Source organism: Dicentrarchus labrax, unplaced genomic scaffold (assembly GCF_905237075.1).
Source record: "Dicentrarchus labrax unplaced genomic scaffold, dlabrax2021, whole genome shotgun sequence".
NCBI lineage: Eukaryota > Metazoa > Chordata > Actinopteri > Moronidae > Dicentrarchus > Dicentrarchus labrax.
The window spans coordinates 25,036,047-25,170,724 of NW_026136706.1; the positions used below are offsets into that span (position 1 = coordinate 25,036,047).

General features: G+C 39.5%; 1 protein-coding gene across 2 annotated transcripts; it reads left to right on the plus strand.

The window, feature by feature from the left end:
- Positions 1-3,031: 3,031 nt before the first annotated feature.
- Positions 3,032-95,555, plus strand: LOC127365473 (contactin-associated protein-like 5). Of its 2 annotated transcripts, XM_051403576.1 has the most exons (25): positions 3,032-3,413; positions 20,461-20,571; positions 21,604-21,797; positions 30,912-31,059; positions 35,417-35,620; positions 37,253-37,437; positions 39,916-40,059; positions 44,089-44,356; positions 50,336-50,434; positions 51,230-51,373; positions 51,471-51,630; positions 56,028-56,134; positions 58,724-58,843; positions 62,707-62,907; positions 68,738-68,894; positions 70,233-70,360; positions 72,031-72,201; positions 74,355-74,573; positions 79,306-79,545; positions 81,708-81,935; positions 84,027-84,160; positions 88,661-88,748; positions 88,910-89,110; positions 91,103-91,177; positions 92,834-95,555. In XM_051403576.1, the coding sequence occupies exons 1-25, from the start codon at positions 3,329-3,331 to the stop codon at positions 93,025-93,027; spliced, it is 4,005 nt and encodes a 1,334-aa protein (XP_051259536.1). In that variant the 5' UTR covers positions 3,032-3,328; the 3' UTR covers positions 93,028-95,555. The 2 variants fall into 2 exon arrangements, with proteins under 2 accessions (XP_051259536.1, XP_051259537.1); XM_051403577.1 differs by lacking the exon at positions 50,336-50,434 and having other exon boundaries at positions 3,040-3,413.
- The last annotated feature ends 39,123 nt before the right edge of the window (positions 95,556-134,678 follow it).

Genomic DNA, 134,678 nt, shown 5'->3' on the forward strand with positions numbered 1-134,678 from the left:
AGTGTTAGATCAAATAAAAACCATGATCCTATAGGCATCCAGGAATAGAGCGAAACTAAACTAAACTAGTAAACTAAAGGGGGGTGGGGGGAGCCTTTTTCCAGACTTTGTCTGAGGGAGGCCCAGAGTCTCAGTCTTTGAAAAGCCCTGATATACAGATTTTTTTCACTCTGTTATGCGTTTCTTACCATCGCCATTATATTCAAATTGCTGTATATCACATCTTGCAATATCTTTTTTAGAATATGTTTGCAATGATTGATTTTTCTGTCATCGTTGCAGGCTATGTATAGAGATGTATACCAGGGAAATGCCACGACATACTCTCAGACCACAACAAAGTTCAACATTTACTTAGGGAATAAACTGACATTGGCAGGGAAGCAGCAATATGTGTCAGAGCCTGAGGGAAAACCAGTGGAACAACACAGAAAACTGTGCTGAGCTGCTTCACAATCGACCCCCCTCTCCTGTTTTTTTGAAATAGTTGTATCTCTTTCTGTGGCTCTCACCATAAAATAACCATTGTTAAAGTATATTTCACCCCAGCATATATATTCTTTCAACAGATGTATCTTCATGTTGTGTGGTGTACATTGTTGAGTGTTGTGTATTACTTTGCAAACCTGATGTGCTTTCGCAACACTGCACTTAATTATGGTCATGCTAATAAAGCAAATTTGTTTTGCATTGAGGGGGGAAACAGCTCGTCTGTAGATTAAATCATGACAATATGAAAGCCCTTTAAATCAAAACTAAATTTCTTAGATTTAAAAGAAACCACCAACTGTCCTTGTGAGCCATTACCAACCTGCCACAACACTGCTACTCCCAGCTTATTTTGGGATTTCAAAGTTAGAGAATACTTTTACCAAAGTGAAGAATAATCAAATCAGTAACTTAACAAAAAATTTGATTATATTGTAGTTAAGTGTGGAGCCCACAAAACAGGGGCACTTCCAAAGGGGGGGCTTGGGGTGGCACTGGTCACCCTTGAAATCTGATTGGTCACCCCATTATCCTCATCTCTTCTTTGTTTTAAAGCTAGTGAAGATACTGGTATCATCATTATGCTAATCCCATGCAGTTTTTGTATGTGGTATAAATTAAGTTATTTTGGCCTAGTGTATTTGAATATTTCTGCAGACTGGGGTCCATAAACAGTGTTGGAATTGCATAAATTAGGAATGATTGGAAAACTGAGACACATACTTCATGCCACCCCTGCATAAGTCAGTGTCCCTCTTGTGCCAACCCAGTTAAAAAAGTCTAGAAACGCTCCTGCCACAAAAATGCAGCCGTGGACGTTGTACCATTACCAACCTCTGCGTTGCCAAAGGAAGAAAATGAGAGAAGTTCCCTCAACCAGCTGGTCATGAGGCTCCCTTACAGCAGACAGCATGTAGAAAATGTGTACCAGCCCCCAGACATCTACACCAAAAACTCAAAGTAAACTTCGACGCTGTTTAGCACTGAACAGACAAGAGTGGTAGATTATGTGGGCAGTGTGAGCAATCAGAAACTGAGACATTAATCAAGTGGGACTGAGTGACCACACAAGTGATCACAAATTGGCCGTTGACACTAGTTGTCACAGAAAAACCTGGCAACCCGGAGAAAACAGACTGAGCCCATTCTGCCAATAGCAAGATGCAGAGACACAGCAACACTTCCTGAAACACTGCAGTCCATATAATAGAGCTTTTCCGCAAAATACAACTCCAAGAACACTCTGACACTCTCAGATTGAAAGAAAATATTTTTTTTGAGAAAGGCTCTGTCTGTCCGTACGTCATTTTTGAGGTCAAATGGCCTTGACAACAGCACAGATATCAGATTAAAAAAACTGTAGCAAACTAGTTTACAGCTAGAATTTATTTAAAAAAAAAATATTTGAAAGAACAAATGAGTTTTTGAGATTTACAAATAATGCTTCTTTGCCAGATTTTTGTTTCCTTTCCAATTTTGCAGTAGCTTAGCCCTTGTAGACTGCTGCCTCAAAAAATACTGCTGGCAAAATTAGGACACAGATCTACACAAATGTATTCTACAGCTTATATAAGTGGCTCATTTATGGTAAACTCAATTAATCTCTGTATAAAAATAAGCATTTTTGAAAAATCTGCCAGCAGCTGCATAGCCCACTGCAAGACATACAATCCAGTTTTTGCTTTGTGCATTAGACTACAGTGGTGAGTGTTTTAAAGGACCAGTGTGTTGGATTTAGTGACATCAGAGGTGGATCCAGAGAAATATTAAAATTTACATTTTGAGCTGAATGTGTAGCTAGTGAGTCCGAAATCGAAAGGCTCATCATTTGGGGACCATGAATGTCCTCAGTAAAAGGACCAGCCTGTAGGATTTAGTGACTGTAGTTACTGATTGCAAACCCCTCGCGTGTAGTGGAAACTGCGGCAGCAACAAAATTCCCAATGATTTTTATTTTCAGGTGACTATTCATTAATGAAAACATACCTATGAATATTATGTACCATTCCTGCCATTAAATCATCCTAAATGTTACACACTGGACCTTTAAATCTGTACATAAATAAAACAAACAAACAAAGAAAACAACCCAATCAAATGAAATTTATAGTAAGAAAAACAAAGAAAGCATGTTGTGGGGTCATCTTATGCGTTCTTTAATAGGGTCCCTTGGTGAGTGTGCCATCCCCACCCCTCCACCCCCTTACATAAATTACAAGCCTTGTGCCACATTGTTTGCTGGTTGTGTATCTGATTAATGCACTGCCAATAAAACACATTGGAATTACAGACAGATAGATCTGTATATTTTCTGCTCTTGGCACAAAACGTGACAGGATAAAAAACGTCGCTCCAATCAGGCGCTTCACACTGATTGGTTCCCTACCACGCATGCAAAAGATACCAACCTGCCACAACACTCCAAGCTTATAACACTGTAGGCTTCTTGTTCTCTTACAATAAAGTTATCTGAATTCACAAAGGCATATATATATATATATAGTAAAGGTTGGAATTGCTGCTGCGCACTTTTCTCTGTGGATCTTTGCTACTGTTCTGCATTTTATGGCCGTGCTTGGGCATCGCAATGCTCTTGTTCTGCCAATAAAGACTGAAACAGATAGAGAGTGAGAGAGAGAGAGAGAGAGTGAGAGAGAAAGGGAGAGGGGAGGGCTGTGCCTCGCAGTGAGAGAGAGAGTGTGGTGGTGGGAGCGGTCTGCTCTTCCTCATCAGACTCCTTGTAACCCTCCGTGCTGGAGGAGCGAGGAGGAACCTCTCCTCTGTTTGTTTTGCCCTCTCTCTGCGGACGCACGGATAATACCACACCACGGCTGGGAAGATGGTTTTTCTGCTGCTGCTGCTGCTGCATATGCTTACCCTTTACACTCTGAGCGTCTTTAGCGGAGCATCCGCCGCTACTCACTGTGAGTATTTCACCTACAAGCTCACCTGTAAGCTCCTCTCCTCTCCAGTGAAAGCCGCTGTGCGCAATCAGACAGGAGCTGTTCGAACCGGGCAAGTTTTTACGCCTGGCTGGTACCTTTGTCCTCCCGGTGTTGCGTTGGGAGCATCGTGACTGTAAAAGACGCAGCTGTTGTTGGTCATGTGAATACTTTGTCGAGGTTTCCTCTGTGTCAGTATCATGCGGATGAACAAGTTGTTGATACGTCCTCGCCTGTGTTTCGATGAAGGTCAAGCAAACAGGTTCATCTCTGTTCATTCACAAGTGTAACGCAGTGTGGAGCGCCTGCGCTCACTCCGCAGCCGCAGGTTCCTGGCGCACACACACTTGATGTGATATTTTTAAAGAGTGGGTCTTTGGACATGTTTTGCTGGTGTGTGTTGAAGAGAAAACTGCTGACTGGTCACAGCTGTAGTGCACAGACGGCTGCTGTTATTGGTCCACTCCTACGTGAAAATACCACACACGCGCGCGCGCACACACACACACACACACACACACACACAGCCTGCTGAAGACAGATTGCTTCTCCCCAAGGGTTGTCATTTTAAATTTGGAGCCAGGACAGTTTTATATTTGTGTTTAATTGGATGAGTGGTTCCAATAATGTGTCTGTGGATTTATGGAGATTAGAATAATTCTGATAAACCATCCGTCATTTAAGTCAATTTCCAAGAATAAATGACCAAAGTTCACTGTGTTCAGCTCCTCGGATGTGTGGGCTTCTGCTATCTTTGGTTTCTGCTATCAACTGAATATTATTGGGGTTTGACTAGGACAAATCAAGCAATCTAAAGGAAGATTTTGGGGAGGGTTGTACGTTTTTTAAATATTGTATATACCGAATAATCAATGGTAACTCAGTTATCTAATAAACATTGTGCACACTGTAGACATGTCTATGTTAGCTATAGAACCTATGTTTTTCATTTAACCTTGTTGCAAGATTTCCTTTAGAAATCTGCAGCGGGAACAATGAGCAGAGCTTACATCCATAAATCCGCTCTTCATACCCAAACTGAAGACAAATCGTGCAGACATTGATAACTATTTATATGAAAAGTGTTTTCCTGATACACACACTGGGCTCTTAGCTTAGGTATTTCTAATATTTGGTCACATAACAGGAAGTTATGTGTGTTTTCACATGAAATGTGTGTTTTATAAAGAAAATGAGGTAGATGTCTTGAGTCACCGTGGCTGAACAAAAACACACTCTGTGTTCCACGGTTTACTCAGGGGTCAGGTTCCCACAAGGTTTCCCGTGGATATCCCTGCCCACCTCTCCCCTTATACACAAAATCCAATTTGCGGATTGTCAAAATGTACCGATTTAAAGGTCCCGTGTGTAACGTTAAGGAGGAACTATTGTCAGAAATGGAATATAATATTCATAGGTATGTTTTCATTGGTGTATAATCTCCTGAAAATAAGACTAGTTGTGTTTTCGTTACCTTAGAATGAGACGTTTTTGTCTAAAGAAGGAGTGGGTCCTCTTCTACGGAGGCCACCATGTTGAACCACCATTATTCTACAGTAGCCCAGAATGTACAAATCAAACACCGCCTATAGATGGCCTTTTGCGAGTTTCGCTGCCACCATAGTTTCTTCCACACGCTTGATTGGGAGGGTGAGGCAAGGACGTTGCCATCAGTAAATATACTGCTAGATGCCTGTAAAGCCTTCAGTCCTTTAGGACATTCATACTCCCTAGAGAATGGACCTTTCAATTTTGGACTCTCTACCTTCCCTTTCAGGCCAAAACATAAATTTTTGCACACGATTATATAATCTAATTTAAAACTATAATCTTAAAGTCATATTTCAATGTTTTCTGGTGAGCACATTCGTTCATTCTCCCAAGGCAATACAATTTTTTGATGACAATCTCTCTAGCTGTACTCTTTGGACAAAGTTTTCATTTCTAGCCGGATAAGTCATCAGTTTAGTGTTCATGTCATTTGTGTTGTGTAATGTATAAATCTTGTCGTGTTGAAATTTTAAAAAGCGATTCCCAACAGTCAATGAATATACCAGAGGCATGACTTCATGTGATCTTTTTGTTTTTGAGCATTACCGGCATGTGGTGGGTTTTAAGCAGTTCATGTTAAGGTGAGGAACTGAGCTAAACTAAGCTGCATTACTCATTTATGACAGCCCTGTGGTTCTCAAATGTGTGCAGTGATCAGCTCTGACGTGCTGTGCTGAGATGAAATGGTGAGATGTTCCTGGAGGTCAAAGAGCTGCCTTCATACTTACCGCTGAGAAACCAAAGGGAGGGGGGCAGAGATGTGTCATGGCTGGTTTGTGAAGCCACTGTCAGGCGGCAGCCACTTCCTCTCAGAGGTCCGTCTGCACTTTCTCTGGCTTTTCAGACAGACAATGGCGAGTATATCCTTCAGTAAGAGTTCATTGATTCTGTATTGGTGTGACCTTTACGCTAATGGCAATATAACTGTCAACAGAGGAGCTATTCACAAATGTACGGAACATTCTTATTTTTCTTTATTAATTATTGTATTAACGCAGTAGAATACAACTTTATCATACAAAAGTGGAATGTTTCTCGATAGGAAACCACAATGAGCTCCCTAGCAATTATATCATAGTAAAAGTGAGAATGTTCATATTTCTACAGATTTTACTGGCATTATGTTGACCACTCTAGCTAAAGTGGTTTTATATTAGTAACTAAGGTGCCATGCCAGGATGTTGAATTGTTAGGTGGCACAATAAGTCTGGAACATTCTGGCTAGCACCAAAGCCATGTGCATTACTACAATACTGAGCAAATTAGATAACCTTGGTCAGTAACAAGTAGTGTAAGGTATTTCAGTTCAGTTTGAAATGTATTTATTACTTTACATTTGGAGGTATGTCTAAGAATTTGCCACCTGTTGAATTCATACTTCAAACAAATAGGTGGCAGCATATCAGCAAAAAGTTAAGCTGCCGTTAGCTATAGTTAGCTTAGTTAGCCATGCAGCTAGCAGTCCTGTTAGCTGACTCTGCCTGTACTGGAAGGTCGGAGCACCAGAGTGTTGGTGTTTACACCTCTAGCACAGGACATTGGGACCACCATGAGGAGAAGGTTTTCAGGCCAGGGGCAGGACGGAACTCTTGCTGGGATGTTGGCCAGAAGCAGTGACGGATTGGGCACCAGAAATGGAGCCAGGGTGAGCGGACAACTGAACTGGGCCAAGACCCACGAAGGCCAGTTGACGACAGTGGCTCTTATCGGACCTCGACTCAGGGGACAACGAAGACATGGCTTGTTCAGGTGGGGACAGGAGAGGCATGAAATTGGAGAGGAGTGAGAGGACAGTCGGGCCAGGAGCCAAACTTCTAAAACCACCTTGATGTTGTTAGACTGATGGCACACTACGCACAACAGTGACTCACTATCGCCTCTTGAGGTACAAAGTGGTATTACGAGACTCGGCGGGGCTAGCTGGTTAGCATGGTAACTTCAGTAGATAGCAATGCAGCATAATACATAGATGTCTTACGTTTTAAACTAAAATCTGCATCTTTAACCCAGTTACTAAATATGACATTTTTGAGGTTGATTGTCCGGTCAGGAGTTGGATGGTAGGGTTGGAATCAGTTTTGTCTTGGTGCATTCAGTTACCAGCCTAGCTAGGGAACTAGGACTTAGCTTAGCTTAGCTTAGCTTAGCTTAGTTTAGCTTGATAACATCAAACTGTAACATCAGGCTAGCTGCTTGATAAACTACAATGTCTTGTTTACTGTTTCTACACAACTTTAAGGAGATGTGGGGCAGCTTGTAAACTGCTCTCTAGCGTAAAGTAATTAGTGACTAATACTTTTGCAGTTGAGTAATTAGTGAGTTAATGTAATTACTTTATCAATTAGTATTATATTCTGAGTAATTGATTACAGCAGTTCATACATATGTGCATCCCATGGTTGCAACTAATGATCATTTTCCTTATTAATCAGTCTGATAATTATTTTCTCGATTAAATGATTAATCATTTGGTCTATATAAAATGACATGAAACAACAACAACAACAACAACAACAAAAACGTCTATTTTCCAGAGCTCAAGATTATGTCTTAAAATGGGTTGTTTTGTCCAGAAAGTCTAAAACCAAAACATATTTAATTTTCTATAATATGAGAGAAATGTAAGTGCCAATTAACTGACTAATTGTTTCAGTGCTAATGTACCTAGATATTTGTATCTACAGCACATTTATCAACACGTTGGTTGTTGTCATATCCTGTTTGACAGTGCTGATGAGAATAATCCTATAATCTGTTTCACTTATGTATAGCACCTTTTTGTACACTGGAAAAACAGCACTTCTTGAAACAAGCCAAATATTCTTAAATATAATAAAAATGTCTTGTATTGATGGGGTACGACTTACTTAGAATTCTTAAAACTGGCATAAAAACCTAGCAACTGAAACACTGTAATGGACTTTAAAACCAGAAGAAATGTCAAAAATGTAAGCAAGTTGTGCTTACTACAAGCAATGAAAAAGAAAAGAAAAAAATAAAATAAAATAAGTATTTTGGTCGTTTTATTGAGCTGAATTTAAAAATGTGTACGATTATTAGTAAAAAAGATTACAATAAGACACAATTTCTTCAAATAGCATAATAAAAATGAGTGATTTTATCTTAAATGAAGGCACCATGAGCATTTTTTTTGTCGTTTTTTTAACAATGAAAAACTAAACAGCTGCTTCAACATACTACTTTCTCTTAAACTAAGAAGTTGTGCAAGTGGTCTTCCCCCTAAAAAACTGAAAATAATCTTGTTCCTCTGCTGGGATATTATGGAAACCATTGTTGTAAGTTGTTACTGGTTAAATCTAGCTCAATGTTAGCTGGGATATAAGACAAGGTTAGATATATTTTCTTAAAACCAGATTATCTTTCTAATGCAAAACCTGCTTTACAAGACTTTTTAGACAAAAAATAAGAAACAAGGCTTTTTTACTTTATAGAGATTCCTTTTTTGCAGCGTGTGTATATGTATACAATGTGAGGCTTCTTTCAGGGAAATGTTTCCTTCTATAAGTGGAAATATGAGTGTTTTTAAAGTTGGCTTTTGGCCGGAAATAGCGAAGGCTTTCATTACCAGATGATATGACACTCTCCTTCACCACAGGTCTGAGGGGGGAATATTGCTACGCTCTCAGTCATTCCCTCACAGCAGGCAGAGACCGCTGCACCGCGCATCCATCTTTAATAAGCTGGAATCTGTTTCCGATGTGGCGAAGAACCACACACATATATTAACTTTGAATTTCATGCTTCAAGTTAGCTCAGCGAGCAGATACTTCACAACTAATTATTTGCCATCTGAAGCACCTAGAACGTGCTGGCGCAGAGCTGGCAGGAATGACGGTGTGTGTGTGTGTGTGTGTGTGATGGAGATGATGCACCTGCAGATTCACTCGGCTAATGAATGTGAAGCAGGCATTCAAGGAACACCTACTGATGTACACATTCAAGGCCTGATGAATTTATCAAAAGGTAAATGAGGCAGAACACTGCTGTGTGACAGCGCAGGCACTTTTCCTTATGTTTAAACATAGAGTGCAGTTCTTAGACACAACCAACTGGAAGGAATGTGCAGTGTACACATCCGGACTGGCATAACAATGTGCTATGACTGACATTAGATTGCACGACATATGCAATTCAACGGCAGTATATACAGAAATAGTATACAGAATGATTATGTCACAAGGATTACTCTATGTCTGTGCATCTTTTATCTTTTTAACGTCAGTTATTTTTTACCTTTGTATTTTGTTATGCCATATTTTAGCTATTAAGTGTAAAAATCCTATCATAATTTGAACTAAAGTATTTACTCTCGAGATTAAGCCGACTCAAACTGAAACAACAGTAAATTAAAGAGTGGGAGCATTTGCAGTACATACTAACTAGTAATGAAAATATAAAAAAAATCCTCTGGTAGTTACCATGAAAACTCTTAAATAATAATCAGGAATGACTGAAGCACAATTGTTTCACAAATTGCCAATTGCCTAATACTGTATGTCAGTGATTCTAAAAGTGGAGTATGTGGCACTCTGTCAGGGGGTCCTTTTAAAGTTTTCAGATGCATTCATTGGAATTATCATGTTATAAAAATATGTTTCAAATATTTTTTATATTATTGTTTTTGTGTGTATTTACAAAAGACTTAATATTTTAAAGAACAATATTTTAAATACCTCATAGATTATTTTCTAATCTAATATATCTGTAACTCTCAAAGTATTTGCTCTTGCCATTAAAGCATGCATCAGTGGTATTCTGTGTTGAAATGGTGCAGATATTTTTAACACTTTCAAATACATGTATCTTTTGTTCTCTCACATCGCTAAGACAATAGAAATGTCAAATTATTCAAAGGGACATACATGAGGGGCTTCCCGGCATATTCGCTATCATGTAAAATGGAAAAGTTCCCATACATTTTAATTTTGAGGAGGACAGTTTGGTTACGGGCAGATTACTGCATTTACTTTCTGTAAAAAACCAACAAGATTATATTTCTACCCCGATTAATCTCCGTCAGAATGACTTGATTTTTAAAACTGAAGTTGAGTAAGGAGCACTGCCGCAGAGGGCTGTGTGTTTATTCGGTTAAATTGAGTAAATACAGCATTTCAAAGCTCCTCGTATGATCTCTGACTGACTGCTGCTCTGCGGAGACATGAAATGAAGAGAAGTTTACAGTCTTTATTTCATCTTTTCGAGGCGTTTTTGTTTCTTCTGATGTATTTCTATTGAATTATTTGTCACACACACACACACACACACACACACACACACACACACACACACACACACACACACAGATGCTGCTGTCTTCACTGTTTCAGGTATTAAATTCAATATTTGAGTGGATAAAACGTGCAATAAAATAATTTAGTCAGTGTGCTATCATGGTCTATGTATTTTATACCAGTATACGGATCTTCATTAGGCCTGTCACAATGACTCATTTTGTTGGACGATATATTGTTCCAGAAATAATTGCAATAAACTATCTTGTTGTCAATTTAATAATAAGCATAATAATGCAAGTACACCCTTCCAAAGAGCAATGAACTTTTAATTTTTAAGAATATTCAGACATTGGAATTGTAAAATATTAAAAATGTAAAATATTAAAATATCCTTGATAAACACACCCACACAACCAAAACAACAACAAAACCTGCACTTATATTAATATTAAATAAGGCTGTGTATTGGCAAGAATGTGGCGATACGTGTATATACATCATAGCCCTGCATTACCTTTACAACACTGTCGTCTAGCGGTTGAGGGTCTAACCACAAAAATCAGTCGTGTTTTTGAGAATTGATACAGTATCACAGAATAACATATCACAACACGTTATTTTTTGATATTGTCTTACACCCTTCATGTTAAAAATAATCTAGTAATGGTAGGGGAAACTATGCTGCTTATTGTGGCATCACATTGACTAAAATGTTGATGACATTCTTAAATGATAAGCCGATATCGTGATAGGTGATAATTCCATTGTATCATATTGTATGATATGTCGTTAACATAATCAGTTTGACAGGCATAAACTTCATATAAGACATTTTCTGGAACATTTCTGTAGAAATATTTTAATGAATAAAATAACCAGACAGGAATGTCTTTTTATCTTATCTTAATTAAATGGTAGTGACCGAGTTTTTCAAAGACTAATGCCGATATCAAAACAAAAGAAAGTTTAATTTATAATTTCATTATTCCAAGTAATCTACTTTACATGGTTATCTTATCCACTAATGTGTTGTTTTAGATTCAATTCATAAAATAGAAAAATACATTGATTTATGCTGTAGATTTCAGAACGTGACTGATATTTAAGGGAAAGCGGGATACAGTACGTCAGAAGAGACATCATTCATCTGCATTATTAAATTGTAACATAATATATATACAGTAAGTAACAGTTTTAGAGTAGATTTGGTCTCATATAAGATGGGAGAACAGTGCAAACGTTTACAGCAGGATGTATGAGAGTTATAGTACAGGGCTGGAAACTAACCTTCTCACCACTTTCCCAAAACTCACAAAGGGGAACACTAACATTGTTCCACAGCAGCCACACTGACACACCGGATGCCTGCACATGTGTCTGCAGACATTTTTTGTTCATCGGCATTGGCTGATGTCGATCGTCTCAAAATGGCAGATAATTGGCCCAATTAATCAGTATTAAATAGTTTAATATTTTAAGTACTTCGACTTTGATTCAAGAATCCAATTGCTCTCATTGATTTACAACATTGTGTACAATGGATGAATTCAGAGATATTAAAGGGATAAATACCATGGAAAGGAAAAAAAAGTTATATCATGTCACAATCTCCATCATTATATCGCCTACCCAGGATAAGAAGCTAGTTAGTGACATGCTTATATGTGTTTTTACTGTCAGAATCTTCAGAAATCTGATGGTACTAGGATGCTTATACTGTCCTCAGCAGTGTACAGAACAAAATGTTTTTTGATTGTAATGAGAAAGAAGAAAAGGCAATAGACACATGATATCAGACTATTTAGAGAAATAATTTCTTCCTGGTCCCTCAGGAGCAGAAAAAAATCTATTGTGATGAATATGGCGCCAGTGGAGGCCTTTCCATTTGCAGCTGTGTTGGTCACACAGCGACACTGCAGCAACTCCCAGTCTACAGAGTGCAATGAATATGCTTCAAATGGCTGTAGAGTCTGTAAGTTTCATCCTCTATTTATTTTCAGTGTTACTGGCAGCGAGGTCTGGAAGGATTATCAACACCCACTTTCTATCGACTGTGCCAATGAGATTGATGCAATAACCAGCAAGGGACGGTCACAGTGATGAAAAATGAGACAAAAAAATGATTTATTTTTTGAGCATTCAGAATCTAAGATAAAAAAAATTAGGTGTTAAATTAAGAAGAAAAAAAACGCCAAGGCCTGCCTATACTCGCCTGGCCAGATTTCACATTCTGCATAGCACAGTTTATTATTTTGTGTAATTACATTGTGTGATTACCTGTGAATTAGACACAGACCTGCTTGTGCACACGCTATGATTTGATATTGATTATGATGTATTCTCGGGGAACTGGAACAAACACTTATTATATGGAGCTGCTGGTTCACGGGTTTGAGCAGCAGTGTCTCCAATCAAAGGCTTACACTGCTCTAATGCCTGTAGACCCTGTATGGTTCTATATCAGTGGTTCCCAACCTTTTTCCTTGAGGGAGCCCTTTTCTATCATTTAGTAAACTGACAACCCCTGACTCAGGGACATATTTTATGGATATTTCATATTATATTTAGTGCATGACAATAACAGTAGAGAACACCTGATAAACTGTACAATGAACCTAAAGAGTAAACACAATAACTGCAGGAAGTTTGCGTAAAAAATGAATTTTGAGCAGATTATTTACTGTGAATATTACATCACAGATGTGTTTTCATGATATATTAGGCACTTTTTATACAGTTCTGTCTTTGTTATGGATTATTTTACCTTTTAACAATCATACATACTTAATAGGCTTCTTTTTTGACAAATTCAGTGTTTTCTTTTCATTGTTTTTGTTAGCTCTTTGGCTGTTTTAACTGCATATTCTTCTAAGGCAGACGAGGCTGCTGAGAGGGAAAGATATAATGTTAACATTTCCACATTAAAATGTCCATAAACACTATGGACATTTTATATAGACCGATGTTATATATGTAGTTGAGTTGTGTACTCACATTATCCCAAATGTTTCCAACAATGTTAAAAATCTGTCATCTTATTCTTATTATCATTACAAGTCGCCAGTCTCTTTACTTGCAACAGCTGTCAAAAATTGACATTTTATCCAGTTTTAAGCCAAATTTTATCATACACTTTTTGGATCTTGTTTTTTTAACTCTATATTTACTGAATGAAAGATTTTAGTCATCAGACAACTGGATCTTAAGCTATCAGAGAAACAAACTGAGCTAATGTTAGGACTCAAAGGTCCTCCGGGAGGTGCTTTCTTTGCTGAACAGCGTCGGAGAAACACAGATTTTTAAGATGAAACTACTTTATTCAATGTTTTTATGAATTATATATTTTTTATACAAATGAATAGGGATGTCAGGAGACCAGGTACTTCAGTACCAAGTCACAGTAGGTACCGGGATTTCAATTATTTTCAGACCTGATGGGGCTGCATATACGCCTACATGCAGCCCAAAGCATCTCTCCCTCCCAAGTAAGTATGCACAATCGATTAACTAGTGGATAATCTCCCTTCGCTCTGCCCCTCCAGTGTAGTGACAGTCGCACATGCCTTGCAGATTCGTTGTTGTTGAAAGGGAATAATCCTAAACGCAAGCTGTGATTTTTGGAAAACTTTACAAAACATAGTGCTGAAGAAAGTCAACAGAGACACATACAGAGAGAGATAAACAGAAAGAGTGAAAGGGCAAGTCAGTGTGTGTGTGTGTGTGTGTGTGTGTGTGTGTGTGTGTGTGTGTGTCAGAGAGAGACGAACAAAGTGTTGCATGTGTGAAAAAATAAAGAAAAAAAGTGAGCTTAAAATAGTGAATTAAGTAAATAAGATAATTAGAAAAGGGACCACTGTTGTTTTTTGTAATGTCCGGATCTTTTTAAGAAAGGAGTTCATGAGATTTTTTGTTCATATATGTTTTTACCGTGGTATGGAATTGGTATTTAGAATCGTGGAGTTTCACTGGTACCGGTATCAACTAAATTCCTTGTATCCTGACATCCCTAGAAATGACTGCTGAGATATAGGCAGACTGTATTTTTTTCTTTTTAAGTTATTTTAAAATCTCTTTAAAATCAAGAAGGCTTTACAATCTCCTGTGACACCCTGGCAACCAGTAATGGGGGCCAAGGACCCCAGACTGGGAACCAGTTGTCTAGATATTAACAGATTAGAAGTCAATAGATTTTTCTACTTTTCTATTTTAATACCTATTTACATTTACAGAGTGCAGACGTTCTGGAGTGCATGGAACAACAACAGATTTTGTCATTTAATTTGGACGACTTGTAGCCATCTGTAGGGAACCAGCAATGTATTCTCAGAGTGTGTAAATATGTTTTTTACTGTGTTGTTGTTGTGTGTAATCAGTCCTTATTCAGCCTGTTGCAGCAGCTTTGAACCAGTAGCAGAACAGACTGAGGGCGGCACACTGACACAGGCATCATATCTATAAATGTGTCTTGTCTGGAGAGACTTCCCATGCACCACCACACTCACATACGAAGCACTACATAAAGCTATAAAACCAAGGCTCAATCATCTTCTTGCACTGGTGTGAAACTCCCTCAACCTCCATGAAGCATTCCTTTGAGACAAAACTGATGCTTATGAAAGCCTCTTTTTTTATCTGCACCACTCAATGAGAACCACTGAACTCAACTGAATTCAGACTACTAAATCAATACTAGTTCTTTTTACTTGAAAGTAAATTATACTTTTTATGGCTGTCTGCATGTTATAATATTCACCCTAATATTACCCTATTACTTAAATTTAACCCTAATATCGCAAATGTATCATACACGTTACCAATATATTAGGCCTTAATTATTGCTACCTTTGTAATCACCACATTTTTGAGCATTATTACCCCTTTATTAACAAGATATTATCCATTGTTTACCATGTCTTCACCAGCAATTCTACAGAAAATCAACACAAGTCCTGTTTCATTACATTCCTGAATGAGGGCTGAATAATTCATGTTTGGCAGATGAGATGTGTATAATCACTAAAGCTGTCGATAGCCCAGTAAAACATCCCGCCGGCTGCCTGTAAATGCTCACAGGTCCCTTTAGATTATATGCAGCGTTCAGAGAAATGAAGTGCTACAGTAAACCAGGCCGTGTTGCCTCAATCATTTGTATCGATGCATGCTTCCTTGAATTCAGCCAGCATTTGGGACTAATTGTCAACTGATACCTCAGATCCACTCGGGCTATCACTGAGCAGAGGTCACTGAGCCCCAAAGCCTGTTAGTCCATGCAAGGTATCATATGAAGCTTTATCAATACCACACAGAGGTCTGAGGCCGCTCTGATACCAGATACTATCGCTGTACCCTTTGATATTATTGACTCTGTGGTCTGTGTTGACTGAACTTACGCACCCTCCAACAGGCTGTCTTTGCTGGTGTGGGGTTTATCACTGCTATACGAAGGTGCTATGCATGTGGTTTTAAGTGTTTTATTGCCCAATAGCGGAAAATTATCAGTGTTGATCAATACCAGTGAAGTAATGGTTGAAACCAATAGCCAAGTAACACATTTCATGCTTTTAGTAATCTCTTTCTAGCCTGTAGACTTTGCTGTGTGTTGCTGACACACTGGTCACAATAATCACTCACAGAACATTTATAAATGACAACGCTTAACTCATTTATCCAGCAAATATACAAACACTCTTTCATTTCTTTGTAAATTAAGATTGTTTTCGACCGTATGTCAGGTAAATTGAGCTATTTGAAAACATAGGCTGTGGGGCTTTGTAATAGGATTTGACATTTTGTAGACTAATGATTTATCACATATTGCTGTGTTTCAGATTTTGTTTAAAGCTGGTTTGCTGTAGTTTTAGTTTTTCAACCTTTTTCGCAAGTTTATCCTTTCCTTTATTTCTTCTTTTATCATCCATGACCATGAAGAACAAGCTGAATTGCTCTCGTTGAACCTCCATGTATTAATGATTGAATGAATGAATGATTCATCTGTCAATTGAAATAAAAAAAGATGATTTGTTCAAGAAAAATTGTGGAACGCAAACTGCACCAACTGTGTAATGATTTGATATGATTCCCAATACTGGGTTCACAATACGATTTTCTCATAGTTTATTTCGCAAAATGAGGTTGAAGATATATATAACTTCATATATAACTTAAAACATATATAACTTCTCTTATATTTTCTTAAACCAATTTTAGAATCCTTTTACGTTTCTCAGGTATGGTATTAACTGTGCATAACTATGCATATTTCCTTGTCTTTGTAAAAAGTGGAACTGGTGTCTTTGCACCTTGCAGCTGTAACTTTAATCACATGGGTTTGATCCATCCAGACAGGAGGATCAGGTCAGATTGAGAAGCCTGCTCTGCTCTATACCCTATCTCTGTTCCATGTTCTATTTTTAGGAAATCCCCTTGGCATTTTTTCATATCCAACTGTTTGTACATTTCCTGAGACTTGATATCCAAGAGGAAACTTAGGCTTCCTCATATCTGGTGAGCCATGTTTATTTGATTTGGGGCGTGCGGTCGTCTTCAGGTGCGATTATGCATCTGCAACTGGAGCTTAAAATATCCATCCCATGCGTGCTACAAATGGCACTTTGTTGTGATAATTGAGTTTGATTTCTTTGTGGAGCAGCATCTGTTGTGCTCTCATATTAAGACAGGCTTGCTGATGAGCAGAGGGGAGCAGTGGAGAAAGGCTTATCTGTACAGTATGGCTGAGGCAATGCCACAGGCAAACACTGATTCTAATGTATTGCTGACAATGAAGAGGGTGCGTGGGTAGCTTCAAAGATCTCACGTTATTATCCCGACTGAAAGTGAAACCTGCAGCCAGACAGTATTTCTCTTTCACTGCTCAGGCGCCTGATGTCCTTCCTTTAATTCAAAAGATCATTTCTATGAAAGTTAATTAGATATTTTGATTCCATGTGACGCAGATTTTGATTTTGATAAGTGATGAACATCTAGCAGGCCAAAGAGCAGAGTGAGAGCACACTCTGAATCTAAACGTGTCTGTACGGTTTAGAAGAGGAAATCTTTTATTTTTCAAATGAAAGGATAGTGAATGCTGCCAGGATATTGAAAAAGAGCATCAAAGGATAATGCTGGCAAAATTCTATATTTCTCATATTGTCAAGAAATCTCATACAATGACTAAATCCAACAAACAATTGATCCTACTAATAATTGTTGTCCTGAAGTGAAACCTCTTTTCAACCAAACGTGTGGGAGAAACTGGCTGTGAAACGAAAAACACAAAGGCCCAATCTAGAGCCAGTGTTTGGTTTGTTCTTTCTGGGCAACTAGAAACATGGCAAACTCTGTAGAAGAGGACTCGCTCCCTCTGTGGATAAAAACTGGCCATTCTAACAAAAACACACTTTCACGTGATTATACATGAATGAAAACATACCCATGAATATTATATTCCATTTCTGCCAATGGATCTTCCTGAATGTTACACACTGGACCTGTATGTGAGCCTTTTATTGAAGATTTATATCATTAGTAGGAACCAATCAGCCTCAGCATTGTTGATTTTGGTAGGAAAACCATAGACTCCTGTCTCACCTCATACCTGCCTCATACTTAAATGAACCTACACACTCCAAACCACAAATGTATTTGAAAGGACAACTTTTGATTTCAGTCAGAACTACAGTTTAGAGTGAATGTGCAGGCACTACTCTTTTTCATCTATTATTTTTATCGCAAACACAATCAGTGATAACCTCTGGTGTGCTGCGGTGGATGCATTTACATGCACATCAGTAACCTGGTTTTAGTCTTATCCTGTTTTTGTTCTTGTTATTCAAGATAAGGCATTACATGGACCATGAAAAACCTGGTTATTTATATCCCTGTATGCATGATAACAACAGTCTCCAGGTTTCTGATCGTCTATTGCAGGTGGGTCTTGGTTTCCCAAGAGTGACGCACACTCCACAACCATTTATTTTTTATTCAGATGAAGACGTTTCAGCCCTCTGGCCTTCTTCAAATTCAACGGTGTGATAGGCCACACCTTAGTTTCACAAATTATGGGGATTAGATAATCATGGTCCACCAGTAGGGTGAGTGAAAAACAACCAAGAAGCCTTTAGCAGTGACAGGAGCTAAAGCCAATTAAATTGATTCTAACAAAATGCCAGGAACCATGTCTCATATCACATATAGAGATTTAAATTATACATAAAAGTTTCTGGTTAAATTTATAAAAAATAAATAAAAATACATAGCCTACCTTTTAAAGAAGTAACACCTCCAAGTTTCCTCTCCTTGGTGGTAGGTCTTTTCTTCTTTCACCTCTGCCTTGTTCTATAGCAACAGAGAATGTTAAGATAACCAGGATTAGTTGTTTACATGCCACAGTATGCTTGTTTCTATCGGAGTGCTCATATTGTAGCATATACAGGTTTCTCAAAACCAAAACGTAACCAGCATACTCCAAAAACCCAATCATATCCAGAATACTAGAGTGAATTTAAAGACACTCAGTGTCAACAGGAACACTTCTGTGGCAGCCTCTGTTTGTTATCCTAGCACTTCCGTGACCGAAGCCGAAAGCTCTTGCTGTATAGCTGTTGATGTACTTATGATTTCAAGAGTGATTAAATTCCTTCTCAGCTAGCAGTTATGTGCATGTGTTTATGTGCATGTGTTTATGTCCACGTGTTTGCACGTCTGGGTTCATTTGGCTATAAGATCCAAGCCCATGAGCCTCGCATGGAGATCGTGAGTCAGCTTCTGAGGATTTTCAGTTATCCCACAGGCCGCAGAGCAGCTCCGCAGACAAATCTTCCTACATCCATAAGTCCTTGTGACTGACAGCCAGGCATTTGGCTCAAGACCAAATCTGTAAACAACTGGGGGTATAAGACTTACCTTTTTTTACATGAAGAAACCTTCTCTGCACTCACATCGTGAGTCAATCTGAGAACATGTGGTTGGTTTGTTTAATCTTTTCTAAGCTGTCAAGTATATGGTCATGCAAAGGTTGGATTGAATGAAGGAGCAAAGTGTTTTTTGAGGTGTAACCTCACATCAGTGAGGTTTTGTCAGCTCTTCAACCAGGGATGTATCTAGCAAGAAAGGATGGATGGATGCAGATGGAAGAGGGGATAGGAACAGTGAGAGTTATCCTTCAGGAATCAAAAGTTGGATCTGGAAGACTTTTAACAGATTAAGAGTGCTGTGCTTGCATAATAACCCCAGTTCCAGTAGTGGTGTGTAGAGATGGCACGCCACTGTTCTCATTTCCCCAATGAACATCTGCAACTGCATTGCAGCTCAGCCATAATTTGAGTCTTGGACAAAACAGCTTGATCCACTTTAGTCACACTTGAAATCAGGATTAGAGAAATCTCTTGGCAAGCGATCTGAGAGCAGTCAAATCAGGTCAGTTGAAAATTCGGTGGGACGCTCAAAAGGAGAACGAGATCATGCTGTCAGTTCTGCTGTGCTCTTGTGCACCAGATGGCCACTCCAGATGTGCTCAGAATCCATCGCAACTCGAGGTAGAGAATGGCATCCAAAAACAAAAAGCCTCTTGCACTCAGAGGAGTGAACTGCACACTGATGGAGAGAGTGCAGGGATAATTGTAATCAGGCCGGTGCCAGTTTTCATTACGTTCCCAGATACAGGCCTTAATGCAGCTCTGCACTCAAGTGAGACAGCAGAGAGGCTGTTGTTGTGCGACTCACTGCTCTTATTGTGGCGGACGGGCCGGGCGGATCAGAGGAAGATGAGACTGACAGGTTTAGATCACTGGACTCTTAATCTGTTCCTGCCTGTTGGACGTGATGTAATCTCACACAGTGGGATTAAAAAAAACACACACATGCACACAAAAGGAGCCCTGGCGTTTTTCTGTGCTATTTTCAGGGGTCACCGCATGGGTTAATAGACTGTTTGAGGTATCTGAGAACTGGATAAGTGAGGCAGCCTTGTTATTTTTCCCAGTTGCTTGCTTTAAAACTCTACCACTGACAGGTGAAGATGCTCTTTGAACCAACATGTTCAACTGCTCAAGGATTCATTTTCTATTATTTCTGTCAGCTGAATAAATCCCAGTGTGGCAAGCAGTGAAATTCATTCAGAACCATTCTTCAAACAGTCAGATTTTTATGTGAAATACATTATATGAACTAAAAGTAATAATGTCAATGTGTTTTTAATTGTCAGTTGTTTTTGTCTTCTTTTACAGATAATTGCAATGGTCCTCTGGTAGCCACGTTGCCCCATTCATCCTTTCAGAGCTCCTCTCAATCCTCGGTCAGTTATGCTGCTTACAACGCCAAGCTCAACAGAAGAGATGGTGAGTACGAGAGAGCATGTTCTTGCATGGATTTAATATTTCTACATGCTTCAGACAATTTAGAAATTAACTAAATTCTGGAATTTTGTGGAAATTATTCTTTTTTGTGGAAAAAATATATCAGACACACATTATTGTTCCAAGTTGACTATTTGTATATATTTCTCAATACATGTCTGGAGGGGATCGTTAATATTTTTATTAAAATGAGTCCTGGCTAATAAGGAAGTCCTGGCTTCCACAGAATCAAGAGAGAAAATGAATTGCTTGTAGCAGGGCCATAAGGAGGTCCAGGGTTGTTGTCACAAGTGCACTGGCCCCTCTTGAACCCATCCCAGAACAAGAGTCATCTGGCCATAAGCAAATGGAGTGGTTACGGAAGCCAATTTAAATAGTTACACTTTGAAATAGACAGTCTGATTACTGTGATTTGATTCTGAATGTACTGTGACACAGTCTTGTCATTATCCTTAGTCTCAGTCTCTCCACAACTTAGAGCCTCTCGGGTATAAGGGAGCTGCTGTTGAGTAAATAGCATTCAACAACTACAGCCCCCATGAGCTTTGGACATACGTCATATATGCCATCGGAACCTAATTAGAGCTACAGTTGGTCAATGCTAATGACATAATTATTTTTAGGCAGTAGAAACAGAACTAGCAGGTGCATTAGTAGGTAGCTTATATATGAACAGAACAGAAACAGTTTAATGTTTCAGTTTTCCAGAATGACAGACACACTGTGGCATGCATTGTGGATCAGAGGCTAGCTTGTTGCCCTACAGTGGCAGTATAAGTTTAAAAGGCAGGCTGTACACATTTCAAAATTAATCAGCTATTTTCCATAAAACTAAGGACCTTCCCTGTGGCAGCTGGAGTGTAACTTCACCTTGAAGCCTTTTATATACAAACACTCCCTGTGTACTCACTGTGCCCAGTGGCGACTGAGCGCCAACCACAACAATCCACTGTTAATCGACAATATCGATGTTTAATGGATCCCTTCTGCCTGTATCTCTCTGCCCTCCTTCAGGGGCGGGAGGCTGGTCTCCCATGGTGACCGACCAAGAGCCCTGGCTCCAGGTGGACCTCAGGGAGCAGATGGAGGTGACGGCCGTGGCCACGCAGGGTCGGTATGACAGCTGGGACTGGGTCAGCAGTTACTTGCTTCTCTACAGTGACACAGGGCGGGCCTGGAAACAGTATAGGCATGAGGACGGTGTAGGGGTGAGTAGCATTTAATCAGCTTTCTGTGCAACTTTGGATTCATTGATTTGATTTCTTGATTCAATAAAGTGGCACATATGTGACACTATTGTATTCATATTCAGTACATGCAACTTTTTAGCAGGATTGTTTTGGTCGGACAGATCATTAACATTCACATTTAGCCTCACTGTCACATGAGATACCTCTGTTTAATGATGTTTTCTGTGGATCAGCCTCTCGATGACGTTACAGGTCAGGGTGTGATAACATCCTCTCACTTTTTCTGACACGTTTCAAGGTGTCAACGCAATCATTAGACTTTTTTTGTCCTCCATGTATTGTCACAACTTGTTATGTTGGCCTTTACAAGGACTCAGGGTCTAAGAAAATAGCCTTATGTTGGCACATGCCATTAATTCTTTATTGTGTTTGCCCCAGTTCTGTCACGGGGCTGCTCTGAGATGTTAATTTGTTTTTCTGGGACTTTTTCTGCTTGGCAGTCCAATTAGCAGAGTGTGTAGTTTCCCACTGCTGCAAAGTGGACTTTTTTTTCCTAGTGTTGAAATTAGAATAGCAGAGAAACGTGGGTGAACATTATGTCTAGTGTCGTATGTTTAATTATTTACCTTACCCCCTCCTCCATCTTTTTAAAAAGGCATTATATACTGAAATGTAATTAAAGATTACATAAAAGATCATGATGTTCAAGGAGACGGTCTAACTCTTTCGAAGCCAAGACTGAATGTAAATATTTCATACAATAATACCACTGTCACTAAGACTAAATGTGTATTAAACAAGCGGCAGCCTCAGTGGCGGGCAAATGAAGCCAACACTGATTGAACAAAAACTGTAGTCACTTGAGGCTGGCTACAGAAGTGAGTCAATTTTCATAAGGCCCCATATTAAAATGCCCAACTTTACAGCAGAAATAAACATGTTTACATGTTTAAATTATATAACAGCTTTAAGTTAAGCATAATTAAGGGCATGGCCGCTTTGAGGGAAAGGTGGGTGCCATCACAGGTGGTTAGTTTCAGTAAACAGGCTTCATTCAGCCTGCTTTAGCTCCATCTATGCTCCACGATTTGCCCATTATTGGAGCTGGTGAAGTCAAGACTGGCAAGATGGCGAGCTACATGACAGTACCTCAGAAACCTATGGGTGATGTCGTAGAGACTATTACCATTTTTATTTATACAGTCTGTGGTATTAATCCAATGACGAGTCCCCAACAAATACACAATTTACTTCTGTGTTTAAGTAATCTTTACTAAAAACTACAGTGCTGGCTTTTTTCTGTGGAAAAGTACCATGCCCTGGGTAGATTTGATGTCTTTACTCCCAAAAACAATTAGTTAACTTTAGAATGTGCAAATGTGAAGAACAACAATCAGCTTCAACAGGAATCGCTTAAAGAAATGCATTGCTATGAATAATTCAAGCAATATTTCCTTATTCATAATACAGGGTTGAAATATAACAATAAGTTGAATATTTATGAGCATTATGAGCACAGGCTTTATGTGTAAATTGTCAATTTCGGGGCCCTGATGGGTGTGGGGGCCTTGCGCAGCAGCTGAGTCTGCTGCTACCTCTGAACGTTGAAGATTTCATGTATCATCTGGAAAAATGCATAATTTGTTGTTGTTTCAGATATCTAACCAGAGATTAATTTGTTTGTGTAATAAGTAACATAAATACATTTTTAATTAGTTGCAGAAAATCAATGTTTAAAGTGTACAGTTCTCCACAAAGTCTATGAAGTATTTATAGTATATTTATATATAAGTCAACTAAGACATTTCCTTTATGTGTTATCTGTTCAGACCCGGCTCTAAACAGCATGAGGCCTTAGGCAAGATATTCTTTGGGGGCCCTCCTTACTAGCTGAGAACTATACAATTGAACCACAAAATATATGTATGTATGTATATATGTATATGTATGTATGTATGTATGTTTGTATGTATGTATGTATGTATGTATGTATATATACAGTAGTTTAACTGTACATATACTATATATACAATAATATAATACTATTAATCTATCATTTGTTTTAGGACAACATGATAGCCATTCAGTATTGTACTACCATAATGTTAGATTAAGAATAACATTCCTGCATGTCTATAAAACTGGGTATAATCCTTGCATGTCAAGGCAAGGTTATTTTTGAGGTATTTTTGCATATTTTTAGGTATATTTGATAGTGACAGATGAAGAGGCAGAAAGGACACGGGGAGAGAGAGGGGTGTGACATAACAAAGGACATTTGCCATGTGGCATGTGCTGTAACTACTCGGCTACCAAGGTGCTCCAACCTTGCATGACATTAAAGGTCCAGTGTGTAGGTTTTATTGGCATCTAGCAGTGTAGTTGCTGATTGCAACACCCTCACCTCACCCCACTGTTGCAAGCGTGTAGGAGAAACTACAAAAGGCCCTATCTAGAACCACTGTTTGGTTTGTCCGTTCTCGGCTAGAAACCGGTTCAACATTGTGTACTCTGTAGAAGAGGACCCACTCCCTCTGTAGATGAAAACAGCTCATTCTGAGGTAATGAAAACACAACAATTCTTATATTCTTTTACTCCTAAATAGTCCACACGGGACCTTTAGTACACAAAAAACACATTTGTAGTAAACATGCCTTCATTCAAAAGATGTTCATTAAAAATTATGCCCTCAGACCTTAAATAAGAGCTCTCGGCAACATCCTTGAGGCACAAAGTCTTTATAAATAAAACAGCTTTCTAACCGGAGTACAGGGCAGGCAGCTGATGTATCCAGTGACTGACTTGTTGAAATATCATGATAAACAGCTCACAGCCTCTTCCACACACTGTCAGTCCTCATATCATTATGTCTGGAAAGGGAAATAAAGCTGCTGCGCAGTGGGAAGATGAGACATTATGTATAGATATTACCAAAATGACCTGCAGCTATCACCCTTTGTAAGTGACTCACAAGAGAGAGAAAAGAGTAAGTTATTATATTTCAAATATTAAAACTCATATAGCACTCTGCTACGGCATACAGGGCCGTGTCATACCAGGCAAAACAGGCATCATCCTCTGAAACCTGGCAAGCTTTATATTTGTGTTTCAAATAAACACTCACACAGACAATTTTAGCCCCACATCTCCACACTTTTCTTTGGTGTTCTTGTGATATTACAGATATTGCAGGATGAGTGGCAGCCAATTAGTCTGAAATCTCTAATGAAACTCACACCCAAGCTGACTGACTAACGCTTTCACCAAGACCTTGCTGATAGTAACTCACATCCGTCTGGCATTTTAACAAGTGAAGCTCAAAGGTAACGGCTCACTGCCAGGCACTGAACTCAGAGGGACTAATGAGAGAGCAGCAGCTGCTGATATGGCTGCTAGCTCTCAGCCGCTCTGAGCTAATGCCGAGCCAAATTAGCTCCATGGAAAAATTAGCTCTATAAGAAACTGGGCTAAAGATCGATAATCCTTCTGCAATTCTGGCAAGACTAAATGGTATGGAACAAACAAATACTGTTAGAGGGGATTTCTCCCTGATGATGACTAGAGAAAAAGTCAAGGAGTCACCAAAATCAATTGCAGACATCCTCTGAGGGCCATACCAAATTGTATGGCAACCTGGACAGTATCTGTGGACATATCTTGCTCTAGATCATACTGTTGGCATCTTCATCCTTAAGCTCCACCACTGGGTATTAAATGTCCAGTGTGTAATATTTTGGAAGATCTATTGGCAGAAATGGAAATTAATATTCATAGGTATATTTCATGAGTGTATTATTACCTCAAAATAAGAATTGTTGTGTTTTTATCACCTTAGAATGTGCTGTGTTGAGTTTGCCATGTTGAACCGCCCAGAATGTACAAATCAAACACTGGCCTTCAGTGTTTTGTAACCATCATACTTTAGGGTTAGGTGATTGGAGGAATGTATTGGCTATCTGCTATCTGTTTGTGTCCATCACAGGTTGTTTTTTTCTTTGGACGATTTTACGGTGCAATTTTGTTATTCTATTTTCTTAATTTAATGGTCTGCCTCCGAAGAATTAGAGCTGCTGGACTGTTACTCCAGGGAAAATGAGGACATGGCAGGGACAGGCTGGGACAGGCCAGGGGAGGGAGGTCAGAGGGACAGCGACAGTGTGCAGAGCCAGAATATATTCACATCGAGCTTAGACGAGTTAGACATTTAGACACCAGAGTCGGTGATTGTGGGAACAGTGGAAAGACTAATAAAGTGATTAGTTGTAATTTTGTTTTGTTGCGGCTTGGGCAGGCCCATGCATGTGTGAATATATTGGCTATTGCTGGTTGTTGGACAGTTGGAAAATGTTAACACATCACCCAACCCTACCGTAGTTTTTCCTACATGCTTGGAGTGGGAGGGTGAGGCAATGGTGTTTAAATCAGCAACTACGCCTTGACATATAGTGAAACATAAATACATATTACCTATTCTTCCTGTGCAAACAACAGAAGGTTTACATAGTTTCACCTTTGGTTTGATTTTGTCTCTAAAAGCTGTACTGATTCTCTGCAAAGCTTGTTGTTTGGTAAGAGGAACATGTGAAACAACAGGAAGACACTCCTCTACAAGCTGATAATTAGAATCTAATTAGAATGAAAATGACTTATGTCTGTGGAAGGAATAAATTCTAGCTCTGGTCCCGATTACCTTCATTATCCTCGAGAAGCCTTATTTGAAAATCCCTGTTTTACTTCAGCTGTGAATGAAACTACTCCTTAAGGGGGAGATTGAAACACTGATTTTTATGCTTGTTAGGTGTTCAGGTAGATGGGAATCTAACAAGGATTAAATGTGTTTGCTTGAGTGCTGATGTGTTATTTTACTGCTCCTAGTTTTATTTCTTCTACAGCCGTCTCTCTGTCTGTTGGTCAGTTGGTTTCATTTAGCACCCCCATTAGGTTCACATTTGTGGTTTTGGGTGAAATATCTAGGGTGGTTGACATGTAGAGATAATCAAGATCCTCAGAAATTAATTCTAATAACTTTGGTGTGGTGGCCTGTCAGCTGTACTTTGTGCTTAGTGCTAACCTGCAAATGTTACCTGCTATACTCAAATCCAGCAATCGGTTTGTGTGGTCCGTCATCTAGCACATCAAGATTAGATTAATTAATGTCCTGGCATGCGAACATCTTGGTCCTCTGCACGCGAAAGCAATCTATGTAAAAGGTACTCTTCGTGAGGTAAAGGCTTGTGTGTTTCACGTTCAGTTTCTTTTCCAAAGTTGAAGTTTGCCACTACTGTTGCAGCATCTGATAACTGCACAGCTTCTTCCCCATTTACAAGACATCGTTGTAAAAGTAACGTTACACAGAAAGTAAAGAGAAAAGTAGAAAATTGTACACTTCTTAGCATATCTTTCATTCAAACTGGTGCATACTGTAGGGAGACGCCACCAGTAATGGCGACTTGTTCGCGTATACATCAACAAATTTGAATCTTGCCACTGTGAACATGTTGCCTGTAACGATGCTTAACAGGACCCAAGTGCAGAAAACACAAAACAAATGTAATTTCTGCATTTCTATATTTTTTTGCTGAAGTCAACACAAAAACAAAACAAATCTACTGACATTAATCTAAATGAATGAGTCTAATTTGACACCAAACTGGGGTGGCAGCCGCCTGGCCATCCCTCTTAACCTGCCGCTGAACATAACTACATAATTACTACACGTTTTGAGATTAATAGGCAGATGATGAGGCTGATCAGGCAGACTGTTAGCTATTACTCTCTGCTAGCAGGATTGAGCTCACTAGTGCAATACCCAGGACAGCTCCAGAATCAGCACCCTGGACAGCGCTTGTGACAGTTGCCATGCTGATGTTAACATTTAGCTCAAAGCATCACTGTGCCTAAGTACAGCCTCCCAGGGCTGTTAGCGCTGCTGTACACTCTTGTTTTACACTCAACAAAAACAACAACTATATATAACTATATCCAAAATACCTTCATTTAACCCAAAATTGAGCTCAATATGTGTAGTAGACATAAATATCTAAGGCCCTCTGCTAGATAAGGCATTGGAGAAACTGTTAAGGCCTTGTTGATCATGGTCAGGGGATTCCTGCAAGATTGACTGGCAATCGGGGATTGCTATAGTATTTTCACTCATGGCAAGGTCATGTACTTGTAACTTTCTCTTTGCTGTATGTTCCCTTAGGCTGTTTAACTGGCCAATGACCTTTTTGGACATACTGTATCGTACTTCATACTCCATCGCCAGCAGCAGGATTTATCCCCCAGTGAACTGATTAAAATAAACGTATGTGCCTGTGCTGTAGGCAGCAGAAAGGAAAACTGACTCAGGGGAGCTCATCACTGGAGAGGAAGAGTAAAGAGTCTTAATGAATGAGGAGGGAGACTCTTACACAGTGACAGAAACATAAATAGAAATAACGAAGTCACTGTGGGGTTAGGGCTGTTTATGTGGATAAGGACCAAGCTTGGTCTTCTGGACCTCCGGAAACATCTTCCATACCCTCAGGCCTCTATTCAGAGACTTTACCTCATCTCCCAGCTGGAACACACAGGACGTTCTGTCGCAAGATTTTCCAAAGAGGAAACAAAAACAAACGTCATTGCTGAGAAAAGCCTCAGTGGTGTTCTTGTAGTGGTATTGCTCTTGAATACTAATGACGCCTGCTGACGTGTCTGAGTTTTGTTAGCTAATGGATAGTTAGAATGATTGCACCGCAGCCTCAGTCAGAGTTCATTTGGTTCATTAGATTTTCCAGACGTTCAGCTGGGAATCGAGTGGAAAGACAGTCAATAATTACAACAGAAATAAGAAGCAGAGTTTCACAGGCTGTATAACAAAAATACAGTGTACCATACACTGAACATAATACCCTGATCCTGATCCTATTCAAACAAAAGAAAAGCTCTATCAACATAGTTTCTTACTATGAGCAAGATGCTCCTGCATGAACACACATTTCACCTGAGAAATGTTTGTATTTCTGTTCTTACTTGCTTACTACTTATTACTTCTCGTTGCTTTTCGCACTGGTTTAAAGTGGGTGGGGCACTGTTGGAAAAATTTGATGTCCTGTTCTTTGTTTTTTTTTCTTTTCTGTTTTTTTTTAGGTCAAAGATACACAAATAACATAATCTCAAAATAAAAGATTATTTATGTCACATTTGCTATTAGCTAATGCAGTCCCTTTGGCAACATTGTAAATGTGATCAAGCCACACCCACACAGTCCTAATGAAGAACATCAGCCAAGTTCTTGACCAATAAATAAGTACCTCTGCCAAGGAGGTCTGTTTCTGGTGCTATTTGTTTTTCTGTCAGCAGGATTACGGAAAAAATACCGGCCCAATTTTCATGAAAGGAAGGGTGTTGCATGGGCCAAGGAAGAACCCCATTCTCCCATAGGCGTTCAATGGATTCACCTCATTTCTCACCAACCATTCAATGACCCCTCAGGTCCTGTATGAAAACATCTGCATTTGTCATGTTTCTCCACTCATTCATTCAAGTTTATCCTCTAATTTGTCACCCGTCTGCACAACTGGCACCTCAAACCAATCATTGTAGAAAGAAATAAGCAACCAGGGATGTGATTCTTATGGATTAACCCGGAATTACATGTTTTCCAAACCTGCGTAAACTCGGTGTTATTAAAGCCGCTGGTGTGCAGATTCATAGAAGTCTGGATTATTTGCCTTGGCGGAAATTTGATTCTTGCTTCCCTAGCCATGTATGTTATATAAAGTATGAACATGTTATGTAGTACTGATTTGATGTTGCATTTTCAGGGGCTTTAGATTATAGGTTTTAAATGCAGAACAATCAAACACTTTACTGCAGTGTGTCTTACACAAAGCCTGAAAATAACAAGGTCACTAGAGCCCTGTATGACAAGCACAGCAGGTTTTCATCAGCCTGATTTCCAATAAAACAATAGCGACATTAGATTTTTTTTGGCTGGAAGCATTTAGAAAACTCAGGTGTTGTGAATATGCACAAGGCCAACATGCTTCTCTTATTTCATTTGCTCTGAAAGCTGTTTGCAGTGCTCGAGTAATACATTTGCTTTGACCAAATGTGTAAGCCCCAGTGCCATTCGTTAATCCTTCCTGTGCAGACATGAATTACTGTGCATGTGTAAATAAGCCTGGCCTGTACGCGTGTTAAGATTCAGCCACAAGGCTCTGCTCAGTAAATGCCTTAAAATGGGGAAAGCAGCAGCATAAATCACAATAACAGCCTTAACAGCCGCACAGTCGCCTTGATTATCTACCAAGAGGCAGCATCCTGGTGCATTTAACGATGCCTCTGCTTTGCACCATTCTAAGAGCATCGGCTGGTCATTTGTGCTGCAGGTCCTTGTGTTTCTGTTGTTGCAGAAAGCTGAGGTATTGGCCTTGTCGGACTGAGTTGAACTATTCACAAAACCCCGGAGCTCTGTCAATGATCTATATTTCTGGTTCTTCATAGTACGAGTACTTATTGATTTGATATGTCACCTGCCTAGAATCGGTTATGAAGAGGCTGGTAATCAGTCATTTGAGACAAGAGGTTGTTTGTCTCTGTTTCTGTCTCCATCTCTCACCCTCTCTCTGTTTCTCTGTTTATGTCCCCTGGCTTTGTCCAGTGCAGGCTGACAGCAGAAGAGGGGTGGGAAAGAGAAAGAAGAATGACACCTCACAATACTCTATTGTTTTTAGCTCTGCAGGGTGAAAACATAATACGAGAGCCGTTATTTTGCCCCTGGCTGCCTCAGTGGTGATTCTTCCTCACATTGGCTTGCTTGAACGGATATTCTCATATTTCTACACCGCACAGTGATTCTTATCACTTTACATCAAATAGTATGTTCAAGGATGGGAAGAAGACGTTGCCCTTGGGTTTGCATTGTCAGCACTTTGTTGTTGACTGTGCTATTGAAGGATTTAGATTTTTATTCCACTTACATTTCAAGTATTCAGCTAAAAAAACAGACTTCTCTACTCCCTGGTGAAAATCTTACTACTCACTTACAATCTGAGGTCATCTGTTGTTTCTCAGTGGTCACTTGCTTTGCATCAGTTTTATGCTTCCATCATAACCGCAGTCTTTGTCCCCCTGTGGTCCTGCAGAGATTTGTCGGGAACGTGAATTCGGAGGCCGTTGTCCAGAACAAGCTGTCCCATCCAGTGAGGACACGTTTCCTCCGTTTCGTCCCTCGCGACTGGAACCCCAGTGGCTGGATGGGCCTCAGAGTGGAGGTGTACGGCTGCTCCTACAGTGAGTATCACACACCCCAGAGTTGATACCGTGCTGTGAAAGCACTCAGTCTGCACATCAAACCTCTGTAGTTACACCGCCTAGAAGGATTTGGTCATTTGTACGTCGGGCTTTGCAGCTACGCTCTCGTTGGACAGTAATGAGAACTATTTTCTCTTCGCTTGGTTTTAACACAATGTTTGATACTCCAGACAGCAATGGGGAATCAGAAACACGACAGCCAGGGTGTGAAACATGCTGTACGTATGCAGTGATCTCCTCATAGTCAACACTTCCAGAATAAAACTTGAAAATTAGATTCACTAAGGCTTAAGCCACAAATTGGAACACTTGGTGTTTCAGTTGTTAGAAAAATGCAATTAACATCATCTTCTCAAAGTAGCAGGGAATATTATTCTGCAGTGTGAAAACACTGTGTGTAACTTTATAGACTTAGTAAAATTAAAAAAAAACAAATACTCCAAAACAAACAAGTTTTACACTCTGTCAAACACTTCTTAGTTTTCCTCCTGACAGGTCTGTGCTAGTTTAGCAGGCAACTTGTGTTATTTCAGAACTTTGTTTACACTGTAGCTGCTACAAATACAACAAAGAGTTGAATGGAGCTGATTTTCGATTTTTCGAAATAAATGTTGCCACAAAGTAGCCTACAGTATATGATTTGTAAGACCTGGAGTGGAGACACATAATGTAAAAACATGCCCTGTGCAGCTTAGGTCACTACATTGCTGACACTAACACTGATGCCTTTAAAGCTTACACACAAGCGGCCCGATTAAAACCAAATTCACAATTTAGTTTGCTTGTTTATCTTCTCATCATTGCTTGATTATCTCGTTGTCTCAATGAAATGCTGTCTTCCTGAGATACATGCCTCATTATCTCAGGATGACGTGCTTTTAAACTTGTAGTATAAAAGAGAGTCTATCCATGTGGGTTTCATCACTGAGTCATTGTTCTCCACCACGACAGAAAAAAGTGTCCCACATAATGGACACAGTAAAAAATGACAAAGGGCTAAGTAAGTGGGCCTATTCATAAAGTGCAAGATGCACCGACTAGCTTCAAGTAGTGAAGCACACACCAGCTGTGCCTTGCAGACTAAAGCCTGAGTGATATATCGGTTTGCTGATATTATTGACCAATATTGGACTATCGCAGACATATCTGTATCATATTGGTATCAGCCGATGTGTTTCTTTCCAGAACAAAATGCAGAAAATGTGTAATATACTGCTTTCACTGCAAAGTGATTGCTGTTACATTACAGTACAGTTAAAGATCCCCTCCAGACATATATTACAGGTCCAGAGGATTTAGTCACTTCTCCTTCTCCCTTATTAAGAAATTCCAGAATCTATGAATATGCAAATGTTGTTCATTTCTAAAGTTTTCACTGTCACAAATCCTGCAGGTAGGCCCCGCCCCTTAAAATCAGATGTTCAACGAGCACAGAGAAACATTCCACCTTCAGCAGATGAATGTGAAAACATCCTTCTAGTGTCAAAATCTGCACAGACAGCATTCAGTCACACTGTAGGGACAAGAGGAAACATGGATTTTTGACTGGAGGGGGACTTTATTTGTTTAAGAAAGCAGGCCTGTTGAGTAGCTTTGCATTGTAACCTCAGTGCAATATCTGCCAATTTTCATTATAGCTCAAAAATTCACTGTATCAGCCACTATACGAGCAATTATGAATTTTTCCCCTCTTAAATCAGTATCGGTCTCAAACATACTATGTCGGTCGGGCTGTATTGCAGACAGAAGAAGTGGTCATGATACAGTAGCTGGGATGTGCCAATCCTGGGAGCAAGTGTGAAAATTGCTAGCTCTTTGGAGCATCATCCCGTGACACACCACTAGTGTGTGGGCTTATATAGAAAACAATGACTGTAGGTGTTTTAATGCTGCATGAATTATCTTAAGATAATGAAATCGTATTTCATTTTGTTCCTTTCATTCTCCAAATAATGGAATCCAATTATTATTAATAACGGCCCTAAAACAGTTAATCACAAAAGACGACATTAAAATGATCCCATACTTAACAGTGGAGTCCACACTTCCATAACAAACTAGACCGCTGCGGCTGCACAGTGCCTGATGAAAAGAAATGCTGCAGATGCACAGAAGCGTTTATATCCTGAGCAATCCTCAATAAAATACATATAATGGGGATTCACTGACACACCTCTCCCACGCATTGCGAAGCAGCACTAACTAGATGAGCCAGTGAATTAATGCACTGTGAAACACAGTCGGAGTGTCCCACAGTGATCAGTTTTATGATGCCCAACCAGCACCACACTGTAGTGAAGTGTGTAACGTTGGATAAGCTTGTATAAAACTGAAAACGCTGCCTCATATACTCCTTGTTCCTCCATTGGTCAGTATATTTTTGGATTCATGTGTCTGCCTACATATATGAACTATTAGAAAATATCATATGAATCACAATATTACAGAAACCGCTGATCTGCCAAGAGACACAGGCAGGTTTCATTGCCATGCAGCGCTTTCTGCTGCATTACAGACTGTAATCTATGGAGTGTCTCTCTAAAGCAGGATGGTAGCTGACTCTGAGAGTGCCCACATACTATTAACTGATCTCAAATTGTATATGAATGAGGGGAGTGAAACAGAGAGTGTAATTTAGATTCTCTTCATTTTGAAGGGGAGGTGGCTGGTTTTGGTACCATGAGTGGAGCAAAGCCACTGAGTACAGTACTCTTTTCCTTTCTCAATATATTATAGCAGCCAGGCTCCCAGCACTGCTGCAGTGTGCCAACACAAAGCCAGACCACTTTCAAACAGTCATCAGCAGGGACTGTATAAAGACTGATTAACCTGTACTTACTTGGTATCGACTCCACTGTGGAAAGACTGCAGCTTTATTACATACTTAATTGTTTTGATAATGCCAATACTGAATGAATTATTATGTTGTATTAAATTGAATGTAATTATTCCAGTGGCTATGTTCTCCCTTATATTCAAATGGCCTGTCACTAGGGCTTTTCTTTTGTTTGTTGATACTAGCCTCAATGGAATCAATGCCAAAAATCTGGATCCATCTCATGTTAGATTACACATCAACACTCTTCTTCATGCATGTACTCTTGGCAACCCTATTTACGAAAAGTAATACAAAAAAACGTTCAATCAGTTGGTAACTTTTGTAAAAATAACGTTTTGTCATATTTTCTGAAACTTTCACTATATCCTGACAGTAGTACATGAGACAGATAATCTGTGAAAAAATCACCTTCCTCTGGCTCTTCCTAATACCGCTACTAGTATTTGCAACAATCCACCGGGCTTGAACAAAAGCAATCAATCAGAGCTGAGAGAGATAAAAGGACATTTTGGGTTGGTGACTTGAAGATAGTTGATTGTAAAATTCAATATATTTACGATCTGCAAATGAGACTCAACAGTCAACTATCTTTCTTTGTTCTGATTGGTTGTTTTTGTTAAGGCCCAGTGGATTTTTGCAAATACCAGTAGGGATACTACTATCACGATAGTATATTTATAATAGTAAAATGTGCAGCAAATATGACAAAAAGTTATTTTTATAAAAGGTACCTACTGCTGCTTTATTTGTAGGATGAAATGGCTATGTTTGGATGCCGATTCATGATGCATTCCCCCCCACATAATAGTACATTTGCTGCTTTTAATAATAAGAAGTATCAGTATCAGTATTGATGAACAAGAAACTACAGTTCTCCTGAAATGCTGTATCATTTCATATAATCCTTCTATGTATAGCCCTGTTGTTTTTCTTCTCCTTGTTTCTCTTATTAGTACAATTGCACACAACTACTTCTTATTTGTCTTTCATTTCTTTTCTGACTGATTTATCACGCAGATTTGAGATTAGATTTTGTGACAGTAAAGAGTGTTTTCATAAGCAAAAATCAACCACTCAGCCCTCCTAGTAATCATCTAGCATTAGATTAGTAGTTGTAGCAGTATCATACAATCTTTACACCTAATTTGAATTTCAAATGAGTCCAAAATTGAGGCTGTAACATGCCAAAATGATTTGTCAATATGTGAAAATACAAATGTACAAATCTGAAACTGCTGAAAAATCTTGTACCCAGCTATCAAATATACAAACAGGGCAGTCTAATGTAAGTGTGTGTATGTGTATGTGTGTGTGTGTATATATACATATATTATATTAGAGTTTTTTTAGACTAAATTGTGAGAGCAATTCTCCAAAACATTACACTGCAGTAATAACATTTTGAAAAAAGAGCAAGCATCTAGAAAATGTTTCTTAGAATTCACTGAAAGTACAGTGGGCAATACTGATTTAAGTGTTATTCTGATTTTCTTTTAGAGTCATACATGGCAGACTTTGACGGCAGAAGCTCCTTGCTGTATCGGTTCAACCAAAAGTCCATGTCAACGGTAAAGGACGTGATCTCTCTCCGGTTCAGGAGCCATCAGGCAGAGGGTGTTTTACTGCATGGAGAGGGACAGAGAGGAGATTACATCACCCTGGAGCTACACCAAGGAAGACTGGACCTCTACCTCAACTTAGGTGCTTTCCCAACCTCTCCATCCAGCTCAAAAATCGATTTTTTGTATTTCCACGAGGATTTAGTCTTGCAGTATTGTTTGTAGTGTTGTAGTGGTGGTGATTGCCAGATTGAGAGGATATGAAGCTTAAAAAGAGGTGCATGTTGGAGAATGTGTTGAGGATTGAGAGGTGTCACCACAATATGGTTGTTATCGTTTGTACATCTCACCTCATTTCCACCCAGTAATGGGGTTTTTCACCACATACAAAAGACCAAATTTAAGTCTTCAAATTGCTGACTTGGTCAAAGTAAAAAACACGAAGGATGTAGAGGTATAGTATCTTCAAGTCAGATTGCTGTTGGCATTCGATTCACAACAATATGGTAAATGGTAAATGGGCTGCACTTATATGGCGCTTTTCGAGTCTTTTGACCACTCAAAGCACTTTACGCTACATGTAGCATTCACACACACTCACTCACTGATGGCACAGCATCGGTGGCAATTTGGGGTTCAATATCTTGCTCAAGATATGCAGCAGGAGGAGCCCGGGATCGAACTGTCGATCTCCTGAGCCACAGGCAGCCATAAGAAAAAGAGATCACAAGAAAATGGTCACAGGTTTAAACCATTTAAACAGTTTTAACAATTCATTGTTCATTTGTCAAACAGACAAATATTTTTTTAGAATATGTCTATAAAAAAAAGAAAGAATACAATTTCCAAATGCCCTGGTGGTTCACCTGGTAAAACTGGTGCTTAGTGTACCTTCTGGATTTGACTCCAACCAGTGGACCTTTGCTGCGTGCCCCCGCCCCCCCTTTTTTTGTCACTGTTCAGCTGTCACCATCAATTAATAAAACAATAAAAACACCCCCAAAAATAAAATAAATGAAAGACTAAAAAGACCTAGAAAAATAAACAAAAACATAGATTACAATAACATATATTTACACTGCTTTCACTTTATCATACCTCATTTACATTGTACTGTACTCAATCAAGGGAAGTTGTTTCAGAATTCTGAATTGAGGTGTGAGCAGAAAAGCTGTTCCATACGACTGGACCCCTGTACCTAAATTGAATACCGGCCATGGCTAGTTCTGTAGAACTGACTATATAGAAAAGGGATCTCAAACTGCTGGCCCGGGGCCATTTCCGGGCTCTCCATCCCCCTCCCTCAGCCTCCACCACAAGATTGTTATTTTTATCTAGCTGTTTCATATCAATTTAAACTACCCCTTCATATACAATTAAAGTAAAAACCCAATTCTCTTTTTAAAAGATCAATTTTTGTTGCCGCAAAGTGATGACAAATGTCAAAGGTGCCTGTAAATGTGTGTAAACAGTAGATAAAAAGAGAGCAGGTTTCTGCCTTTCATTTGCTGTTTTGTTGGCTCCAATGATATGACAATACCAGCAGTGGCCCCCAAGCTAGTTTGAGTGTGAGACCCATGATACAAAAGACTAACAGATCTAATGTGTTAGTACAGACTACTTTCATACCATTCTACAACACATCATCTGAATGAAAAGGACAGGACATAATGTGTGTGTGTTTTTGAGCTCTGCCCTCCTGCCCTCACACATTCACTCTGGAAGATATAAAGCAGCTCACCATGTTCTTGCTGTTTCCTTTGTGTGGCACCAGACGACAGCAGGCTGAGGTTCAGCAGCGGCCGTGTTGCAGTCAGTGTGGGCAGTCTGCTGGACGACCAACACTGGCACTCTGTTCACATTGAGCGCTTCAATAAGCAAGTTAACCTCACAGTGGACTCCCACACACAGCATTTCCAAACCAAAGGAGAAGGACACTCGCTGGAGGTGGACTACGAGGTGAGTCCATTGGATGATTGAATTACATAAATTGGTGGTGAGATAGCAAGAGCAGCTTTGTAAATGTGACCGTGCCACTTAATGAATTTATCCAGTGAGGGCCAGGCAACCCTGTCATTACTAACACAGTAATAAGCCTTGGAGCACTATGGTAAACATAGTGTAGTGTATATAAGCCCTGGGGAAGTGACATGTTTTGAAATTCTCAGTAATTAATGGTAGAAAGAAGAAGCCAGAAAAGCAGCAGAGACAAGTTATTTTCAGCGTCTCAAAGGAATAACCAACAACCTCTAACAATGTTTGCATAATTATTTTTTATTCCAGTTCCAAACCATATTATAACCAAAGAGATCATGTGATATTCCCCCTTACAGTAATTTAGAGACCCATTAAGTGATTTTGCACTAAACCCCTCCCCCAGACAGAAATGGTCAAATCACAATTTAGCAACCAGAACTAGGCACATGAGGCTTTTCCAGATTTAGATTTCCCCACAGAAGCGGCGTACATGGGGCTCCAAGAGTGATTCTCCGTGTGTAAAGCAAGGCGTTCTTTGTTTGTGTTTGTTTTATTGTATTTTATTTAAACCTAAGGAGTTTTCACTGGTTAGGAAATAGTCTCGCTAGACCCTTTTCACAGCCATGTTGACATCAAATAGTAGGGTAAACAAAGGTGTTACCAATGATACTACACTGTAAAACCAGTTAAGTTAATTTAACAAAAAAAACATTTTTGAACACATGGCTTACACGTTACAAAATACCAAGTAAAAAGTACTTAATCAAAAAGGTTTTTTAACTTACAAAATTGAGTTTGTCTTACTTAAAATGTTTAATGTGATCTGTTTCAACAATTTTCTTTTCGCATTACAATGTATTTAATGTTCCTGTTCATTCAGGTCAAACAGAGTCAGAGTGCTGCTATCGTGCATGTTGTCTCATTGGAAAGGATCTGCTACACTAAATGGAACGGACCTTTAATTAGTATCATTCATAACACCTGTGTTTACCCTACTATTTCATGTCAAAATGGCTGCCGTTAAAAAAAAATATTTAATACGATTTCCTCTGTATGACCTACATAAACAAACAAGACCATCCGCAAGAATATTGGTGATTTCTATGCAGTTATTTATAATGCCTGCTACTGGGTAGGATTCCCCTTGAAATCAATGAAACGAGGCGGTGGAAACACTACCACTTTTGTCCACAGGGGCCGCCAGAATCAACACAAAATGAAAGTTCCTTGGAAGGCCTTTAATTTAAACAAATAATATATACAACAGATAAAACATATGGTGCATACATATATGCACACACATGTATCTGGGGGTCACGTAATATGACCAAACCACCCCCTGGCCACCAGGCTAGACACACCATGGAACGGATAAGTTATAACCAAAGGGCGAATACCCTAACATATACACATATACAATACCTACACACCCACAATCATCCACACAGATAATGTAATACACACACAGATGCTTATACACACACAAATGTATATAGGTAGATGAATAGGCCAAAACAGTAAAAAAAGAAAAAAAATATATCAACACTTATCATGACTGTAATAATAATACAAATATATGATCAGATAAATAAGTTGTCATCTTTTTAAATGTTTCCAAAAGCATGTCATGCAAGAATGGAGCGGTTGACAGGCACAGCAATGCTACCTAAGGGGTTGGGGCTTAGCTTAAGGCCAGTCTTAATTTGCACAATTGCAGCCAATGTTGAAATACAACAAACATACTTTCTCCTAGATTGATCAAATGTATGTGGACACCCAAACATTACACCAACATGTTACTGATAATGATGTAACCATGGGCAATAATCTGCCACTATAACAGCCTCCACTCCTCTGGGAAGGCTTTCAAAAAGATTTTGGAACCCAGCTGCAGGGATTTGTTGCCATTCAGTCGCAAGAGCATTAGTGAGGTCCAGCACTGATGTTGAGCGATAAGGTCTGGCTCATAGTCAGAGTTCCAGTTCATTCTAAAGGTGTTGGATGGGGTTGAGGTTAGAGCTCTGTACAGCCCAGCCAAGTCCTTCCACACCAAATTCGGAAAGCACTTTTTCTGCAATAAAGAAGAGGTCTTTGCCAAAATGCTGTAGTATTGAGATTTCCCTTTGTTGGAACCAGAGGACCAGACCACGAAACAGCCTCAGAGCAGAATACTGTTCCACAGTGTACATTTGGATCCAGTGAGTGGGTGTTGTCTTCTCACTTACTGAATCACTTGTTCAGCTGTTCATGCATAACTGGTGAGAATATGTGTGTGCATCTATTTTTAGGTTCTTATGTGTTTACAATGGGGATGGTACTGTAAAATGGTACAGTACGGTACAGCATTTTATTTTATATATTTTTTATGTAAATATCATGCATGAATATATACTTTATTATATACTATTTATTATATTGGATCACTCTACCTCTACCTCTTCTGTTGTCCTTTCATTAAAGCTGAGTTTTGGAGGCATCCCGCTGCCTGGTAAACCTGGCACCTTTTTGAGGAAAAACTTCCACGGCTGCATGGAGAACCTCTACTACAACGGAATCAACATCATCGACCTGGCAAAGAGACGAAAGCCACAGATACACAGCGTGGTAGGCATTTGCATAATATTAGCTGCTCTTTCACCTGCGTTCAATGCACATGTACTGTAAAATGTACCAGCTTTTCCTTTTGAAGGAGCTTGAGTTAGATGGAAAGAGCCAGACTGATACTCTATTTGCAAAGCAAATACAGATATCATAATACAATTTAACAGAATATTAAAAGATAATATTAAATTTGATTATTACAAACAAAGAAATGTACTGAACTAGATATTTACCAGTTGAAAAATAAACTTTCTGGTAAAAGCTAATAGTGACACTTTCTAAATTACCTTAAGCATATGTTTTGCATTTCTGAATGACTAATTTCTTAATACTGACCTATTGGTCAGCTGTATTGCTAACAAAGATGAATACTATTTGTACCAGTTCAGGAAAAATCTTCAGCTTCCCTGTAGATCTAGGTTGAGTCTGTCCAAATGGCTTCCTGGAGCTCTGTGGTCCTTGTGCTTCTCTTTCAAGAGCAGAATCAGTCCTTTTTAAAAAGTTCAGAGATGTGAGAAAGCACTTTGCCATTATAAAGCCATCTTACACAGCTGAGAATTACTACTAGGAATGGAAATGGCTTTAATGATATTTAAAGAGAGAAAGTGGTAGTAGAAATGTATCTTATTATCTATCTTTCTATCTTTCTATCTATATATCTATCTATATATCTAATGAATTGTACTATTAATGTAATTCTACACTGTGTTTTAGCAGTAAAGTGTTAACAGCTACAACACTCTGCTAAGGGTGAAAACCAAAGATTAGCCTATGACAGCTGTCTGTTATAATTATATGTGGGTGTAATGTACAGTACATTCAAATCTGTCTTCTGTATTACTGTTTTTGATCCATTCACTCAAAAGGTCAACTCCCTTTGGTCTACGGTATATATATTATGGTATAGATTTAAATAAATAAGCCAACAATATACAGTATGAATAAAAGAGCCACGCATACAGTACGCAGGAAAATATCCAAATGCAGCTTGGTAGCTGTGGGTAGTCAGTAAAGGCCCTTTAAATGATTGAAGAACCTCTTCCTGGTTCCACTTTGTCCCACTGTATGAACATATTTTCAATTCCAACATGTTATGGTAAACTAAACTTAAATGTACGAACACTGGGCAAAACTATGTAAAATAAGACAAAGGTTGTAGAAACATGCAGTATACTTGCCTTCACTACTCAATCGCAAAAAGATTGACACACAACAAGTGAACCATGCCAGCGTGAGTCGATCACAGGGGCTGGATCAATATACTGCGATATATTGCAATACGGTTAGCAAGACGATATATGGCAATTTATGTTATAGGATATAACTGCCATACATGTAAAATCTGAGTAAAACAAAAAGCTTACTTTATTTATGCAATCAGAACAGTGGGATGCATTTGTATTAATTGCAGTCCCTGTAACATCCAACACTACTTTTTGTGAAGTTTTTAAGTTGGAGTGGAAGAGTCAAATGGATGAAGATAACCACTGCCACAAATCTTTGCAACTTAACAACTAAAAATCGACAGTGTTTTTGGGAATTAATATATCAGCTAAATCTCTGTGGGAAAAAGAATGTGAAACTTAAGTTCCGCCTGGCTTTTTTCTGTTTTAATTAATTAATTGAGTTTAACGGAACTTTGCAAGTCAATACATTCAGCTCACTGTTCACCAAAAACATGAGCACATTCAATGAACAACGCTATTCTAGCGTACCACACTGACAAGGGCATCAGCATACTAACATGGTCACAACGATAATGCTAACATGATTATGTTTAGCAGGTAAAGTTTTTAGCATGTTCAGTATCTTTGTTACAGCTGAGGCTGCTGGGAATGTAATTTATTTTGCAGGCATTTGGTCATAAACCAAAGTATTTAACAAATAAATAAATAATAATTTGATTGACAATGATGTTTGATGAAAAGTCAGACAATCACCAAAGTTAATACATTTTTTCTGTGTCTACGAAATGTCTCGATTAATGGCAGTCCATCCAATTGTTATTGAGATATTTCTGTCTGACTGACATGGCGACATTGCCACTAGTGTGGATAAAATACTTGCTGTGAGGTTTCCCATTTTTCTCTCAACTGATTCATGACGATATTTGATTAGTAGGATTTAAGACATTCAGGTCGGAAATTGGAAGGAGAGAATAACGTGAAAACAATCATTGTGATCCTAACTACTATATCATTAAGTGTAAGTGTGTGAATGGATTTATCTGGAGAGTCAACCTCCCACGCAAATCAGATTGGTCGGCCAAAGAGCCACAAGCCACATCTCATCTGAGACATCCCCTACCCTCAGCGTCTGATTGCTGCGTTAAAAGGCCTTTACTGACAACAGAGGTGGAGCGGTAGAGAGAGACTGTCATGATGGGAGCTGTAATGGAATTTCAATGGGACTATCTCCCTGACGTTGATGGGAGGGAATCACATTGAGAGTCAAAGAGCTGTGATTGCTCTGTGCTGCCCTGTAGGCACAGGGAATGATGGGACTCTGACCTTAGCAGACACGACCATGTGTGTGTTTGAATGTACCTTACACAACCTCTGCACTGTACAGAATTAAACTGAAATATAAACTTAAATGGTGTTTTTTTTTATCTTGGCTGTTCTACCGTATTGGTTTGGAGCAAATATATTTCATGGATTCATCTTGGATCTAGCCTTTTCCACAGTTCTGATTGCTTAAGGGTTTAGACATCCTCTGAACTGCATGGACTTCATCGCTATCGTAAGGAAAATCGCTCTTCAGCCCATTAATGTCAACAGTGGAATTATAGTTTCCTTTAAAGCACTTAAAGTACTAGCTGAACTAAGCAGAAATCCATTGAAATTTTTCAAGTCGGTCAAAGTACGAGGTACTTTTTTTACTAGGTTTTTCTTAGCAGCTTTTTCTTTTTCAGGAAAATAGGTTAGGAATTACATATCTTTATAGTTTTTAATCCACACATAGTCTGGATTTTTACAATATAGATTGATTAAGTAAAATGATAATCCGTCTAGTATTGCCATTGTGCAGACCTTAGAGACATTTTATAATGTATATATGGGATAGAATTAGACTAATGACTAAATACAGTATGATACAGAAATGGCTGTATCTCAAAAATTACAAGGAGTTATATCAAATGCTTGGTACCATTGGATTCAGAACAACTACAGGTTAATATTCATCCAGTACAAATCTGATATTTAACATGTTGCATGAATTATTTTACATACAACATACTAAATACCGGTGTGAGTCATGGACTTATTTACACGGAACAGCTAAATGACGACGAAATGGAAAAAAATATAGAGATGCTTTGTTAATTAATTTACTCCACATGACATTCTTCTAGGAATATTTAAACATTTTGAAACACGCGCCCATATTTGGACGGTAAATATGAAGCTACAGTCGACAGCCACTTAGCATACAGGCTGGAAGCAGGAGGAAACAGCTAGCCAGGCCCTGTGCAAAGATAAAATCAGCCTACCAGCACTTCTAAAGCTTCTGCACATTATATGTTGTTTGAGATATAACATGTTAATTAGTGAGTTTTAAAATTGCTGGAAGGATGATTTTATTACCTTGGGGCTTGGCCAGTCTAGCCATTTCCCTTGTTCCCAGTCTTTATGCTAAGCTAAGCATCTCATCTCCTGGATAATACTTAATAAGACAGATAAGAGTGTTATCGATCTTTTCATATAACTACACAAAAAACAAATAAGCATATTTCCTAGAATGTTAACTATTCATTAACTCTAGTTTTTATTGAATCTTATTACATTTTCATTTTCAATTGATTATGAATTAATATTTTCATCTCAGTGGAGTTACTGCTGATGATTAACTGACAATGATAAATAATTCTGCATAAATGGTTAAAGTTACAGTTTTGCTTATGGTTCTTTAACCATCTGTTCCCCATTTATTTCCAGACATATCACAATGGATTTTCCATGAGACCAGCTTGCCCTAACATGTATCTGAAGACGCATGTAAATCTGTGTCCTTGTGTCTCTCGTCCTCCAGGGCAATGTGACCTTCTCGTGTTCGCAGCCCCAGCTGGTGGCCTGCACCTTCCTGAGTTCCAGCAGCAGCTTCCTGTCGCTTCCGTCAGCAGCATCTGCCACAGGGGGTTTCTCTGTTCGCTTCCAGTTCAGGACGTGGAACCCAGACGGGCTGCTACTCTTTGTGCAGCTGAGCCCGGAGCCCCAGAGACTGGTGCTGCAGATCAGCAACAGCCGGCTGTACCTGACCCTCCACAGCTCGGGACGACAGAAATCAGAGGTCTCTGCTGGTGAGTCCACATACAAAAAACACAATCAAACAGATAACTGTAACTGTTTGTGAGGACTATTTCTGATTCACTCTCACACACCAAATTGTAACATTGACCTCCCCTCCATAGTGTATTTGAATTCCAATGGTGTTTTTTCTATTGTGAATAAATAATCACACATTTTGTGCATATCATACTGTAAATGGTTTGAGAATCTCAGCAGATCAGTCCACTTTTAAACCATACAAACAATTATTTACATATAAGGAAGGTAATTAGTAGACAAAGTTGAGGTAAGGTAAGGTAGTATGTACAAAATTTACACTTTAATTATTAAAGAAAGTACTTTTATGTTGGGTAAAACTAGCACATTTTTAGCTAAAGGGTTAGTTTTTGACCTCTAGTGGCGCTATGGAGCTGTTTTTCTATGAGTAGGTCCCCATTTCTTTGTCTTGTCCATGCCCATGAGGAAACCACTGGCGCCAGAATAGGGGGTAAGACTTTTTTGGCTAAATAATGCTCCAAAGTTAGGCTCTTGTGGATTCATTGAGCCCAGTTGTATTCATGTGTGATGATGTTCGTCCCCATAGTAGCCATTTAATTGTAGTGAAACTTTTTTTTTGTATAAAGTGACGTATTGTGACCTCCAAAAATAATCACAGCTTCTTAAAACTGTACAACCACAAACTAGAAACCAAGGTTATCCAGAGGATGGATGGCTTTCCTACCTATATTAATGCCACTGGTTTCTCACCTACTTTACTTGTACAAAAACTGTAGGCTAGGCTGAGATTGAAAGGCTGACATGAAAAAGTTTACTAGTGTAACACATCATCCCAAGCTGGCTGCCCCCCACTTCGAAACTCATTCTGGCACTACTGGAGGACACACGTCCTCATGTGCATGCATGTGACGCAATACACACTCCTGCTAATAGTGTCACACTGTGATCTATAGGTGGCGGCAGTAGGCAATTTGAAGAGGGATGCCACCCCACTTGTTAACTTGCTATTCCCCCTCTCTATCCCCTAGTAGTAGAGAGAGTACAAGCAGAGAGAGCGTACAGGGGCATGGGGGTTGTTTAGTTGAATATATTACTCCAGTCTGCATGACCCATTGATCCTTTATCTGACTGAGGTTTGTGCCGACCATGGCTCTGAAATACACCGATCAGCCATAACATTATGAGCACTGACAGGTGAAGTGAATAACACTGATTATCTGGTTATCATGGCTCCTGTCAGTGGGTGGGATATATTAGGCAGCAAGTGAACATTTTGTCCTCAAGTTGAAAAGGAAAAATGGGCAGCGTGAGGATCTGAGCGACTTTGACAAGGGCCAAACTGTGATGGCTAGACGACTGGGTCAGAGCATCTCCAAAACTGCAGGATGCCCAGGTGGTCACAATCTTATGGCTGATCGTATCAGTGCTGTGTATTGATAAATCCATGGTGCTGGCAATGGTGAAGTAGCAGACGGAATCCCGCCCTTCTGTAGGTTTTGTATTGGAGCTATAATTTTCTCTAATCTATAAATACTCCATCATATATTATATTATAGCCTATATACTCTATAGAGTAGAGTCACCTTCATAATGAAAGTGACAAGTAGCAATTTGTAGAAGAGCATGACAATCATAGAGACACACTGCTGAACATAGTATTATATTAGTATTATAATAATTCTATGATCATTCAGTTGCACCTGTACTGCTGATTATACAGCCTCAAACCCGTGCGGGTAGCCTAACCCTGACCCTCCCATTGTGCCAAAATTAATTAGCAAATCAGCAACGGGGTGGCGGTAACACACCAAAATATGCACCAATTCTGACAACAAAGGTAGGGAAGAAGAAGAGTGCAAGCTAGTAGACATGTGATGTAAACAATGCTGGATTTAAAGTACTTCAAATTCAACTTTGCAGATGTTTTATGAGGAAGGAAACGCATTCAACACATTTGTGTACACGCTTGTGTGTTACAGTGAGGAGTGAACACTGAAAGCAAACATAACTTTTGTTTCCCAGGAAACTCCACAGCCCCCTTTAAGTGAACCACTGACTTTATTTTCTGCGTTAATTAAAAAAAGCTGACCCCACATACCCTGTCTGCAATATGGACTGCTCCGTCTCCATCTGGCTGCTCGTTGGTCTGCTCCACTCTGGTATAAAGAAATACGGTGCTGCCCTAATGCATGGCATGGAGAATATGTTGGTTTGGGAAAGTCTTTTTATCTAAGTTATTTTTGTCACCTTTGTCCTCAATGAACTCCGAAAAAAAAAATCTTGGAATTACTCTGATAAAAATATCATTCAGTTCTCTGTATGGGTGGTGTATTGCTTAGCAAAGATAATGCAGATAACCATGATTGTTTGGGGGAAGCCAGACTTTGAGCAGATGGCGGGCTGCAGGGAAATATAGATGGAGAAGACAAACACAGCTAAGGGACAATATTCCCATTTATATAATTTACCTCAAGCTGCATTAAATTACCTATCTGCACGAGGGATTATCAGCCTTAGAGCTGCAGCACATGAGGAGTGTGACCTAGAGACTTCTTGTTGTTTTGCAATAACAAAAAACAAGAGTAAATAAAAGTTTCACTGCAAATGAATTTAACAGAGTAGAGACGTAGTCCGATATTAGTTTGATATGAATTGACTTCTCAGTAATTTGAAGTATTTATCTATGTATTGGTTGGATTTCTGGAGGTCACAGCTGAAATTATTATCGAGCAAGAGCTCTGATAGCATCTTGGTTAAACATTCAGGGTGCTCATCCAGCCACTCAGCACACTTGGAGGCTGCTAACATTTTAAACGTACTGAGCAATAATCTCTGGGATCGAGTCTGTAAAATGCAGACTCATCCGGTGTGAATGTGTTGCATCAGACAGACATGTGGGGCAAATCCCTTCATTTCATTAGGACCCCAAAGTAAAAGTAGACCTGTGTGAAAAGAGTGCCTGGTACTGGGATCAGCTGGAAATATTCTCTATGATGGATGTGTGCTGGAATCATAACCAAAAAGATCCAAGCAGAGAAGACTGGACTCAATCCAGTGAAATCTTTATTGTTCCTGCGGTGCATGAAGTGCGACTGGCTGAGTAAACACAAGTGTGCTGTGCAGGGCTAGGGTTATTTTAAGTTAAAGTCGTCCTCCGCTCAAACATCAGTTTTTCTTCTAGTTCCTGCAGTGTGACGTTTGATCTTCACTGTGCAGAATGATGTATGTGCAGAGTTTGACAGTAGAAGGATGTTTTATCCGCTGAAAGTGGAAAGTTTCTCTGTGCTCGGTAACATTTTTTATAACAGGAGTTCTATCTAATGCGCTTTGTGCCATTGGATTTAAATTAGCTTCATTTTCAATCATATGTGCATTGATCCACTGTAAATCTGATATTTAACATGTCAAATCAATGTTAGTTATACAAGTGATTTTTTGCGTTTTTTAAAAGAAAATCAACTTTGTCTACTAATTAAAGGTCCAGTGTGTAGGATTTAGTGGCGTAAAAAAACAGTATGCAACTTGTACAGTGTGATGTAGAAACTTGAAGCCACCAGTACACATCCACTGAGAATGGACTTTACAGTGAAGTAGGAGACATCTTGTGTCCAGCAGGAAAACTTTAGACATGAACAACATTTGCATATTCAGAGATTCTGAAAGGTTTAATGAGATAGAAGGAGGAGATAACTTTTTAAGGATTTTAATGGGCAAATTATATTTTTTTTCCAGAAAAAACACATCAAACTCATATTATTGTTCCAAGCGGACTATTTGGAGGGGATCTTTAAAAGAGTTACCCTTTTGCTGCCATTTAGAGTCTCTTTGTCAGCTGCAAAATCTTCATCATCAGTAGTAACATGAAATTGCTGCACCTGTAGTACATTCCAAGCTCGGTTAACGCCCAGAACAGAGGGAAGTTGTGAATCTCACATGTAATTAATATTAAGTCAAGTTCGATTATAAAGTATGCTCACCTTTCTCACCACTCTCATCCCGTGGTACAGCAGCAACAGCAATGTCAAATATAGAGCTGCAGGGGTGTCATTAAACTCATTAATATGACCTGCAAGGCTTGTCAGAGTTGTTGCAAATCATTTAATTTCTATATTCAACCTTCCGTTCTCACCTTTCAGTTTTATTAGAAACATTACCTCATTGTTTGATTGTTTTTTCGTTTGACGGGTGGAGACAATAGAATAGCTTCAGTAGAAATGGCGACTGGCTCTGTTTGATAAAGTGCTGCACTTGAGCTAAGTGCACAACAGCGTTAATGTGGAAAGAATATTGATCCGTATCTTCCTCTGTTCAGCTCATGAAATTATCTGCGCCAACAGTATTGGCTTGATTTTCACACAAGCAAAACATCTTTGTCAAACCAGGAGACACACAGGTGTATGATGGGGGAGCAGCACCCAATGAGCTTTTGTTTCATTCACCCCACTCTGCATCTGCTGCTAGTCGGGGTTGTTGAGGACTGTCACTGTGGCTCGGAGCCGTAATGACATGACGCTGACACATAAAACTGTGTATTTCCCGGAGGCAGCACATGGGGCTCAGAGATATAGTCTCTTGCAGAAGAATAGGGAAATGTTGTTTTTCTTTCGAGCTACTGTCGTGCAGGTCACTGATGTGATACAAAAACATTATATATGTGTCCTAGATAGTACTTTGACACTTCAAGCTTGGTCAGCAGCAGGACAGCAAGGAGATGATGAGATGCTGTATACATGAGCTGAAAGAGGGGGAAGGGAAACTCCCACTGATGCTCGCCAGCAATCCCTCGCGGCTGCACTGCTCTTTCCATGAAACAGTCAATGGGGTGGAGAAAAGAACACCCATGGCATTCACAGTCTTCTGGGATAAAAGGTTGTGCTGTAAGGCATCAGTGAATTGTGAGTGAAATTGTCAAGTTTTCCCAGGAGCCTGGACAGATCTGATTTTAGACGAACTAAAATAACTTCCAGTGTGCACCCTGCGTGACCGCCTTGTCCCCTCTGAGCTCCCAAACCACAGCACAGCTCAATCTGAATGCTAATTTAGTCTGCGTCCAACACATTCAGAATGGACTGTGAGATGAGCTGTCATTTTAAAAGAAATGGTTTGTAGATAAAGCCGAGAAGGCTTATTACTCATCTTTTTTGTGTTTTAATAGATTTTTTAAAAGACTGAATGGGTTTAAACTGATTTCAGGTATCAGATATTGGGTTAAGCAAACGGTCAATCGTTTTAAAATACAAAGATCAGGTTTCTGCTCTTTTAACAGAAGGGGAATTATGGCACTCTATGGGGAAACAAGTTGGATGAAAGAGCACAATTTATAATGAGAATATCTGGGCTAGTTTTAAACCCTGTTCCAGAAAGTGGACAGGAAATTTGCCTAATGAGCATCAGAGTGGTTATATTTGAAAAGAGATCATGGTTAAAGGTGATTTAGTTGGAAATTTGTGTAAAAAGTGAACATCCATGGCAACAGAAAAAAATTTACTGTACAATTACTATATCCTACACGTAATGGACACTTATTCTAATACATCATTCAAAACAGTCCAGTTGTTGGCTGCAGTCAGTGGCAGAGAAAGTATTCTGATCCTTTAAGTTGTAAAATTACTGTAAACGAAGCAATACTGTAATATAAAAACACTTCTGTATCATCTCATTAAATCTAATCTTTAAAATGTATTTAAAGATCTCCTCCAGACATGTATAAAGTCACATACAAATAGTCTGTTTGGAACAACAATGTGTGTCTGATATGGTTTTTCCTGCTGGACACAAGATGTCTCCTACTTCAATGTAAATTTCATGTCAAACTCTGCACATACACAGGGTTCCCATGCATCCTGGAAAACCTGAATCTGGAAGTTTAGAGACTAGTTTTCCAGTCACAGAAACACCATGGAAATAGATTAAAATAGTGGAAATTTTTGATTGTTTGAAACTTGAAGGTGGCGGAACAGAAAAATGCTTCAAATGCTCCCTTTTCATTTCAGCCACATCAGTCAATCTAGCTGTTCACAGCGGACGCAGAGTGGAACAGACTTGCAGCAATCCTGAGACACTTAAAACTGGAGTCAACACTACGCCTACCAGTAAATGATGTGTAAAGAAAACTCCTGAAAAAAGCCCTGGAAAATGATTTCTTAAAAAGAGTGGGAACCCTGATACATCATTCTGCACAATGAAGATGATACAGATTTTTGACCTTCACCTTAAAAGTATCAAAAGTTTTCAATGTGCAAGCAAAATTCCTCCTGTCACTGTTATTACATTATCCGATTATTCTGAGGGATAAATATGTTGGCAACAGTGTAATTTTGCAGATGGTCAGAAATATTATTGAATAACAAAAAAAGCAGTGAAGTCACAGTAACAGTATAATAATCCCCTCTGAGATGTACAGTAAAAGTTTGAAATGTAGTAATGTAGTTGAGTTCAGTTTGTCACAGTGATGAACAAACCCGAAGAAGCTGATGTTAGAGTCATTCCTCCTCATTTGCACATTAACCTCATCTGAATGGTAAAATGCACAGTAAGAATGTTGTTGACAAGTGACGGAGCGGAGGTGGGAGAAATCTTTGTTTTGATGCTCAGAGCCATGGAGGAGTCTCTGTGACTGTGTCGGGTGACAACAACTGTGCTGAGAGGGAGTTTGGGTATTCTGACAGCAGTACTGGCAGCTATTAGAAATGAAAAGTATATCTTTGATTAATCGGGCCAAGTTAAACTGACTGTATCACACTCAGATAAAGCAGAATGCAGTGGTGGAAATTCCTCACAGCCTCCAGGTCTACAGGATAATGGACACAGCGAATCTCTTTTTGTGCTGCAGACCACTAAACTGTTTGCCATTTCACTGAGATTTAATGTGAAATGTTTTTCTTCAGGTCACAGAGTCAACAACGGTCTGTGGCACTCTGTGAGTCTTGACACTAAGAATTTACAAATCACTTTGACTGTGGATGGTGAGCCGTCCTCCGCTATTGAACTGTGGGAACAACTGGAATCGAGAGGCAACTTTTACTTTGGAGGTTGGTGGATTCTCGCAGCAATGTTAAGATAACTTAAGATACTTCTTACACTCTGCTTGTACAGTAAAACTAAAGGTTGCATCATGTGTCATTCCAGGCTGTCCCACCACAGACTGTCAGCACCTGACTCCGGCCTTCCAGGGGTGCATGCGGCTCATATTCATCAACAGGCAGCCGAAGGATCTCAATCAAGCACAGCAAGGATTGCTGGGCAATTATAATGAGCTTCAGTTTGACACCTGCAATATAAGAGACAGGTAAAGTAGTTTGAATTTCCACTTTTATTTAATTAGAGGACAGTTCTTGCACAGATCTTACAGCAAACTTTGACGTTCAACAGTCAAAATGTGTCAAATATAAAAATCTGTAAAACATTATCCGAGCTGGCAGCAGAGACTTATTCATGCCCACATTGTTAATTTGTAGATGGCAGTGTGTTGTCTGCAGAGCTGCCTGAAAGTCACTGACATCTTGTCCTATAGAGACAAACACGCTGACAGGATCGTCCAATTAAATTGCAACAGAAACTCAGCAACACCTTTTCTGGCAGAGGACTATGCTAACAAGCTGCTCCCTACTGGCCTGTGTGGCACCCCTCCCTATCCCTATCCCTCATTACCCTGCACAGCTGTGGGCCCTGTGAACGGGACTGGCGGACCTGTGAGCTCACTGAATGTCTGCATGTGGCTTGGAACATTTATAGGGACGAGACAAACATGCAAACGGCAGTTTTTTACCTTGTATTTGCCCTGAGGAGGATCTCTCCTTTGTCAGATTTCAAATCACCTACTTTCTAGTCCAGATTGTCCGCTGTCAGACGATGTGCAAACACAACAGTGCTGCCAGTCTGTGGTGTCAGTGGGCGAAGGGATGCACTGTAGGAAATGACAGAACGTTGGAATGAGATGTTTTCTTTCCCCCATTCTGAGATGCAAACATCTTTTGCATGTATAAGTGCTGTTTTGTCTTTTTTTTCCCACCAAAAACTTACACTGATGGATGAGTGCAAAAGTGGTGTAGCAATTGGGGTGACATAGAGTTTTTATAGAATAAATAGCTCCTGGGGAACTCTTTCTGATGGTTAAAAACACATTTCTAAACAGTCTAATCATATAAAGAAACATCCTTAAAGCTATGTTCATCGCTTTTGGGGCTCTAGGGGGCAGATGATTTCAACAAGTGGACAGGCACAGCTTGGAAACATTATCTCTATACAATTATTATACAATTGTTGTAGCAGGAGGCACCCGGTTAGGTCGCCTGCTAAAGCTGGTGCCCCATGTGCCAAGGCTAAGTCCTTGCTCCAGTGGCCCAGGATTCGTATCCGACCTGCGGCCCTTTGCTGCGTGTCATCCCCTTTCTCTGTCTCTCTTCAGCTGTCACTATCAATAAAAGCTTAAAAAAAAACAATTGTTGTGGCGTACATGTTAGCTAACAGTTACGCAGTTGTCTGTTTACACGTACCTACAGCAGAGGGGTTCAAACCAGTACTAATTTATTTTGGGAATTTTTGAGCACAGTCTTGCTGGTCCGGACCTCAGCCAGCTACGAGGTCCGGACCTTTAAAATAACAAATCTGCGCTATATAAGTGTATAATCAGGACTTTAAAACATCTGTCTCTGTCCTTTATGTGTTTGCGAGGCAGCTCAACAGCTGTGTGCGGATTATGTGACATACATGTAACAAGCTGCACACATACATTCCTCTCATTATTTTCACTCCGTTGGCGAGGGGGCTGTAACCTACATACACACGACACTTGCTAAAGGTTAGTCAACACTGTGTTTGTTCAACATCTGAGCTCACAAACAATAATCTAACATTACATGCTATTAAAACATGTTTCAGCAGCAGCTTTGAATTAACAATCAGCCTACCTTACTGCAGTCACACTGTGATATAAGCTACTCCAAAAGTGATGGGGTTCATGATGAAGAAGAAGTCAGCCTCTTCTGAGTCACTGTGCTGCCTAAGTATTCCTGATTCCTTTTGTTCTCTGATGCTGCGTGTTGATTTATCAGAATCTTTCCACACAGAAAATGAGGCACAGATAGATAATTGTCTAGTGATTATTATCAAAGTGTTTCAGTGATACCTAATTTATAACTATAATTTATTGATAACTGAGAAATACCTCTTCCTTTTATTTTATTGCAAATAAGAATTGCATTTATATTTTGTTGCTACGTTGAAGAGAATATTACATATTGGTATATTATTAATTTAGATAAATATTATGTCCCCATGCCCCCAAACCCCCCTAGCAGTGCTCAGACTCATGACCTTGCCATTTCTAAAATCTTGGCTACGGCCCTGTTTAGCACTACAAGCTGTAAACACAACACTGACATATTATCATTTCAATAACAAAGAGCACAGAAATAAAGATATTGATTTAGAATAGTTTATTGCATGTTATGGATGGTGGAGAGCCAAGGTGATGTTGGAAGAATGGATTATGGGTCCAGTGGGAGGAATAAGGGCTGCAGGGATGAAGGGATGGGGGTCGAAGGATGGGGGATGAAAGGTGAGGGAGGAGGGGAGAAATCAGGGTTGTGGACTGTTGGATGGAGGAGTATGAAGATAGGCCAGTGTCTGCTGGTTGTGGGGCACGTGGGAACATATATAAACAAATAAATGAACACCCATCCACATACATTATGAAGTATATGTATGTAGAGCAACAAAGAAACTCTTTTCTTTTTTGGTGGGTAGTCTTTGCAACATCCTTCAATCTGTTGTGAGGACATGACATGTGAGGCATTGCAAATGTTTATTGCACTGATGTTAACTTTCATTTCACTCACTGTGGCCTATCTAATGACCACGGTAATAGTAATGACCCCTGAGTATGAGAAAATTAACTTTTATCAGAGTTAATCTCTTTTTCTCTGTGTATAATTAAACCTTGTGACTCAATTTATGGTCAGTGTGCGCTTAGGTGTGCTTGCTACTGTAATTCCATGACCCGTAAGGGCACCCATGAACACAACAGAAAATAGCTTGATGGTAATTAAACCAGTGGCTGCAACCTTATCCATGTTGCGGCTGGCCCGCTCCGCTGCAGTTAATAGGTGGGAGATGAAAGTGTATGAAATTATAGATGCATGCTCGAAAGGCTGGCAATTATGTGAAACTGAAGGAGGCTTGAGGAAGGGACTATTAATCAGAAGAGTGCGGTCTGAAATTTCTGCGAAGCGCTCATTGTGTCAAAATCCCATTAACAGGCATTCTAGTCTGAAGGTGACAGTAATGCTTTTATTTTTAGAGAAACACCTCGGTGTGTCAGCTTTTTTAAAATTCAGACAAGGGCACAGTATGAGGCACCATCATTTCACAGTTGTTTGGGATTTTTAATGAAACATGAATAAACAGCAAATTAGACTGTTGGGTGAGTTCCAAAGCGGGTGTTCATAATTGCATACTAAAGAATAAAGAGAACAGTGAACAGGGGTCTCGCTTACCTGATAAATAAAAGATCAGGTTTGCAGAACACTAACAAAAGCAGTATCTCTATTGGTACCTAATGCCTGAGAGGTTTGTATGATGTTTTGTTTTGCTGCCGAGAAATTATTTTGTGCTGCTCCTAAAAGCCGAAGATAAAAGTGTATCAAGGCTAAAGTAGAGCTGAAACAATGATTCTATTAGTCAACATAATCAGCAACTATTAGCAACTATTTTGATAATAAATTCTCATGTTACAGTATTTAAATGCAATAACTTACCTCTCTTTTCTTTTTTATAGCGTTGTAAATAAAAACATGTTTCGATTTCCGACAGCTGGTTAGAGAGAGCAAGCATCTACTGTATATAGATTTTTTTTTCCCTCTGACAAAACAACAGAAACGGAGAACTGCTGTGCACTTGCTATTCTTTTTTTAAAATTCCATTATCTCAAGATCACAAGATAATAAAGTCTGTTTCCTCTTATTACTTATAAAGAGATCAGGCGTGCTATGCCAGCATGCATAGTTGGCGTATTATTGATGTAGCATTGGTTCAACCTAGAGCCTGTTTACACCTCGTATTGATATGTTTCTTGGGTGATCCGATCACTAAAACCACTTGCCGAGGTGGTCTGGGACGCATTTGACCACATATCTTTTGTAGAGTAAACAAATTAATCCTGGGCCACGTAGAATGGCCATCTTCTCAACTGACATCCTGTAAATAAACAGAGACACGCTGTCTATTTAGTTCACTGTAATGCAAAAAATGTGCTTGGGCTGTTTTACCTTCCGAGATAATCTTTTCCTGATCATTTTGTCAGTACTTGCCTCACACTGCCAGGAAATGAATAGCTTTAAATAACTCTGAGATTCTGCTAACAACTCTTTTCAGTTCAGTTATGAATCCTCTCCAACAGCCATGACAGTGATCTTGAAGGCTGAAATCAGGTGTGATTGAATGAACCAGACACTCTTTTTCGAGTTTTCCATCATAACCTTGGGATCTTGAGAAGACGTTGTTTTCTCATAATAAATGATCTCAGGAAATCTGCCTTTTGTTTTCTCAAAATTACGAGACAAACTTGAGATAATGGCATTTAAAAAATAACTGCAAGCATGGCTTCTGTACAAAACAATGAATTGATCAATTAAGGAAAGTAATGACCAGATGAATCAATAATTATTTTTATTTTTTATTTTTCAGATGCCTTCCCAACCTGTGTGAACATGGAGGCCGCTGCTCTCAGACGTGGAGCTCCTTCTCCTGCGACTGTTCAGGAACAGGATACTCCGGAGCCACCTGTCACAACTGTGAGCAGTTCGTCTTACTTTCATTTCTTCACCCAGTCTCAAACCTGCCATTACACCCTCCACACCTCCCCATATATTCTAGGTCTACTGAGCTGTGTCATTTGATTCGGTACACACACACCTGTCTTGCTCATAGCTTTCTTCACTTTGTACAGCTGAGAAAAAAACTTGCCCTGCCTTCAACCTGACATGACCCTACGATCACTGCTGCTATTTTTGCGTTCAGATTTCTGAGGATATTTTTTTATGTACTACATCCTTAAATAGCTTTAGACTTTCGAGCTTCAGACTGACTCTACATGTAGCAGTAGTTCCTCACGGGTGTCATTTTTTGACATCCTCCCAACATCGCCTTGATATTTGTAATGGAGACGGCTGTTGGAAACTATTGCCCTGCCCCAGAATGCTGATTTCTTGTTTACATGCAGGCAAACACAGTTTTCTTTGCATGTCGGCGGGTACGTGACAGATAAGAGCATCTGCTGAATTAAAATTATTTTTAGCAGTTGGAAACATTAAAAAGTCAACCAGAGCAGAGCATTGTGGGTGGGCCTAAATGACTGGGACAACATATATTCTCTGTATGATCTGTATGCATATCTGTATGTGGAGTGGGCAGGGCTTAAACTGGAAGTTGTTCATGCAAGCTTAAAATTGATTTTTGAGTTTTTCAGAAGTTGCTATATTTAAAAAAAAAAACTATTTACAGAACAGCCACAGAATTTAGCTTCAAAGCAACATGAGTACGAGAAGTATTTACAAGTTCTATTTTAATAAAAGAAGCTATATTTATTGTTTGTTAGAAAACATGAACTGAGACATTTACTCTACATTATGCACACCGGAAACTTGTTTCAGCCACTCAACCCAAATTAAACAATAAAGAAACATTTCTAAAACATATAAAAAACCTTTCTCTTTCTAAAAACTGTAAAAGACTATATAATCAGGCTACTATCATCAATCACAACAGGTCAGTCTCCAGCTTTGTGGAATGGAAACAGTTGCAGCCAATTTTCCTAGCTGCAAAGAGTATAGAAAATCAAAAAATGCAGGCACTGTTGGATTCGGGGGGTTGCGATTGCCACCACTGGTACCCCAATGTTTGTCTCGATTGTCGCTACATTGCCGTTCTGTTGAGAAAAGCTCTTGAATCGACGGAGCTCTCTCTCTTGCTAAAAGTCAATCTAGCTCACCCAGCAGTCGATCTCTCGCTCTCCCTCCCTGCAATCAACTTAAACAGATAATAATCCGGCCAGATCATCCAAACAAGATGGCATTTCCTTAAACAGAATTCAGACATCAGTGTTCTAAGTGAATGGATGTACTGGTCTATAATCCAGCAATAAATAAACATGGTAGGATTAGTTTCATTTTCGCATTGATTTAAGCAGTGTACCTGCATGCATGGCTTGTAATGAATACAACTGTTGCAGGTAAATAATAACCTATCTCATCAAAAAAAATGTTTGAGAAAAAGATGTAAGAAGCGTTATAATCAATCAGACATGCTAGATGCTGTCCAGCATATCAGTCAATTCTGTTTTAGCAAGACTACCAGTTGGAAACTGTACAAACATTACTTCTGTAATCAAAAAGGCTCATTCAAAATTGAAATCCTGGCACCGTGCTTGAGCCAGACGCTGAATCCTCAACCAAATCATGGAGTTTAATTGTCTAGCTAGCTACAGCTGATAAAATCTGCTAACTACAGTCGTCATTTCAGTGGACAAATCAACAGTCGCCAGCTAAAAATCAGAAGCCTCCTTGTGTCTTCCTCTGTCTGAAATAAAGGACACACTGTTGCAAAAATCACCAACAACTTTGATGGTAAATCTACCAGCGTACACATGTAAACTGCATATGTGCTGTGCAAGAACGGCCGTAACAACAGTAACTAACGGGGACGGGGCTCAGCAAGCTGTCAGTCTGGTGATTGGTTCATGTCCTTTAAAGCATCAACAGTTTTTCAACATTTCAGTTTATCGATTCTTGCGCCCCCTGTGGACATAAGCGGCAGTGTCTCTACTGCCTTGTTTCATTGACTTCAAGAGGAATCCGACCTGGTGGCAGACATTAAGAATAACTATATAGAAAAATCCAATCTTCTCACTAATGCTGTTGTTTGCTGATATACAGTGGGTATAGAGGTATCAGTATTAAATTGAGACTGTTTCACAACCAGTTAAAACTCCTTGTAGAAGCTTTAAGCAATTAGAAAATAACATTACATTTATTTAGAGAAGCACTCTTTTAACTGGATTGTGAATAAATCTTAAAATGTTATAGTGAATACATTTGATTTCATCAGGCCTGTAGCAGTCATATATCCAAATAGTTTGTTTTACCATAGTGTGCATCTGAGCAAAAACTGTTAAAAGGTGGATTTAGATAGAACAGAAACATATGTCACCAACAACCACCACTTCACTTTTTTTTTTTGCATGAAAACAGTATTTTAATATTTATAACCATTTCATAAATAAAGATTGTGTGCTGCCGGATTACTCAGCCAGTAGAAAGCTGTTGCAGCGTGGGCTGAATCTTGGAGGAATAACTTGATTTCTGTCCCCGCTCTGCTCCTTCCAGCCATCTACGAGTCATCTTGTGAGGCCTACAAGCTGATTGGCAGCTCCTCTGGCTTCTACTCCATTGATCCAGATGGGAGTGGTCCCCTGGGGCCCACACAGGTATACTGCAACATGACAGGTGAGATCATTGGAGTTCACACATTGTCACCTTTACTCTTTTTTTTAATATATATATATATATCCACTGAGGACTGGCGGAAAGCTCAGAGTAAAGAGTCCACTCACTTATAGGGATCGCGCTACATCGATCCATACCCCAGCTATCCCACAGTTTACCATCCGGTAATAAATCATTACGGCCACTCAGGGCAATTCCTGAGAGTTTAGAACATATATGCGGGTACTCAATATATTTCGTAAATGTCCATGTTGTTATGCTGCAGCAATTCTTAGGGTGCTTTCTCACCTAATCTGTCCGGTTCGGGTAAATCGAACCCTGGTGTGGATCAAACAACCAGGCTGAGAAAACAAACTGTCCAACTGCAATATTTTTTGATTTTTAGCTTGATCTCAAAAGCTATCAAATAGTATTAACCTACTGTTAAATCCATCTGCTGATTGTGAGCTGTTCTGAAAGAAATTGAATATTATGAATCTCTATAAGTGGTGTATATATTTACCTGAATTTTTTCGTAACCATGGTAACACTTATGTCAGCATGTGAGTGTGGGGATTGTCCCTGATCGATGAGACTGTCAAAAGCAGTTAAAACTGCAGTGTGTTGGGCTTCCATCCTACTCTGTGCACTTTGTCGGTTCATTAGGTTCATATTTCTGTACACGACAGATCTTTTTCATCCTGTCGCTATCTGTTTGTCATCATTCATAACATGCAATCGATTTGCAGTCTAATAATACTAATAGTGCTGATGATGTTTTTCTCTCTGAGCTACATACTGTAGATATACACATCAGAAGCGTTGAAGGGCTACATAAACTTCTGTCAGTCACTGAAAACTGTCTTCATGTACTCTGGGGTTGTTTGTAAAATGGCAGTGTGGGCAGACTCAGACCAGAACTAAATGCAACAGTGTATATTTTTTTCCCTCAGCCCAGACCAAATGAACCAGATGTGAACACCCTTAAATAGTCTATTAATCTATAATTGGGTCTAAAACCACCTTACAGATAAAGTGTGACAAGTCATTATGTATATAACATCCTGCCTTATCCTGTCTTATACTTTATTTCAAATGGGAAAAAGTGCCCACAAATACTGCAAGCAACCCATGATCCAGTTAGTTAAAATCATTAGAGGTTGTGGCTTCTCAATCTTAAAAAATGTCATGACAAGATTACAATTTAACAAGCATACAAGTCAAAAGCCTCACAAGTGGCCTCTAGAGGCTGCAATATTCATTAGAGCATGGGGTCATTAAAGTCAAAAGGGTTAATCCTCTTTGGAGCACTAATCTGTTTGGTAAATTTCATGGTGGTCTGCCATTAAATTACAAAATAAGACATTTTGTGTGCCACTGATATTTTGAACTTAGGGTGGTGCTATATATAAGTGCAATAAATTCCACAGCAATCTGCCCCTTTCAATTGGATTTTCTTGAATATCCACATCAGATTTCACAGAAATTTGCCCATTGATTTTTGAAATACCATGTCCTGGTATTTATGTGTTGCTCAAGGAGAAACGATTGGCCTCTCGCTAAAGGAAAGTTGAGGGTAACGAGTCAATAAAATCATTACCAAACATTCTCTGGCCAGCACAAATATCCATACTAAATTTCATGGCAATCCGTTGAGTTTTGGAGAAAGGAATGACATTCCTATTTGACATTTAATTATTTACAGTATTAGCATAATTTGGCAGTACAGTTGGATTTGTGTAACTAGCTCAATGTTTATAGCATAAAAGCAATGGTCTTTTGAAACTTGGACCTTTCATTTTATCGCCCCATCAGACTGTATCTGCTGTATCCGTGTGATGTGTTGATGGCAAGAACACAAAGCGCTCTGTATCACCTGAACTGTCACCTGAGATGTGACATTTGACAGACAGGGAGAGGGACACAATCTGATCCACAGTCCTCGTGACATATAGGACAAAACATATTCGGTTAAGTTTTGACACTGTGGAGACAGTATTCATGACTGAGCTGTCACAACTTCATCAGTTAATTTGTCCTTTGCAAGGTTAACGTGCCGGTGGTGTTACAGAGGAGAGCGCTGCCACCTCTTGCTGTCTGGCTCTGGCATTTTGTGCTTTGTCTTCCCCGCACAGATATGAATTATTTGGCAGCAGATATGCCTCAACTTGACCTCAATTAAGGAATCTATTAGAAATGTAAATAACTCTAAGCCTGACAGCCTGATGTGAATAATCATAAAGCGAAGAGGGATTTTCTCAAGCGCAGAGTAAACGTGAAATACACATAATGAAAAGTGAGTGGGGATGGAAATAGAACATCTGATTTTACTGTGCACACTCTTGACTGTCTTTTGTAAGTGTAAATGAAATCAGCTCACAAGCAGTCAAGTGTCTTATTCTGTTAGCAACAAATGCAGGCTGTTGGCAAAAAGAGCTCTTCTGCTGTGTTAATTGTGTTACTGTAAGGTTTATTTTCAGGATGTTTGAAGTTTTAGGTTCACAGATTGGGGATGGAGAAGGCTGATAGAGAAGTGTTGCTTGGAAACAAGTGCATTTATTAGGTTTTCAGACACAAAACTGCAAACATTTGTGAAATGTCACCAGTCGCACTGATGTTTCAGCCGGCAACGCAGAATGCCTCACTCGCTCGCTAATGAACCACGATGCTGAGATGTACAGTAAATAAATGACACACAAATGGGTCAAAGCAATTGCATAGCAACATGATAAATCAAAACACCTACTGTATTATATATTTATCAGCTCATTAAACCACTGTTTATTTGTGAACTTCAGCTTCAGACTCGCCTGTTTTGTTCAATTATTCGTATGGTGCTTCCTTTTTGTGGGAACGTTTGCCGTGATGGGGGTGCTACACCCAGGGTTTCTGTCAACCCTGGGTGTGACTTAATAATTGAATGTAACAATGAATTATGAAAATGATAAATCTTGTGTTTCCCCCTCATGATAACTGAGATTGTGACATTTGCTCCTAGAAATAAACCTACAAAAAAATGTATGTGTGCTTTTGCATTTAGAGGAAAAGGTGCGAGTGAATTGCTCATGCAAACACATACCAACCTAACACCAGCAGTGAGCGGGTTTATCCAAACAGACACATGCTTTATATTTATTTAGATTCACGTTAACAATACAACACCTGGTTTGTATTTAGAATAAAAGATTTTTTCTTGAAGGTGAGCACAGTGAGATCATGCTGACGGGCTAACACATTATTTTGTTAGTATGGGAAAAGGTGTTGATGACATCATGCTGATAGCAGAACATGTATCCTATTTAGAGCAGTTGTTTGGAGCGAATGATGATCAATCCGCTTTCTCCTAAAATCTGTTTGTAAGGAAACAGGCTTGTGTAACATAACTCCTGGATTGGTTCATGCTAACAAGCTAACCTTAGCTGTGTTTCCACTGCAGGAACTTTCCCTGGGAAACTAGAAACCTTTGGTTATAAAGGGTATAAATTATGTTCCAGGGACATTATTTTACCTGCCAAAAAGTCCTTGCTTGAAGGGTAATACTTTCCAAAAGTACATGAACTTTAGGGGTGGGGCTTGATGCACTGAACATTTCTGATTGGTAAAGAAGTTGCAGCATTTTATTTCAGCCACTATTTAAAAAAAAGAAAAAAGCACAGTTCCAAACCAGTTAGTCTTTAGTGCAGTGGAAACGCGTTGGAGGAACCTTTTAGTTTCTCTATAAGTAGTTCCTGGGACTAAAAGTTCCGGATACTGTTGGTGGAAATGCGGCTGTTTCCACATATGTTTTTGGTTGTTGCTGATGAGATCATACTAGCAGTCTAACATGCATGTAGAGAAGGTGTTTGCAGTGGGTCCACGCTAACAGATTAACTTTGTTCCTTCAGAGGAGAAGGTATGGACGGTGTTGGCGCACAATAGCACGGCTCCAGTCACAGTCCAGGGCTCCTCTCTTCTCAAACCTCACATCATGAAGTTCAACTACAGTGCCTCAGCAGAAGAACTTCAAGCCATCGTATCGGGGTCAGAGCAGTGTCAACAGGAAGTGGTTTACGACTGCAAGAGGTCCCGCCTCTTTAATACAAAAGGTGAGTATTATGTTTCTCTGAATGTCCAACTGGCACTGAGCTGAGATCAAATCAGTGTTTCATACATTGTGGGTGTAGCTGCATTAAAACACAGTCCAGGTGGTCGCAGAGAGCAGGAGGGGAGTGAATGAAGATTTGAAAGCCATAGTGAAACGGAAATTAGAATGTCTTTATTTTCTTTGAAAATTTTCTCTGCAAACTACAACTCAAGCCAACAGTCAGGTCTGGTTTTGTATGATGGCCAGGGATAGCTGGTCTTTTTTCCCATATATTTAGTATATACCAAAAGATAACTGAGCACAGGGGACTTTTTATTTCACTTTAACCAGCTGAGACTCAGCAGCCAAAAAAGACACTGCTTAAGGCAGTGGCTATGAAACTGGGGTTCTGGGGACTAACAGGGATCCTTGAGTGGCTTATAAGGAGTATTTTAACTTTTATCAAATTTTTTGGAAGTTGGAAAAAGAAGACAAGAAATAGAGTTGGCTGTTTTCATTGATTGTAATTTATTGTGGTCCCAGTTTGATCGTAGATGTAGACTCTTTTTTTCATCTTTATCACTTTTAATTACTCAGAGGGGATTCCTCTGATCTTCTTAAATTGGGGGTCCACGTTCTGATGTGCATCTATTGTGAGGAGCCCTGGACATGAAAACGTTTGGGAGCCCCTGGCTTACGGTACCGTTCAGTTATGATCCAGGAAGTCAAGTTTGAGTAACAGTTAATGCGTTTAAAGCAGGGCTGTCACTTTTTCCAAAAATCAAAGTTTGAAGGAATTTCAAATGACACACAATTTGTTCGTAGTAGTAGAAGTCAGACAAGGTTGGACACTTGACGTTGCTCCTGTCACAACTTAGGAAACTCAGGATTGGACCCAAATGCAAGACAGCACAGGAAGCAGGATGAATTTGATGATTTGATATGATCATATTATAAACGGGCAGGTGCAGGTAAACAGCTCAAAGGAATGCAAAAGCAAAAAAAACATCAAGGAAACACAGTGAACAAGCAACCAGAGACAAAGTCACCAGGGCTCAAACAACCACGAACAAAACCAAGATGAACTGAGAGAACCAAGAAAACACAAAGACGAAATACACAGGTGAGGAGAAGGATAACAAGACACAGGGTGGGGCAGACGATCAACACTGGAGGGGAAACAGACAATGACAGGAAGTGAAGCAAAACAACACACACAAAATAAAACAGGAAATAACCAAAGCAAACAAAAAAACGTGACAGTCCCGCTGCTTCACTTGGGTAGCAAACTAATGTTAGCAAGTGAGTCTGCAGATTTGTTTTTGGTGTAGCGTTGCCAAAACACTGCACGATGCTTTGTAATACTGTGAGACAGGATTTATTCCTATTGATGTATCGTCTTACAACTGTAAGGTAAACCATAGAAACAAGGTGTTCTAGTTACAAAGTGTTCTACCAGGAATATATGGAATGATTCAAGTTTTTTGCCACAGCCTTCTGTGCTTGCATTGGCACCCCCACTGAGTCGCCGCATTGGCTACGTTCAAATGAATGAGGTATCTCCATTTTTTATGCAGAGCTGAAGTGGAAGTCACAGCCTCAGCGCGGACGCTGTTCGTTTTGAATGTTCCGTGCTTTACAGCATCAGGGGACTGTTTGTTGTTACATTGTGAATTGAAAGCCAGGCGGTCTTGTGCTTTGTCACATTGGGAGCTGCTGTCCCTTCAACACCCTGCCCTCTCCTTCGCTCCTCTTGTTATATTTTCACAATAACTAGAGAGGCAGTCTCCAATCTTTTTGTGTGCATTCATCTTGAACCGCTCTGGCACCTATGGTGGCCCCAAACAACATTCTGTTCTTAAATCATGAAACATTCATGAAGTCCCAGATTCCACCATTCCCTGGGTGCCATGCATGTGCAAACAAACAAGTTCATTATCACACCAGACATCAAAGAGAGACGGGAAACAGGCAATTTTATAGCTGCATGAACACTTTAAGAAACAGTCAACATTTTTTTTTTGATTGTTTCCTTTGTTGTATGAGCGTGTAGACACGAGCAATATCAGTTCTGACAGCAAACATACTTTACAGCATATTCAGATTAATTATTGGACAAAATTGCACTTACCATGCTAATTTACAGGGGATGAAAAAAACAGCCACAGCTGTTCAAAGGAGCCCACTGGGACTATAGATCCAGGCATGTGCCAAGAACTTCTGAAGTTCACCTCCAGTTGTGGAGTTTAGCTGTATCACTTGTCCCCTCTCTGCCATCTTTCCTGTCAGTCTCTGTTCTACTGTTCACACAGATGTTCAGTCTTTCAGTGTCCTTGAAATGCTGTTCAACTGTGGCTTGATTTGCATTGTTTTCCCCCTTATTTAACACCCATATTGAATTAAGTTTGCCTAGAAGCAACTCTGTTTAACATGACAGCGACGTGACGAACATTCACAACAGCGATTTAATGCTCTTTTTAGTGTACTCTTCAGTTGTGCTCGTTTTCACATTCTTATTGTGTATCCATTTTGCCAGCGTTGATGCATTTGTTTAGGTATACTGTATGAGGCAACTTGGCATTTAGAAAGCCTTCATTAAAGCTTGCAACGCACTCATCTGTATCCACCGGACTGCTCTGACTGGTTGTGGTTCATACAAACAGAGCTAGAGATGGGATCTTAGAACGATGATGTTGGCCTATTCGACCAGCAGCTGCTGCGATGTGTTTTGTTTTTTAAATTAAAGAAAGCGCCTGTATTGCAGCGCTCTTGTTTTAGATTGATGAAGTACCAGTTTTTGATGACAAGTAGCTCTTGTTCCTGTGGAGTTCAAATTTCACTTATTGTAAATCGGTTTGGACAACAGTGTCTGCCAATGAATGTCATGTTATATCACCATCGACAGACCTATCAACTGAAACTCTGAAAACTGAAAGTATTTCAGTTATTATTTTCATTTCATTGACTATAAGACGTGGGTATGCCGATAATATTCAGGTTTTCTGAGTATTCTTTGGACATGTGTACAGTGCTTCTTGAAAAGGTCGGTGTTGCGATGTTTGCACATATCCAAAAACCTGTTGATATCTATGTCTTTCATAATGTTTAAAAGTAGGCGTATTTCTCCTTCCGACCAGAAATGTGGACTTTTTCTCTAATTCAGCCTTGCAAACTGTTGGCTAATCGGTTTGTTTACAACACTGAGACTTTTTCCACCAAAGCAGTTTGAGGGCTGTTTCTGAGCCAGTGCCTTATCTCCAGTGCCTAAACCAGTTCTTTGCATTTCAACAGCCAGAGAACCGGCTCTTGGCTGGGGAGGGGCAGAGCTGACCATAAACAGGCAAGAGGCCGTGAAGAAACAGCAGTTAAAAACCCCAAATGAGACACATGTTCCCAATGCGCAGTGTACGTATCCTCCTAAAACCCAAATAATAATGAATAATAATAATAAAATGTCTTAATCTGAAAATTCTACATTTGGAATAAGGCCTGATTGACAATGTACAGAATATTCTGATTACATGACCTGTATCAAATTTGGAATATTGTCCGATTCTGAATAATAGTGGAAAATGAGTGCGTATGTCTGACTGTCTGAGTATTCCTTTAGCACCATGTTTGCTCCCAACTCCTTTGTATTGTTAGTGTAATGAACATTGCAGACTCTACCAGGTGCTTGTCGGGTTTTATGAATCAGTTGTCAAAATGTTTCCGTTCATTTCAGTAGAGCAGAGAGCAAGGTGCATTTGCTTTTCTTGCTGTGAACAAGTCCTGTCAATATCCAGCCAATTTGAGGGAGAGGGTGAGACTCACCTCTCCTTCAGGAAGTATTGATTGTTGCCTTTTCTTATTTGTGCACCTGTTCAGCGTCTGAATAGTCTTCCTATAAGCAGCAGAATAGGAAGGAAAAGGGATGCGGTATGTCTGCAGTGAGTGCAAGGACAGGGATAGAGGGTAAAGACAATAAAGCAGCTTGTATTATTTTCGGCCTTTGTAATGCAAATGTTGGCTGGCTGGCCAGTGTTGCTCAAGCCCTCATTATTTCCCCCAGTGCCTGTGTTTCACCATTGAGTACAAGTAACTTTTGTCTTTCGAATTTTGGTCTGTGCTATTAGGCAGTTAGTCATAGGACATCAGATCCTGTTTGGAGAGGATTTCCAGTGAGTGTTATATACACAAAGGCAGAGAGTTTCACTTGGGCAAACAGAGGATGATGGAGATGGGACATCTAGTATGTGTATCCACATATAAAAACCTTGCCTAATGCAGCTATAATGTATGCTGGGGTAGGAAGAAAGCACCATAGCATGTGACACTTGATTATGTATTGTGACATGTAGCTTAATGGGCTTTTCCTTGCACGCTGGCCTCATCTGCAATGCAGGGTCACGTTGTGTGACGGATGATTGAAGCTGGACCACTTAACCCCATAGTGGAGGCAATGACTTGTGCATTTATGGCATGGCTGTCGCCTCATTGACAGTCACAGGCAATGTGTCATGAAATGCCATGCAGAGAATTAAAACAAATACATTAATGCCACAAAGAAAACAGCCATTTTGGTTAAAGTGCACAATTCATGAGGAGATGGGTACATTTAAGAGATTTATCAGAAATGTTTTGACTTTATTTGTTCATTCTTATCTTTCCCCATTTGTACTCTATCTGTTTGTCCTCCAAATATAAATAAATAGCATAAGGGATGGAGAGTCAATTAATGTGTTTATCTTGGTTTGAGTGTTGCGGAAAGGTCTCTGTGTAAGCCCTCAGCCTCCAGCACAGGTTTTATTTATTTATTTGTTTGTTTAACAGAGACCACACAGATAAACATTGTTGCATACAAATAAAGCAATGCACCAGATGTAATGTCTATAGCTCGTCCAGCCGAAGCTTACATGCAGCCCCCTTCCATCGTTTGTTAGGCTTTTAAATCTATAAGTTAAAACAGCCAAACAGAATAAATCTACCGTGTGTGTGTGTGTGTGTGTGTGTGTGTGTGTGTGTGTGTGTGTGTGTGTGTGTGTGTGTGTGTGTGTGTGTGTGTGTATTTATATGTATTGCATATGACTTAGCTATGACATGGAGTTGTGAGAGAACCTGTGTATGAAGTCTGACAGTATTTAAACATGTTTTATGCATGTGAATATCTGCTAACACTTTAGTTGGATAGTCTTTCTACAGATTTAATGAGCATTCGTAACATTTCCACCGTTTCATTTTGTCTGTATATGTTTAACAGAATATAAATCTAAAGAGCATGTGTGAATTCATGAACATACCCTAACCCAGATGTTTTTTGTGCCTAAATCTAACCAAATCTTAACCACAGTGGTGTAATATCAGAAAACGGTTGCTGACTCTCAACTAATAATTGTTGAATTGTCTTCAGCAAACATTATATCTTGTTTATTGCTCTATTTTTAAGTGCAAACTGATAAAGTGTGCTTGAATAGTTTTTTTCTCTTCCCCAATGCTTGAATACTTGATCGCAAATGTTCTAAATATATAAACCTGCCTTTGTATTTATTTTCTGAGGTTATGTTATTTACCTTCATTCCTGCTTTTATTTTCTTGATATTATTCTTATTTTTTAATGTTTCATGTTATATAAACCTCTCGGCACAGCTGCCTCCGACAGAAAAGGATTTCTGCAGCATGTTTATCTATAAAGCCTTTGGTTTTTTTTCAGCACTTCCATATATAGTTTTTTTTTCATTTTAAGATAAAGCCACTGAAGCAGAACAATGCAATCCTCCAAATATAACCCATGACCTTGACCTACTTGGGCTTGGGCTGTGGCACACTGGCAGAGCTGTTGCAGCGGTCACTGACTGTCTGCTGCATTGTTGCAGATGGCAGTCCGCTGTCCTGGTGGCTGGACCGGGAAGGAGAGAGACGGAGCTACTGGGGAGGCTTCCTGCCTGGAGTTCAGCAGTGCTCCTGCAGCCTGGAGGAGAACTGCATGGACATGAACTACTTCTGTAACTGCGATGCTGATACAGACACATGGTACATGCAATATGGCATTTCTTGCCCTAAAATATTTTTTCTTATTTTGTATTTTGAAAATATATTTTTATTGAAAGAGATGTGTCTATCATTTTGTCCACCATTTTCATATTATTGAGGGTAGGTTTAAATAACAGTAATACTCATCTGAATGATGCAATAGAGTTCAACAGCACCACAACTGCAGCCTCCAGAATGACCATACGGTTGAATTAACACCTCTCTAAAACCTTCATGAAGGAGGATTTATAGCAGGACTGTTGTATTAGACTGCATTAGGTGTACCTGTTTTTCCACCTCTGGTTTCGTTCAAGATTGTTGGCTATCCAGTGAACCAGCCTGCATGTCTGCCAGTTTTGAGTGGAACCATAGTAATAATGGATGCAGAAGGCGTTGCTCAACTATCTGTAGAATATGACACTTCCACTTCCCCAGAAAAAACTGCTATTTTTTTGGTTCCAGCAGAGAACCAACTTTTTGGGTTCAAAAGCAATTTAACTTGAGTCAAAATGCTCTGAACAATTTCAAACTGGGTGTGGGAACCAGAATGGAGCCTGTTCTCTGTTAGTGGAAAGGGCCTGTAGCCCTTTGTTAACGATGCATATGATTACAAAGGTTCCTCTCAAAGCTGATGCAAATGAACTACAACTAGAGCTAATTTGGTGGAAAAGCACTACAAGTAGAGTATGTGTCTACACGTATAGTATCCCCTCCCTCATCTAAAGGGTTCTAAAAGCTTCCAAATATGAATTAACCAGACCAACTACAGATCTACAGAACTACAAAAAAAAATTAAATAATCAATAACAATTATCTCTCTTAAATCACTCTATGGTATATCCATAATCTATCCATAAGAGAGATCAATACTACAGAGGTAGAAAGTTCATAGATTAGACATTTAAAGAATATTCCTAAATTGCTATAACCACTTACAGAGGACCAGTTTTTCTTCTGCATCTATTTGCATCTATCTTCAACAATTTCATGAACCAGTGTTGAGTCTAAACTGATTAATCACAGCCCATACATAATATTACAATTATGATCGTACTAATTATAATTTCTAAATGATGAAACAAAGGCTGCATCATAGTTTTGGTGTATTTGTTTATGGTATGTTAATCCACTCCAAAGCTTCTCTCGATTCAGCTCACTTTGCATATTTCCAGCGGCAGTTGTCTGCATTGTGATAGATTGCTCCCTTTTTAATGTGTTTACTCTGCGTTCTGTGCTAATGCAGAAGAATGGATGCCTTTATCTGGACCCCCATAAAGGCATCCAGCCCTGAGGGCTCTGTATTACAGTTTATTTATTTTATTTTTTTGTCTGCCACAGGGCTAATGACACAGGAGTCCTCTCCTATAAAGACCACCTACCAGTGAGCCAGATAGTCATTGGAGACACCAACAGAACGGGCTCGCAGGCCGTCTACCACATCGGCCCTCTGCGTTGTTATGGAGACAGTAGGTGATCACCTCGGTGTTGAAGCTGCCGAGCCAGATTTGGCTGCAGATGGAGGCCTTAATTCCCAGGCTTATTGTTGATCAGACACAAACCCTGCTCAGATGATGTGTTTATTCCTTGTGTGTTTATCCAGGGATAGAGAGTTAAACTTCATCTGTTCTGTTTCAAGTCTGTTCAAACTGGCTGTGTGGACTATAACCTTAAAATCTGCTGGACCTACCAGGAGGTCCGTCTTTACAAACTCATTTTTGTGCAGCCAGGCAGGGCTACCAGATTGTGGGGAAATTCAGGGGGGAAGCAGAGCTGGACAGCAGCACTGGAACATGAAAGAGATTGTAGATATTTACTGCTTGCATGTCCCAGAGTGAGCTGTGGACACAGAGCAGGGGAATTTTTAGCAGCTCATCTGCAGTCAAATGTAGTTCAAACCCCATGATTTTATTTTAAATCCATTTACTAAAGACATCAAATGTGTCAGTCTGAAGTATGTTTAAAATTATGGACAAGACATGTAGAATATTTCATGCAACAATATACATGTGATGTGACCTATTTTAGTTGGTTTTTTGGTCCGGCTACTAAACAATTTCTACACATTATGAGACATTCTTATCATAATTTGCTATATATGTATAACTATATAAGGAGTTTATGAGCATGTACTGTATAATAAATAGAATAAGGAAAATACTTTGCTGATAGTAGAAAACAGAAGTAGACAGGAGAAATAGCTTACAGTAGGTAATTGGCATTTAGTTTCTAACAACTCCGCAAAACTATGCAAATCATGGACTATTCCTTTGTTCAGATCCTGGACGAGCCCCCCATTTATCACAAACTGCTCAAGGAATGTGACAAGTAGGGAGTCCACGGAAGAGATTTACTTAAAACAAGAGTAATGTATTAAACTAACTTTAACACAGAATCATTATACAAGACAAAAGACAGTAATGCAATGTGGATTCCAGCTGCAGGAAGGGAGGCAGTGACTGTCCAGCTTAGCTTAATCAGCTTCCATGTCAACCTATTTCCTGCTGGGGCCAGGAAAGCCTCCAAGAGAGTGGGAGTGGCTTCACAGTATTTTGTCTAAAATAAACTGATTTAGTTTTGTGGTATTTTGACATGATCATTTAACTCTGATCCCACAGCATCACATGGCTATGAGCTCTCCTAACAAACGTCATGGGCATTTCTCTCAGGAGATGCCGGCACCAGCTGAAAACAGCACTCGTTGTTGGTTCAAATAGTTAACATGCTTAAAACTATTATTTATTTAGATGTTTTCCTGACAATGGATCTCTTACAATTCCGTGAATAATGGCTGCGCTCTTTGAATGGAAAAGGATATAGAGTGATGTTGTTATACCACTTCAAAACCTCTTAGGGAGGATGTTGAGACAGATGGTCGGCTGTGGAATGTGTGTGAATTTTGACACCAGAGACCACAATTTGCTTCCTGTTTCCTACCAGAAGTCAACATTGGAAACACTCAGATGTCATGTTTCATTAAATCCCTCCTTTCTTGTACTTCATGGTTGCAAATGTGATGAAATGATGCAAGTAAGGGAAGCAAGGAGTTAATTAGACACTGTAATCTTCCTGCCTTCACTTTGCTTTCATTTTCCCTTTCCTTTGACTACTCCCTTCTTTACTTTCTCTTTTGTTTCAGAGTCTATATGGAACGCAGCGTCTTTCTACCAAGAGTCCTCCTATCTCTACTTCCCTACCCTACAGGCTGAGCTCGCGTCTGATATCTCTTTCTACTTCAAGACTAGTGCTCCTTCAGGAGTGTTTCTGGAGAACCTGGGCCTCAAGGACTTCATCCGAGTGGAGCTCAGTTGTGAGTCAAACATTCGGACCAGAATAAGAGAAGTGCAGCATGCACAAAGTACATGACAAGGACATGAACACAGAACAGTCATACATAAGAACGCCCACAAAAGCTGTCAGTAATATATATATATATATATATTGCTATTCTCAGACGGAAATGCCAGCTACACTGTAGTTGACAGTTTAATTTCCCAGAGAAGCAGGCTGTCAAGTCTGCACAGCATGATGTAATCCTAATGACATAGTCAACAGCAATGTCATGCTGTCATAGGAGACATTAAAAGCATTTCCTTACTACTGCAGCTGAAATCTGAAATCCTTAATGAATACGCCAGATGAATAAAGAAGCAGGACTTCATTACATTGCCTCACAGATTTACTGTAACAAATAGGGAAAAGAAGAGAAAATGCTGCAAAACATAGATTTACAAAAAAAAATTACTGGTTTACAGGAGTATGGAGCCAGAACAGTCTCATAATGGATAAATGCACACAGAAATGAATAAATACACGAAAAAGGACTCACAAATGTATTTGGGGAGTTGTATATATAGATAACTTGATACACAAATGCATTTTCAATGCACACACAAATATGCTTCAATCCATATATAAGTAAAATAAAAATTAACATATAAAATAAGATTTGTAAACATGTTTGTGATGCGCACACAAATATTTCTTGTTTTAAATATGTGCAATAAAAATTCACAAATGTACAAATCGTCAGGTATTTGCAATTTTCAACAAATACATATTTGGAAGTTGTTACATTGATATATGAATTGTCAAACGCGCATTTGTCTCAGTGCTTTTAATTTGCAAACCTCCCTGCATTTGTGTCTGGAATTTTGAGACTCTTCTAGCGTGACTCTGATACACAAATGCATTTTTTCTACAAGGGGGTCGTCTGCAGCCAATCAGATGTCTCACTCCTTTACAGCCAATCACATGAGTGCCTCACGAAAAAAGGAAACATGGTGTCTGGAAGCGGCAACCGCGACAATTTAAGTGTAAGTGAAACAACTGTCGCGGTTGCGGCTTCCAGACGCCATGTTTCCTTTTTTCGCTGCCGTCTCCTCTGGCCCATCTAGATCATGATCTAGATCCATATCATTCGTTCATATCATCATCATATCCGTTGCGCGCTGTAATGACGTCAGTTAAAAACTCCTCATGGGGAGACACTCATGTGATTGGCTGTAAAGCAGTGAGACATCTGATTGGCTGCAGACGACCCCCTTGTAGAAAAAATGAATTTGTGTATCAGAGTCACGTCAGGAGAGTCTCAAAAATCCACACACAAATGCAGGGAGGTTTACAAATTGAAAGCACTGAGACAAATGCGCGTTTGACAATTCATATATCAATGTAACAACTTCCAAATATGTATTTGATGAAAATTGAAAATACCTGACGATTTGTACATTTGTGAATTTTTATTGCACATATTTAAAACAAGAAATATTTGTGTGTGCATCGCAAATGTGTTTACAAATCTTATTTTTATATGTTAATTTTTTTTACTTATATATGGATTGAAGCATATTTGTGTGTGCATTGAAAATGCATTTGTGATCGAGTCATATATATATACACAACTCCACAAATACATTTGTGGAGTTGTGTATATATTTGTGTTGTGTATATATTTCGTGCATTTATTCATTTCTGTGTGCATTTATCCATTATGAGACTCCATACATGAGCACCAATAAAGAAATACACTGTAGTTCTCAAGATTGCAAGAAAATTGCATGGGTGTGAGTTTGTACTTACCAAAGAGAATATTTAATAATCACAGTATATATCCAGTCCTCAGAGAGGTAGTTCAAGTGGCAGTGGATTAGTTTATTTATTACAACTGTTTAAAAAGGTGTGTAATTGTTGATTACAGTGTGTGCAAATCTTAGGCAAGAGTTCTCAGGATACTTGGAGCCATTATATATTACTGCAGCATCAGAGACATTGTGAAATATTGACGAGCTGTCAGCTGAGCCCCCTCATAAATCTATTCAGGTCATCAAGTTTTCCCAGCAGCATTGTATCGCATTGCATCAGAAAGGCAGGACAGAGAAGACATAAAACACCTAATATCACATTCAGTCTGACCTGGCTGTCGTATGTGTGTGTGTGTACGATTCCCCACTGACCTCCCAGCTCCCTCGGCGGTGACTTTTTCCTTTGATGTGGGAAACGGTCCGGTGGTGCTGTCAATGAAGTCCCACCTCCCTCTGAATGACAGACAGTGGCACTACGTGAGGGCAGAGCGCAATGTGAAGGAGGCCTCCCTGCAGGTCGACCAGCTCCCCCTACGCTTCCTGGAGGCTCCAGCTGACGGACACCCCCGCTTACGGCTCAGCAGCCAGCTGTTTGTAGGTAGGGTCACCATCAGACTGAATACACCTCCACCTGAGAGAGTTATTTGGAGTTCTGTTTGTGGTCTAATATTCACTCAGTTTTTGGTCTCCAACAAATCTACAGGGACATATCTGGCTCTTTAGCTGCTAAATGCTATGTTCACCAGCTACAGTAGTGACTAACTTGGTCTGTGCTAGATGGTAGTGTGCAGTGGAGAGCTTTTTTTTTTTTGTACTGCAAACCGCTTCCTGCTGATGGAAATGATGTTGATGAAAACAGTAAATTTGCAGGCAACTTAAACCAAAACAGTGGGCCTCATGCATGAATCGTTAGTCACCACAATGGAAATTGCTTCCTCTGTACGCAGTGTGGTTCAGCGCAGCAGTACCATTACATTTTTGTCATTTTTGCCAATTACTTTGTACAACAGGATAATGTGTCTTTTCAGTTCCAGCTTGTACTAATTAACTGGACTCTCCCTCTTCTGTCACCCTGCATCTGTGACCCTGTTAACTGGCGACTTTCAGCCGAATAAAGTTGCCAGTTGAATGTCTCTCATTAAATCAAAACACTGGCGAGCCACAGGACTTCCACCTGTGTGGTATTGTAATCCAGGGCTGTGAATTGAGGGATACCGAGTAGTGCTTCTGCTGTGTGGAGTCTGTTTAGCTTTGCTGCTCTAGGGCGCTTTCCCATTTGAAAAAACAATACTGAACATGACATGATGATGTGGCGTCACATGCGGTTGCTTGCTGGCTTGTATTATTGCGGATTCTGCGACAGCCCTACATACTGTACGTTTTGTGGCATTCATCAATACTTTCGTACTTCCCGTTATTAGGTAAGATCAAAACTTAAGAGTGCCCTAGACCACATGTAACCACATGTAATACAGAAGAAAAAGGTTGTACAGTTATTTATTCAATAGTAATTTTAAATGGTTACGCTCATTAAAGATGATTAGTTGAACCCCCCGCGCCTTTGGGGGCCCCCTTTAAAAAGGGGGAAAAAATTTTTTTTTTTTCCTCCCCCTCCTCTATTTTTCCCCTTTTTGGGTTTTGGGCCCCCTGCCCCCCTTGGGTGCCCCTAGTTGACACCACAGTACAAGTACACTCAGTTTTCATACACTGCTGCTCAGCATACCCAGATAAATCGACTCATATGTGCATCAAGGCACCATCTCAAAATCTGTTCCCCTTCCTCAACAGAGAACAATTCCATTTAATCATAGACCAATACTGTCCAAATAATATCTTGAATACAGTGGCCCGCTGGCTAGGGGGAGCACATGACCTGGCTGCACCTTGCTGCACCTTGCTGCACCCCCAGAGAAACTTCTCCAATGATGGCTCCAGTGTGCTGGAGTCTGTTGAAATGTCTTTTTTGATGGCCTTACTTTCCTTTATCTTTCATTTCTTCTTTTGTCTGAGTTTAACGTTACCTGTCAAATGTCAGTAGATTGTTGGTTTTGCACACAGCACTTTGTATGGTTTATTGGGGAGTTTCCATATGCTAGTTGTAAAATTAAGATCAAACACAATTCATCAATATAGCCAGGTGGGTAAGAACCGGCTTGGCTGTCAGCGCACGTTTCATGAATCATCCCATGTAGGATTTTCTTTTTTCCTACTGTTGCTTTGTGCAAGAACAAATGCAACGAGACATTCATGCATATGGCCCAATGAGCTGAAAGACAGTAAAACCCTCCGTAGAGCTGGGTAGAACTGCAGGGTCGGGTGTGGGTTTATCACTTGGAGCGGCACCTTTAAGATTACACACAGTCCTTTTTTCTGTTGTTAATATAAAAAGAATATTGATCAGGGCAGCTTTAAAGGGAAGGTTGTCTTAATACAGCACTCCCATGCCATATGTACTTTCATTTTGAAAGAGTTATTGGTTGCTGTAATCATCCCTCCTCTCCCAACTGGCCTTGAAGTGATCCTTTCACAGCACGACTGAAAGAAATGGGAGACAGACACTTCTTTTGTGCCAAAATGCATTCTAAAGTACAGCTGAGGCTAACATGAGGCTTCAGCAGTCTGAGTCAGTCAAATCAAGTGGGTATCTTCTGACAGTGTATCTGTTTTAGTACATATTTTCCTCTTTATGTGTTCTTCTTGTGTATGCACAACCACTAGCTGAGATACTTCATTTGGCTATTGCAGTCTCATATTAGCTATGGCTGAACTTAAAAGTGCACAGATCAAGGACTGTGGAGTTTTTCCCTTATCTCTTACAGTGTAGTCACACTACAAAGCTGTCTCTTAACAGCCAGAACTGAGAGAAGAAGTGATTATAGCTAACAATAACACTTTAAATGTACATTTATCCTCTGAGTATAGCACTAATATAGACTAACATACAAAGCCTGTCCTGTAAGCTACTGTGAAGAACTAATGTATTTTATTATTATTTCATTATTGCTGTGGCCCAGGAGCATGGCTGCTCTCTTTCTTCTCTCTCCCCTTCTGACATTTTAATGTCTCCTTAATAATACACCATCCCTATGGAGGGGACAGAGATACCATTAAAAGAGTTTTTTTTTACGTGTTCTCAATTTTAGGCCTCAGTTCATGCACTTAATGGATCATTTACTTAAAAAAAATAATTTATCAGAGGAGTGAAATGACAAATGGAAGCAATAATCCTCTGTGGACCTCAGACGAACTTGTAATTAGGTGAAGATTCAGTTGTTTCATAAGAAGGTACAAAGGTGTCATTTAATCAAAGTTCAAATGTTCTGATGAAAGAAACAAAGTTAATACGAATGTGGGATTGCGTTGTTATAAAGTCTTTTCCCTGACATTTTAATACTGAACAGATGATAAAAATGAGTTTTAATTATATTTATAAAATAACATGTGGGAATATAACAAAGAAACAAATTTTATCAATGCGTTAAAACAAAAAACTCATTGCCAAAGTACGCAGTTCACAAATATAGAAATAATGTCCGCAGGAACATAGCATATATTTTAGGAAACAGACAAAATATCATTGTGAAATTTCGCCTACATGGTACAAGAACTGCAACAATTAGTTGATTAATGGATTAGTCGTCAACTATCAAATTAATCATCTGACTATTTTGATAATAAATTAATAATAGTATTTTAGTATATACTAGTAATAAAATATTCTCTGATCAGCTTCTCCAATGGGAATATTTTCTGGTTTCTTTGGGTTGTGGACAAAAGATATTGCCATCAACTGGGCTTTGGGAGACAGTGATCCACACTTCTCACTATTTTCTGATATTTTATGGACTAAACAACAGACAGATTAATTGACAATGACAATAATAGCCCTGCATGGTACTATAAATCTGTATTATGCAAAACCTACATTGTACTAGTTCCACAAGTCACATCCTTAAATAGAGTTCTATTTGACAGAAGAAAACAGTTGTGGTGGGTAATGAAATATTGATGTGGACTACACTGAGATCCGTGTTGAATTCCTTTCCTACTCCAAATTGGATTGTAAGTGTGAAAATGTTTTAAATATACAGTGTAGTATGTAACACAATGGGGCTGTTAATTATTTAAAAGCTCCTTCCATTTTCTTTATAATAGATTTCAGTAAACAGTAAGTAAGTAAGTAAGTTTACTATGTAATATTTCTGTCTATTTACACTGCAATTACACTAAAAGGCTGCAACCCCAAGCCGTATTAAATGCTTTCATTCTAACAGACAATCAGGGCACATATAGATAGGTTTCCAGTTTGCAAAAAACAAGGATGAATGTATTTCAGCGGCAGAAAAAAAGTTTTGCTTAGATAACGACATTTTGGCATTAAAGTAGGAATAAAGCAATTTGATGGAAATAAGTAAAATTAGTCTTTAGAGGTACATTTCTATGTGGTCGTCGCCTAAGCAATCCAAAAGGTTTTTGCAACATGACACAAACCCAGACTACATAAAGTTCGCCTCTATCTGATAGTGAGTGTGTGTGTGTCCAAGACCATCAACTGGCAGGCCCACACTTCTCTTCCCAGTAGTTCCCATTTGGAGCCATGATTGCAGTGTTTTTGAACCATTCATTTTACCTCAGCTTACTATCTTACCATCACATTTTAGCTCCTAACTAATCATGGATGTATGTGCGGGCTAAGTGCATGAAAGTGATTTCGAGAAGAGTGAGATTGAAACAAAACAAGACCAGAAAGGCACTGTATAAATTCAGTCCTTTACCATTTATTTAACATTGTGTATGGATTGCTGTTTTTGCCATCAAAATATAAAAAACATTAGATATGTATATGCCTACAAAAGTAATAATAAAGGCCTGCAGTTCATACAGGCAAAGCTTCACTCCATATGAAGCAGTATCATTTATCAGCTTCAGGGTATAATTAATGGAGATTTTACCCACCTGTTTTGTATGTTTTTTTCCAAGTATAAATTATAGGCATAGCAATATGATACATTTCCATCCAAAGTCATCAGTCTCTGAAGCATATATTATCAGCTGTCACCATGCCAGAAATGTTTATATGTTCTCTATGTGCTCACAGTGATGTCTCTTGGAAACTTGTGTAGTCCATTAAATTGTATATTTAGTCTTATTGAGGGTTCACACGCTTAAGTGCCTACCGAGTTGCCCTAGATGCACACTGGAATTAAGTAAATGTTTGTCGTAAATCCTCATCAGCCTTAAAGGGAATCGTGGTTATAAAGTCATCAGAAGCTGCTTAGCACAGCCTGTGAGCGAGCATTAGCTGCGACTAACGGCCATCCTCCTCTCAGGGGGAACAGCATCTCAGCAGAGAGGCTTCCTGGGCTGCATCAGGACACTGACCGTCAACGGCGTGAGCTTTGACCTGGAGGAGAGGGCCAAGATGACGCCCGGGGTGAGCTCAGGTTGCCCCGGCTACTGCAGCGGCTCCAGCAGCCTCTGCCACAACAGAGGCAGGTGCATTGAGAAGAGCAATGGCTATGTGTGCGACTGCTCCCAGTCGGCTTACGGGGGAACTACCTGCGACCAAGGTGAGCGTGATCAACCACAGAAACTCTAAATTTAATGCAGTTCTTTTAATAGATTAATGTTGATTACGGCAAACAAATAATCAATCAAGTCAAGGTCATTCCATTACAGCGCATCAATAAAAATGCGAGTAATGCAAGAGGCAATTAGTACTTGTCCTGACACCAGGCTCCAAGAACATTTAAAATGCATTAGACCAAATTATCTCCTGCAATATGTGAGCACAGAAGAGAGCTCAGACACACACAACACAACTGAAATGCCCAGCGCAGATAGAAGAGCAGCAGGCTGAGCAAACAGCCATACAGACATGCTAGAGAGTTTGAAGACAAGAGATTAAAACTCTGCCTGCAACTGTGGCCAACCACTCTGCACTATTTACACAGTATCCTCTAGCTCAGTGTGTTAAATATGAACCCATGCCAGGATACAGATAATCCGACTGCTGTGATATTCTTACCACGCAGTTTGTTGTGTTATTGTGGTGAAGAGCCTATTAGATATGTCACCTGCAGGTTATAGACTCTCCCTTTGATCTGAGTCTCTCTGGGAGTTAAACTTTCAGGAGTGAAATACAGTTCTTGGATAAACGATAGCGTGATTTTCAAAGCTCTGTGTTGTAGAGATTTTGACATAATGAAAGCAATCCACATTAAAATGTATGATTAAACAACAAATGTGGCCGCTTTGCAAAGCAAACTGTCAGCTTTATTTTCTGGTATATATATATATAGTGTATGAATACATTAGCGCTTTTGTTCTGAACAGCAGCAGCCTCGAGACTGCCTGCTTCAGTGGATGTGCTGCTAGTAGAGACTGTGTTACTACTGAGGGACTCCACCCTTCCCTACTCACTCTTGAATTTGGCTTTTTCATCACATAAAACACAGAAAAGCTTGCTTGTTAAGGCAGCTTTAAATCTCAGCACCTGTTGAGGCAATAATGTGATTTCATGTGTCTGAGCAGTGTGTAGAGCAGTCGGTCTGCCTATTTATATTCTGTTCATATGAAAGCTGTTTGTCCTCAGTCATTTGAAATAATTTTAAATCCTGTCAGATAAAATACTTAACACCATCATGGCAGCAGAAATGTGGACAGAAACATACTGTTTGACATGAAGCACTTAGTTGCCTTCAGGCATTCAGCCCTCAGTTGAAATGACAGTGATGTGATTTCACATTGAGACTGTGAGGTCATAATGTAGCTTTATTTTGAAGGGTTTTTTTCCCCCCCAGGTACATGGCTTAAAGAGGTCATGCTAACCAAAACTTGTTCCATTTAAAGGACCAGTGTGTAGGATTTAGTGGCATCTAGCAATGTAGTTGCAACTCTACTGGAAAAGGGGGAAAAAAAACATGCCTGTGATTGGTTTGTTTTTTCTGGGCTACTTGAGAAAGAGGCCATAGAAGAAGATCCGTTCCCTTTGTAGATAAAAATGGCTCATTCTTAGATAACTATTTATATATATTATATATATTAGATGTATAGATATTTGAATTGGCCTTAAAGGTCCGGTGTGTAACGTTGGCCTATTCTGTATACGTTATATTATACTTTTTTTTTTTCAATGTATAATGCAGAGAAAATGCTTGTGGTAATATTTTGGAGTCACTGCAACCTGACCTGGAACTTCTAAGCACCTTTTCATAGTCATATTGGTGCAAAATCAGAGCACAATCCACATAGAAAAGGTCTATTTTTATCGGCCACCAGATTTTTGGGTTACAAAAAGAGTGAGGGAGCTTTTATTCTTTGAGTGTAGGCTTACGACACTTTCCCAGGCTCAGAGACAGTTATGGTGGTATACGTGTCGCCCGGGAGGACGGACTGCCTTAAGGTCAGGGAACAAAAGTTTCTTCTGTGCGGAAAACACCACACAATGCATGAAATATTGTAACATGTTTTCCTGCAGCCTTGATGGACTCAAGTGTGTATCTCTGGCTATTTCTAGCCACTATTCCACTTGCCCAGAGAGTTCAGCATATACACACACCACTACACCTCTGAAGAAAGACATTACTATTGTTGCATTCATATTATGAGATGTAATGAACGTTGCAGCTTCTGGAGGTTGTTAGCTGTGTTTTAGCCCTATATCCTTGTTTAGTTAGAGCCGAGTTCCCTGCACTGAAATGTTCTTCTATCCCTGCCCCTGTGTCTGCAGAGGTGTCAGTGTCCTTCGACATGGAGTCCTCAGTGACCTACACCTTCCAGGAGCCCTTCTCAGTGATGCAGAACAGAAGCTCGCAGGCCTCCAGTGTTTCTACAGAAAGCAGCAGCAGGGCCAGAGAGGACGTGGCCTTTAGCTTTGTCACCTCCCAGAAGCCGGCCATGCTGCTGACCGTCAGCACCTTCAACCAGCAGTACATCGCTGTCATCCTGGCCAAGAACGGTACATACAGCTTTTACATGAATATATACATACCAAAGAAAATAGACCTACAAAGTAATAACCTACGGCAGTGATATACTGTATGGAATACTTTTTTGAATATTATCACAGACATGGAGAAAACACGCCCACACAGCCAACCCAATAAACTTAGCATCTTTATTGTTAGCAAATATATCTTCCACCTAGTTACAAAGCAATGTTGCTAAACAGTTACAATAGTACAGTTACATGTGAGTTTTTCCACATCCATTTAAAACCATTTCAAGTCCCGTCAGATAAAATACTGTACAGTTTACATCATCATCATGGCAGCAGAATGTCAAAATGGAACAAATAATGTCACTAGAAGGTAACACTCAAATTTATTGGACAGTTTTGGTGACCACTGTCCTGCATCATCACAAGAGAAAAACACAGTCATGCAATATGCATTTATTCAACTTGAGAAGAAATAGGTGGTGAGCATTATTTAAAACTTCAACTGGATCAAATAATGACCAACAGGTATAAACAGTACATGGGGTTGTGGAGAAGGTCACAAGCTTGACACGCCCTTGTTCTCTGTTGTAACCGCTTTTACCTCACTCAAGGCTGACACAAAGGTGTTACCATGGTTACCAGTTGATCTTGAATAATTACATAGGCTATTGCTTCCTTGAAAGCGGGTCGGTCCTCTTTACATTCGCACCGCAGACAAGATACACCAGAGTTCACTTGGCAACGGACAGAGATCATCCTTTGTAGGCAGAAAAAAATGGAATCCACTTAAAAAAAATGATTCAATTATGATCCCGTTGCACTCCAGTTACCATCGGAGGTTATTTTTAAAACTCCGGCAAGAACCAATTGCAAGACATGTGCAGATGTGCCTGTCAAACACTGTGCAAAATAGGGAGCGTCTCAGGGAGTCTGGGGCCACTTACATTAACACCTAAGGCCCTGAAAAGCTCTAGATCTAATTTTCAGGAAATCTCAACTTTATTTGCATGTTGAAAGGTGTGGAGCAGAAGAGAAAATGAGGCTGACGGTGAACAGGCAGTTAATGTGTGTCGTGCTGGTGCCAAAGCTGCCAGCATGAATGTAATACCAGAGCCGCTGCCTTAACTTTGTGCAAACTGAGAGTAGGCTAATGAATAGATTTAACCTCCTGCTCCTCCTCTGCATCGTTGAAAAGCCTCTTTCTTTATTGATGTTCAGTAAATTTAAGCAGTCCATTTGCAAAAAAGTCCTTGTTTATCCAAAGGATAATGTTAAGAAGACCTTAGACAGCCCTCCTAAACAAAACAATAAAAGGCCCAACCTGGACTTAATTGCTTTTACTTTGAGTGTGGAGAAAATTTCAGAAAAAGGTCCTCACATACGTAACACTTGTTACAGATTATTTCTTGCTGTCAACTAAGTGTCTCAGCATTTTCAGGTAATGACACAAGAAAGGCCTCAAAGCTTTAAGCTGACAGCCTTTAAGCTGTCTCCAAACTTGAGAATCATATTGAGTGACACCCATGTGCAGCTGTTAGTCAGAGTCAACGTCCTCACACACTCTTATATGCTAAATCAGAATGCCTATGTTCCCCAGGTCCCTGTAAACACTGACGGGCAGAGGAGACACTTCATCCACAGTGACCTCCATCTATAGGAGCACTCTTAGGATTTGAAATGAATCACAACACAAAGCCCTTCACCTACAGACCGGGAATTGTAATATTGACCCAGCTCCACTTGACAATGCATATCTTTCTGACTCTATGATCCGGCAGCGATTGTGTGTGTGGGAGGAACACTGAGCACATATTGACTTGTTCAGTGTGGGAGCGAAGAGCTATGAGATAGAGATCTCAAAAGGCAATTGAAGAAGTTTAGATGTAGCGGGTCTATTTATAAATAAGCAGCCACATCATTTCAGTAAATAGGTGTATTCTTTTCTCCTATTTGGCATTATAAAGCAATGTACGCATACTTGAAGCCTATTCAAAGTTGCATTGAGCAGTGAACAACAGCAAATCAATCCTCATAAAGTGCTCAGGTGGGGATTTCTACAGAGTCCTGTTAAAGGACAGAGCTACATGTCTTTTCATGTTTTGTGTCCAGGGAGTTTGCAGATCTGGTATCACCTTCAGACAGACAGGAGTCCAGACGTGTTCAGCCCCGCCCTCAATAACCTGGCAGACGGACGACTCCATCGAATCAGAATCCACCGGGTGGGCAAAAACCTCTATGTACAGGTGAGCAGTACATTATCTTTTGCATTCCCTCTGATCCACAATTCCAACCTGTGTTCCAACCCTTTACTGCATGTTATCCCCCCTCTCTCTCTCTCTCTCTCTCTCTCTCTCTCTCTCTCTCTCTCTCTCTATAAAAAGGCACAAAAATAATCCTATGAAGTTTTTATTGACAAATATACAATACAAGTGCAAGGTATAGTGAAATTTGTCCTCTGCACACACATCCTGAATACTATGAATAGTGGGCAGCCAGTGTACAGCGCCCAGGGACCAACTCAGGATCTGACCGAGTGCCTTGGTCAAGGGCACTGACTGGAGAAATAAATCTAAAATACATGTTTTTGATGGTGGGGGAAACCAGAGCACCCGGAGGAAACACACACAAGCACGTGGACAACATGCAACCTCCACACAAGCTGGGAATTGAACCCAGTACCTTCCTGCTGTGAGGCAACAGTGCTAACCAATGAGCCACCATGCTGCCCCAGGTAGATGGACAACAAGCGGAGCTAGTTAAACTAACTAGTCTCCCAATATCAGACGATTAGAGATCTCCCTGGCTACCAATTGTCTGGGGATTTCTAAATGCAAGATAGTTGCTTGAACAGCGGAAGGAGTTTTCTTTGGTGACTGAGTCATCTTATAATGCACATGTTGCTTGTACGAGAGTGTTTAGAAGCGACAACTTTGGATTGGTTTTGCAATGCAGTTTTTTTAAATCTCTCATAGTTTGTGACTATTGCCGTGGGATGATATAGCTTTGGCTTTGATTGCGGCTGTGCTTTGGTTTGTAATAGGTTTAACACTAACTACACGCAGGGTTTGTGTGTGTGCAGCAGATTGACATGGTTGTGCCAGCTGGGCGTCGTATTTAAGCTATTGTATTCATGAACTCCTGCGGTGTACTGGTAACACATCTGTCATATCTGATAGAAATCAAAAATATTGCGAGGGAACGTAAAAGTACTTCAGATTCAAATTCCCTATGAGATCCTTTGTGGGCTCTGTAGAGCAGTGAACACATGAAGCCTTCCATGTGGATATGCAGGAGGCAGCCGCTGTCTCAAATTATGCTGATCTGCAACTGTTCTGCAGCAGTGAGTTCATTCAGCAGCTACATTTAGAGCCAATGCAGGACTGTGTGGTTCATATAGTGCAGTGTAAAACAAAGATAGAGAGGTGTGTTTGCCTTCACCACTGACCTTCCAGGTTCACAATCCTAGTCAACATTTTTACCATTTATAGAATAATTTAACACCAGGCTATCTGCACACCGTTGACACCCAGCTGTGATGTGGTGATTTTTCTGGTCAACAATGTCAGAATTTCTGACTGTATGTCAGTGTGAAACAGCTTTGACCCTATTTTAAAGTGTAGTGTGGACTGGGTTCAATATTGGTGTTCAGACAAAATAAGACTTTAAAAACCTCTGATATAGGCTGTATCTGAGACTGTGGGCCTGCCCTAAGAAAAAACTTGGAAAAAGGCGCCCCCTCACAGTGCTGTAGTAGGACTCAAGACTTTTGTTTTTCTATTGTCTCGGACTTGTATTGGACTCAGTAGTACAGAAAACCCAACCAATACCCATTGGTTTAATTCAAAATCCATCTGAAACGGGTGTTGACATTGACACAATGTCTCTTAGTATCGTATGCCAGGCTGTCAAAACTCATCTCATTGGTAATGGCAATTTTCTTTTCTGTCTTGGTCTTGACTCTCTTGCTTCTCTCGCTCGATCTTATGGACACTTTATGCACACTCAATTAACCCAAGATAGCCTAATATTGCTGTTTCATCAAAAAATCATAAAAAAGCTCTGTCCTTGGGCATTTATTGGTTTCTGACACTGGGAAAAACAGTCAAATCTCCCAGAACTACTGTATCTCTGAACTATCTATTTAACCAAATCACACTTTTAGGCTATTCTATGTGATCTCCTTTTGATAACTAATGTAATGGCTCATGATATATTTTTTCACTTCCATTAACTGAGCCTCCCCTTTGGAGCCCCCCTGGGGAGGCTGGACTCCCTCTTTGAAAGCCTCTGCCCTAGATGTCTACAAAACGCTCCCTCCCACTGAGCTAAACATCTAGACATCTTTTGACCCAAAAATCACCTAAATCTGCTTCCCGTGATTTAGGTGGCCAGACGTCACAACGACATTGGAGATATAAATGAATACATAGTTTAACAATATAATCTTAATTCACAGTCCACTCGCTAGCTTTTGTAGAGCTTTCAGGCTCATCTCACAGTCTTCATTAGCAGATGGGAAATGGCTCCGCAATAAAGAAGGGTATTTTGCGTTGTCAGTGATTGCAATCTCTTAGGAGCGACTATTATTGCATGTCAGAAGTCCCACACTTCATCTGATGACAACTGGACAAGCTCCTTGTGCTGATGAATCAGATCTGGTGAAAAGCTCCCTAAAAAGGCAAGAAAGTGGACGTAGAGTAATTTGCATTTTGTTAATCTCAGCCAGATGACTGATGTCTGCCAGATATGCCTACCTGTGTCAACAATGAAAATAAAGATATTTGAAATTACCACTACGTTAGACACTCCCCTTATTCCCCTCATCTTATATCACACCTTTACATGAGTGTACGAACAGACAAAATAGACACTTCTAACATACGGGCACTCTGGAAAAGAGACATCCAGATCTCTGAAGCACAAAACTGTTGTAGACTGATGCTCCATCAACATTAGGCCTCATGCCATTTAAGATCGTACACAGACTACATTATTTGAAGCCATAATTGCACAGGTTATTCCCCTCCGTTTCACCCACATGTGAGAATTGGCCACTCTTGCTCAGAGTTTTATACAGTGTCCCAAGATTGAGAATTACTGGATTAATGTTTACAGTATTATATAGATATCTCAGGATGGACCAGGCAGAGTATTTGTAGAGGTTACCTTGAAATGTTGCCATATTAAATCAAACCTGACTACCAACCCTTATTTCAAACTTAGCTCCCTTTAGGATTTCTGGGTTCTTGTTTGTTGGGGTGGGATTTATAATATATAATTGATCTGTAAATCATTTTCCTTTTTGTTTGTTTTTGTAAGATAAAATCAAGGTTCCCATGAATCAAGGTTCCCATGAATGGAAAAGCTGGAAATTTACAGACTAGAAATTGATTAAACTGACCAAATATCCTGGAAATAATCTATGTTGTCCTGGAATTGTTTGTATTTTAGCCCCCTATTTTAACCTAGGCGCAAATTTAGTTTGAAACTCGACTGTTGATAGACATTTCAAAGCAAGTTTACCAGATGTAAAGTGGAACTGACTTGTAGTGATCTTTTCAGGATCTAGTCTATTTTTTCCAAAACTGTAAGCACCATTCTCTTGTCTACATGCATACAGCATATTAATGATCACATTTCTTGTTGCTGTGGTTAATAAATACATGCACAGTGATGTTAATTATACATGCACATGATAATTATGTAAATATATGTAAATATATATATATATATATGTACATGCTTTATTATAATGTATGTCTTGGAGAGAGATTGTATGTACTGACCCCCCACTTAAGGATAATCTAAAAGGTTTATTATTATCTTTATTTATTCATTCATATACTCATGGTTATTAAGCAATTTCAAATACAGCCTAGGCTATGCCACACGTTCATTATTAATACTTGCAACTTTTTCCTGTTTAATTTTCACTGAAATAACCTATTGACATGCGTTGGGGTCTGTACCAAGCAAACATTTTTCTTACTTCTGTAGAGCAAGATTTGTAGGCCAGGGCCTCTCTGCAGCACTACAGTACTTCATCATAATGCTGTTTGTGTCACATTTTACCTTTATCAAAAGATTGCAGCTGCTGCATTTGGCCATATTCAGATTTAAAAAATATTTCAAATATTTGTGCTGCCTACCTAATATTTTCAAATGTCTCAAGCACCTCAATAAAATATTTAAACCATGAAATTACCACAATGTAACTGAGTAACTGTAAGGCCTACTCTATGCTAGGATTATAAACCAATAAAAAAACAACATACAACACATATATTAATTCATCTATTGCAGTACAATGACTCAACTCATCATATCAGCAGGAACTAGAATGGCATTTTCTAACTGCTATCCAAATGTTTAATAGAGAGAGGGTGTTAAAATACATTTTCCACTGCAGTGAAATCTATTCGTAGCTGGATGATCATATATATATCATCTATAGATGTTCCACTGTAGGCTAGGTCATTAACGTCACCGGACGTTCTGAAAATCCTGCAGTGTTTTATTGCTGATCATCAAGTTAAGTGGTGCAACTGAGTCAGCACGGTGGTGCAGAAGTGAAAGGTCAAAATCACTTCAAAGCCAGCTGTGGGCGGATATGGTTTTGTGTGAAGCCGTAGAGAACACAATCTATAATGTATTAAAATCTGCTGCTCCTGCTGGTGTTGCTGTTACCTCGGTTTAGATTTCTTGTAATCGGCTTGTTATTTGATTTCTCCCCACTCAACCAGATCGACCAGGACATCCACACAAAGTACACACTGTCATCTGATGCAGAGCTGATCTTAATCAGATCCCTGACATTGGGCAAAGTCACGAGTAAGTCCTCCAGTGATGTTAAGAAAATTGCTGCTAATTGTACGTGTATTGTACTTTTGTTCATTTGCTGTCCCCATTATTTTGTCATTCTTGACCTCTAAATTCAAAAAAATCAAACATGTTACCACATAATGTATATTTCCACCTACGTATCTCTGTAGGGAGGGAGAACTTCAATGAGAAAGTAATGGAAGCAGCCTCTAAAGGTTTCAGTGGCTGCCTGTCTTCGGTCCAGTTCAATCACGTGGCACCACTGAAGGCGGCGCTGACAAATCGAGGAAGTTCACTGGTCACCATCCGTGGTCCACTGGTCCAGTCAAATTGCGGTGCACTGGCAGAGTCCACCTCACACACACTGCAAGGTAAAACATTTACACACTCTCCTGTTTAACTCATACACAGACTACCACTAGTCATTTCTAGGTTGAGCTACATGCTAAGCCTCAAACGCTGGAGTATAGTCTGTAACCACTGACTAAAATCTTGGACGTGATGTGATTGACGCCATTCTGAATACTTTTTTTATCCTCCCACTAATCTACAATTTTGCTAAAGAATTAATCTTTCCAGTTCCTGTAAAAATGTAACATATTTTCTAGTTCCAGCTTGGGGATTTGCTGCTTTTCTGTACATTGTTGCACATTAAATATCTCTGAACTGAATGAATGACTGACTGACAATGCAAGTTATTTGAAGATGTCACCACGAGCCCAGGGAAATTATGGAGGGCAATTTTCATTATTAACTGACATTTCATGGGCTTAACGATTAATCAAAAAATAATTGACATATTAATCAACAAAAAAAGATAACTGCAGCCATAATTACTTTCTCTGTCTTTTGGCCTCTCCAGTGCTTGATGTTGCTACGTAACCATTTGGTTCTTTCGTGCCATTTTCTCCTCCTCGACCACTTCTCTTCTTCTCTTTGCTTCATTCGAGCATGGCTACAGTAAAACTCCACCCACCGCATCTCCTAGTTTTACGTTGTTTACCGACGACGCCTGTAGCACACATTGGACAAAACGCGAAGCCACACTAGGCTAGTAAAGGGGTCCTGTGTCTAATTGGGACCTTGGTTTGGACGACACTTTAAGCCTCAAAAAGTATTTACTAACCCCCTAATTTTCCTCTGTGGTGCCGGTCTCGCACTTTCTGGAAATTGACAATTTAAAAAACAATAACCATCTGACTGGCTTCCTGTTAAACCGTTCCTGTCTTTAAAACTTGTAACTAGTGTTTTGTGGATTTAGCTACAGTCTGTCTAAAGCAGACACATGCCAGCTGTGTTTTTCCGTCATCTGTCTGAAAAAACAGATGTGTTTCTATTTTTACCAATAGAGCTGTAAACACAGCCTCTGCAGTGACACATCTTTTTACACTTTAAATATGTTTTTTTCCCCAGTTATATGTGTAAGAACATGATTGTGTATTTGTTATTTATGAAGAGATGCTCTATAACGGAGTTATTGTTAGAGCTTTTTAATTATGTGCTGTATTTAACTAATGTTAATATTTAGAGTAAGGAAAGGCAGAAACTCTGCCCCCAACATGCTGTATATAAATATACATGATAAAACATAAAAAGTGACGTAGAACAACAAAAGAGAAATTAATTTCAGGCAGCAGTTTGAGCGCAGTTGGGAGTAGAAAGTTTGTGAATTGGCATTTTGGCAGCGACATGAAAACAGCTTGTCGTGTGGAGCTAAAACATGCCATTGCTCCAAGGCTTATTCACCATCAGAACCGATTCGGTCTGACACTTTGACACGGGTTAATTGGATCAACACATATCATCACTTCATCAATACCCTCATGTGAGCAGAGTTTAACATAGGTCACCTATGGGTCACCTATGGGTCACCAACGGTTGCTAACTTAAGTTGGTGATGTTGAGATGAGATGACAACCACAGAGATGTTTATAGAGAAAAATCTGATGTTAGTGTTGATACAGAGAGTGGGGGAAAACTGAAACTGAAACTCAACTTAATTTGGTCATTATGTCATATGCAGTAGGTAACTTTTATAAAAATAACTTTTTGTAAATATTGCTGAAATTTTCACTGTGTTCTGACAGTGATACATACGATAGAAAATCTGAAAAAAATCTGGTCTCTCTGGCTCGTTCTAGTGTTACTTGGTTGTGGATTCCTGCAAATACCATTAGCAATTCAGCAAATGTGACAAAAATATTTTTATAAAAACTACCTACTACAGCATTAATTCTAAAATTTAGCAGTGAAGCATAACCAACTCCACTTCAGAGATTCCAGACATCTCAAGGTCATACATGTGTCTCCTGTATGATAGGGACATTAATGAATGTGTCTGTTTTTTGTCTTTGCTTCTCCAGATCAAACTGTTACAGCGAACAAAGACAAGGAGAAGCATGGCAACGGCACCCAGAAAGATTTGGCTGTAATAGCAGGTCTGTGTGTCTCTCTCTTCTGTGCCGCTTTATTTTTCTTTTGGTTAATTGAAAATGAGTCCAGGCTGTTTGTTATTTGTTATTCTCTCCATTTGCCTCCTCCATCTTCATTCTTTTTTTTCCTGGTCTCTTGATAACTCAGACTTAGCTCAAGCTCATTCTCATTAGTGTCGCTCACACAGCTCTGTTTGAAATTAAATTTAAGTTGATGGTGATAATGTTGAAGGATTTCTGTGTGCTTTCTAATCAGGGAACCTTTTCTTTGCATTTTACTTCTCCATACTCTTGAATTGTATTGTTGTAATATAAAAGGTGCCCTGAGTTGATCTGCAACATCAGCCTGACTCACTTCAAACCTTGCATTAAAATGCATCTCATATCTACAGTGTATTAACCTGATTACATTTACACCTGGCACAGAGTGATGAACAGATTTGTCTCATTTAGACAGTTTCAATGGTGTCTGGTTTATTACAATCCGTACTTTGACACGACCACCAGATGGTTACGATGAGCTAAATGGCTGCTGTGAGCCTAGGTGAAATATTTTTGCAAGAACAGAGATTTATGGTAGTGTAACTGTAAAATGTGAAGTTTGATCATTATTTTCAACCAGAGATACGGGTGGGTGAGGATTATTAATCGTGGTGCATTTAGTGTCATTAGAATGCTTGGAATTTGTAGTTTTCAGCGATACCATGCATGTTGTAGTGGACAGACGAGGAAATTATCCCAGATTATTTGATCACAACTTGCTCTTATATTTACAAAGTTTATATTTATACAACTTAATCTTAAAATATGTTTGAATAACACATAAGAAGTAGTAAGTAAGTTTAAACAACATGCAATTGGTTTACAGAATCTGAAAGCTGAAGAACCCAGTAATGGTAGCGAGTGTCTCCAGTGTCTACATGGAGATTGATCGAGATCGGATAGCTCTGTCTAGCTCAATCAACTGAATGTCACATCCTCCTCTTGTTGCACAGGTCCAAGAAAATAACAACAAAAAATAATCAATAATACAGAATTTATAATACCTTCATGAACCATCTCTGAACCACCGTGATTTGACTCCCTTTTCAGTTTTTGGGGGGTTATGTGCAGGACTGCAACTGTTACTGGTCGCCCATATTTACCATAAAGACATGAGAGTGGTATCAATCTTCTAAGCTAATCTAACTCTCTGCAAGAAAGGGATTTTTAATAACTTCTGGGTTCGCTATAATCATCTTCAAGAGAATACATAAATTAAAGTATTTATGTATTCTATTGAAGATGCTAGCACACAAGAAACAATCAAGGACATTGCGATTACATTGTAAGCATAAAAAACCCACACTATTTAAATATACTAACAGAACATTAGTACATCAATGGCCAATTATGCCTCTTAGCTGAGCAGTGTTGTCAAAGTAACAATTCTTGATACTAATTTATTTATCTCCATGAACAAAATTAAACTATGTATCCAAGCACAGCTTTCAGTGTTTCATGGTAAGAATTCTTGCACAGCCAAGGCGAAGCAAACGGACATTATTGTCGCCAGTTTAAATCGGGATCAGAAGTCAACAGAAGAAACTTGATGGGGACAGCCCAGGCTGACAGCATTGTCCCCCGGTACCTACTAATGCTTCTTCCCTGCTGTGTTCTCAGGTGTGGTCACAGCGGTGGTCTTCATCGCTGTGTGTGCTCTGGCTGTGATAAGCCGCCTCCTCTACCAGCAGCGGCGGGCCCAGAGGAGCAGCAGCATCAAAGAGGAGACCAGGCACAGCGTGTACACAGACTACAGGACAGAGCTGCACCTCCACAACTCAGTCAGGGACAACATGAAGGAGTACTACATCTGACTGCAGCGTGCGCTCTGTGGACCTAAGACACAAACTTACCTCTCTCTTTTAAAGGACTAACAGGTGGACGTGCAGCTGCAGGATTTCTCACAACTACTACTAAACATCGCTGTGCCCTGGAAGTATCTCAGGAACACTGCAAAAGCCTGTAGCCTGCAGTCCACTTTCTTGATGCTCCAGTACAAGCAAGTGGCTGAATCTCTACAGCTGTTAGTGTAATTGATGTTGGTGAAACTGTCAGAATCAAGCTGCTGTGGTTTCCGTCGTTGCAAATTGTGTAAAGCAAAAGATCAGTGTCCTGCAGTGGTGGACAGAGGGACGAGTGCAGTGAGCGGAAGCTGCCGTCCATCCTGAAAGCGCACAACTTACAACGCTTTGTTTGAAACCCTCGAACGCTGAATATTTCAGTGGGACTCACTAAATTGTACTTGCAAGTCAGGAAATGTAGGCCAGGCCTGTAAGATATGCGTGCATTCGCTGCTGTCTTTGTTTTGTCAGTGGTGTTGAAAGTTGTAGAAGAAGAAATGGGGACAATACTGCCTATACTGTATGAGTGCCTAATTTGCATACAAGTTTTTATTTTGACATTTTAGAAGTTATTCATGTGATTTGCACAAAAGCAGTCGCATTTCCTGTACATAGAGATGAGCTTACTGTCTTTCAGTTCTGTAACCCACACTACATAGAATAAAAGGACATTTGAATTTCCCAGTCATGCACAACATCTTCTGGTTGACCATTACTATGAAGTGACTCTCAGTAATGTTTCTTTCACCAAGCTGTTTTCTACTGCACTGTTTGAAGTAGCATGGGAATTAAATCCAGGAAGTTGTAATCGTTTGTTAACTGGGTACGTACTAGATCCGTAACTTTCAACACTTTCAAGTGTTTCAGGTTTTCAAGTGTAGTCCCTAAGAAAGCTTTGTACACCATTCAAGCCACATATACTTAGTTGTAGGCAATATTTAGCTGTTGGCTTGTGAAATCATTTTTTTTTCCCATATTAGTTTAATTGTGCTTACTCTACTTGCATAAAAATCCAAAAACATGTGTTTATTGTATCATGAGTAGCAGAAATAGGAAATTGATGGAGAGGATTATAGTATTTAAATACAAAGCGGGCATCAACACCGACTATCTACCAAACTGCAGTTGAAAATCTTGCCAAACTTTGCAAGCAGCCAATAATAGTATCTACAGGCTACAACACACTATACAGGCATTGGTATATACAGATTTGGTAAACCACAAAGCTCCCAAGTGGTATCTCTGGTGTTCTTTGGCAAATGGGCAACAGTTTACTATGGACAGTAAGTGTGAAACTGGTTTAACCAGCATGAAAGTCGAGTTTGCAGTAATAAGAAACAATCACAGCAGCAGGTTTGTCAGGGCTTGTACAGCTATAGAAAGCCCTTGGGTTAAATGTGTCCGTCACAACCCACTCTACTATACTTTGTCACAGTACATGAGTGATTTGTACCACCGCTTAAAGATTGTAATGCTCAGTTGCTAGCTTGGTTTCAAGTATGACGTACCAGTGTAGACCCACCAACTGAAAAAGTACAAAAGTTACGCTTGTTATTTATTTTGCAGCGCTATTCAGCAGTGCTTGGAGCTAATCAAGAAAAAGACCACTATGTTACCTTGTTTATTTATTTATTATTTGGATTAAAGGAATAAGTGATGTCTTATATATATTTTCAATCAGAGTATATATTACACTGGTTGATCCTAAGAAAAAATCCATACACACAAACAAGACAAAATGTCTAGAGCCAACCCAGTGGTCTTGTGAGTCTGCATACACCTTCAAATTACAGCAAAGCATGGATGGAAAATCTAAATATTTTGACCTGAAGGTGGTGTCAGTGGAAAAGCAATGTTACCTAAATTTCAAAATTGGCTTGTCAGACTCAGCTCTACATGATCTGATTCATTATCCATGATCCTTGGCTTCAGCTGCTCTTAGGCAGGTTAGATGTATTTGTCAGTTGTACTTTGAGCTTAACATAATGGATAAGCCCAAAGAAAAGCTGAATCTGAGGCTGACAGGAATGTGATATTTGTTTTTCCTCCGTGTGTTGGACAAGTCAATGTAATTCATCCTCTTGGGATCATTAATGTACGAAATTTCGAGGAAAGCAATCGAACAATTGTGAAGATATTTAACAGATTCCAATTTTTGGGACTGATGGATGGAAAGACCGACGGAAAGACTGACAAACAATATCGCCCTTCCTGGAGCCCCACCGCTACCAAGGCTAAAGATTACATGACTGAAAGTGAGAGTGGCATGGTCAAAAGATAGGGTCTTGAGCCACTGGACCCCATCTGTGCATGTCCTTGTTATGTCTCAAGATGTGATCTCTAGTATCAGTGAATGAATACATACCTCTCAGAGTGTTTTGGTTATATTGCAATGGATAATATCATGTGGTTACTTCTTAAATGATTTGTATAGCTGCGGTTTTATTAAGGATCTATTGTATAGATGTATAATTTAATAATAAAAGTGAATATATTGTTAATCCTCCGTTGTAAAATAACTTGACTTCAGCAACTTTAAAAAAGGGGGTTGTGTTATATGTTTTTAGAAACATTGTTCATGGTGATTGTCAGTGGGGCATTCCATTCTTGTTGCTGCACTAGTTGGAAAGGGGGTAGGGGTCTGGAGAGTGCCTTAACTAGGGATGAGTGAGTACACCACCATGTCTGTTCAACCAACCATATTATCTGTACTCATATATGTACTCAGAATGGGCGGGGCTTGGACTCGAAGTGGGTAGAAATTGTTCATTTAGCCTGAAATTAATCAGACCATTTACAGAACAACCTAAGAACGTAGCTTCAGATCAATGTTTTTAAATCACAAAAGTAAGAAAACTATTTGCAGAAGGGTTTTCCTGCTATGTTTATGAGTATGAATATAGACACATTATACTCTGAGGATACTACTTCTCGTAAAAAGTACATTATTTGTATACTCGTTTCAGTTGAGTACTTGCTCAAACCTTGCATGAACCTACTTGCACCCAACCAGTCGTACCAGATCACAAAAGATCACAAAATCACACAAGAATCCATCTTGGCAGGATTCAAGCTTTGCACTTGTGTCCGAACCTCAGTGGTCTGGACCAATCATCGACAGATACAATATGAGCTACGGCAATGGTTTAATGCTAGGTGTGCGTGACGATGTGTGCAGTTGCTAAAAAGTTTAATGTAGATGCTGCCAGCATCTGTTCTATCAGAACTGGAGACTATTTCTTTATTGAAAGAAGAGGAAAGAACAGCACTGAAGGCTTTTCTTGATGGAAAAGATGTTTTTGCTCTTCTCCCGACTGACTTTGGTAATCTGATCTGATTGGTATTTTTTGAAAGAGCCTGCCCTTTTCCAAACAGTTTCCAACAACGACTTCCCAGATGGTTCTGTGTAACAAACCACCTGGTGCAGTCAGACTAGAAGATCCTTGCAGGCAGGCAAAAAGATTAAACTGGCATTGCTTGCTTTAAATATAGCTGCTAAAGGGGTTGAAATATTTAGACAACTCTAGCTACAAAGTTTCTAAGTCAGCAACAATTACTCCATCTGAAGACGAGACTTCACATTACTACGTAATGCTGTCATTGCATCAGACTGTTGCTGTTTAAGAAGTTCAGACTTGCGTCAAAGTACTCTAAATACTTTGAAACAAGCTAGACAGTCTATGATAATTTGGCAATTACATGGAAAACAGGAAAACAGTGGGGAATATTGGAGAACAAATGAATTATCTTCAGCAAATATGTCCACAAATATGTCCTGTGCTAATTTTAAAGAATGCTCCATTCATTTGGTAAGAAGAGTGGTGGAAAAGTTGAAGATGTCATAACTGAAAAAACATACTGAAGATGGCTCACTAATCACTTACTCCTTGAGTCATGGCCTAACATTCAAATGACAATAGAAAGATAGCCCTGAGGCCCTAGCATCCAACCCAGGGGGGGGGGGGGGGGGGGGGGGGGGGGGGGGGGGGGGTAAAGGGAGGGGGAAGAAGAGGAGCTTTACATGCTGACATGGCTGCAAACGAGCAGATCACTTCAACGTCACCATTCCCGGCCCAGTCATGGGACACCACCGCTAAACATTTCTCCAAATTCGACAATGTTATCTGCCACGGGAACTTTCCAGTGTTGTCGCCATCACTGTCTATATTCCTCACAGTGGTCTTCATCATCACCATCACTGTTTACATTTATGATGTCCTATTTATTCTCCTGTACAGCACTTTGGTCAACTTTGGTTGTTTTCAAAGTACTTAACAAATAAAGTTGGATTGGATTGGATTGGATATCAGTAAAAACCTCAGTAGGTAGCTGCTTCACACAAAGATCAATGAAGGAAAAAAATTGTCAACTTGCCATATCAAGAGGTCGGTGTGCCCTGCAGCAACTGGCCATACTGTCTTACCTTAGTTAATGTGCACAGATCACCACAGGGGTGTACTACAAAGCAAAATGAATGGCTTAGTGAGGTATGTTGAGCCTAAAGTCAGAGTTTTCAGTGTCACAACAGTGGCTCTCTTTTAACCCGGCTTGATCACCATGGCAACTTACACTGCACACCTAACCTGCTACGGAGGAGGTTGTGTCCAGAGTTTCTTATGTAAATCACCTATAAAAAGCCCCACATTTTTATTAATTATATTCTCTATTAGTGATATAGATTTTCTCCTGAGGGAATACATTATATATGCAACCTTGCTGAGCTGTAAATAAGTAATGTCACCGCCATGTAATTAGCACAAACTGTATGCACCACGTGATTTATTTTGCCCATGGGGACCTACCTAATCCATCCAGTTCCTTTCTTGCCTTATTTGCAGCAACAGTGATGCTTTTTGCTATAATAATTTGTTTATATTCTTTCCATTATAACAACCTGTTCTTCTAGATTGACGTGAGCAGCACGTGATTGGTCCATTTTGTAAAGAAGACAACTCAAATGATGCACACCAACCTGCCCCTTTATGAGAATGCGCACACAGCCTGAGAAGAAAACCTGGGTTCACAAAGAAAGTGGACAACCACCATTGTGATAGCCATCATCTTGCTTCATAGCACAACCCTCAGTGCATACGTTTTATTTTATGTTTTCGCTTTTACCTCCTTTCAGCATTGTCTAGACCACTTTGGGAATAATTATAATGATTACATATAGTGTTTGGGCCTCCAACAGTGAGGTGTATTTTATTCCCAGAAGTAGTAAAAACAGCTATAACTCCTTCTCTGCCATACTCAATAGCTTGCTATTAGTGTCAATTATACTATAGAACCAACCAATGTCCGTTAAATGCAATGAGGGACTGAGATATAATCTAATGACCTTTTAAAAGCAGCCATCATAAACATTTGTTTACACATACTGCATCTTCTGCAGTATAAAAGGATATCAGGAGTGAGACATACAGAGGGACAGTCTAAACCAGGTACAATTTGCTGACTGACTTACATACATACATACATACATACATACATACATACATAATGCAGAATTGTCTTTAAAAAAATTATTTCTAATGACCATGGGGGGCAGCTCCACTGGCTGCAAATAAAGACTGATAGCATGCAGTCTTATGTCGAAATGGCCCTACTTCTCACTTGATTTATTAGCTAGAGATTCTGTTACTGTGTATTTTAGTGTACTCTTTAGCTGTAATACGAGATTGTGTGTGACCAGGCGAGCCGCCATTGTTTCCTGCTACGGACGAGTCAAAACTGCACAGCCAATGAGAGCAGCTCAACTGCTCGACATCACAAAAGTTTAGACTTACATTAGACAAGGGCAGATCTATATCTTATAACAAATTATCACTTTGAATTGTATCAGATGTACTGTGTTTGTTAACAAATGACATTCACACTGTGACAGGACATAAAATGTATCATCTTCTGAAACTGCATCATGATTCTACTTACTCTACTCCATAACAACAATAAACAGCACTCTGGAACAAACAGAGGTCCAGGGAAAAGATTATTATATTATAGTAAGGAATTTACGCTTGATTGACACTGTTACACATAGTTAAAACACAAACATACCCTGTAGTTATTTAGGAACTATTCAGTTAGTCTATCCTCATTTTATTATCACCAGTACCCCTCCCGTGTGCGGAATTAGTATATAATAATTACAGTAGATTTATACAATGCTAAACAGGACTCACTATCCCACCTTCCTCCACTCTTCTAGCTTTGCTGCCAATTATGGTCTGGGCCAGATTATCCATATATAATATTGGGTGAGTGCTCAGGTACAGGTACAGGTACATTTGCCGTAATGGGAGGTACACAAAATGATCAAGACAATAAGTACTTTAAAAATATTTGTCATTTTTACAGACATTATTTATAGGAAAAAATGCAAACAGGTACAAAATTAACTGTAGATATACAATATATGTATATTTATTTATTTAAACATCCACCATCACATGGTGCAGGCCATATGATATCAGACTAATTTAAAATGGACAGGCATCAGCTAAGCGATTGTGCTATACAAAAACAAGAACAAGAAAAACAATCACGAGAGAGAGAGAGAGAGAGAGAGAGAGAGAGAGAGAGAGATTTTTCTCAACTTAAGAGAGTGAAGAAAGAACTCAGGACAACCATGAGACAGAAACAGCTGTCTGCGATCTGCCTGCCAGCCACTGAATCTGGTCAAGGGAGTAGACTTTGAGCACTGTATTAAAGACTTTGCACAAACAAAGAAGAAGTTGTGCTAAATGTAAGGCTTATTTACCATTATTACTGGGCAAAAATGTCACACTGTAATCGATTTTTGTAAGGATATTTGTACTCTGATAACAGTACGTTTTTCAAATGGTTGCTCAGTTAATTTGTGTTAATGTTTTGGTCAGTCTACTTTCTTTTCATAAACAGAATAAGAAATGAATGCTGTTTTTATTTTCATTTCAAAATGATATAACATTTATGAAGCATTTGGTTTAGCTTTTGTTTGTTATTATGAGCATCTGAAGGAAACTGCATAAGAATCTGAATAATAAGAACAAGAAATAATGTAGCTGTTGAAATAGTTGCTTGCGACAGTCATTATTGGGCTTGTCTTATTTAGTATTTGAGTGTGATGATTTATTTAGACACACTGTGTAATGGTTTTGCATGTGGTCATTTATTGTGGAAATAATGATATTTAGCATGATGTGTTGCATTGAGATGTGAGTTGCATTAAGATTTGAGCATCAGTGTAAAAACTAGTATTTTATTTGCAGGCCCATGTCTGTCTATGCTGTAAGGTCTTGTAAGGTTTTGGCTGGTTCTAACATTTTCTGTGGTATGCGTGCTGAGCCTGTACTTTAGCTATAAGTTCATGTGGTCTGTATACCCATTGTAAGTTTCACTTTTTTACATGTAAAGGTGGAGGAGAGAGTGCATTTCAAATGTGGTCACACTAAGGCACCACACTGTGTTTTTTTGTGTCTGTTTATGGTCATACCAGTACATATTGTAGTCGAACACCGGAAGTACAAAAAAAATCCCCTCAAGCTTGCCTCCAATCTGAAGGGCACTTTATTAGTCAGCAGGGATAAAAGCAAGTACAAATCTTAACTGCCCGGCCTATACCATTAGTGCCAAGGACAGTCACACTATAGAATCAACCTGTTCCCTCTGAGTGCTCAACTGACAACTAATCTAATGGCCTCTTTGAAAGAAGCTCTCATAACTATTTTTTTACTTATATCTCCTGCTGACACAGGATGTTAGAGGTGTTACATGCAGAATGGCTTTCTATACCACTGGGATTTCAGTTTATGAAAAATCAGTGGAGTAGAGTAGAGGATCAGTGGTGTATCCAACCTGAGGGGCATGGGCAAAAGATAAAAAGGGCACCCTGGACGACACCTAATTATGTTATTTCTCTACTGGAAGGGTTACCTAGAGAGCACTATCAAGATTTCTTGCACATTCGGTCCCTGTAGAGGGCACATGTTTTATCCACCATAAGATCATCCAATGCTACATAATATGGCATATAATTTACTGACTCATACCATCAGGTCTCATAATAATTTTTGGCGGGCGTAATGCAAGTTGGGACTGCAGGATTTTTGAGCTAATGGAACAAATGAACAAGGTTTTACAGTGAGATGTGGGTTCACTGGATGAATTGTGCTGCATGACAAAACTCTCATGTGTATGTATTAATTACATAAAACATTATGAAAACATTGCAGGCACATTCCTGCCACAATATCTATTATTCATAGAGGTTGGCAGTGCCGCAAAAGGTAAAACTGTGCACATCACAGAATTTTTCAATATTTATTGATCCGAGGTCAAGTCTCCTCAGATTTTTGCCCTCAAGACAAATGGAGTCTTTAAGTTTCAAGTCTGAAGTCAGTGCTGCATCACGGTATAGTTTATTCAATTTTTGACAACACAAATATCTGTGAACTTGCACACACATCCATTCATGCATATAGGAACTGAGGTGAGCTTTGTTGTTTGTTATAGTAAAGCAGAAACAGTTCTGTATGCCAGAGTCAATCCTGTAGATATTATGTAGCTGCTATGGCGTACTAGGAACCATGCAATTATATAGTTTACATCTTTTACCTCTCTAAAAACTTGTGGACAGGCTGGTAAATTGGATTTGAGAGATTTGCAGTTGTGCTTTTCACCTGCTGCACTACACAGGTGCCATGGCAGTCAAACTGCCTTCCAGTTAACTGAAATGTTGTGGATACAAAAAACACTGTGCCGTACGAATTGCACTTGTGTGCATAGCATAGTATGCAACCTTTTTTCATTAAGGGACCCCTTTTCTATCATTTAGTAAACTGGCTAAGTGACATATAATTAATAATTAATTATATTCAAAACTGTGCAATTAACCAAAATAGTGAATTCAGTAACTGCAAAAAGTTTGTGTAAAACAAGTAATTTGAAAGAATTTTGAACAGATTATTTCCTTTTTAGGGTCTACAAGTCATAATCATGTATTTTGTTTTATCATTTTTAACAATCATACAGAATTAATTGGCTTCTTTTTCAACAAGTGTAGTGTTTTCTTGTTCCTGACGTCTGGCCATTGTTCTATTAGACAATTACTTTACATTTACCTTTTTCACAAAAGTGAACCAAATGCTGAGACATAAGCCTACTGTGTATATTTCTAAGGTTTTCTAGCCCGCCAATCAAGAAGGCCTTGCTACCCCCAATGAAGCTTTAGTGACCCCTAGTGGGGGTCTCACCGCCAGGTTGGGAACCACTCCCATAGTTACCATTAGCAATTATATTCAGTGAGGTTACATCTGGTGTAAAAGTCAAGGTGAGAAATTGGTCACTACAGTGGTCTGACGCTGCCACAGCACCTTAACATCCCATTACAAGGGTGTATTTGTTGACAGCATTATCCTTTAATCAGGACCTTTATCTTTGTTTAACCTTAAACAAGAGGTTTAAATATTATATCCATACTGACTATGTGCAGGGGCATCCATTTGACCCTTGGGTAAGACCGCCACCCTGGTTTCTGTTGCTACACTTTTGCTCAAGCTTTGCATTCTAGTACGGCATCTACACAGCAGTCTACAGTAATAATGATGGCAACTTTGCTACTCAAAATACATAGTGGCCTACTTTTTGAAACAATGTGTCCTTGATTTAAGACAGAAGCAGTAAAAACAGCTTTTCGTCTGTCAGACTGAGAGAGCCAGGCAGATTTCATTAGGAGGTTATAGCTGTTTCCTGCTCACTTTTTAATGTTTCTTGTTGACTTAATAATAAAAACCCTGTAAAAGGGTAGGGAATATATACATTTGATTGCCTCATGCACCTTATTCTCTGTAACATTGCTTTTCGGAATGCTTCTGGCTTGAAGACTTACCAACATGTTCTGTAAATGTTTCTCAGAGACACTTCTTAAATACAAAAAAGAGCATGAAAGAGCCACTAATGTTACATTCCTCTCTGATAAAGAAACGTGTGGGACTGGCTCCCACACAGTGAATGTTCCGGTCCTGAACCAGGCTTCTGTCTGACGTAACCTAACCCCACAAAATAACGTTAGTGGTGGTGGAACAATCTTGAAGTACTTGTACTTGAGTATTTTTCATTTGAAACAATATGCATTGCTAAATATTCAAGCACTGGTTTGCAGGATTTTTGGCTTGTGGTCCCCTACAAAAAGGCAGGGTCTAGTTAGGGCCACTTCCCATGGTTCAGATTTAAGCAAACGGCAAAACGCTGCAAACACGGGAATGATGCAAAGCCAAAAACACACAAACACATAAAACAAATGCAACAGAAAAATGCTGCAATCACAAAGACATACAAAACCCCAAAACAACTGCAAGAGAGAGACGCTGCAAATTCACTCGACAAAACGTGCGCCAGGCCACTAGGGGGACCCGACCTGAGGGATGGACCAGTCTTGTGGGACCAGACCCGAAAGACATGAAGAAGAAGAAGAAGAAGAAGAAGAAGAAGAAGAAGAAGAAGAAGAAGAAGAAGAAAACGAAGAAGAAGAAGATGAAGAATTAGAAAGGTGGCTAAGTTTTGGAGAGGACAGTAAAAAGGTAGTTTTCCTTTATGTCTTTTTTAAACACTTGGCCGTAATCTTAATATAATATAATATAATTATTATATTATATTATTATAATTATAATAATATAATATTATTGAAGAATATTATCTAATATTATAATAATTATAAAATTCTTCTATAATATTTTAATTATCTTATAATTAAAAAATATATTATATTAATATTATATTATATTAAGATTATGGCCAAGTGTTTAAAAAAGACATAAAGGAAAACTACCTTTTTACTGTCCTCTCCTAACTTAGAGTATCAGGTCTGCCACAAAGCTGCTCTGCTCCTCAAATTTGGTTAGCTAGCCTGCTTGCTAGTATCTTCCTAGCTGGTGCTAAAAAGGAGAAAATTTCAGATTAGATCTCAAAACCAGAGTCTGCGCTGTAGTAATCGGGGGTTGGCGCTGTGGTATCGAAGTCTTGCCAATATGCCAGGATGAATCAATCGTGAGCAGGGCTCAGCTGTCTATCATCACGTGATACTCTTTAAATAACTAATTAAAATTAAACAGCAGAATGAACACTTGAACATACATCCCCGTCATAAAAACTACCTCAAATGCCAGAAACCATCTTTGGGAAAAATGTACCTTCGGCTAACATGAAGGCAGCAGGCTTTATGACTTATACTGCAGTCAGCCACCAGGGGGCGATAGAGTTGTTTTGGCTTCACTTTTGAAGAGCTGTCATGTTTTTCATCTTTTAGCTATGGTGCTAACTGACACCACGTTTTTGAAAAGAAAATGACCTGACGAGCAGATCTCACACACAGATGGTAGATATAAATAAAGTAATGACTCCATGTTGGTAACAGCCTCACAGCTGGAACTAATTTTAAAATCACGCCAGATGGATTCACATGTATCCCATTCACCAACTGTTACCTTCCATGTATTTGAATTTCTCTCACCTTTGTCCTCAAGATGCCAACACACACACACACACACACACACACACACACACACACACACGCACCCTAAACAAACCAGATAAATTGGAGTGTTTAGAATCACCTTCACTGCTCATTAATTAGATTCATACTTTATGTTGACTTCAGGGCCACCTACACAAACTCCTGGGAGTACAGGCACTGTTTTTAGCATGAAGAAAAGTTGAAGACAAAAGTTTCTTTCCACCAAACTTCTGAGTTAATGAGCTGTGGTGCATGAGATTCTCTTTTTTTCTTTAAAGTTATTTTTTTGGCCTTTTCATGGCTTTATTGGATAGGACAGCCGAGGATTGACAGGAAGGGTGGGTAGAAAGAGAGGGGATGACACGCAGCAAAGGGCCGCAGGTCGGATTCAAACCCGGGCCGCTGCAGTAACTCTGTATATGGGTCGCCAGCTCTACCAACTGAGCTCCCATGATATTCTCTTTTAAGCACACTTTTAACTTTCTCTATGAACTGCTTGACTGAGTTCCCAAACTGAAATATTAGAGGAGTCAATGTAAAGACAGCAATGCTGCTGTATTTTCACAGCATGAACCTCTCCATGAAGCGACACATACAATGCAGGAGCATTATGTGTGAGAGATGAGCAGTACCTCAGAGATTGCTGCTGTTCAACAATTATTTCATGTACTCACTATATGTCTGACAGCTTTCAGATACTGAGCCAGCAGGGTTGTGAGTGAGGCAGACTTTTAAAACTAATTAGAGTACATTAAAAACATGCCACAGCAACTACACCTAATTCAGGCTTATTTAAGCTTCTTCACATAGAAACCACAAACAAACTTCAGCTTTTCAGGCAAAATGACAAAAGCAACCCTCTATACACAGATGCAGGTGGAAATGAGTCTAGCCAAGTGACAGTGTGTGACTTCCCTGCTTTTCAACAGAGTCTGCCTGCAGACGTCCACTGATGAAATGCTTCCTGTGGAGGCTTCCACACTTCAGGTAGAAATACACCAAATGCTGCGAGGCCACCATGAACCTCTGACAACTCCCACACTTGGCTGCCTGTGGGCAGATCCATCGAGCTGTCAATCCAAATGCGGCTCACTGCTGCTTTCACGGTTGTTTTTTCAGCTCACAGTGAAAATAAACTGATGCAGGAGCAGCATATGGCGGGAGTTATTTAAGGAATGAAATATAAGCTGCAAATTACATTTATTTAAAAGTAGAGAGTTTTCTGCTTTCATTGTATGCGTAGGTGCAAAAGATGAGATACCAACAAGGTTAAACAAAAGGTATTGTAAAAGTGAATTAAGACAGAAACAAGGGCAGTGGATTTACAAAGAATATACTTGCTGTCAAATTACTTGCATTATCCCTCATGCCAAGAAAAGTCCACACGCAGTATTTTCCTATATTCTTTCAGCTTAGGACTGGCTTAAGGCTTTGGCTGGGGGCTGAAAAACATGCCGCGACCTGCGGCAAAACAACAAAATTAACTTTGGAAGAAATGCAAACCCAACATACGCCATGGTGGCCAATCCAGTAATCAATTGGTCAAACTGCTCCACAGTCAGTCTGACGTATCTCTGAAACAGGCGCTTTTATGGACCAAGCTATAATACTTTCCCAGATGTGTTTATTTTGTCTACCTGATGTTTGTGTCTGGCTTGCAGTCTGTGCTGCAAAATAAAGATACCAAGAAGCTTCCTTTGGTTTGTGTCAGTTTGTTTGAGAGCAAGAGAGCGACAGTGACCTTACATCCTAAAGCACAAGTAAACACACCCACATAAGTCTCATAACTCCCTGAATAGCTTCCAAACGGGCCTTTCTCACATCCTGATGGTTGGAAAAACTACAGCTGAACCTCCTAACATTAATTCACCTGTAGAGATATCAGATCACCCCACCACCAAATTCCCCTTCTACTTATGGGCCCAGAAAAATAAAATGCTCATTGGCAGTCACTGAGATTTAGCTTAAGAAAACGATAAACTTGTATGCTATGACAATGCATGTGAATACAGTATGTTTGGAGTTGTCTTCAAAAGTTTTGCTTTCTCCATTCTCACAATACTATATTTTAGGCCATGACTGTGGGGATTTTGCCAGTGGAGGGTCCACACTCAGCCCACCTTTGCTGTTATGAAAAATATCCCATGTGTGTTCCTGATGCTGCTGTCAGGCAGGTGAGTGCAGGCAGCAGGAGAAGGACCCAAATGCAGATAGTCAAGGCAGATAGGGACAGTTCAATAATTCAATGACCAGTTGAAGATACAAATAGGCTTATGGGCAGACACAGGTAGGCTGACAGACATGCAGGTGAAGGTGCAGGTATATAGTTGGGCAGGCAGATAGACTGGCAGGCAAGTACAGGTGACTCAAAAACAAACAAACATGGTAACAAAGAAACTACAGCGATCTGACAACTGACTGGGGAAAATGGCCCAGTAGTATATGTGCCGCAGGGCTGATGAGGACATGAGGTGCCGATGGGGAGATGGGTGGGAAAGCCCAAGCAACTGCAGAGAAACTTTTTATGTGATTGTTGTTGATAGCATAGAGAGTATTTAAAGTGATTTTTTTCCATTAACATCACTGTCAACAACATTTGATAGGTTGGTTGCAAATAATTCAATATGGAAACAACTCTCCATATCTAAGAAAAGTAAGTAAAAGTAAATAAAAGTACTTTTACATTTAATTAAAACACCTGTGTTGTTATATCTCTAGGACTGCCTATACAATTCAAACAAACATAAAGGTTGTACTATATATTAATCATAGAAAATGTTTAAAATTAAGTATTAGTGTAAGCCAAAAGAAATTAAAGGAAAAACCAAAGAAAGAAGAAAGGAAATTAAATCCAGATTCAGTGTTCACTCCTTCAAGTAAGAGTGGAGTGATTTTCTATTTATGGCTCCTATTGCATGAAAGCCTTTTATGTATCTTCAAACACTTTTTCCTCAAAAATTGGGAAATTAAGTCTATCTTGACCATCATTTGTTCTCGAGTTCACGGTTAGAGCAGACTGGACATACAGATTGTCAGATGCATCCAGAACAATAAATGGATGTGTCAGTGTTAATTTGCACATGCATGTGTAGCAGTGAAGGGTAGTTCTGTAAATGCTTGAGATGATTGATACATCTGCTGATCATATTTACAGTCTAATAAGTGAAGGTTGTTAATGGCCCTGGCTTTCTAACCTTCTTTCTCTCACACTCACATCAACTCCATCATCAGTGCACAATAAAAATTATCATATTCCCCAAGCCAAATGCTAATGGTTGTGGTATGCATTGTGTGTGTGTGTGTGTGTGTGTGTGTGTGTGTGTGTGTGTGTGTGTGTGTGTGTGTGTGTACATGTATTACTCACGTTGTGGGGACATATATCTTTTTACACGGTACACTGATGAGACTTGCCTTCCTTTAGTGGACAAAACACAACTCCCCATAATGTAAATCATTAGGCACAGGCACATAGTGATTATGGTTATGGTAAGGCACAAGGAAATTGAATGTAAGTCAGTGTAGTGTCCTCTGTAGTGATGGAAACAACTGAGTGTGTGTGTGTGTGTGTGTGTGTGTGTGTGTGTGTGTGTGTGTGTGTGTGTGTGTTTGTGTTCTACCCCTGTCACAAGCCTGCATGTCTCCTTTGCTGGCCAAGGGAAAAAAATTCCAATTAACCAACGGCTTGCACTTGAGTGGAAGTCAGAGATTGAGGAACTCAGACAAAAGCACAGACACAGAACAGACTGGAATAACAATTCAGATCATTGAAAAGAAAGCTAAAGCATATTTCTATAACAACTAACATTGTTTACCTACAATGAACTAAAAATACCCTAATCACAGTGACTATGGTTACATGGTGAATAATAATGAGTCAGTACATTGTCCAGCATATGTGCACTAATGAATACTCTTATATCAACATTGGAAAAAAAAAAAACAGTGCAGTGTGAAAGGGATCACTCATACTGACCAGCTAATAGACAATTATCACCCAACTCTGCAGTTCCTCTCAGCTATATGGAGTGTATTAGCATCTTTCTGCTCACATGCTTACTGTTCACAGCAAGGTGATAAAGTTAGTGACTAGCCAGTGAATATAGTGGAGGATTTAGCAATTAGCCTACTTACACTCATCAGTTGGCCAGAAACATGGCTTCAAATAAATGCTCATATTGCTCCATGTCAGCTGAATGTGTATCGTCATGGATAAGATTGCACCCACATTCTTTCCTATGAAAGTTGCTCACAGTTGCTAAAAAAGCCTGTGTGGGCGACCTCCTTCTACTGCCGACTTTCAAACAGTACGTGAGCTGTCCTACCAGAGAGGAGAGGACTGATGTATGCTAACATTAAGGATGCATACATCTCGTCTTCTCTCCCCCCTCTGGGCAGGTCAGATCACAACCTGGTTCACCTCAAACCCTGCTATGGGTTCAGGCCCTTCACTGATCCATTACAGTTCACCTACCAGCCCCACCTGGGAGTTGAGGACGGCATCATCTACCTGCTGAACAGAGTCTAAACTCATCTGGACAAGCCGACGAGCACTGTGAGAGTCATGTTCTTTGACTTCTCCAGTGCTTTCAACACCATCCGTCCGGCTCTACTGGGTGAGAAGATGGCTGCGATGCAGATGGAGCCCCCCCATTGTGTCCTGGATTGTTGATTACCTGATGGGCAGACCACAGTACATACACCTACATAACTGTGTGTCTGACAGGGTGGTCAGCAACACTGGGGCCCCACAGGGGACTGTCCTCTCCCCCCCCCCCCCCCTATTCACCTCAGACTTCAACTATTGCACTGAGTCCTGCCACCTTCAGAAGTTTTCTGATGACTCAGCAATAGCTGGCTGCATTTAAAAGGGTGATGAGAATGAATACAGGACTGTTGTGGGTAACTTCGTCACTTGGAGTGAGCTGAATCATCTGCAGCTCAATGTGACAAAGACAAAAGAGCTCATAGTGGATCTGAGGAGGACGAAAATACCCGTGACCCCTGTTTCCATCCAGGGGGTCCCTGTGGACACTGTGGGGGAGTATAGCCTAAGTACCTGGGGGTGTACTTTAATAATAAGTTGGACTGGACCAGAGACACAGAGGCTGTCTACAAAAAGGGCCAAAGCCGACTCTTTTTCCTAAGGAGGCTGAGGTCCTTTAACATCTGTCGGACGATGCTGAGGATGTTCTATGAGTCTGTTGTGGCCAGTGCGATCTTCTTCGCTGTCACATGCTGGGGCAGTGGGATGAAAGTCACAGATACCAACAGACTTAACAAACTGATCAAGAGGGCCGGTGATGTCGTGGGGGAGGAGCTGGACACTGACGACCGTGGGAGATAGGAGGACGCTGTCCAGGCTTCAGTCCATCTTGGACAATGTCTCACACCCTCTCTACGACACACTGGCTCAGCAGAGGAGCACCTTCAGCAGAAGACTCCTCTCACCCAGATGCACCACAGAGCGCCACAGGAAATCATTCCTGCCTGTGGTCATCTTTACAACGCCTCCCTCAGAGAGTCAGACACCCCCTCTCTGTAATCTGACTCAAACATAGACAATCATTTTTTGCACTTTTTGCACATTATTACTGTACATGTGATCTTTGAGATCACGTCCCTTGATTTCTTGTCCATTGTCGCCTGGCTTTGACGAGGGGGCGGAGAATTCGCATCAGCTGTATACTTGGCCATCAAGTGGTATTTCAGACTGGACGTGCTGCATTGATAGGTCAGTTCACAACGACAAAACACACAGATCACTTTGGTCTTGTCAATGGAACCATTTGGCAACTTTTTTAAAGTAAACTTTCCATTCAGAATATTATTAGCATCCATTTCGGCGTCTTGCGCTCGCCATCCACTCAAAACGTAACGTCTACTACTCTTAAACAAGTGTGTGCGGCGTGCCTGTTGTTTTGTTTCCGGTCTAGCTAGATCCTGTGTGGTGTTGTAGTTTTTCTAACGTTACTAGTGTGTAAAAAGCATGTGAAAGTGTGCTAGGCCAAAAAGAATGTTATTTTTGCGATAAAAACATTGACGCCGTTAAAATGGGTTTGCGTTAACGCCGTTAATAACACGTTTAACTGACAGCACTATATATATATATATATTGTTCTTAACATATGTTGTGTGTATAATATATGTTGTTTGTATATCTGGAGTTTGTAACAAAAATAATTTCCCCCTGGGATTATTAAAGTATTTCTGATTCTGATTCTGATACCATCCATACTGTTGGCTCGTCGCACTCTCATATTACGGCCTAACCACTGTCACCAAATTCACAATGTGAGACAGAGTTATCACGCAATGAGGATGATATTGTGGTCCTCACTGAAAGTAGAAAAAGTAATTGGGTCCAAGTGTCAAGAACAAGCAGAGTTTCACCTGCTCATAAAGGAGCTGTCTGCTCACTGCTGTCTCTCTGTCTCTCACTCCATCTTTCTTTTTTCCTTCCTTGCTTCATTCCACTGGAGGTTCCTCTGCAGGCTCCACTCCACTCTCTGCCCTTATCTTGCTCTTGGCACCACGGCTACAAGAGGCTGAGCTGTCCCCCACTCTTGACTGTGTGCTGTCTCTCACCCGCTGTGTGTGCTTTTCTCGTCTGACTAGTGCAAAAAAAAAAACACAATAATCAAACCTGTTCTGAAAACTTTAATGACGGACAAAAGTTTTGCAGTCTGTGTGTAAACATGATTGACACATTTTTGGATGACAATTTATAGAGAAAATGTTTTCTGTTTTCCCTCTGATGTCCTCTGGCTGCTCTGCCTCAAGTCACTGTGATTTACAGAGTTTCCTGATAGACAGTTAAAGAAGTCATATTATGCCCTTTTTCAGGTTCATAATTGTATTTTGTGGCTCTCCTACAATAGGTTTAGATGTTTTAATGTTCAAAAAACACATTATTTTTCTCATACTGCCTACCAGCTGAGCAGCCTCTGTCTGAATCGCTAGGTTTTAGCGCCTGTCTCTTTAAGACCCCCCTCCCGAAAAGCCCAGTCTGCTCTGATTGGTCGGCATTATGACGCGGCTCACGCGGATGACGCTCCGGCCCCTCCCCTTCGTTGCCGGCAGGTAGCTCCTCACTGCTACTGAGATTAGCTTCATTTCTACCGTCAATATTAATTCAATAACTGCTTCTAAAGCAAAAACTTCACCAGCGGACATGTTAGAGCGGGAGTCTGACCTGAAATCACGGAGAAATGAACAACATCAACAATCAGGATTACAGCTTTCTGTGACGTTTTCCTCAGGTAAATACTGCTATATATTAACCTCTATCTATAACATAATGTTAGTGTTTATACCTTAACTATGAGAACCAACACTGTGTTTTATGCTTGTCTTTACAGGTACAGCAGTGAGCAGTGACCTACAGTCTACAGAGCCCAGTGAAGTTAAACATATTATATATTCCATAATATTAACAACATTAGTCAAGCAGCTGTTTTTAGTGAAGAAATACCCAGTGAATGTACCAAAGTAATCAGAGTAATAGTATAATGATTACTGTAACCTCCCATCTGTTATATTCCTTATACACATTAGTTTACTGAGACCATGGAAACAGAAACCTGAATACTTGCTCCTGTACAACATGTCAACATAACTGAAGGAATTACTCATCTAATAAAGTAACTTGTACCATACTGTACTGTATCCATATTTCATAGTCTGATATTTTAACTAAGTATTATTACCAAAGTTCACCTTCAGATATTTGTAAAAGCTGCAATTATGTTTGAACCCCATTAAAAATACTGTATACTGAATATTCTATCATTTATATTATATACTGTATTATGATGTCATTTATCTTCCAATGTAATAAAGTTTGAATGTGAGACAGTAATGTATTGTGTTGCTTACAGTCATTAATACAGGTTTAACATGTTCATATTGATAGATGTAACACGAACCAGGTTTTCAAGTCTTGTACATCCAGGAAATCTTCATAAAACCTGAAATAACATGTTATTTATATAAAACCACACTTATTACTGAATTTAAAAATGACCAAAACTCTTCTTAAAAGTAAAACACTTTATGTTTCATTCATATTCCAGTTATAAGTAACAAAGCTAGAACTTTTATGTAAACTGTGCAGATCATGTCCTCCATCAAGGTTTATGGTTTCTAGTATATTGAAGTGTGAGCTGGTAATGGAGCTCTGCAGTCAGTGTTCATCTTTATGCGTCTTCCTTTGGATACCCAGACTGTCCTGATGCTGCAGCTGTCTCTGTCCTCTGATGGGTCTAGGAACACCTGAGCTTCATCAGGTCACCTGTAAAACATGGAAGATTCAGTGTTACTTGTAAGGCAGCATATAATATACAGTGTAATATAATATACAGTATAATAATATACAGTGTAATATAATACAGTGTAATATAAAACAAGTACAACAGCTCATTGTGGCTCACAGCAGTCCTAAATTATAATCTAAAATAATAAAGCAGTGTCTCTGGTGGTTCCTTGTTGCAGCTAACTGTAGTGATGTGTTGTTGAAACAGTCTGAGGTTACCAACACAATGTCTATCTAATGGCAGCAGATACACACACACAGGACATTTACTGACTGTAACTGATGTTGTAACAAGTTCCCGGTGCAATAACAGACATTTAGCAGTGAGCCTCAGTGTTTATAATACAATAGGAGATTATATGAGTGTAAGATGTTACACTGGACCTACACTTATATCCTCAGTAATAGCAGTACTTCAGTAACGCTAAATAAACGGATCAGAAAACTTTTATTCGTCGGTTTGACTCCACATAAAACCTAGAGAGCAACCCCAGCTGCTGGGTGCTAATCAAAGTTACACAATAATACTAAACTAATGAATCCCTGCAGTTTGACTGTTTCTCTCTCACTGTAGCTCTATTGTTAACTCTGGTGCACGTTGATCAAGTTAATTTACACACGTAACACACACACACACACACACACACACACCTGAACGAAGCAGAGAAACAACGAAGCTAGCGCTAGCTGAGATAACGTTAGCACGTCAGTGTAAAGTTACACAATAATCACCATAACTCACTCTCTGTATTCTGTTAGCTTCTAAGGAGGCTTGATCACAGTTTGACTATTTCTCTCTCACGGTAGCTCTATCTTTACCTCCGGTACATTTACACACACACACACACACACACACACACACACAGAGCGGAGCAGGACAATGGCTCCGGACTAACAAAGCTAGCGCTAGCTCAGCGAGCTAACAGCTGATGAGCGGCTACAGTTTGTTCGCTCTGAGGTTTTCTGCTCTTTCTAACAGCGACACAAACATATTACTGACTGAGCACTTTAACTAAATACAGACCAACATAAAGCCAATTACCCCCGACACAAAACCCACAACAGTTACAGAGTTACGGAGCCCCCCCTCCAGCACGAAGCTCTGTGATTCTCTGTATAAACTTATAATAAACTTTGTGTGAATCTCGGGGAGAATATGGAGACATCTGCACCAGCTGGTTAATACATTAACTTCACCTTATAAGTTTCATGTTCATCTTTTAACATTTAAACATTTAACAAACAATAACAAACATTTAACAAACAATAACTACGTTAGCATCACTGAGGCTCCTGCAGCTAACAGCGGTTAGCATGTGCTAGCGTTACACGAACAATGAAAAACAGTATAAACTCTTACAAATACTTCCAGTGACTTTCTCTGCCGTCTCTCCACAGACAGTTGGTACAATCCCTCTTTCAGGAACAGTCTTTCAGTCAGTCCAGTGTTGTACTGACCGAGGTTGTTCACACACACCTTCCGGTTTTTCTGACTCTAGCCGGACATTGCTGTCAAAAATAATCTACATAAATGTACATATGTAAATTTATGTTGGGCTGTGCAGCCAATGACTGAACAGTTTGTCTGCTGAGGCCTTTGCCCAGACATCAGGCTGCTGGCTGGGCTTGCTTGTTCTCCGCTAGCTTGCCTTTTATAGTAGCAATGGCGGAGCTCCGATAGTCAACAGGAAGTAAAGAGAGGTGGGTGGCAACAGGCAGAGCATGTGACGTCACAAACTACACACTTCTGAAGCTTCGTGATTTCTCTCCTGTATTCTGACTGAGGCAGCCCACAAAAACATGACTGAGTCATTTTTTTTCACACTTTGCCTGCTGATAGGCCCTCCAGAGTCCCAAATGTACATAATCAAATGATTCAAAAGTTGGTTTTGCATAATATGTCCCCTTTAAGTAACTGCAACGAAATGGAACTGCTTGGGTACCCAGTTAGCTCACTTGGTAGAGCTGGCAACCATGGACTGAGTCCTGCAGCGGCCCAGGGTTCGAATCCGACCTGTGGCCCTGCGTGTCATCCCCTCTCTCTACCCCCTTTGATAGTGCTAAATTGCAACAAATACCACATCTTACATAGATGTGGGATTTATGCAGACCCATCTTATGCACCTTTTTAACAGTGTTACAAGAAACAGAAAAAACGTGAATTTTTATCATTCATCATTTATCTTAAGTATTCCTTCCATCATTTCTCTAATCTCCATTGCCCAATCTCTCTCTGTCTACTTGTCTGTCTACAGTCTGTCTTTCTGTTTGTCAGCTTGTCTATCATAATGACAAGCTGTAGGGTCTAAAGAAAACGATTTGTCCCGTTTGTTGAGGCATTTTATTTTGTGCCCAGCAGATCTGTTCAGCGAGAGGAACAGAGGAATGCATGGTAGGTTCTAAGAAGAACCACAACATGGCACCATCAAATATGAAGCCATTGTCGTTGGCGGTACTTGATGTAATTGGTATAGTCGCCACTACTTTATTTGTAGGACGCATGCACAAGTTAGTGTATTCAAATTTTACACATTCATTGAAACATTGCAGAACCTATGAATGTGAAATTGTATACTGTGAATTTGTTGGCTCTTTGTGTTGACGAGCCATTATAGTTAGATTTGCACTCTGTTGTACTAGTATTTTCTTCACTCTTTTGTACTATCACACTTATTTTTGCAGTATTTTGTAGTGGGTGTTTGGTACCAGTAGTGGTCATCAATATGGCTACTGTAAGGAATACAGTGAAAAGCCTAGGTGTTATCACTTAAGCAGACTGGATAGGTGTAAGTGTTACAGTGTATAGGAGGAGAGTCCTCAGTACTCATTTTCTAAATTTACAAGAACAGCATAGACAGCAGATAATTTTTTTAAAGCTCTTATTATTTTTATTTATTTGCTTATTGAATCACATTTTTCTGTTCTGATTTAAGCTACACATCAAGGACTTTTTTGTTTCCCCTCAATTAAATTATGCACTAAGCAACAGCTGAACAAGAACTACAAACCTTAAAAAAAGGCCAAGTGAAATACATTTTTTTCATTTATGCATCACAAATCAAAAATTCACATCTGTACAGGAAATTACATCCTGTATCCTCCAGACCCTTGTCTGAGGAACAACTCTTGTTAACGGATAAAATGGAAAAAAACCTCTGGATGACCACATCAGGGAACCCTTTCCTAGGATTGACAGACTGCACGTCTGATGTCACACGTAAAGAATAGACCAACACTACAGTAAACAGTTGTCCACCACAAGCTCATTGGTTTTGCTGATATTGAGCTTCAGGTGCACCATGTGACAAAGCTTTCCATCAGTCCTCTGCAGTAAAAATAGTCTAAAAAATGTATACCTTTAAAGATCGATAATTGTGTATAATTTAATTTACTCGTTTAATTTAGGAGTAATACCCAGAAGAAATCACATCTTTAGCTTTACACAATACAGTGCTAAATTATTTAATACAGCAGAAGACTTCAAATCTAAGTGATACTCTGGAATTGTGAGTTCATAACAAATACAGGCCTACATTATGGACAGAATCACAGGTGCAATTGTAGTGGATCAAAGGCCATGAAGTCAGGTTTAGTATCTTCAGTTTGTTTATGGAGCCAGGAGCTCCTTTACAACAAAACTAACATTAAACAGAATGGAGAAAGCACCCATTCTCGGGAGAGATCAGAAGGACTTAGACATAGACCTGGTGGCATTACCAGGCTCCAAACAGACACAAGACAAAAGTGGTACAATGAACAATCAGAATCTCCACAGAATAAATAGGCCCAGGTATTAGTTTCATTCTGTGGAGAGTAGTAAAAACTCATCTCTGTCTGATATTGACTGCTTTCCCAGAAGATGGTGACATCAAAAGAACTGTAATCACCACCAAAGTGTGAACTCCTCTTTTCTTCACACACACACACACACATTCCTCTCCCTCTCTCTCTCCTTTGATCTGGCCTGAGATAAGGATGGACACCACATCTCAAGAAATGCCTTCCTGAAAATAACACTTTTTTTTATATTCTTTGCTTTTAGCCCAAGTCTGAACCAATGTGAGTTAGCCATATAATCAATCAATAAACGCAGGTCAATCAATAACGCAGCTAACATTAATAAACAAACACCTTGATGTTGAATCCATCCAATTATTTTGGTATGACATAATATAAGCAAGATATTAATACAGGGGCTTAAACTCTACTACTACTGCCATCTAGTGACCATATATATTGCTCTGTAATACATGCTTAGTTCACGCTTAGAGATTATTTACTGTTATATATTATTAATGGTATTAGTGGTAGCATTTCATTTATTTCACCAAATCCAACATGACAACAGGTAATTAAGAATATCTATCTAGAAATGGTCAGTCTTCTCGATGATGGTCTTGTTTGATCATATAGGTCATATAGAGGCTTCAGTATTACTATATAATGTTTCAGAACCAGTTAAAAACTCCTTGTCGTAAGTTATGAATGATTAGTTATGACGCATGTATTTTATCCATTGGTGGTCTGTACCCTCACTAGGGGTTGCAAGGCCATCTTGACTTTAAGGGGTGTAAGAAAACTTAAAAAATATACATAGTAGGTCTATATACAGCATTTTGTCCATTTCCATGAAGAACTATTTGGGTTCATTGTACAGTTTTTCAGATGTTCTGTACTGGTTTTGTTTTGTATTGAATATAATATGATAATGGGGTCATCATTTTACTCAATGATAGAAAAAAACCCATTTTCTGTCACTCTTCAGCTGTCACTATCAATCAAAGGCAATAAACAAAACCAAAAATATATATTAAAAGAATGATCTAGTTGAAGTTGAGAACAGTTAGTAGTGAATCATTTCGCCATCAACCTGCAAAAGATCCGCACAGGCTGCACGTCTGCCTACGACTGCCTACACAATGAGCCAACAACCTGTGTGCCAAAAGCTTGCTGGCCAGACTTATCAGCAAACAGCTTAGAGCAAACGGTCTGTTCGCCATTCCAGAAAAAAAACACTGCTGTGGGTTTCAACCATTAAAACCCTCCAGTCGGCATAGCTTAAAGTAGGCAAACCACCTCCTTCCTGCTAAATGACTCGGTTGATGTCAAAATAATCATTTTAATCCTTAAAATGTCATCATACATATCTTAATAGTAGTTCCTACAGCCATACAGTAGTATCATAACCTTACTTTCACCATGAACCAAAGTTTCTTCGAAGTAGAGACAGAGATAAATTTTATTCAAGAAGTCACGTCTCCCGATATCTGATTAACTGGTTTAACTTAATTAATTTGGTGTTTAATTCTCCTCTTTGGAGGTGGTGTTCCCCAAACAAGTGCACATTTAGATAAAAGTAGGGAGCTCTACATAATATAAAAATCAGAACTTCTTATCAAGGCGAAGGGAAATAACAAATGACCTGCATTTATACTGCTCAAAGCAATTTATAATGTATGCACAGTCTGTAAATGTGACACCTTTCACCCATTTGGTTATAGAATCACAAAGGTTCTGCCTTCATTTTGAATAAATCTATAAATTGTCAATGTTAACAGTACTTACACATTGCTATCTGTATAGATGCCACACTACAAATGTGACTTTAAGATTTCCAGCTAATTGTCGTGTATGTTCAAGTAGAGTAACATAAGGAACCAAATGCAGACTAGGAGACAGAACTAGAGCAGTTCAGATGATTTAATGGCAAAAACTCAACACCAAATGACTTCTAGATAAGTCAGGCTGGCAAGGTCTAAAGGAAAGGTTCAAGAGGAAACAAGTCCAAAATGCAACCAAATCCAAAAGGGGGAGGCGGGAAAACCAGAATCTAATAAATCAGCCCAAAGACACAAGGCAACTCTGGGAAAAGGGCAGGGAACACTTGGCAAGCTGAGAAAGATTAACTGATACTGAGACAAAGGAACACATAAACAAAATACACAGGTGAAACTAATCAGGGCGGGGCAGAATATCAAAACTGGAAGGAAACACACAAAGGCAGGAAGTAAAAGTTACACAAGACACTTTAGGAAGAACTCTTTAAATATAAAACAGGAAGTAACTAAACTAAAAACCACAAGAGTCATTGGAGTCTCTTCGGACTCTGTGGGGTCGATGACACCCTGATGGTGTCAAACTCACTGACAGTATATATAATGGACAAAGCTTCTGGGTCTGTGAAGTGAAGCCAACGTGGAGGTGTCTTAACCCTGCATTCTATGTAAAGGCCAGCAGGGGGAGCTCCATTGGCTGCAATAAAGAACACAATAGCATGCAGTCTAATGGAGAAATGACCCAACTTCTCACTTGATTTATTAGCTCAGTAAATTATAAATCTGGTTGGGAAGAACTGGACTATATGATTCTCAAAGACTAACACTGAAAACAGTTAAATTCAAGCTCATGTGTAACTTACAAAGTTCCATGACTAATCTACAAGAAAGTACATCTGATATAACCTAATTTAGTTTGATTTAAGGGTTCTAGGATACACCTTATAAAACAAAAATATAGACTCCAACTTCCCCTTTTACCCCTTACAGCTATACATTCATTAAAAAAAGTGGTGTAGTAACAAAATAAGTGCCTATCTGTCTGTCTCTCACCTAGCCATTGATTTTGTCACACACACACTGTGATCTACATGTTAAGTCTTTTAGTAAGTTCCAATTATTTTTCATCTACAGGTATATCTGTTGCCATCTAGCAGTGCCTCATCTGCCTACATCACATACATTTCCAGGAATACAAGTCAGGAGTGTTTTTATCCTTCAATGACTGTAAGTGTTAATGAAAATAAATAAAACATAATAAACTACTTAATTAACTTAACTTTTCTTATTCCTTAATGCAAATGATTCTGAAATGCTAGTGTCTTAGGTCTTTATTTTCAGCTACTCTTTACCAAATTACATTTACAATTACATGCTGTAAAAATGTATAGGTGTTATTAACTAATTTAATTTATTTACTAATTATTTGTATTGGTTACCATGGTTATTAGTAACAGAAAAGTAATGTTTCAGGACTATGTGTGACAAGAGAAAATGGATGCATATTGTAACTCCTGAACAAAACAGGGCACATGTTATTAACCCCAACTTTCTTCATTGACAACTGCTTCCATCATCAGGCAGTTCGGAGGGCTTTCTATGATTTTCACCATGAAAGATTTTCAATTCAAATTCAGCTGCTATTGTTTTGTGACTTTCCACCATTGATTATTGCTGATGCACACTAGAAAGTAGCCTTTGACATACCAGGTAGGACTGCAACATCAAATCCCTGCAGAACTATTATTATTTTTGTCTATACTTTTCTATACATTTTTTCTTCTTATTTACAGGTGTATTGCACTTTTCTTTTGATCATCGTATAGTTTACTATGTAAACTTACTGTTAAAGGCTGAGTCTGCCAGGGAGGTTTATTGAATTTCACAGCCTTTTCAACATGCTTCAGTGCAGCTAGCACTTGTTTGTCTACCTGCATGAAGGGCAATTGTGTCTACCAACCAAATAAAACTTGACATTTGCAGCTGAGAAAAATCTCCAGCTAAATGCCAGGGGTGAAAAAACCATAACACACATTACCTCCTACATCCACCACCAAAGAATGGTAATCACTGGATATTGCCCCATCCCATTACAAGAACCATAGAGCATGCATTGTATGACCAGTTCAACAGATCAGAAGAAAGCCTGTGGAGTTTAAGCTGATTGATGTTCCAACACTAACTCATCAGTAGCACAACAGCTGAGTCGAGAGTTTGCAGCTAAGTACTTTTCAAACAGACCATCAGGATTCTTTCGAAATTGCACAACCGCAACATAAATGGGAAATTAATCGATGACATGACAAACCAGTTATCCATCCCCCTTATAGTAAGCATTATTAAACATTATTTTCAATATAAATTGGTACACAACACTTGGAGGTGAAATGTATGAGAGTAGAATTATGGGAGTTGTATACTACAATGTACATTGTAACACCATTAAGCATCTGCACAACCATAATAGTCGAACAGTAGCGGAGTATGTGTATTTCAAAGATCCCAGCATACGGTGTGCCACACAACATGCCTCTTCCATTAGTTAACCAAGAGGACATGCAGTAGGCCTTAATAAATATATTTGAAAGGAAAATGATTCAGTCTGTGACACATATTTACTTGGGTAGGCTGCTGGTATATTAACAGTCAGAGACTCGTTTTAGTATTTTGCAGAGAAACAGAGAGAGAGTGACGTTATCTGGTGGATGTTTTACAAGCACGGAGCAGGTACAGCAACAGTTTAGTTTTCAAAAGGGCGACGTCGTTACCAAGCCTCCTTCAGGACTACTCATGGCTCACCTGCCGCTGTGAGAACAAAATCACGGGTGAAAAAATCCAAAACATCAGTTGTGTTTCTTTTTCTTGTTCGACTTTATAAAGCTTACTGCTGACCAGCAAAGTAACAGAAGGATAATTAAAAGATAATGGAAAGCTAGTGCACAAAGTATTTTGTGAGTAAACAATACAACACCACAATAAGGCGGATGATCAAGTAGAATTAAAATGGTAAAATAAGGAATTACCTATATTTATCCTCCACAGTTCCACTGTCATTCTGTGGGAACACTGTTAAGCTCTAAGCTGCTCCCAATAACCAACAACAGGCTGTAGTTTAAGTGTGTCATACTGAACATGTTGCCTGTCAGTTCATAATTTAATACTTATTATACAACGTTGTTAAGAATAGTAAATACTAAAAAACAAATAAATAAGGCTTTAAATAGACCCAGTGATCAGTATTGACCGATACTGCTTCTAGTGATAGTAAACAACAGGTCTATGGTAATCACAGCAAAACGTCTTTTTGTCTGTGTCTAAAAGCAATAAACACAATGACATGTAACACTGAAATGAGACATTTGGCTTCCATTTTTTCCCCATGCCATAAAGAAAGAAAAACTTGGGATTCTCTGGTATTTTACAAAAATATATGTATTTGAAGGTAAGCAATGTCACTTTTCTAGAATAGCTTATTTTCATTTTGAATGGAAAATAAGGGGTGTCCTGATAGCTCACCTGGTAGAGCTGGCGCCCCATGTACAAAGGTTGAGTCCTTGCTGCAGCGGCCATGGTCTTGACTCAGACATGTGGTCCTTTGCTGCGTGTCAGCCCCCCCTCTCTCTCACCCCTTTCCTGTCAGTTAAAACCAACAAAACACTTTTAAGAAAAAGGAAAATAAATGTCTACATCAAACAGATGTTAAGACTATATCAGATTGCATCTAATTGCACCAAATTGTTCCAAATTAAAATGCATCGCCTCTGAATCGTATCATCGCCCATGTATCTAGATACGTATCAGATCACTTTAGAAGGGAGAGATGCACAACCCTAATTCTATAGAATTTATCAGTAGAGGCACAATGTCTTTATTATTTACAATTGTGACCATTTTATATTTAGATTGATTCCTCCCTCCCTAAACTGTTTCTCAAGCTGCTGAAGAAGAACCCAAGAAATAAAACTATCATGTTGAATTGCATACCACCAGATTCTTTAGCATTGCATGGAGATGCACAAACCTGTAATACTTCTGCATAGAAAGCACATTTCAAGCCAACAATTATAGCATGTCAGAGTAGGACAAGGTCAGTACATCGCTTGCTGTACCATAAAATCCAATTCTTAAAGTACTTACTTTCAGCTAAAAACTGTTAAATAAAGAGTGGTTCACATCTGCATTGGACGAACAGGGTACAGAAACTGCAGCCATTTTTACTTTTGTGGGGTGTATGTAGAGCGGTCCAATTTATGCATGGTTTTTCTTGTGGATTAAAGCTTAAAGCTACAAGTCTGCACTAAAACCTCTTTGCTGTACTACAGATAATAGATGACCTCACAGTACTTTTACCTTTGCCAGGCTAAAGATAGACTCGAATCCATCCAAGCAAACAGTATTTTAACTGAGAGATCCACATGTGTGACACTGACTTATTTTGTATTTATCTTTAAATTACATATTTATGAATGATAAAGCCATTTTATATTCTCAGCGTTCAGAGAAAGATCAGAATGTGTCTTTTCTGAAACAAAAGTTATTATCCACTGAACATGTCATGAGTTCAACATGTCTTGCCCATGGATTTAATACATTCTGACATGAAGAAACAGAACCACAATAAAACACAAACAAAAATATGTATTGCTTTGCATTGATGGGCCGAAGCACGGTTTAGCATCAATACATGGGAGAATTTATTCTGCTAAGCTCCACCATCCTGTCAGACAAGATGCTCTGCCAAGGATCTCTGCAGGCCTAAATACTGGGAGGGTTTGTGGTTTTGGAAGGGGCAGGGATCCTTCTGTCTGCTGTCTCTGCCAGAAAACATATTCATTGTGGTGGGTAGGTTCTTACCTTTCCAATGCAGAGGGAGGATTCTCAGGGACCGGTCCCATTCAAATGCTTTGGTTGTTGGTGTCCTGGTAGGGCTCTGATGGGTCCTGTGAAATATCCTCAGAAGACAGGTCCAGGTGCAAAATCCCACAGTGTTTGGGGTGAGAGATGATGTTGGTATCCTTAAAACCTCCCAGCAGGCAGAAGTCTTATGAAAATGAGTTAAGGTTGTGTGTAAAAAAGTAGTACATTTCTCTGACATGTCACAACCATGATACTTCCTCAGAACCAAAAGATTGTCAGCAGCATCCTGGTAGATGAAGATTAGTGGGGGGAGAGGTATTGGCCTGCCCATGAACTTTGTCCACCCTATAGTATTGCACTATTCTGAGTGAGTGTAACACCATTGGTTATTGGGCACCACCACTATTCAAACCCTGTCCTGAATAGTGGTGGTGACTTATTCCCACAGCACTCCCTCTGAGCTTGTAGTTTCTCCTTGCAGGGCTCTGTCCTTCCAACAGGAGACTGAGGTTCAAATCCCAGCCAACACCAAAAACATAGGGGAGATGGAATCTTTTGTTTGGATCTGGGTAGATGGGAACTTAGTTAAGTGGTTGCTCTGAGGCTAGGTATCCATTTTTGTGGGGATGATGATTAGAAACAGTCCAGATCAGGGGCACAGGCTAGGTTAGAAAATATCAATATGGTTCGGTGAACCAGGAAATGTTATGTATGTTTTTTTTTAACTAGATTTCAGCTGTTTTTTATTTTGCCCCGATGGTTCCCCTGTATTTACTAAATAAATACATTTTCTTCTTCTCAGTATCTGTCTAAGATTGCTTTGGATTCCTGAAACTCTTAACAGCCAGCAAGCCATGCAAAATAAAATGTTTCACCAAGAGAGCATGAATTTTGCATTTTATCTGTGTTGCTTTACTCAGGTTTGAGTTATATGTCTGTCCAATGCATTGTATTCCACATTTGGAGCAGAGAATGGCATAGATACAATGTGAGGTTTGTGGGCTAAAATAAAATTTCCCAGCTTGGTTTGGTTTTGAATTTTTGTATTGGTTTTGTGTTGACTAAATGGTCCGAATGGTTTAATGGTTTGCCGTTGCCATTACTTTTAATAAATGTTATTTATTCAATAAGTTAATTCGTTAATTTTTTCATTAAATAAAAAATATGTGATTAGAGCAATAATTTCCTTTTGGTTTGCCTGTTTTTGAATTGTAAAGGATTTAAGGCATTGTTTAGAGGGTTTTATGATCTTATTTGTTCTTTTAGCCTATTTATTATTTTTATTCATTGCATTTTATTTACTGCACTGAACTTATTTTACTTTATAATTCTACCATATCTTGTTTTGTTTGTCTGTGGCACTTTGTAAACTTGCTTTTGAAAAGTGTTTTATAGCCTAAATAAAGTTAACTTTTTTCTTAGTTATTTTTTACAATAATAGGCAACAAACAAGATAGCCTTTAACACAATATCCAAAACAATAAAGCCTATTTAAAGAATTGTTATGAACAACGAGGAGGGGCTCAGAAGTGGACACAGACTCAGTTTGAATGCTTTGAATTTAAGAGCAATTTATTGTCTGACTTTGGGGAAATGGTTGTGGTGGATGAGATCTGAAAGGCGCTGGCAGAAGGGGATAAGGGAATCCGTGGGGAGATGGAACAGATAAAAGAGGCTGGTGGTGAGCGTGGCTGACAATCTGGCAGACGGGCAAGCAGGATGATCCTAAGCAAACAGGAAAGCAGAGTTAGTAAATCCAAAAGTTTCCAAAAATACTGAAAAAACTAGAATACACAATCTGAGGAAGCCGGAGACGTAAAGTGACTAACGAGTGGGTGAAGAACCAGAGTTGAAATACCGCAGGGTTGATTAGTGGATTGGTTTCACGTGTCCTGCTTGAGCGGGTGGAAAATCAGGATCGCCCACCACACAGACAGGGAATGACAGGAAACACGGGGAAAACAGCTGAGGTTAAGAATTCACATAACATAGCATACCTCTGTGTGACTTCCTCTAAAGAGTCTGTCATGTTGAACCGCCATGTTTCTACAGTAGCCCAGAACGGACAAACCAAACACTGGCTCTAGATAAGGCCATTGTAGTTTCTCCTTCATGCTTGGAAGGCGAGCAGTATTCAGTTGGCTGAGCTGCTGCTGCCAGCCCTATCATTCTATATGGTGTTTGCCTTTAATGAATACACTACAATAAAAGCCCTGTTAACATATGGATGGATTCTGTCCACAGAAACGCCAGAGAGCTTATAATCTGAAACAGATGCTGTAGGTGTTGAGTTTTTCCATGTCTGTGACATATTCAACAGATATAGACATTGAAACTGTTGTATATGATGGATATGTTGCTAGAATAATGTCAGTATGATTATGAACAAACCCTTTTCACTGTCTATTTTTGCTGGGAGCTGCATGTGGCTCGCGGAGAAAATAGGCGAGACCTCGACTCTCTCTGATCTGTTAACATGGGTTCTGACACACCACAGAAGCAGGCAGTGTGATCCAAGCTTTAGTTACTTTCCACCACTGCATACCCTGTGTTCGTGCATTGAATGTGTTGTTAATATTATTCCCAGAAATCATGTCCTATTAATTGGCAACAGCAAATACATTTAGTGAGGAAAGCACCCAAATGACACTTCTTTATGAACACATTGAATAAACATGGTTAATGAACGTATCTTGCAATGCAATATCTTCTCATAGCAACTACGACATAATTAAACTTTTTATGGTTCTGTTTGGGTTCTGTTATGTCTGTCAATAGATGTTCCTAAATGTGGCACACTGGGCCTTTAATTTGTCAGATCTGAATCCGTTTGGTTGGTTTACAGTTTGTTAAATGATATAGTCATGTAATAGTTTCCCTCTGATTTTCATTATCAGGTCAAATTGAAATGCGTGCTTTTTTAAGTTATTGAGCCCAGCTGTGTTCACTGGAAACATGAATTAGCATCCATCTTGCATAGCAGGCAGCTCAAACACAATTTGTTTTCACAACAAGGTGGCTAGCTTGATATAAGAAAATAATGATTCTGTGATCAGTACAAGCTGTCCAGCTGTTTTTCGTGATCATGAATTAATTGTTTTGTTAAAGCTTTGACAGTTTATTTAGAGCGTTATTGGGCAAAACTTCCATTCAAACAGTTCAGCATGTTGTATTTCAAATGGTCAGAGAGAAAACTAGACTTCTGGTCCACCTTTTGCTTCTGTTTTCAGGCTTTAGTAAATCTAGCCTGTGACCAGAGACTTTGGCCAAGCACAGGTCATTGAAGAGACACAGCGTTCCTATTGGCTGTTGTACAAATGCACACTCATGCATGTCCCTTTAGATGAGGAAAGCCTGGTTCAATAGCAGAAAATCCTGCAACTTGTGATAAATCTCCAATACCTCCAACGGCGTAGAGTACAATGGCAATTGGCAATTTTACAACTGGCAAAGATGCATGAGGACAAAGAGTGGGGAATAACTATTGAGGGGGGGCAGTGTAGTGTGTTTGGGGTATTAACCTCTCATCCCACTGTTAGACGGCGTTGCAGCTGCCTGATGCCTGGGGCGTTCTGCCCAGGGGCCGTGAAGCCCTGGAGGGGCATCTTTAAGAAGACGAGTCACAGTGAGGCAGACCAAGGTCTTGGTGAGGCTCACATCGTGGAAAGCATGAGGTTGAGCAGGACAGCCGACTCCTTCTGCTGCCATTTGAACTGGGGTCTGGTAAGAGGGGCTTAGCAGACTAATACGAAGCAGCAGAGAGAAAGCCAGAAAGCTTTGCATTGTATTGCCCACTGCAGCTTTCAATCAAAGTAAAGACTGTTTTCAAGTAATCAAGTGATCATGACAGCAAGTGGACACCAAATGACACAAATTAAATTGAACCTGGACTACAGCAGGGTGATAATAACAAAAGTAAATATTTTTAACAAACATGACCTTGTTACCTTCATTAAATATGTAAGTAAATAATAACCATGCGGATATGGTGGGACACTGTCAATGACTAAACGGTCTTGGGCAATCCCTTTCCATCCCAATCTTCCCCAAGAAGCCATTATGCCTTGCCCTTTACCTAGCTGTGTTGTTGCATTTTGGTTTAAATCTACAATGAATGAAATTGCAAGAAAATTCAGCCCAACTTTGTTATTTAGATGGATGAGATTCCAGCTAAAATTCTTCCCTCGTGCAGCTTTAACACGTTGAAGCACGTCCTTGTGCTGTCTAATTCCCAAACTTGACTTCTTATTCTTAGTGAAAGGGCAGTAGGTCCAGCAAGATAATTCCAGCACTCACAGGGGAAGATTAACAACCCCACAGAAGGCTCGGCTGTAGCTTGTCAATCAGGAAACTCACTGCTCCTTTTCACTGCTTTGTTCTTTGAGCTGATGCAAAGGGCACCTGCTCATTTCCATCACTTGCAACTTGCTGAAGTGCTCCAAGAGAAAGAATTAGGAATGAAAAGAGCACCGCCACGATTGTACGACAAAACAAAGGGATAGTTGTCATTCATCTCATGATCTTATTGCTCCACAAGTATGAGAGCCAATGCTTTAATAAGGGAAAGCAAGGCAAAGATAAGGAAATAGTGTGGAAATTACATTTGCTATACAACCATTTGTACCAGTCACAAGATAACAGGGGAAATTTCTATTCACATTATCGTTCTCTGCAGACTTATCAAGAACCAACTGCTAAATTATCCTGCAAGCCTATATCACGCACATTAATTAGCTGAAGATTCCAAGACATGGAGTACGTGTAGAGGACCATTTGAAAGATATAATGCTGTGCAACTAATGCAATCACGTTTTCTCTGCTTCAACTGTTAACACTGAAAAATCAAAGAACAAAGAAAAGGAAGTCTTTGAAAACGCCCAGATGACATATTGTTGTGTTATGTTAAGACACTAGTGTCGAAACGTTAGTCTGTTTGCACGATTAAAGGCTGTGCATCAATCAATGTGCTCAGATCCCCTTTTCCTCTTGGAAGTTTGCTGTCTTCCTAGTGAGAAGCACCTGATTCAGCAGCATATTGCTGGAGGGTGCGCAGAGAACCCTGTTTCATGTGTCAAAGGAAGTGTCACAATGTACTGACTGAAGCAGCTCCCTGACAGACAGCACAGAGGACCGGAGGACACTCAATTACAGCTTGAGAATGGCACACAGGGTGGTGTTTTGCACAAAGAGCTAGCTACCCTTAGCCCATTCTTCCTATGTACTGAAAATCCTGCAGAGCTACTTGCACCCTGTTCCTTTCTTGCTGCCACATGTACACTGTTACACAGCAGGCAGGAAGTCAACAACAGTGACAGATAGACAAAGAAAAGGGTTGTAACGCTTATTAATTGATGGTCTTGGTTTAAATGTTTGTACTCAGGAACTGGTAGCAGATGCCCTCAGGGGATAACATTGATTTGGGAAAATAGAGTTTGCAAGTTTTGACATGGAGATAATAAAAGTCAGAATATAGAAAATAACAACTCTGTTTTTTCTTCAAACCGCAAAGGAAGTTGCTTTAAACTAAAGGCTGTTGGTTTGGCTCATCTTCCCCAATCAATCCATATCTGGTTAAGGTTAAGGTTATGCTTCATTTTATTCAAGATTTAGCTGCTGTTGCCTGACCTAGTAGCTGGCCCTGTTTTTAGATATCAGTAGTAAGCCCACACAGCTCTTCAGGCTCATATATTTAGGAGAAAAATATTGGTAACACTTTTGGGAATCAGACAGGATGAAAATAACAGGTCAAATCAATGGTGCACTGCATCAATAACATGCAGTGGAATGCCTGTGGAAACAGCCAGGACTACTGGAGGCGCTTTCACTCATACTTGAACCACAGCAACACATAAAGTACCAGAGGTGACAGGTTATCAATAACCCTGTTATATGAATTGTCAGGGTATGTGACAAACCACTCTGCCAAAACAGATGTCCCGAAGTTGTTATATTCACACAATTGTGTTAGCTGCCTGTGTGAACATTTAAAATTAACCATGCTTTCTTACAACAAGGTGATGTGTGAAGGCTTTAACCAGGCGCAGGCGCCGTCAAAACATTCGTATGTGTCATACATAAAACCCCATTAGAGATGTAAAGAGGGGGTGTTATTTGGGGCATCGGGGTTCTGGATGTAAAAGCATCATTCATTTTCTGCAGAGGCACTGGTGGGTGCCCTACAGTCAGAGCACTCCCAAGGCTCGGATGGACATAAAACTCATCAGTACAAAAGTAAGAGACAGTGTTAGAGAACTTCTGCTTCTATAATAATAAGTCAACAGCACAAGCCTGCTGACATAAAGAAATCTCTTTTCTCTGGCTCCTTCTTGTATTCCTAATGACATTTGCAAGAATCCACAAAAACAACCAATCAGACCCAAGTAAGATAGTAATTGTTGAGTATCATTCCCTAACAATCAGTCTTTAAGCAACCAACCCAAAGCGTTATTTGATGATCTGTAAATGAGACTCAACAATAAGTTATCTTTCTTGGCTCTGATTGGTTGTTTTCATTCAGGCCCGATGGATTCTTGCAAATACAATTAGGAGCACTAGGAGGAGCCAGAGGAAGCTGATTTTTCACAGATTATCTGTTTAATGTACTTCTGTCAGGATATAGTGAGAGTTTCAGGAAATATGTCAAAAAGTATCTGTTTGTAAAAGTTACCTACTGCAGCTTTAAAGGAAAGGCTAGCAAGTGCCTGCTACAAGTATTTGCCTGTGTATCCAAAGCCTTATTTATTTTATTCCTCTGTGCCCCATTGTTGTTCAGAAACTATTAAAAACACATCAGTAAGTCACACTGTTTCACTGGGTGACATGTTCTTTCATAACCATGAACATGGGCACAGTAGCTTCTGTTCTAGTCAATCCCACATACAGCATCCTGCTCCCTGATGCAACAAATATGTTTCCTTGTTATATTATACAGCTGAAATAGTCCCCAACAAATACACTATTCATTCTTGTTGTTGTTGTTGTTGTTGTTGTTGTTGTTTTAATATGTTTTGGGGCTTTTTTCTTTTATTTGATAGGACAGGTCAAGAAGGAAAGAAAGGGAAAGAGAGGGGGGATGACAGCTAACCTGACTGCACCAGATGGTTTGTTACACAGAACCACCTGTTTGCATTTTTCGTGCCCAGCCATGGTAGTTTCTCCTTCGCACTTGAAAGGGGAGGGTGAACCGAGGGCGTGGCAATCTGCAGTGTGAAACAATGAACCATATTGAATTTGCACCACACCTGATTTCACGAGTGACTGGCTGCTTCTCTATAGCAACAGCTGCTAAGGTTCATGGGTATTGCAGTATTTAGAGCCATCTGCTGTAAGAAACTGTTGAAAAAGAGGATGATTTTGTCAGAACCAGCGCTGAAGTGATTTAGACTGACACTGTATACCTGTAGCATTGTTAATCATCCAGGAGACCACCTGTGTTTCTGTCTGTCCAGACATGCATTTTCTATACGCACGTATAATGTGTTAAAATGGGATAAGTGGGGGAAATAATTCAGTAGCCAGCGGATCCTCTCACTTTGCAACTCTACGCACCTATCTTGCAGCCAAAGTGAGAAGGAAGGTGTTAGGACAAATTTCACACTCATGTATCAGAGACACACATGCCCAGAGCTACCTACCCTCAAAACAATTACTCTCTCCTAGACACTGCCTTCTGACCACATGTATCCAGATAGCAACACTGCCATCTGCTGCCTCCAGACTAAAAGCCTGATGGGTTATCATCAAACCCAGCTTCCTTTTTAAAGCCTTTCTCTGACATCCTGAAAAAGACATGAAGAAATTATTTTACTAAGCAGTTAAATTGAGGTGCTTAATGAATGGTAATTAGCATCATTAAGACTACAATAACTTCCCCTTCCTTTCCCCTCCTGCTCTGGTTTTCTGTTCCAGGCTCCGGCCCACAGCTCACTGCAGCTGAGAAATCAACCACAGCACCAATCTTCCCTCAGCTCCATTACTGAGTCACTGCAAGGCTTTCCAAGGAATTTCTATGGAGTGAAATTTGCTTTTTGGCGCAACATGTTCAACATCAGTCTGCTGGATAGCACTAAATTAGTTTTAATCCTGGAAGCTGTGAGTTTTAGATGAAAATTTAAAGTCGGCTTTTAGTGAAGTGCTCTGCAGGCATGTCAATTTACTAAATCCCTAACACACGAAAAAGCTCCTATAACCATAATTTGCCTCCAAAACCCAGAAAGCCATTCAGTTTATTGGTACAAACTCAGGCTACTGATTAATGACAGGATTTTATTAAATCTCCAAAATGAGGGTCTTCATTTTAACTGTATATTGCTGAATCTCTTGGGCCAAGGGAAGGCAGGGTGGTATTAGATAAAGTAAAAAAATAAAATATATTCAGTATGTGTCAGAAATGTGGATAAATTAACTCTGACAGTCTAGTATGATGTGTTCAAAGCGAAACAACTTGTTTGTACAATGTAAGTCCTTGGAAGTCAGAAATGAGTTAGACCTCAATGAATGGACCCATTGGAAGGGCTCATTACAACCCTAACTCTAACCCTATATTACAATATAAGTAATTCGAAGGACCAGTGTGGAGGATTCAGTGGCATCTCATGGTGAAGTTGCATATTGCAACTAACTGAATACCACTTGACTTCCAAGTAAGCACGGTTGCGGCAAAAAACACAAAAAGCCCTATCTAGAGCCAGTGTATGGACTGTCTGTTCTGGGCTACCGTAGCAACATGGACACACTCCCTCTACAGAGAAAAACGGCTCATTTTAAGGTCATGAAATACACAACGATTCAGGTGATAATACACTAATGACAACTCACCTATAAATATTTTATTCAATGTCTGCCAATAGATGTTTGTAAATGTTACACACTGGACCTTTGAATTCAAGCAGGATTATCTGATTTCTTTGGCTACTTGGGAAACAACCTAAATCAGCTTATAAAGTTGCAAGTTACAGTTGTGTTAAAAAATAATTGCTTTTTTACACATCCATCATAATGATCTTGTGAGTTTAGAAACATAGCTAACGTACTTGAATATCTAGCTGGCGTGTGACGTTACCAGTTCAGAACTGCTAGAACTGCTTGTATTGCAAGTGTTTTTTGGCAGAAAGTCAAACAATGGTTTGTGATTAATATCAAGCATTTTACTGCACCAATGCCAAAAGAAAAGTTCCATATTTGTACCTCCAAATGGCATATTTTCATATATTTGAGGTACAGTAAAAACATATTGCTCAACAATTCCTGGCTATGGATGGTATATTTGACTTCTACACATATAAGAATACAAGTATACTTAATATCAAGCATTTTTACTGCACCAATTTGGAGAAATTCAACAAAAAAATTCTATATTTGTACCTGCTTTTACTGTACCTCAAATATATAAAAATATGCCACTTGGAGATACAAATATGGAACTGTTGTTTTGGCATTTTGTCACATTGGTGCAGTAAAATGCTTTATATTAAGTATGTTTTTTATTCATCATGGGCGCATGAAACAATTTAATGTAACATATTTATTTTAAATGTAGGTTCGAATTATAGCTTACTTTTCTTAATACCTTTATTTTGAGTCAGTCACATGAACATACATACAGCCTGTTATTAAAAAAAGGTTGATAAATGATTAATTTTCTGTAAAATAAAATAAATTCTACTTCATTTGAACTGTTATTTATGGGCTTTGCCTAAATTAACAGGACCATTGTGCACCACTGCGGTTGTGTCTTGTCCTCCTGGAAAATGTCCTGGGAGCTTTGCATTTGTTTTAGGCTGTATACAGTGACATCATGCTGCATTTATTTTCTTTGGGTTCCACTCCACCAATACTTTGTTTCTGCTTCCAGACCAGTTCCACTTCTGAAATGTCTATACAGTTACAACTCCATTCTACAAGAAAAATCCACCTTCTCCCTGGCCCGATAAGACCTCAGTGTTACATTATACCAGACAGAACACTGTGCCAACTTCTCTTCTCCAGAGTTCATGTTTTCCATCCTCCATTAGCTCAATGTGACTGCGCCAGGCTGCTGTGCTGTCAATTATTCACACTCCTTTTGTCTGAGTAGCCCTGATGCTCTGGCACTGGGAGTGCAAGTAGACAACCTTTTTTGAGCTCCTGGCAGGCCTCTGGCCTCCACTGTCTGCTGACTGTCCAGGCCAACTAAGGGTTGATTTCTTACTTTGCTACACTTTGAGTGACCTGCAAAGTACTTTTTTTGTTTTGTTCACACTTAACTCATAACTTTTTTGTTGAAGTAACCACATACATGTAGTGTTTTGTTTTTTTTATGAAATATTGTATAGATGTGTATGTTAACTGTCAGTGTATCATACTGCGAAATGTAACAAGCACATACATTTCTTGGTTTCTTCTGCCTTTAGGTTACTTTTCCTTCACTATCATTTCTCACTGCTTCAGTTCCTGGGGCAGTTTGAGCTTGTTATAAGGGATGTAACAGTCTCCCAGACCTGAACGATAGTAACTGCTCAGCCAGAAATTTCACCACTGCTCTCAGCAACTTCCCATTCAACACAGAGTACTTGGATCTGTCCAGGGACCCTCTGACAGATCTCCCATGGGGCTCCTTTGGGGCACTTTGGGGTTTGAAGTGTTGGAGAGAGAATAACATCATTTCTCTGGAAGCAAGAACTTTCATCAACCGCCAAAGTTTGCAGAGGCTGAACCAGCTTTCTGTCCTGGGGGTGTCCTGAGCTTCCTCACAGAACTCGTCCTGGCTCAAAACTACTCTGCCTACCTGTCCCTGAGAGCAGAGCTTTTGAGAACCTGGACCGTCTTGTGAAGCTGGACTGAAATGCCTACATCATTCAGCATGTTGAGTTCAGGCACACTGTGATAATTAGGAGCCGGTCGTTTATTGGACAGGATAATGAAGGGGCTGTTAATCACTTCTTTTCAAAGTCCATGACTACTCTTTGATATTTTCAGACCTATTATTACAATTTTTTTTTTCTTTCTGTTGAAGACTCATATGGTGAGATAATAGATATCATTTTTAATTAACTACAGAACTTTAGTCTCTCATACTTCAATCAGCAGGCAGTCTGGCCTGTGGGTCATGTCCCTACATCATACTGCAATGCAGAGGAAAGGGTTGCTCTGGCCAAATGTTGGAATGAAGACACTTCTGAGCTCTTGAAGAAAATGGCTCATTGGATCCAGAATACTGAGAGAGAGGTATTTTCGATGATTGGGCTTTGGACTGTTCGGCAGCACGGAACAGTATCTTTATTGCCTTCTTTTTTCCTCCCAGGAGGTCATGCTGGAGAAAATTTGGGGTTCAGGATTCACACAGTGTGAATCAATGAGTGAGCTGTTTGAATGCTGTCTGTGCAGAGTTTGAACTAGAAGGATGTTTTCACATTCATCTGCTGAAAGTGGA

Bases quoted from the DNA above. Each gene is read 5' to 3' on its own strand.
- LOC127365473 (XM_051403576.1), top strand. From the start codon at position 3,329: ATGGTTTTTCTGCTGCTGCTGCTGCTGCATATGCTTACCCTTTACACT. The intron at 44,357-50,335 runs GTGAGTCCACAT...TTTTCATTTCAG, and splicing joins GAAATCAGAGGTCTCTGCTG to CCACATCAGTCAATCTAGCT. The intron at 72,202-74,354 runs GTGAGTCAAACA...CTGACCTCCCAG, and splicing joins CATCCGAGTGGAGCTCAGTT to CTCCCTCGGCGGTGACTTTT.